Below are 144,179 nucleotides of genomic sequence, written 5' to 3' on the forward strand. Positions count from 1 at the left end.
CGGCTACGGAGGGGAAAGCCGCGACTGCGATGGTTGTGGCAGGCGGGTTTTGACCCGAGAGTGACGCGGCTCCCGCGTCACTCTCTGTGTCAAAATCCACCCCCACCGCCCCCGTGTGAACGAGCCCTTAGGGTGGAGCTATACAGTGATCTGAATGCAACTAAAAGGGTATGTCCACACAGAGTTTGCTGCAGGCGGACTTTGATGCGGAATCCGCCCTAAAATTTGTCTGCAAAAACGCCTCCCATTCATTTCAACGGGAGTCACTTGCAGTTTTTTTCCACCAGCAATTATTTTCAGCTAGTGGAAAAAATATGCGACATGCCCTATCTTCACGCTGATTCCACGGCTGAGTTAGACGTGGCATCTGCGGCTCGAAACACCCTCCTGCTTAGTCCCATTCATTCTGGCTTAATCAGGAGTGGAATGCTGCGACGGGATGCCAATGCACTGCATCGGCATCCTGTCGCGGCTAACTGTGTATAAAAGCCACATGGCGGAAAAGGTTTCACAGACACCACCCCACCCTGGTCATTTGTGGGTGATGTGCTGTCAATGGTTAATACACTTTTCATGTACGTGAAAAGCAGATGAACTATTTATTTTGCTTCATTTTATATACTTTGTATATTTCTGGATCTGTGAAAAATGAATGACATATGAATGTTCTGTGATGCAACAGTATCAGTAAAAAAAAGGATCTGTTTTTGTTGTTTTTTTTGCGGACAACACCGATGTCTGAATAAACACATTGAAATTGCGTATGTATGAAGTTTACGAAAATGCAGATGCCAAGCATTTTTGATATGCAGAGTTGTGAAAAAGGCCTGACTCTATTTAAAGAGGACTTTTCATCAGATTGGGCACAGGCAGTTCTATATACTGCTGGAAAGCTGACAGTGCGCTGAATTCAGTTTGAAGGGCTTTACAGTCAGAAGGGCGTTTCTGACACTTAGTCAGGAACATCCTTCTGCCCAGCAGCGCCTATCGCGCTGTACTGTGGAGCGGGGAGGAACGCCCCCTCCCTCTGCTTACACAGCTCGTCCATAGACGAGTATTATCAGGAGGGGAGGGGGCGTTCCTCTCCGCTCACACAGCACAGCGTGATAGGCGCTGCTGGGCAGAAGGGCGTCCCTGGATAACTGTCAGAAACGCCCTTCTGACTGTAAAGCGCTACGGTACCGGGACCGATAGAGCTTTACCTGGGGAACAGATCGGGAAAGCCGACAGTGCGCTGAATTCAGCGCACTGTCAGCTTTCCAGCAGTATATAGAACTGCCTGTGCCCAATCTGATGAAAGGTCCTCTTTAACTCTAGGGTCACAGGTGCTTTCACTAACAATTAAAGAGGACCTTTCACCTCTTGGGGCACACGCAGTGTAATACAGTGCTAAAAAGCCAACAGCGTACTGAATTCAGCGCACTATTGGCTTTCCCGTTCTTTGCCCCTGGGTAAAGAGCTATCTGTGCCGGTACCGTAACTCTTCACTGTCAGAAGGGTGTTTCTGACAATCAGTTGGGAACACCCTTCCTCACAGCAGCGTCTATTGCGCTGTACTGTCAGAGGGGGCATTCCTTACCGCCCAGTGATGACGCTGTGCGGTGAGGAATCTGCCTCAAAATCTTGATAGAACAAGGATAGTGATCTGTGATCTTCTGTTACATGGTCACAATTGGCCAATTTGTGTATGATGTGTCAGATATTCCTATACGGTACCTGGATAAAATAGTATCGATATTGTAGAGATAGGCGAGCAGACTATATTAGTGGGCGGAATTACCCTATAGTATATCTATTAGCAATAACTCACCATGTGTATGCCAGCCTGTGTGTATATTATATAGCAATTTGTTTCCCCCACACTGTACCCTCCTTTCACTCATTGCTAGATGTAACAATAGTAAATCCTTTACCATTTCAATGACTGGCAAAAGTCTTGGAAAACCCATGCCTGCAAGCTTTTATTCACATAATATGAAGATAATGAAGATATTGTAGCAATATGCTGTGTCTGATTTATATGACAGATATTAATGTCAGCTGTACAGGGCCATATGCTAGTTTTATTTAATAAACAGCTAAACCCACATATATCATATAAAACAAAACCTGCAGAATCCCAGGTCATGAGCTAAGCTTGCTTATGCACTTAGGCTGGGAAAAGCTCAATCAATAGCAACATGTTGCCATGGTAGCGGTATAGCCCGAAAATTGGTGCTTTCTTCAGTTGTACAAGAACATGCATCTATTTTACAGTTTACAAATCCGTTATTTCTGTATCTAGACCAAAGGTTCCACTCAAGAAGCTGACATTCATGGCCTTATTATATATAGTTCACATGTATGCAGAATGACTGCTGAACATAATGTGGAATATCTGAAATAAAACCTTGCTTCATCCACAAGAAATAAACCCTCCACAGAATTTGTATCTTCTTTGGTTTCCCATTCCATCTTATAACAAATATAGAAGTGAAAATAAGGAAAATGTTTTTCAAATATTTCCTGAAAATGAAATAACATTTCTTATTCTATATGAAAAGCTCCAGTGTTTCCGTAGGTATAATTGACATGCTACGATTTACAAAAAATGGTGATTTACAATGGTGATGCGGATATTTTTCTGCCATGTGTGGATGGCATTAGGGTCCATTCACACAGAGTTTTTTGGCGAGGAAAAAGCCGCTTCAGGAATTAGGAAATGTTTTTTTTCTTCCAGCACAGTGTATGGATCTTGAAAAAAAAACGCTAGCGTTTTTTCCACGTGGGTTTTGCCAACTCCACGTGGATTTTCCGCCTCCCATTGACTGCGTTGGTTTTTGCAGGCGGAATCCGCCTGAAGGAAGCTTTTTTCCGCTAGTGGAACCTATAGAACTCTATTAGAGATGAGCGAACACTGTTTGGATCAGCCGATCTGAACAGCACACTCCCATAGAAATGAATGGAAGCACCTGTGACGCCGGCCGCCGACAAAGTCAGCTTCACAGGTGCTTCTATTCATTTCTATGGGAGCGTGCTGTTCTGATCGGCTGATCCGAACAGTGTTCGCTCAGCTCTAAACTCTATGAGTTTTTTGCACGTGTATTCTGACACGGATTCAGCGCCAAACTCCTCATCAAAAAACTCAGTGTGAATGGACCCTTAGGCTGAAGCCCCACGTTGCGAAAATGCAGCTTTTTTTTGTTGCATATTTTGTTGCTACAAAGATATACAGGAAGTTCTTATACTTCTCCCTTCTGCTCAATCCACTCTTGGCTTTGGCTGAAAAAACCGCAACAAAATCTGCAACAAAAAAAGCTGCGTTTCTGCAACATGGGGCCTCAGCCTAAGACAAGATTTTCAGGCACTGTAAGGCTAAAGCTCCACAGCAGCAAAAAAGCGCTGCGATAAAAACTGCAGCAGCAATATCTCACAGTTTTTCCCACAACGCTTTTTACAGAATGACATAGGGCTACAAGCCAGATAACCAGCTGCAGGTATTTCGCTGACCTCAAGCCACCTCAAAGGCTATCATGGTGCACAGCAAGATGGCAACAAAGGCTGGAATGGAGGTTCTCTTTAGCGATGTGTCCCGCTTTTGTCTTGGACACATTGCTGGAGATTGGTCTAGAGCCGAGGTTCTCACACTTATTTCATCTACTTGATTCTACTTTGAGAATCAATTATTTTCTAGCGCCACCTAAAATTTTTAACTTTACCACATCTTAAAAATCCCAATCACAATCATTACTTTAAATTAATTATAGCGGCTATATGAGTCTTATTCTGTTTCTCAGTTCAAACTTACATTATAAATGAGACTGTTCTAATGAGAGCAATAAAACACAACTTTATAAATAAGATTTAGAAAAACTTTTATTCAAATTAAAACAAACATTTCAATTTAAATTTTAAAACTAATCTAAGGCTGGATTCACACTACTGCCCCTGTCCGCCCCGGGGTTTCCATCCTGGATGTAGGACTTTGTGTCTGTGCAAAAAAAAAACGGTTTCCAGGCAAAGAGGTCACATACGGACATTCAATGGGCTTTAAAGCTGACCGCCGCCAAGCCGTCCCCTGTACAGTTTCGCTGGGCTTTTGGATGGAAATCTCGGGGTGGACAACGGCGGTAGTGTGATGGGTGAATCTGATGATTTTTAACAAGTTTCTTAATACCAGGCTCAAGTTTACTCAATAATAATAATAATAAAAAATAATAATCTATGAAGTGTAGTAGGTAGGTTTTGATTTTAGTCTAAAATATTAGAAAAACACAAATCAGCCATCGCCTCCCTAAACCGCTTTAACACTTCCCAATTTTCTCTGGGCCGAAGGCTGGCCTATGCATTCCTATGCGAATGCAGAGACTTAGCAGTGCTGAGTCAGTTTTGCTCAACTACACATCTGATGCACACTCGGCACTGCTACATCAGATGTAGCAATCTGATGTAGCAGAGCCGAGGGTGCACTAGAACCCCTGTGCAATCTCAGTTCACGCTAATAGAATGCATTGGCCAGCGCTGATTGGCCAATGCATTCTATTAGCCCGATGAAGTAGAGCTGAATGTGTGTGCTAAGCACACAGATTCAGCACTGCTTCATCATGCCAATACAATGCATTAGCCAGTGCTGATTGGCCAGAGTACGGAATTCGGCCAATCAGCGCTGGCTCTGCTGGAGGAGGCGGAGTCTAAGGTCGGACCTGAATGGAGACTGGTGTGGAGCGATCTTAGACTCCGCCTCCTCCAGCAGAGCCAGCGCTGATTGGCCGAATTCCGTACTCTGGCCAATCAGCGCTGGCCAATGCATTCTATTAGCCCGATGAAGTAGAGCTGAATGTGTGTGCTTAGCACACACATTCAGCTCTACTTCATCAGGCTAATAGAATGCATTGGCCAATCAGCGCTGGCCAATGCATTCTATTAGCTTGATGAAGCAGAGTGTGCACAAGGGTTCAAGCGCACCCTCGGCTCTGATGTAGCAGAGCCGAGGCTGCACAAGGGTTCAAGCGCACCCTCGGCTCAGAGTACGGAATTCGGCCAATCAGCGCTGGCCAATGCATCCCTATGGGAAAAAGTTTATCTCACAAAATCACAATTACACACCCGATAGAGCCCCAAAAAGTTATTTTTAATAACATTCCCCCCGAAATAAAAGTTATCCCTAGCTATCCCTGCCTGTACAGCTATCCCTGTCTCATAGTCACAAAGTTCACATTCTCATATGACCCGGATTTGAAATCCACTATTCGTCTAAAATGGAGGTCACCTGATTTCGGCAGCCAATGACTTTTTCCAATTTTTTTCAATGCCCCCGGTGTCGTAGTTCCTGTCCCACCTCCCCTGCGCTGTTATTGGTGCAAAAAAGGCGCCAGGGAAGGTGGGAGGGGAATCGAATTTTGGCGCACTTTACCACGCGGTGTTCGATTCGATTCGAACATGGCGAACACCCTGATATCCGATCGAACATGTGTTCGATAGAACACTGTTCGCTCATCTCTAGTTATTACCCACTTTGAAAAAGAACGGTCTAGAGAGCAAAAGAGCAACGTCATTAAAAGGTCTTCATAAGGTAACATCCCACTGTCCTACTTCTGGGAATATGGTGTTTGGTGGCATAATGTATGGGAGACCCCTCTAGTCTTCACTTCAGGTACACTAACAGCTCAGCCTTACATGGAACCAGTGATATGGCTATTCTGAAATAGGACAACACTAGAGATGAGCGAACGGTGTTCAATCGAATTGATATTAGATCGAATATCAGGCCGTTCGAGGTATTCGATTACAATCGAATACCACGCGGCAAACGCATTAAAAATTCGTATCCCCTCCCACCTTCCCTGGCGCTTTTTTTGCACCAATAACTGTGCCGGGGAGGTGGGACAGGAACTACGACAACGGAGGCATCGAAAAAAAATCGGAAAAAGTAATTGGCTGGCTAAATCAGGTGACCTCCAATTTATACGAATAGTGGATTTAATATCCGGGTCATAAGAGACTGTGAACTATGTGACTGTGAGGCAGGGATAGATGTACTGGCAGGGTTAGCTAGGGATTACCTTTATTTAGGTGGGAATGTCACTCACCCAGCTCTTTGGGGCTCTTTCTTGTCGGGATCCCTGTCAGCTTGTGATATGCGGGAGCTGACTTTTTCCCATAGGAATGCATTGACCAGCATTGTTTGGCCGAATGTCATACAGAGTACAGCATTCAGCCAATCAATGCTGTTTCTGCCGGAGGAGGTGGAGTCTAAGATCGGTCCACAGCAGTCTCCATTCTGGTCCGATCTCAGATGTAGCAGTGTTGAGCGCATAGCTCTGCTACACCAGAAATGTAGCAGAGCCGAGTGTGCGCAGAGCTCTGCTACACCAGAGATGTAGCAGAGCCAAGTGTGCTCTGAGCTCTGTTATACCAGAGATGTAGCAGAGCCGAGTGTGCTCTGAGCTCTGCTATACCAGAGATGTAGCAGAGCCGAATGTGCTCTGAGTTCTCCTACACCAGAGACGTAGCAGAGCTGAGTGTGCTCTGAGCTCTGCTACACAAGAGATGTAGCAGAGCCGAGTGTGCTCTGAGCTCTGCTACACCAGAGATGCATCTCTGGTGTAGCAGAGCTCAGCACACGGCCAGCTCTGTTACATCTCCGGTGTAGCAGAGCTCAGCGCACACTCAGCTCTTCTGCATCTCAGATGAAGCAGGATTCAGCGCAAAGTCAGCACTGCTACATCTGAGATGCAACAGGGTTCAGCACACAGTTAGCTCTGCTGCATCTCAGATGGAGCAGAGCTATGTCAACACTGCTACATCTGAGATTGGACCACAATGGAGACTGCTGTGGACCGATCTTAGACTCTTCACAGTCGAGCCTCCGGCAGAACCAGCATTGATTGGCCGAATGCTGTACTCTGTATGGCATTCGGCCAATCAACGCTGGTCAATGCATTCCTATGGGAAAAAAGTCAGCTCCCGCATATCGCAAGCTGACAGGGATCCCGATGAGATAGTGGTGTAATACAGGTACTTGAGCATGTTAGATGCCCCCAGACATGCTTCTTCTTCTGTCCCAGTTGCATTCCAGGGTGTTGGCATCATTTCCTGGGGTGTCATAGTGGACTTGGTGCCTTTCCTGAGTCTTAGTGTGGCTTCCCCTGAAACGAAGCATTTTTCCCCATAGACTATAATGGGGTTTGATATTCGTTCAAATAGTCAAATATTGAGGGACTATTCGAAACGAATATCGAATCTCGAATATTTCACTGTTCACTCATCTCTAGACACCACCATGCTTCTTGTTGCTTGTGCTATTTAAAGCAACCTGTACAGCCTAAATGTGATGTCATAACATATACTTCAGCATCCTCCATCAAAACCCTTTTTGTATGTCATTGTTATGGGCTGTAAGCAGTCAATCTTGATTATTTGCGTGTCCAAGTTCTATCAGCATGGCATTATATTCCTCATGTGACCATTAATAACCTCATTGTTAACCTGCCAAGGAGTGTGCGTGGTGCTCATACTCAATACTGAATAAATCAAGAGGTTTTCAATATTTTGTTTCCATTTTCTTATAATTTGCATATAATTAACATGCCTATTGATCTTCTGATTCCCATAATTCCTAGGCTTTTCCTTCTTTGGTGTTGATTGAATTTATTGGACATGTATCTTTTTAAATCTTATTAACTATGTAATTGATTGTTGGATACCGCTGTCTTGACAATACAATACAGAACCAAGTGTAACGTCAAGTGGGTGGTTCTCTACTACTCATCTATGTTCACAGTGGGGCAGTTAAAACCAAAATTGAATTCTACAGATAATAAAAATTAAATACGACTTATTAATCACCCTTTCCTTTTGATTTGGCTAAAAAAGATATATCAAAAAATGACACCAAAAATACGAGGAGAACATGTGCAATAAATGTTAGGCTGCAAATGAGAATTAACAAATGCTGCCATCTACTGGTATTGATTAGAATAGAAGCAATTCCAGAATATGTTTTTATTTATTTTCTTAAATCAATCAAAAAATACAGTTGTGGGAGTTTACGATACACATGTAGAGTAAAAGAGGTCAATGTGTACTGGTCTCTTATCCTAAGGCTCAGCCCTGACTGTGCTTTGTGTACAAAATCCACACCATGGCCATGTACAGAGAACTGCATGTTTGTATTTGTTGCTGCTTTCTGGGAATGTGATGGCATTTTTGTTAAAGAGATTTAGCAGTTACAGTGGGGAAAATAAGTTTTTGATACACTGATGATTTTACAAGTTTTTCCGCCTATAAAGAACGGAGAGGTTCTATAATTTTTGTTGTAGGTAAACTTCAACTGTGAGAGACAGAATCTAAAAAGAAAATTCAGAAAACACATTGTAGGATTTTTAAATAATTTGCATTTTATTGCATGAAATAAGTATACCAACCAAGAATCCTGGTTCTCACAGATCTGTTAGTTTTTCCTACTCTGCACTCATTACTTGTATAAAAGACACCTGTCTACACACTCATTCACACTCCAACCTCTCCATGAAGCGACATGCCCTTTCTTCATGCGGATTCCGCGGCTCATTCAGCTGCGGACGTCCATCTTGCGACACCTCCCTCCCGACTACGTCCATTCATTTGGGCCTAATTTGGAGCGGAATGCCACGACTGGATGCCAGTGCACTGCACCAGCATCCAGTCGCGGCTAGCCGTTTTTTGGACCGGAATCTGAGGCAGCCTCCGCATCAAATTCCAGTCTAAAAAACCCTGTGTAAACCCGGCCTAAGGGTCAATGCACATGGAGTTTTTTGGCGAGAATTTTGACGCTGAATCTGTGTCAGAATCCACCTCCAAAAAATGCCTCACCATAGAGTTCTATGTATTCCACTAGCTTTTTTTCCCACTTCCTGAAAAAACATTAAGTATTAATTACTTAATGCAATAAAATGCAAGTTAGTTTGCAAAAACAGCATCAAAAACCACTTGTGTTTTTTTCAAGGTCTATACACTGAGCTGGAGGGAATATTTTTTTAAAAAAAGCCTCAAAAAACACTCCAAACACCACTTCAAAAAAACATTTCCTAATTCCAGAAGCTGTTTTTTTCCTCTCCAAAATGGTCGCCAAAAAACTCTGTGTGCATTGACCTTAAGACACCCGGGACAAAATTATAGACCTGCACAAGGCTGGGATGGGCTACAGGACAAATGGCAAGCAGCTTGGTGAGAAGGCAACAACTGTTGGTGCCATTACTAGAAAATGGAAGATATAGAACACTACTGTCAATCTTCCTTGATCTGGGGCTCCATGCAAGATCTCACCTCGTGGAGTAAGGATGATTCTGAGGAAGGTCAGGAATCAGCTCAGAACTACACAGGAGGACCTGGTCAATGACCTGAAGAGAGCTGAGACCACAGTCTTCAAGAATAACATTAGTAAGACACTACACTGTCATGGATTAAAATCCTGCAGGGCAAACAAGGTCCCCCTGCTCATGGCAGCACACGTTCAGGCCCATTTGAAGTTCGCCAATGACCATCTGGATGGCATGTGAGAAGGTCATGTGGTCAGATGAGACCAAGATAGATCTTTTTGGTATCAACTCCTCTCGCTATGTTTGGAGGAAGAAGAAGGATGAGTACAACCCCAAGAATACCATCCCAACCGTGAAGAATGGGTGTGGAAACATCATACTATGGGGGTACTTTTCTTCTAAGGGGACAGGAGGACTGCACCATATTGAAGGGAGGATGGATGGTGCCATGAGCTGAAAGATTTTCACCAACAACCTACTTCCCTCAGTAAAGCATTGAAGATGTGTCGTGCCTGGGTCTTCTAGCATGACAATGACCTGAAACACACAGCCAGGGCAACTAAGGAGTGGCTCTATAAGAAGTATTTCAAGGTCCTTAAGTTGCATAGCCAGTCTCTAGACCTGAACCCAATCGAAAAATCTTTGGAGGGAGGTGAAACTCCGTGTAGCCCAGCGACAGCCCCGAAACTAGAGAGATCTGAAGATTAGTATGGAGGAGTGGGATAACATGCCAGCTGCAGCGTCTGCAAACTTGGTCAAGAACCACAGGAAATATCTGACCTCTGTAACTGCAAACAAAGTATTCTTACCAAATATTAAGTTCTGTTTTTCTATTGTATCAAATACTTAATGCAATAAAATGCAAGTTAGTTTGCAAAATGATACAAGATGATTTTCTGTTGTTTTTTTTTTTAGATTCTGTCTCTCACAGTTGAAGTATACCAATAAAAATTACATTGATCTCAGTTTTTTGTAGGTCGGAAAACTTGCAAAATCGCCAGTGTATCAAATATTGTTCCCACTGTATATAAATTATTGGTCTTGGTGGGTTGTTAACTCGATCCACTCCCCATCCAATAATACTTACCTATCTTCCGGGCAGGATCTTCTCGGCATGGGACTTCACTTGTGCTTGGCGGCCGTCATCTATTCTTCTTGATGTCAAATCTTTTAGTAGTTTAGATTAGAAACATAATTTTATCCTGGACAACCCCTTTAACCCCTTCCCACCGATGGCATTTTTTGATTTTCGTTTTTGTCTCCCCTCCTTCTAAACCCCATAACTTTTTTATTTCTCCGCTCCCAGAGCCATATGAGGTCTTAATCTTTGCAGGACAAATTTTTCTTCATGATGCCGCCATTAATTATTCTGTATAATGTACTGGGAAGCTGGAAAAAAAATTCAGAATGGGGTGGATTTGAAGAAAAAATGCATTTCTGCGACATTCTTACGGGCTTCGGTTTTACGGCCTTTACTGTGCAGCCAAAATGACATGTCCCCTATATTCTGTGTTTCGGTACGATTCCGGGGATACCAAATTTATATGGTTTTATTTACATTTTGACCCTTAAAAAAATCCAAAACTGTGTTAATTTTTTTTTCTAAAAGTCGCCATATTCAGACAGCTGTAACTTTTTTATACGTCCGTGTACGCGGATACATAGGGCGTCTTTTTTTGCGGGGCCGGGTGTACTTTTTAGTTCCACCATTTTTGGGAAATGCTATTGCTTTGATCACTGTTTATTCAAATTTTTATCAGAATCAAAACAGTAAAAAAACGTCGGTTTGGCACTTTTGATTATTTTTCCCGCTACGGCGTTTACCGAACAGGAAAAATATTTTTATAGATTTGTAGAGCGGGTGATTTCAGACACGGGGATACATAACATGTATGTGTTTCACAGTATTTAACTACTTTTATATGTGTTCTAGGGAAAGGGGGGTGATTTGAATTTTTAATACTTTTTTTTTTTTTGCATTTATTAGACCCCCTAGGGCTGCTGAACCCCAGGGGGTCTGATCACTAATGCATTGCAAAAAATCATCATTTCTTTTGCAGGCTGCATAGACCAGCCTGCAAAAGAAAGAGATTGCAGACCAGCCGGGAGCCTTTAACAAGGCTCCCGGCTGTCATGGCAACGTGAGGTCGACCCTGGAGCTTGCTCCAGGCGGCGGCGATCACCGGCAAAATGGAGGCGCCCATGTGCCGCCGGGAAAATGGCGCCTCTGACCGTGGCGGTCGCCATAGTTACACACCTGGCATGCGCCGTACTATTACGGCGGATGTCGGGAAGGGGTTAATGAAGTGAAATAGGTGACGGAATCCTCAAACGGTGACTGAGCGCAGTGTGAACCTAGCCCTAGTAATATAGACATACTTGGTATTGTTGTAATCGTTCTAACCCATACAATAAAATGAACACAATATTTACAGCGATCGCTAAATACTATTAATAAAAATGGTGCAATTATTTTTAACCAGTAACAACTTGGGTGTTGTATCATTACATGGGGTCTGACTATATTTAGCTGTGCCCTTTTATAAAGGCCACTCCTATTTTTTGCCAGGGTTTGCAGGGCTATCCTAGGTCTAGCTCCTAGCCTGTGCCATAAAGATTATAGGGCTTGTACCATACAGCTACTCCTCACATGGCGCACCCTCTAGACCGGCCGTACTGGACTTTTCTTACAAACAAACCCCTTTCCCCTCCAGCTTGCCCCGTATAACAACAAACATCATTACGCACAGACCAACTTGTGGATGGAGTGGGGTCGGCCAAAGCTTTATTACATAAATATCTAAACATAGAGATATACATACACATTATATAAAAGACATAAGCAGAGACCCTGATTACCCCCCTTCCGGCGACCGATGATGGATGTGTCATCTCGAGTGCCAGCCACGGCCTCCAGGTGGGCACGCATTGGATGTTCCTTGGATGGTGACACGTCGGTAGTCTTCATCGCTGAAATGGGGGCAAGGTTCTGTCACTGTTGCTTGATGAAAGTCTACAACGAGGTCTGACCCCACCCTAGCAGCAGGAACAAGCCCTTTCTGTGCAACCTGGATACCCAAAGAAATTGACTCGTGATATCGGATTTAACTGTTGGGATCACTCGGACATCCGGGCCGAAAAATCTGTTATTGCCCGACCTCTGCCCGCCGTAAATGTTCCAATCTAAAATACCGACTTTTTAGGGAAGGAGGCTATCATTATTATTGCTATCTACTTTTGTGGAAGGAGGCTATCATTAGTATAGTTATGCTTCAGCTATCTACACCACGAATGGATCACATCTGGAGATTGTGCAATGCAAGTTTTCACAATCAATGTATCCCAGTACAATGTACAGAATAAATACTGTAAATGGTCCCATTATGAGGATTAATTTGTCCTGCAAACCTTAAAGGGGTTGGCCACTTTCAGACCAATATTGATAAAAGAAATATTATAAAGATATACAATTTCCCAATATACTTTCTGTATCAATTCCTCACAGTTTTCTAGATTTCGGCTTGCTGTCATTCAGTCTGCTTACCTCTAGTGGATAAAACTCTGACCATGGTCATGTGATTTACGGTCTATGGTCATGTGATGAGTACACAGGTGCCGCTCATTACAGTCACAGCACAGTAATCAGAGATCTGCCTGGTAATCAGCTGTGCACCTGTGTGTCCATCACATGACCATGGACCGTAAATCACATGACCATGGACTGTAAATCACATGACCATGGTCAGAGTTTTATCCACTAGAAGTAACAGAATGAATGACAGCAAGCAGAGATCTAGAAAACCGTGAGGAATTGATACAGAAAGTATATTGGAAAATTGGATATCTTTTATTGTACATTTGTCTGTCAATATTGGTCTGAAGGTGGCCAACCCCTTTAAGCATTCACATGGCTCAGTGACTAGAAGTTAACAAGGTTATGGGGTCTGTGTGATGGTTTCTCGCACCTTCAGCTTTTGCAATATAACAATGAAAGCTGCTGATAAAACCCTGGGGGCAATAACATGCAGAAGCTCTACTACGGGTTTTGGATACAGCATGTGGAGGGGCGTTAGGGCCTCTAATTATTACAGTTAGAGTGTGAGGTACGTTGCAGGTACATGCATATTTGCCTAGAAACTAAAGGCAATGAATCTCCCTTCCTGTCCAGTACAGCAAGCTCCTGATACACATCCAACCCCAGAAGACATTAACTGAGGGGAGCGGGGGAGGGGGTGAGCTACACAATTGCAAAAACACATGACACAACAGAGAACTAGCAGCCTAAAACTTTCTGTAAATTTGCTACTGTCCGTGATGTAGCAAGCTCTGCAAAGCCAATTACAAAAGTGTTTTGGAAGGCGGGAGGGGGTGCAGTTTCTGCATTACAGCTGCTCCTTTCCCTACCACATGTGCAATACTTCCTCTCCTGTGTGCAAGTTTAGGCTGAACAACGTGAACTATCGTCTAAGTGTTTTCAATATTTAGAAGCAGAAACTCTTTCGGGTGGTGGAGGGGGAAGCGAGCCAGCCAGCTCCTGGGAGTCTGTAAGCTGTTACAAGTGGGAAAGGAGCCCTGTACTGGTGCCCCGCTCAACATGAACAGGGAGCGCAGACAGCTTGCTTGTCCTTTCCTTTACCTGATGCCGGCTGGCTGCTCCTTGTCTTGTAGATCCTGCCAGTGCCATGCCCGGCTCTCAGCCTTCCCTTTGAGCAAGTCCCCTCTCCCTGTGTGACTCTGTGCAGTGTTGTTTTCTCGGGCTGGCAGGGATCCAAGAGGGCTTCCCCGCCCAGCGCTGACCTGGATATAGCTGGGAGGAGGCGAGGGGGAAAGGGGATGTAGTGATTGGCTAAGAATAGATGACATCATCATGAAAACATTCCAGTAACACCCCTCACAGTACAGCTCGCAATGGCTTGTGGGTGATGTAGTCCTGTCAGACGGGAGGCAGTGCTACTTCCCAACCTGTGTTCCTGCTGAGAACTACATTTTCCATGAGTTTCTCGGCTCCTGGGAAGAGCGCAGGTCGGAAGCTGCAGGGCTGTGTTGTTGGTCGCACAGGAGCAGTAACCGGCTTAGGTTAGCCAGTGGTGACAGGATGGAGGTGAGCAGCATCAGTAGTAGAGGCTCCCTCTACTGTCCCGTCACTAACAGCGCAGCCGTAACCCGGGCGTGACAACTGACCTGTCCCACCACTTCCTTGTCATAACTGAGCTCTGCGGTTGTCTTCTCCCGAATCACCTGTCTTCTGGAGGTGGGGGCGCTGGAGGCGAATTGTCCTAGTGGGGGTTCCGCTCCCCTAGCATGGAGAGAGCCATGGAGCAGCTCAACCGCCTGACACGATCCCTGCGCCGAGCCCGCACCGTGGAGCTGCCCGAAGGTAATGGCTGGTACTAGGGATGTCTGTAGTGTAGTAGGGGCATGACATAGGGGATGTGTATAGACACTGTATGGAAAGCAGCTTTCAGGCATGTATGGTCCTGTGGGGACTGTGTACCCATCATTGCTAGCATGTATGTAATACACATTATTCATGATCTGTACATATTGTAAGGGACATTTATACATTTCTGGTGACGTGTATAGATGGTAAGAGACATGTTCACATTGCAGATGGTATAGAAGAGATGTGTACATATCACTGGTGACATGCGTATCCTAAGAGACTTGTACACATCAGTGGTGACATGGATATATCCTAAGAGACGTGTACACATCACTGGTGACCTGGATATATCCTAAGAGACGTGTACACATCACTGGTGACCTGGATATATCCTAAGAGACGTGTACACATCACTGATGGCATGGATGTATCCTAAGAGACTTATACACATCACTGGTAACATGGACGTATCCTAAGAGACTTATACACATCACTGGTGACATGCGTATCCTAAGAGACTTATACACATCACTGGTGACATGCGTATCCTAAGAGACGTGTACACATCACTGGTGACATGGATATATCCTAAGAGACTTGTACACATCACTGGTGACATGGACGTATCCTAAGGGACGTGTACACATCACTGGTGACATGGACGTATCCTAAGGGACGTGTACACATCAGTGGTGACCTGGATATATCCTAAGAGACGTGTACACATCACTGGTAACATGGACGTATCCTAAGAGACTTATACACATCACTGGTGACATGCGTATCCTAAGAGACGTGTACACATCACTGGTGACATGGATATATCCTAAGAGACGTGTACACATCACTGGTGACCTGGATATATCCTAAGAGACGTGTACACATCACTGGTGACATGGACGTATCCTAAGAGACGTGTACACATCACTGGTGACATGGATATATCCTAAGAGACGTGTACACATCAGTGGTGACCTGGATATATCCTAAGAGACGTGTACACATCACTGGTAACATGGACGTATCCTAAGAGACTTATACACATCACTGGTGACATGCGTATCCTAAGAGACGTGTACACATCACTGGTGACATGGATATATCCTAAGAGACTTGTACACATCACTGGTGACATGGACGTATCCTAAGGGACGTGTACACATCACTGGTGACATGGACGTATCCTAAGGGACGTGTACACATCACTGGTGACATGGACGTATCCTAAGAGACGTGTACACATCACTGGTGACATGGATATATCCTAAGAGACGTGTACACATCACTGGTGACCTGGATATATCCTAAGAGACGTGTACACATCACTGGTGACATGGACGTATCCTAAGAGACGTGTACACATCACTGGTGACCTGGATATATCCTAAGAGATGTGTACACATCACTGGGGACATGGACGTATCCTAAGAGACGTGTACACATCACTGGTGACATGGACGTATCCTAAGGGACGTGTACACATCACTGGTGACATGGACGTATCCTAAGGGACGTGTACACATCACTGGTGACATGGACGTATCCTAAGGGACGTGTACACATCACTGGTGACATGGACGTATCCTAAAGGACGTGTACACATCACTGGTGACCTGGATATATCCTAAGAGACGTGTACACATCACTGGTGACATGGACGTATCCTAAGGGACGTGTATACATCACTGGTGACCTGGATATATCCTAAGAGACGTGTACACATCACTGGTGACATGGACGTATCCTAAAGGAGGTGTACACATCACTGGGGACATGGACGTATCCTAAGAGACGTGTACACATCACTGGTGACATGGATGTATCCTAAGAGACGTGTACACATCACTGATGGCATGGATGTATCCTAAGAGATGTGTACACATCACTGATGGTATGAATGTATCCTAAGAGATGTGTACACATCACTGGTGACATGGATATATCCTAAGAGACTTGTACACATCACTGGTGGCATAGACATATCCTAAGAGACTTGTAGACATCACTGGTGACATGCGTATCCTAAGAGACGTGTATACATCGCTCTTGACATGCGTATCCTAAGAGATGTGTACACATCAGTGGTGACATGAACGCATCCTAAGAGACGTGTACACATCACTGGTGGCATGGACGTATCCTAAGAGACTTATACACATCACTGGTGACATGCGTATCCTAAGAGACTTATACACATCACTGGTGACATGCGTATCCTAAGAGATGTGTACACATCACTGGTGACATGGACGTATCCTAAGAGATGTGTACACATCACTGGTGACATGGACGTATCCTAAGAGATGTGTACACATCACTGGTGGCATGGACGTATCCTAAGAGATGTGTACACATCACTGGTGACATGGACGTATCCTAAGAGACGTGTACACATCACTGGTGACATGGACGCATCCTAAGAGACGTGTACACATCACTGGTGGCATGGACGTATCCTAAGAGACTTATACACATCACTGGTGACATGCGTATCCTAAGAGACTTATACACATCACTGGTGACATGGACGTATCCTAAGAGAATTATACACATCACTGGTGACATGCGTATCCTAAGAGACTTATACACATCACTGGTGACATGGACGTATCCTAAGAGACGTGTACACATCACTGGTGGCATGGACGTATCCTAAGAGACTTATACACATCACTGGTGACATGCGTATCCTAAGAGACTTATACACATCACTGGTGACATGCGTATCCTAAGAGATGTGTACACATCACTGGTGACATGGACGTATCCTAAGAGATGTGTACACATCACTGGTGACATGGACGTATCCTAAGAGATGTGTACACATCACTGGTGGCATGGACGTATCCTAAGAGATGTGTACACATCACTGGTGACATGGACGTATCCTAAGAGACGTGTACACATCACTGGTGACATGGACGCATCCTAAGAGACGTGTACACATCACTGGTGACATGGACGTATCCTAAGAGACTTATACACATCACTGGTGACATGCGTATCCTAAGAGACTTATACACATCACTGGTGACATGGACGTATCCTAAGAGACGTGTACACATCACTGGTGACATGGACGCATCCTAAGAGACGTGTACACATCACTGGTGGCATGGACGTATCCTAAGAGACTTATACACATCACTGGTGACATGCGTATCCTAAGAGACTTATACACATCACTGGTGACATGGACGTATCCTAAGAGACTTATACACATCACTGGTGACATGCGTATCCTAAGAGACTTATACACATCACTGGTGACATGGACGTATCCTAAGAGACGTGTACACATCACTGGTGACATGGACGTATCCTAAGGGACGTGTACACATCACTGGTGACATGGACGTATTCCAAAATATCCAAGATAAAACTAGCCAGCTGCTGCCGAAAGGACTTTAATAGAAGACGGATATCCGTAGCTTAAAATTTAACTTTTATTTTCGTCCATAGATTAAAAAAGTTACATGGTAACTTGGAGTCTGGCCTGCTGTATACAAGGCGACGCGTTTCGGAACTATACGTTCCTTCGTCTCGGCTCAGCTCAATGCACTAACACAGGTGCTTAAAAACAACAGACAAGGTCCCGCCTCCTTACAAAAAGTTATTAACCCCATAATGAATACCTATTAACCAACAGGATCATAAATATAAATACATAAACATATACACGTTTTACTACACAATCACATTGACTATGATAATTATAAATTAGGGTTATGAACGAAAATACATATAAATACTACACAAAAACTAAAAAGCTAATATGTGTGCAGAAAAATCGCTAAATGTGAACTAGATCCAATGTGAAGCACCATAGAAAACATGAATCCATACAATAATAAACATATAAGTGAAATAAACCTGGATCGAGTCAAAGAGATGACCAACCCTGAAAATAAGAGTGTTATAATCGGCGATAAAAATATCGCGTCATTAAAACACTCTAATAATTAATGTACATAAATAACGAAATACATTGACTATACTAGCAAAAAAGGAGTTATATATAGATATAAATACTACCATAAGATCCATATTATAAAAAAATCTATGTATGGTGTATGAAAAAGACATATCAAGGAGCAAAAAAAAGTAACAACGCTACTAACCGAACATATCACACGTGATCTAGCTGATGTCATGTGATCACGAACAACTCCACATGACTACTTAGTCACATGGTCAGGGCAGCAACAACATCACTAGGTAAGTATTGATGAAATATGTTTAGCGATGAACGGCCATACTAGAGAATGACTTAATATATATAAGCCAAATCAGATCTAATGTTTAAACCATTGGGAGATCGGGTGTTTAACATTTTAATCCAATGGGCTTCTCTGAGTAACACCTTTTTTTGCCAATCACCACCTCTAAGAGGACGTACCACTTTCTCAATTGCATAAAATTGCAAATTGGAAGTGCTACCTTTGTGCTTGAGAATAAAATGTTGGGCTGCTCCTGAAATATTGATTTGATTGTTATTAATGCTACTAATATGTTCCGATATACGTCTTTTAAGCTGCCTTATAGTACATCCCACATATTTTAGTTGACACTCTGAACATTCAATTATGTACACCACATGATCGCTTGAACAGTTGAGAAAAGTTTTAATTGCATATTCCCGACTGTAGTCAGAGTTATGTACACATCACTGGTGACATGGACGTATCCTAAGAGACTTATACACATCACTGGTGACATGGATATATCCTAAGAGACTTGTACACATCACTGGTGACATGTGTATCCTAAGACACTTGGCTTGCTAGCCCAGTCCTAGGGAATATGCAAATCTGTTTTCCAGGATGTAATTAGGAAAGCAATGCCTCTGCTTGCTGTCTGTAGCCCAGTCCTACTTATTTGAATGCTACTTCTAGGGAAAAAGATGGAGGAATACAGATTCTGCTACTACTTCAGGAGGATGCGACGATCTGCTTTGATGGAAATAGGTTCATAATACTTGTTGCTGTATGTTTGCTGTCTGCTTTGTCAATATCAGGGATATAATAGCTTACTTTTTCCTTTTGAACAGTTGCATATGGAACATACAATAGGTTGTGCAAGCTTCACCGTACTGTGTATTCTGTGCACGTCATAGGTGACTCCTAGAATTGAAAAAGGGTATTTTCACACAGTGGGATTTGTACAAGCTGAAAAATTTAGCTTCAGGTATTTGAAACTGAATTTTTATGCTTTACCAAATTTCACTGCAGAATCTGTCTGCCTTCCATTCACTTCAATGGGAGTTATTAGGTGGAATTCACCTAAAGATTTAGTATGATGTTTATTTTTGCTGCTAGCTGAAATAAATCAGCCAGATGAAAAAAATTAGCTCATGCCTTTTATTGAAATGAATGGGAGGCAGGTTTCAGGTGGAATTTGCAGCTGATTTTGAGGCAGAATCTGCTTTAATTTCAGCTTCAAATTCAGCCATGTGAACATACCCTTAGGGTCCATTCACACGGAGGAAAATGGTGAGGAATTTGGTGCTAGAAAAAGGAACCCATTGAAGTCAATGGGAGGCTTTTTATTCAGCGCTGAAATTCCACACCAAATTCCTCACCAATTCCTCTGTGTGAATGGACCCTAAGGGGGAGTTCACACGGAGTAACGTGCCACGTGATGTGGCACGTATAAGGCGTGTGAGACTTTGAGCGCCGTATACTCTCCCATTGATTTCAATGGGAGTCTGGATCGTATACACCGCTTAATTTTGCGGCTCTGATTTTGCGGGTGTAAAATAGCGCGGGGTATGCGATCCAGGCTCCCATTGAAATCAATGGGAGCGTATACGGCACTCAAAGTCTCACACGGCGTATACGTGCCAGGTCACGCGGCACGTTACTCCGTGTGAATGCACCCTAAGGTGCATATCACATTGAAAGCAATAGGGGAAAAAAGCCTCCCATTCATTTCAATGGGGAGCGCACGTATGCCGGCTCCCATAGAAATGAATGGGATCTGCTTTGTACGCGCTCATTCTGAACGTGTTTTACCTTCAGAATCAGCTGAGCGTAGACTCAGTGTGAATGCACCCTTAGGGTGCATTCACACTACGTATACTGAAGCTTATTCTGAACGTAAAACACGTTCAGAATAAGCGGCGTATAAAGCAGCTCCATTCATTTCTATGGGAGCCGGCATACGAGCGCTCCCCATAGAAATGAATGGGCTGCTTCTTTCACTACGAGCAGTCCCATTGAAGTGAATGGGAAGTGCCGGCGTGTACGGCTCGGCATGAGCAGAGCTAGCCGTACGCGCCAGCACATCCCATTCACTTCAATGGGACTGCTCGTAGTGAAAGAAGCAGCCCATTCATTTCTATGGGGAGCGCTCGTATGCCGGCTCCCATAGAAATGAATGGAGCTGCTTTATATGCCGCTTATTCTGAACGTGTTTTATGGCGTTGAATTTAGTGTGGAATCCGCGTCAGATTCAGCGCTGAAAAAAAAAATCTTCCATTGACTTCAATGGGTTCCTTTTTTCCTTTAGTGGAAAAAAGAATCCATTGAAGTCAATGTGAGGCTTTTTTTCCACGTAGATTTTGAGGCGAATTCAGTGACAAAATCAGTGCCAAAAAACTCAGTGTGAATGAACCCTAAGATGTGGAATTTCAGTTATACTCTGTATTAATTTTTTTTCATTGTCATGAAATGCTTTGTCCTGTCTTGTAGATAATGAAACTGCTGTTTACACCTTGATGCCAATGGTAATGGCAGATCAACACAGGTATGTCATTATATATTATATAACTTCGAAAATATTGATCTAAAGTAGCTGATCTAACCACCCTTCTGGGGGCATTCTGTACGATTCACTTACATTTCGGGACACTAAATTAATTGCCAATAAATAAAGTTTTGAAATCTTTTTTTATTTATTTACTTTTATTTTAGTCTAGATTTTCTTATTTTTGTTCAAAGACACTAAAAAATTCTTCAGTAAGCCTGCACTGTGAGAAGGATAGATTTTGTACCTTGGTTTTTGGGACTCGATGTCCTAACATCCTACTATTGACTATAGTGAAGCAACTGCCCAGCTGTAGCTACGTCACATTATACTAGATATGGGAGCATAGGAGACAGGGCAGGACAATGCATACATTTGAGCTGTTATATAATGTATTTATAAAAAAAATAAAAAATTACTGCCCAAAATAATATAGCAGTCTCCATTGTGGTCCAATTTTAGACTCCGCCTCCTCACAGACGAGCTTCCAGCAGAACCAGCGTTAATTGGCCGAATGCTGTACACTGGCCAATCAACACTGGTCAATACATTCCTATGACAAAAAAGTCAGCTCCCTCATAACCGCAAGCTGCCAGCTCTCCCGACTAGCAAGGACGAGCCTGCTGCAGAACCAGTGTTGATTTGCCGCAGGCTCATCTTTGCTAGTTGGGAGAGCTGGCAGCTTGCGGTTACAAGGGAGCTTACTTTTTATCAGCGCAACTGCAAGCTCTGTGCAGTTAAAGCACAGGGACCCCATAGACTATAATGGGGTCCGTGTGCTTTAATTGCACAGCGCTCCTCCTAAACACTCTCCTCCTGGTATTCGTGGACTTGGTGACTCTCCTTTAGTCGAATAGTGTTTTCCCCTGAAACGAGCATTTTTTCCCATAGACTATAATGGGATTCGATATTCGATCAAGTAGTTGAATATTGAGGCTCTACTCAAACGAATATCGAATCGCGAATATTTCACTGTTCGCTCATCTCTAGTAGTTATATAGAACTTGGCACACTTCTTTAGTGCTACAGAAAAGTAGCATAAATATATTGCTAAATCTCCAGACATGGATACATTTATCTAAATACAACCACACAAAAAAGAAGATCCAGAAGATAATACTAAATAAATCTTTAGTGTATAAAACTACAGTGCACAGTAGTGACCATAAAAATAAAAATAAAAATTATCTTATTGTGCCTAACTCTGATTGAAGATGGTTGTACTGACAAAAAAAAAGTTAGCTCAAAAGCAGGCAGTACACCCCTTAGGTCAGGTTCACATGGAGTTTTTTGGTCCGGAATTTGATGCAGAGGCCGCCTCAGATTCCGGACCAAAAACACGGTAGCACTCCGCTCCAGATTAGGCCGAATTGAAAGGGCCTAGTCGGGAGGGAATGTCCTCAGGCAGACGTCCGAGGTTGAACCAGGCGCGAAATCCGCCTGAACAACGGGCATGTCGCTTCTTTTTTCCGTGAGCGGAAGCAAACTGCTGGCACCCAATGATTTTCTGCATCAAAATCCTGACCCAAAAACCCCATGTGAACTCAACCTTAGGGTGCATTCACGTGGAGGAAAATGGTGCTGAATTTGGTGTGGAATCTGACACTGATTCCACACCAAATTCAGCCCCATTTTCCTCCTTGTGAATGCACCTTAGGGTCCATTCACACAGAGTTTTTTGGCGAGGAAAAAATCCGTTTCAGGAATTAGGAAATGTTTTTTTTCTCCAGCACAGTGTACGGACCTTGAAAAAACTGCTAGCGGTTTTTCCACACAGTTTTTGCCAATTTCATGTGGATTATAATGAAGAAGATGGCAGCACAGCCTCCCATACTATATACCGTATTTTTCGGACTATAAGACGCACTTTTTTTCCTCCCAATATGGGAGGAAAATGTGTGTGCGTCTTATAGTCCGAATGCAGCGTGTGCAGCGTCTGTGTCCTGTCTATGAGGAGCAGCACGGAGAGCAACACGGTGCCTGCCTGCTCTGCCCCTCCTTCCCTGTCTGTGTGGCGTGTTTGCAGGAGCGAGATCTGAGAGGCAGGGAAGTAAGGGCGGGCCAGACAGGTGAAGGAAGCGTGGTTTCAAGCTTGCCGAGAAAACCACACCTCTTTCACCCGTCTGGCTCGTCCCTCCTTCACTGCCTCTCAGATCTGGCTCCGGCAATGAAACCACACAAACAGGGAAGGAGGGGCGGGCCAAACGGGAGGAGGAGGTGTGGTTTTCTCGGCAAGCTTGAAACCACGCCTCCTTCACCCGTCTGGCCCGCCCCTACTTCCCTGCCTGTGTGGCTTTATTGCAGAAGCAAGATCTAAGAGGCAGTGAAGGAGGGGCGGGCCAGACGGGTGAAAGAGGTGTGGTTTCAAGTTTGCTTAGAAAACCACACCTCCTTCACCCGTCTGGCCCGCCCCTTTTTCTCTTCTTACATAGCTTCACTGCAGGGTGTCTCTTTCCATCCATGGATGAGATTAGATAGAATAGATAGATAGAATAGATAGATACATAGATAGATAGATAGACAGACAGACAGATAGGAGATAGATACATAGATAGACAGACAGACAGACAGGAGATAGATAGATACATAGATAGATAGATAGATAGACAGACAGACAGATAGGAGATAGATAGATACATAGATAGATAGATAGGATAGATTAGATAGATAGATATGTTCAAATCACCCCCATATCCCTACAATACATATAAAACAAAAACATTACTGTGAAACACATACACATTTGGTATCCCTGTGTCCGAAAGCCCCCGGTTCTATTTACATTGGTGAAATATTATATTATTAGGTCATTAAATATTTCACCAATTTTTTTTCCTTAAAATTTTTTTTCCCCTATTTTCCTCCTCTAAAACCTTAGTGCGTCTTATGGTCCGGTGCGTCTTATAGTCCGAAAAATACGGTATGTATGGTCTCTCAGATTATACATAGACAATGACACGGTCCATCAGCAGAGGTGGTACTGTCTCTAGATGCCCATGTGCAGATTTACCTGTTAATCAAATATGTTATCAAGGCCTTTTTCAGACATCCATAATGCATCTGCACTTCAGTGTCCATATTACAGTCGCAAATCTCCTTTTAACTTCAGATATAATGATCAGACCCCTATGATGCTGATATGTCATTATAACTACAACTTGTATTTGGGGCCGTAACAAAGACACATTACAGCTGTCTGAAAAAGGCCTAATACTCTAAATATATACAGTATGTATTATTGTACTTTCTAATCTAAAGACATTTTAGTATTTCTTTGATTCATCAAGGTCTGTCCTGGAGTTGCTTTCAAATTCTAAGTTTGATGTCAACTATGCCTTTGGAAGAGTTAAACGAAGTTTACTTCACATCGCTGCCAAGTAAGAGATTTATTATTTATCCCTCCCCATTTATGCTTTGATCACTTTCTAGTAATCTGTTTTCCCTTGATAACACACATAATTATCTCATCCAGGTTCAGATTGCTTCTAGTAAATAGTTTAGATAGTGTGCTGCTTTTTTTTTTCCAGTTCAAGAAAAAAAAATTATATTTGGATTTTGCTGAAGAACATGAAGAGAGGGGCGACCACCTTATTTTTAAAGAACTCCTAGTTCCTGTTTTCTATCATAGAGGTGGTCTCTCCAGGGGTGCTGTTGGTAGACTCAAAGTAAAAAAATAATACCCATAATTAATCAAAAGTATTTTTATAGACCTAGGTTCACTAAGGGCTGGTTCACATCTGTTTTTGTATTCCGTCCGGGGAGAGTCCGCATGGAGACTCCCCGAACGGAATACAAACGCAAATGCAAGCGCTGTGCTGTAAAAGACCCCATAGACTCCTAGTATATCTTCTCTTCTCAGCATATGGGTGTCTACTTCCGTAATATATTACTGTGTATTATCCTGTATCTGTACTACTATGCTGCTGTAACATACTGAAATTTCCCCACTGTTGGACTATTAAAGGATTATCTTATCTTATCTTGGACTATAATGGGGTCTATGTGCTTTTACAGCACAGCGCTTGCAATTGCGTTTGTATTCCGTTCGGGGGGTCTCCAAAATTTTGTAATTTTTTTAAAAAAAAATTGCTGATATAGATCAAAACCAGAAATAGGCTTGGATGTACAACCTTGTTTTAGTTATAGCCCTCAAAGTGGATAGTTTGTGTCAAACCAGCCTAATACTTTTACTATACTGTTTTTGGTCTTCCTCAGTTGTGGCTCTGTGGAGTGCTTAGTTTTGCTTCTGAAGAGAGGAGCCAATCCAAACTATCAAGATATTTCGGGATGCACACCTCTTCATTTGGCAGCTCGAAATGGGTATGCTTTCAAGATTCATAGGAAGGATTATATGGAGTGTTCAGTGTTATAGACTACATGTGCATAGAATTGTTTTATATTTTGTCCTATCCTACACTATGACAGCCCTCTTTTTCCTACCCCGTCTTACTATTCTAGATTGTCAGATCTCTTTAGTTGTCCCTTTTCTCCTACTGCTGTTGAAATGGGTCTTAGTCACTGCCGCCTGATATTTGACTTACAAGAGATGAAGTTGCAGAATCAGTTTCTAGGGAGGGCAGTCTGTATGCTGAGGAGCCTTAAAGAGGACCTTTCACCAGTCCATCTAGTCCCATTGCTTACATCAATTAATCGGTGCTACTTCACTTATTCTGGGACATCAGGAATTTGTTTCTCTACCCTCCACCGTTCCTGAGCAATCAATGCAGTTAATTTTGGGGCTGATATGCTATTTAAGCTCTGTATTGTCAGAATGGCTGTGTCAGGCAGGAGAAGGCAAGGGGTGTGATTCTGAGATCTGACACTGGCTGCCTCTGATTGGAGCACTGAGGGCGGGTTCACATCTGCGCCCGGTCTCTGCTTTGTGGGTTTCCATCTTTTTCCCGAGAAACTGGATAGTAGACAGAAACCCAGCAGTCACTGTCCACCCGTGAGCGCCTGTGAGCATCTTCTGGTCTCTGTGGCGAAACCATTTTTTTTTAAGAGGACACAAAGTCCTGCAACAGGACAGTCCTGCCGTGGTGAGGCAGAAGACGCTCACGGGCGGACACTTTGCAAACCCATTCAATTGAATGGGTTTGAAAACTGACTGTCGGTTTCCGTCTCCTGTCCAGTTTATTGAGCAGAAGACGGAAACCTGCAAAGCGGAGGTCGGGCACAGGTGCGAACCCGCCCTGAATCACATCCTCCATCTGACACTGCCCTTCTAACAGTACAGAGCTTAAATAGCACATCAGGTACCAATATTAACTATTCTTGTTACTCGACAATATTTGAGTCTGGAGAAAAAAATTGCACTGGACTCAGTGGAGCCGCATCCTTAAAGAGGACCTTTCACCTCCTGGGGCACATGCGGTGTAATGCACCACTAGAAAGCTTTCCTCCCCTCCTGATAGTACTCGTCCCCACCACTTAGCATCATGGCTGGACGGTAAGCAACACCCCCTCTCACAGTACAGCGCAATAGATGCTACTGTGAGGGAGGGCATTCCTGACTGACTGTCAGAAACGCCCTTCTGACACTGAAGAGCTACGGTACCGGCACTGATAGTTCTTCACGGGACACAGAAAGGGAAAGCTTTCTAGCAGTATATAAAACCGCATGTGCCCCAGGAGGTGAAAGGTCCTCTTTATCTTGGTGGAGGTAGTGAAAGGTCCTCTTTAAGGGCTTTTATTACTGATTCCTACTACTGAACCTCACCATAGAGAAGCTTATCTTTGGAGTCTTTTTTGGAGAACAATTGATTTTATGGCAGTATTTGTATCATTAATAAATTTGGGACTATACTTTATAAAAAACGTTGGCTTCTTTCTGTGAAAACCTGCATTTTTTCCACTCTTTCTCTTGCTTGTGTGTTGAGAGCTCTCTCTACCTCTCACTAAATGTTACTGTCTATAGAGTACGGGCTGTGTAAAATGAGGCGAGGTCACAAACAGTTATATCTTGGACATTATAAAATGTGACAGTAATGTTGCAGTGCTAACTAAAGTGCTTCCAGAGATATCACTGGTTGAAAACACAATCGTGAGTAGGATATTTCTAAGCAGCTGCTTAGTATATATCATATAAATATGCTCATCCCGACTGTGTTTTCAAAAAGTGATATCTCCGTAAATAATATAAATAGCATTGCAAGTGTCATATGAAAGAAGAGAATCTTCCAAAAGCAAGTTTGTAAGTTTTATAATGTCCGAGATATAACTGAGTGAATCTCCCCTACTCTCATTTTCCTCTACATTTTACAAAGCTCACTACTCTAAGCCTGTACTAGATTCACAGTAACATTCAGTGAGAGACAGAAATGACTCTCAACACAGAATCAAGGGATAGGATTTCACAGAAAGGAGCCAAAATTTGTTAATAAAGTATATTACAAAATTTATTAATGACTCAAATACTACCAGAAAATCAATAGTTGTCTGAAAGTTTAGTTACACTTTAAAGAGGGCCTTTCATCACTTGGGGCACATGCGGTTTTATATACCACTAGAAAGCTGACAGTGCGCTGAATTCAGCACACTGTCGGCGTTCACTATCTGTGCCCCAGGTAAAGAGCTATCGGTGCCAGTACCGTAGCTCTTCACCGTCAGAAGGGCGTTCCTGACAGTCAGTCAGGAACGCCCTTCCTCACAGCAGCGCCTATAGCGATGTACTGTGACAGCGGGAAGGAACGCCCCCCCAGTACTCATCTATGGACGAGTACTGTGAGGAGAGGGAGGGGGCGTTCCTCCTCGCTCTCACAGTACAGCGCTGTAGGCGCTGCTGTGATGAAGGCGTTTCTGTCTGACGGTAAAGAGCTACAGTACCGGTACCGATAGCTTTTCACCTAGGGCACAAATCGTGAAAGCTGAATTCAACGCACTGTCGGCTTTCTAGCGGTATATAAAACCGCATGTGCCCCAAGTGACGAAAGGTCCTCTTTAAGGTCAGTACCACCATTCTGAAGCATCTTTTCTCAAGGTTCAGTGATATTCTTACTATAAATATATGAATAAATGGTTACCAGTTAGGGGTGTGTACAGTAAGTAATGTACAGACAAGAAAAACACTCTATAGTGCAGAAAATGTTGCTCACTTAATCCAATTATAATCCAAAAAGAGCAATCAAAATATAAGACGTTTAATGATATAAGTTAAAAGTATTAAATATACACAAAAATATAAAAAAGTCACACATCTGACATGTCACCTCATAGAAAACAACTCCACAACTCCACAACCACGGAATAGTTTACAGTGGACACGGCGGTCCCAAGAAAGGTAACCAATCACACTTACTCGACTTCAATCCGTGGTAGGAAAATTCCAAAAAAGACCGAAAGGGGAAATTCCAAAAGAGGCCATTTCATGTGAAATATAGAGAATAAAGACAGTCCCTATAAGATAGTCTTGGGAAGGGACTAAAATCACCCTAAATACAGGGTCACCGCACTACATAGTCAGTGCCCTGACCGGAACTTCACCCTAATTCAGGGTCCGTCCCTGATTAACCCTTTCCAACAATTTGTATATGCCAAAGTAAGAAGGGCTAGTAAAACACACAATAGCATTCAAACAAAATAGCATGACCCCATGTGTACAGTAAGGGTTTGTTCACAGGGAGGGGGGGGGGGCGGATTTTGGCACCGAGAGTGACGCGGGGAGCCGCGTCACTTTTGGGTCAAAACCCGCCTGACACGACTGTCGCGGTTGCGGATTCCCCCTCCGGAGTCAGCTCAAATGAATGGGAATCAGCCTGAAGAAGGTGCAGCTCGCATGTTGCCACTAACGGAAAAAAGAACGCTAGTGGTCTCCATAGACCACCATTGTATAGAGGCGGATTATGAGGTGAAATCCGCTGTCAAAATCCGCCTCCTTGCCCCCGTGTGAACTAACCCTAAGAGCCAGCCTATAGAAACAAGGGGAATGGTAACATCTAATTGTTGTTATAAATTTATAGAAAGAATAGCAGAGAAAAGGCACAGAAAAAGATGATCCAAAGATGATTTTCATAGTTTGAGTATTTACTAAAACAGATAATTCATTATAGCCAGCAGATCCTCTTTAACTGTCCACAAACCCTGACTACTAGGGTGAGTGGTGCTGTTCTATGTAGTTTCCATAACTCATATGGGAGGAGAACAGGAGATACAGAAACAGTGTAGCATACCTGAGCTACACTATGCCCATTGCTCCACAGCTAGGGCAGGTTCACACCTGCGCCCCGGTCTCCGCTTTGCAGGTTTCTGTCTTCTGCCCGAGAAACTGGACAGGAGACGGAAACCCAGAAGTCAGTTTTCAAACCCATTCAAGTGAATGGGTTTGCAAAGTGACCGCCCGTGAGCGTTTTGCGTCTCTCCGCAGCTTAACTTTTTTTTTTTTTTTTTTAACCGGACACAAAGTCCTGCATGTCCGAATTTGTGTCCAGCTTAAAAAAACAGTTTCAACACGGAGATACACAAAACGCTCACGAGCGGTCACTTTGCAAACCCATTCAAGTGAATGGGTTTGAAAACTGACTGCCAAACTTCCATCCCCTGTCCAGTTTCCCTGGGCAGAAGACGGAAACCGGCAGGATTGTCCAAAGCGGACACGGGCGTAGGTGTGAACCCGCCCTGAGTATACAAATGAAAGTCTAAATAACATACAGTAGATGAAATTATTTGCTCATAAACTTACTGTTACATTTCCTGCAGGCAAAAGAAATGCATGAGCAAACTCCTGGAATATAATGCGGATGTCAACATTTGCAACAATGAAGGCCTCACTGCTGTAAGATGAACTTTTTCACTCTCCACCCATATTGCAGATTCCATCCTCACAGTAAAAATGGGCAAAAAATTATACTTGCCTTCATTCACATTTGTTTTATGTGGGTCAGAAAACTCAGTTTACTGTTCATCACACTCCTTAATATAAGTGAACAGATCTTAGGTATATTGGTCTGGACCTTCATGGTTAAAAAGCTGAGTGTAGGTGCAAATGATGGCCTTTTGTGTCTTTTTATTCACATATATTATAACTTAGACCAGTTACAAGTCACGTGAAACCATGTACGGTTCCTATGACGTATCTGAAACTTGACAGACCGGGTGTGCCTGTATTTGTTACAACATAAAGCTTTATAATACTATTGACTTTCTTTAAGGTCTTTATAACCAGGTAAATGATTTATTTAGAAATGGAGTTACTTTTGTAATCGAAAATAAAATCATGCATGCAGGACTTTATCTTCCTTACAGAAGTAGACCAACTTGACGGAAGATAGCCACTGTCATATTGTTTACATTAGTGTCAATTGGAACGGACACAGAATCAGTCTGTGTCTATTCTCTGCAACAGTTTGATGCTCTTTGCTGTCATCCTATGATGGAGGACAGCAGCGGACATTAAAGAGGACCTGTCATGGGTTTGGGCACATGCGGTGTTATATACTGCTGGAAAGCCGACAGTGTGCTGAATTCAGTGCACTGTCTACTTTCCCGATCTGTGCCCTGGGTAAAGAGCTATTGGTACTGGTACCGTAGCTCTTGACAGTCAGAAGGGCGTTTCTGACACTCTTTGTCAGGAACGTCCTTCTGCACAGCAGCGCCTATAGCGCTGTACAGTGTGAACGGGGAGGAACGCCCCCTCCCTCTGCTCACAGTACTCGTCCATAGACTAGTATTATCAGGAGGGGAGAGGGCGTTCCTCCCCGCTCTCACAGTACAATGCTATAGGCTCCTCTTCAACAAGGTAGTGTGATCCCAACCTAAGAAGACATGGTGATTTACAGGTACCACAGACTGCACGTGTGTAGCACTTCCTCTGTCCAGACCCATAAAACCATTAGCTAACTATAGGTTCTTAAAAGACAAAATTTCCATAGTCTCAGATATGTTTTCAAACACAGCTTATATTTTTCACCAGTCATGAAAGCTAAAATAGGCATTTGGAGAACAAAACACTGTCTATTTCAGGTCTGTATGATTATCTGCAATGTGTGTCTTTTCCCTGATGGGTGATTCTGATAACTGCTGGCATTGCTATTTAAGTCCAGTACAGAAATATATTTGTAATATTCCTCCCCTAATGTTTTATTTAAATTAAAAAGCCATTGTAATAACTGGTAACATTAGATTTCCTAACTATTGCTGACGTTGGACTTCTTTGGTGGCGTATGTACCTTGTTTTCCCATTAAAGATCATCTTGTCCCTTCTTAGATCCACTGGCTGGCTGTAAATGGACGGACTGAGCTCCTGCATGACCTTGTACAACATGTTAGCAACGTGGATGTGGAAGACTCGATGGGACAAACAGCATTGCATGTGGCCTGTCAGAATGGACACAAGACAGTATGTATGGATATTTAATAGAGATGAGCGAATAGTATTCGAATACCTCCCTTTGCATAGTTATTGGTGTACTCGGTCGAATACCACACGGTAAAAATTTGATTCCCCTCCCACCTTCCCTGGCAACTATGCAGGGGACGTATTCGATCGAAACACTCAGTCATCTCTAATGTTTAATAATATCTCTAAATGCTTTCTTTATACCTCTTTGAATACCTTTTAAGATACATATCCATAATATACAGAATAGTTTTTGCTGCAGTACAGAATCATGCTACAGTAATTGAGATAAGTGTTCTAATGCAGTTTACACACTGCTAGGGACACCTGCTGGTCAACTTATGCAATTGATTGAGCCGCAGCTAAAAATGATTCTTTTGATGTTTAGAATTAATATTGGGGACATCTGCTAATTGTCATCTGTATCATTTCAGTAAGTAAAGGGAGTCTATCACCTCTTCCATACATATTCAACTACCACCACAGTTTTACAGAGCACAGTACAATGCTAAACATCATACACCCATAATGTATGGGACTTTTGTAGATTTGGAGAAAAACTACTTAGAATTATTATGCAAATAAGGCAGTTGGTGTACTGGGGGCAGACCTTCAGCTCTGGTAGCACTGCTGTAGCTGAAGTAGAATAGGTGATGTTATAGTAGTGGGAGGATCCACTCTGCCTGCATAGAGTAATGGAAGGAACAGATGGTAGGGGTCTGACTAACCTTTTTAGTAGTTATGGTGACCTAGTGCACATGTTTTTTTTTTTTTTTTTTTCAAAAATCCCAGTTTCAAGATGAAATACAGTCAAGGCTTTTAAAGAAAATTACAGATTGGGAAATTAACCGAATACAGATGTTCTCTTAGAACTATGGCAGTAGGAGGAGCGGTGAATTCTTTATATTATCATGTAGTAATTTGTGAGGTGTCGTTTTAGTGGCAAATTCTGATCATTCATAGATGCGTTTTGATCATACATTATATACTGTATCTTAAAGGGGTTGTCCAGTAGGGAAAATTATTTACAAAACCGCATGTGGCTGTAAAATGATATGTAACGTCATCATTGGAGTTGAAAGTAGAGACCGCTCGTCGTGACAGTGAAGCAACTACCATTTGTTATTTATAGCATTCTCGGCTGTTTGGTTTTTTGTTTTTAATAAACTAGCATCTGCCTGCGACTTCTTCTGCAAGCTGGTGTTGGCGCTGAGCCGCTTATATTTAGCCAATTGCTGTTGTGGATGATCAGCCTGCTCCTGAGTCTCGGCTCTGCTACATCGCTGCATATGCGCAGCATACTCAGTTGTATGTACATCTCTGCATATGGAGAGCGTACTCAGCTGTGCTACAGCGATGCCTAAGCTCTGCTACATCTGACTATTTGGATTAGAGGGGTGTTCTTATATCAGTGTCTGAGCAGCTTCTGTGGTGGAAACGGCTGAATGGATGTTGCAGAAATTTGCCGCAGTTCGAACAGCCTACTCCCGTGTCTCAGCTCTGCTACATCGCTGCATATGCATAGGATACCCAGCTGTATGTACATGTTTGCATATGGAGAGCCTATAGAGGTGTGCTACAGCGCTGCCTAAACTCTGCTACATCGGGAAATTGTGATTACAGGGGTTTGGTTATGTGACTGTCTGAGCAGCTTCTGTTTTGCAAAGGGCTGAACGGATGTTGCTGAAATATGCCTGAGTTCTCCCCTCTCCCTCATCAGAGGCAGAACAACACATTCCCTGTAGTACTCACTGAAACTCTACACCCGATATAGTCCTCTTGCCCCACACAGCCTGCATGTTCTGTAGTCTCCTGATCTTCTATGAGACTCCATTTTGTTCAGCTTTCACACTGTCCAGCTTCATCCTATATAGTAGCTCCGCCCACTGCCTAGCATGATCCTATCTGAGAATGGCTCAAGGACCTGTGATGACATCATCACATCTCCTTTAGTGTTGTGTGAACCTAAATTCCTTCACTGCGGTCGTGTAGTGATGTCATTTACCGGGATAAAAAGTAGCCTATGTTTTAATCGAGGTTCCTGTCTATGTATGTGGCAAATAACATCGAAACACACAAACTTTCACTTTTATAATATTATTAAGTATAGTAGGAGTAGGATTTCTTCTGGTAATGATATTTCGAGAAACCAAAGTGGACTGGAGTGGTCGTCCCAGAACCAATTAATACTGTAACTTTACTGTAGTCAAAATACATAGATTTTTTTTTTCTAATTCAATAATGTAACCTCTTTTTCTACAGTTCTCAGGTGTTTTAGTTATTTCTTCATTAGATCTTATTGTAACTTTTTACCCTACATACAATTTCTTACTTTCACTTAATGATTATAATTTTTTTACTCCAGTATTACTTTATTCTCCTTTTAAACAGACAGTGTTATGTTTATTGGACAGCGGTGCAGATATAAACAGACCTAATGTATCTGGAGCTACTCCGTTGTATTTTGCATGCAGGTAAGATCTGTTTATTTATTTATATATTTCTAGAGTGGAAAATAACATATGGATTTAATGTCTATTCTTGTTAGGGCACAGTCACATGGTCATGTTCTAGCCGTTAAACTCTGTGTTGGTCAGACATACCAACCTGCACTTTCATGCTAAGGGACTCCTAACAGTATAGTGGTCTATGCTGCTAGGAGTCTCTGCCTCCCAATGATGTGCTGTCCTGTACTATAATAGGTATGGGGGAGAGTTTTGCTGAGAGTCAAGGACTCCTATGAGAATAAATAACTGTACTTCTAGGAGTTCCTCTCCCAGCATAAGGTACATACTGGTAATTCCGACCAAAACACAAACTATGTCGTATGAATGTGCCCTTAAACTTGGGACTGCAGTTCTCATTTTTTCAAGCTTGTGTAACTATGTCAACGTGCTTCTTGGGGTGTCCTTTTATTAGACCACTTTTGCTTAACATTGACTACTGTGATACAGTTAGAGCTTGTATGTAGTTATAGAGAGGTAGGCCCATACTGTACAGTAATGGCTTACTATTCTAGGGAGTTGCAGTTGTGGTGATGTCATTGTGGATGAAGGTCTTGGCAGGACTGTATATTGATATATCCTATAGCAGTGTCTGCAGAACTCACAGCCTAGAGCAAATATAATTAACTCAGTGCAGACACAGGATTTTAACTTTTACTATGTGTAACCTCTTATATACATCCAAGATATTATTATTATGAAATTAGCTAACAAGTACACTTTGAAGAACTGCTTCACTGAATTGTAGAATGCCCTGAAAGTCTTTAAGCTGTGTGAATGAGATTTCCTTTTTGCTTATGGAACATAACCTCCCCACCCACCCCCTAGTTTTTGAATGAATTGAAGGATATAAACAAATTACAAAAATTACAGGCCAATAATACTCAATGAATAAACTTGCTGTTGTCGAATTATAATCTAACAAAAATTACAAAATAAAAATTTTATAATTTATTAACACATAATAAAATGTAAAATATGTAAACATACATAAATGGGACCACAGAAAAATAACAAACAGACCTCTCCTCAGAAAAAGCACAGATAATAAATGTATCTAAGCAAGTAGCAACTACATACACCCATATAGCTCAATACATCATGCAAAGTGCACATATACAAATAGGGCAAGTGTGAATGGCAACTTACATTTAGACAAAGTAATGGAGAGGGGAAGGAAACAGATGCTTCCCTGAATAATTACATATTTACATATGGGTATTTTTGTGCTTGTTTTTTTTTTTTTTTGTTATGCTAGAATTGGAAGATATGACTAGACACACTATCACTTTAAATGGCCCTGACTCGGGAGCCATGGGGGGCTAGAGCAGCAGTCTTGGCTTTAACCAGTGTCTAGAAGAACTCGTTCAACTGGCAGTACAGGAAGAGGAGAAAATTATTTTATTATGCTCCCGCCCCTGTCATTTCAGAATAAAAGTTCATGATCTCACCACCCCCTGTCTATCAGAAAGCAGACTTGCCATTTAACCCCTTATATGCTACGGTCAAGTTGTTTTACGGAAAAAAAGTAAAAATAAAACAAAACCACAAAATTGCTATCACTACATCCGTAACAACCTCTAACAATTAGTTTATTTATTCTACATAAATACCATAAACCTTAAAATTCAGATGCCAGATGTTTTCTATTCATCTCACCTCTCAGAAACAAATTGTAATAAAAATTGATCACAAATTCTTATGCACCCACAAAATACAATGTCTCATAAAACTACATTGAAATGAAATATAAAAAGTTATGAAAGCAGAAATTCAGAAATGGATAACATGTTTAAGGATTAAATGTGTTAGAGTTAAAGGGTTAAAATGTACATAAAGCACCAGCCAGCAATATTTACCTGAGCCATAAATTCTAAATCTATATATCATTCTGTTCAACTCTCCCTTCTGTATACTATGCCGCTGAGAAATGTGGCAGGTTTCCTTTAAAAATACCTTTAGATTCTTTCAATCGGTTTTAGTATGCAAGTAGTGCATTGTTAGATTAGTACAGTATATTGTCTGTCTTTTATTTTACAATGTGGTTTTTGCAGCAGGTCACTAAAAGGAAATTACAGTAAATGCTTTTCTTGTGGAAGATAAGATGAAATTAATTTCTCCTCCAGCAGTACTTTGTAAAGGAGAAAACTAATCAGAGATGGATAGAGATTTTATGTCCACATGGCTTCTGGTTAGGTTATAATTAACATTCCATCAAGTATACAGCTTGTAGCACAAATGATTTCTTTGTTTCCTGCAGCCATGGACAAAGAGATACAGCACAGATATTATTGCTACGTGGCGCAAAGTACCTTCCAGATAAGAATGGCGTTACTCCACTGGATCTTTGTGTACAGGTGTGTAATTCACTAGGCCTTGCTGTATGTTCAATTGTTATTCACTTACAAGTAAGGGACTCCCCTTTATTAAGCACACTAAAATGTCTTTGAGGCAAACACCCAAAATTGCATTGAAAAACAGTGGTGGTTATGCGGGGTGTAAAATTTATCACAGGAGATCTGATCTGGATAAAGGGGCAGTCTTCTCAAAGAGGTGGTTTTTAGGAGAGGTTTCACTGTCTATTCTTCATTTATAAAATACCCGTAAAATTAAAGGGGCTGTATCATTGACAAAACGTGTTTTGAGCCTTAAAAAGGCTATTCAGGTGCTGCCCCCAGTTTTTCCAAAGACCCTCCCCTTTTTTTTCTTAAAAATCGGTAAAACCGATATGCTAATGATGTTCACCAACTACCCTTGGGTGTTCCCCAGGACCAGCGAGCACCCACCTGCGTCATACCTCTCTCACGCCCCTGCGTGGCTTATGCTCCGTTATGGCCTCCTCCTCCTCTCTTGCTGTAACCACCTCCATCCTCTGTAGTCTCGATCCTGCGCTTCACATCCCATGCATGCGCAGTAATGCTCCGTTCTGAGGGCTACCGCGCATGCCTGAGTGCCATTTTGGTGTAGCTCGCTATAGAACAGCATACTGAGCAGTATGCTGAGTTCTATGGGCTTATTCTTTGCATCACAAGTTGTACTTTAATTTGGCACCATTTTGGTGTTTTTCTGGTGGTCACTACATTAAAAAAACTTTTTAATTTTCCTTTTGTCACCATATTCTGACATCTATACCTTTTTGTTATTGTTTTAATGACAGAGATAAGTAAGAGCTCCTTATTTGAAGGCAGTTTGTAGTTTTTATTGGTACCAATGTTTGGTATGTATGATTTTTTGATTACTTCTTAGTGTTATTTTTTGGGGAAAGCAAGGAGACCAAAATACAGTGGATATGGAGAGTATTCAGACCGCTTTACATTTTTCACTCTTTGTTTCATTGCAGCTATTTGCTAAAAACAAAAAAGTTTATTTTATTTCTCATTAATGTACACTCAGCACCCCAGGTACTTCTCGTTATCTACCAAATACTATCCCAACAGTGAAGCATGGTGGTGGCAGCATCATGCTATGGGGGTGTTTTTCAGCTGCAGGGACAGGACGACTGGTGGCAATTGAAGGAAAAATGAATGCAGCCAAGTACAAAGATATCCTGGAAGAAAACCAATTCCAGAGTGCTCTGGACCTCAGACTGGGTTGAAGGCTCTCCTTTCAACAAGACAATGACCCTAAGCACACAGCTAAAATAACAAAAGAGTGGCTTTGGAACACCTCTGTGACCGTTCTTGACTGGCCCAGCCAGATCTCTAACCTAAGCCCAATTGAGCTTCTCTGGAGAGATCGGAATATGGCTGCTTACCGACGTTCACCATGCAACATGACAGAACTGGAGAAGATCTGCAAGGAAGAATGGCAGAGGATCCCCAAATATAGATGTGAAAAACTTGTTGCATCATTCCCAGGAAGACTCATGGCTGTACTAGCTCAAAAGGCTGCAAATACTCAATACTGAGCAAAGAGTCTGAATACTTATGACCATGTGATATTTCAGTTTTTCTTTTTTAATACATTTTCAAAATATCTCCATTTTTGGTTTTTATCTGTCAAGATGGAGTGCTGACTGTACATTAATGATAAATTAAATGAAATGTTTTGATTTTAGTTAATGGCTGCAATGAAACAGACTGAAAAATTTAAGAGGTCTGAATACTTTCCGTACCCACTGTATGTTAATTTACACATTGCAGTATTTAAATATGACAACTGCTCAGGAGCTGAGTGACTCCCATAGCCCCCAGCGCCTCGTTCAAAGGTGACTGAGGTGACATTTTCCACAATTTTGGAGAGGATCACTAGCGCCTGGAACAAGATCATGGCTCCCAGGTTTGTCTGGCATTTACTTCTATTGAAAGCTGCTCTGTTTTGGTAGAATGCCTTTGTCAAAACCTAGTGCACCTCTCCATTAAAACATCTCTTGTGAGAATCATGTTGTACACCTTAACCAATTTAAAGAAAGGAAGGATAGAGCTAGGGTACTTCACTGTTCTTGCATGAACTACAGTATAACCTAAACACTGAAAAAGAGTAAACGGATCACAAAAGCATGAAGAATGAATAGCTTACGTTGTCTGTTATAGATACAAGGGATAATTTTACCTAGGCAGCTGTGCCAAGAATCCCGTGTCGTAGAGCACCATGTAATGTCAAGAAGCTTTCAGTATCTTGTATGCGAGTGCACAATTGCTAAATCGATAATTGCCTCAAGGCTGTATGACCATGTACGAGTATACAAAACAATAGAGAAGGAAGTACCGAAATACCCGATCTATAATATGTGATTATGCAAATTAAACACTTTGTAAATGACAGGATGCCACTTAGCACATTAATAAGTAATAAAAGAAGCAATTGAGTGGTCACCATTGCAATAGAATTACAATGAGTGCATTTTTTTTGTCAAATTGTGCAAAAAATTTGCCATAAATTTTTTTGGTTTACATACAACTGTAGCCACTGTGATAAATTTGACACATTTCTAAATTTACTCTAATTATTATTAAGTGTAAGTAGTCTGCTAATTTTATAATATAGGTTGCTCAAGTTGTGAGGATATCGATATTTTTTTTTTGTGTGTTTTTTAAAATAATAAAGCATTGTTTAAGAAATTTTTACTGTATTATTTTTGTTATATTTCTGAACACTTTAAATGTTTAATTTTCTTTCATATTTGGGGGCAGATTCTGCCTCTGAATCAGCAGCAGTTTCCACCCAGATTCTGCCTCTCATTGTTTTTAATGGGAAACGGAGATCGCAGCAGGATGCTGAAAAAAATAAGTCTCCTGCTCCATCTTGCAGCTCCAAAGCAGAAAGCTGTGACTGAATGCTGATGTCATACATCAGCATCCCGTGGTGGGTACCCGGCGGTTGGAAAATGGCAGCAGAAAATGAGGAGGAATTTCCCTTTCATTTTCCACTGTGTGAACTTAGCCTTATTTTTAAAGTTTATTTAATGTTTCCCAAATTATGAATTGTAATACAATTGTAGATACCTTGGAAACATTACTTTTTCATATGAATAGTTGTTTTGCCAACATTTAATACATTCTGGTATGTTTTTCTGGTAGGGAGGTTATGGAGAAACCTGTGACGTTCTCATACAGCATCATCCCAGGCTTTTTCAGACTTTAATTCAGATGACTCAGAATGAAGATCTTCGAGAAAATATGGTACAATATCAGGATATTTTTAATGCTCTCATAATTTCACTTCTTCAAATTCTTATACCAATTAATTTGTTTCAATAACATTTGTGTGGCTTAACTTTAATCACTAAATAGCCTAGAATTCATAAATCCAGAAAGCAGTATTGTGTTGGACGAGTAAACATGACTAGATGTTTGGTAGCTAGATGCTTCTTTGTCATACAGATATAGACCCAACCACTCCATGTACGTGCATATGTGCAATTTTTTGCTCAAAATTTAGATTTTTTTTCTATTCTGTGATTTTTCAGGAAAGTGGTATGGCAAAGGTGTACAGGGGCCATTGTCCATGGCAGATTAATTATAATTTATGCCATAACGTAACATAACATATTAGTGCATCTCAATAAATTAGAATATTGTGAAAAAGTTATTTATTTATTTATTTATTAGTTATTTAATTGAAAAAGTGAAAAAGCTGATCAGGAGCACATTGAAAATCAATTGATGTATGCTCTTTAGCACTTTGTACTTGGTGACAGATACCTCTTAAAAATAAACTAAACTTTTGATCTAAACTTACTTCATAAATGAATAGTACAATAAAAGTATATGGAAAGGGTAGGGGGGAAGAGGAAGGTAAGTTACTGAGAGTGCCATAAAAACTGTGCTTTTGGGTGATCTTCAGCTATATTTTGCAGACTCATTGGGTTTTTTATATTACCGTATATACTTGAGTATAAGCCGAATTTTTCAGCACATTTTTTGTGCTGAAAAAGCCCCCCTCGGCTTATACTTGAGTCAAGCAAAAAGACTCTGACCATGTTCATGTGATTTACAGTCCATGGTCATGTGATGCACAAACTCGTTTTAGTCACAGCACAGTAATCAAACATCTGCCTGGTAACCAGCTGTGCACCTGTGTGCTCATCACATGACCATGGACCGTAAGTCACATGATCATGGTCAGACTTTTTTCCTCTACCAGTCACAGAATGAATAACAGCAAGCAGAGATCTAGAAAACTGTGAAGAATTTATACAGAAAGTATATTGGAAAATTGTATATCTTTTTATTGTACAAACAATAACATTTGTTCTTCAATATTGGTCTGAAAGTGGACAACCCCTTTAAAGTAGACCTGTCACCAAATACTAAACACAGGCTAAACAACATAAACCACCTATTCTAAATGTATGGCCCTGGTAAATTTACTGCTGTTCTTCAAGTGGGCGGCAACAAATAAAATGGTTAACAATAGAGATGAGAGAATAGTATTTGATCGAATAGTACTATTCCATCGAATACCTCCCTTTGCATAGTTATTGGTGTACTCGGTCGAATACCACGTGGGAAAAAATTGAATCCACTCCCACCTTCCCTGGTGCTCTTTTTTTTTTTTTTTTTTTTTTTTTTTTTTACAACAATAACCTATGCAGGGAGGTATTTAATCGAATATACTCGCTCATCTCTAGTTACCAACCATTAAAATAAGATTTGTCATTTAGCATCTTACACTTGGCGCAAGTGCTCTCAAAACACATTGACTATGGTAGTTTTTATTATTCCATTTTTTTTCTTAAATTTTTAAAAGTGAAATCATTTCAAGAATGGAATTGTGTCTCTCAAACTAATTCTCTTATCTATAGCTGCGGCAGGTCCTTGAGCATTTGTCACAACAAAGTGAAAGCCAATTCCTCAAGATACTTACAAGCCTTGCTGAAGTTGCCACTACAAATGGTCACAAACTCTTAAGGTAACAGTAACGCAATAAATGAATAACTTCTAATATTTTCTACTAAATGTAAACCTAAGGCTAGAAACAGAAGTCATACTACAATGTTTCTCCTGAAATAAAGGGACATCCCCACGGATAAAAATATTCCCCAGAAATTACAGCAGAAATACAAATAAATAACATTTAGGCACGCACAATGTTTAACATGTTGCTATTTATGAAGGTAAACCTTTACTATAACTGTCTTCCATGTATAAATAGTAAACGTATTCAGAGAGTTCTAAAAAACCCCCATTTATTTATTTAATTGCTACAACATTAGCCATATGGGAGAAATACACTGTTTAAAAAAAAATAAAGGGAACACTCAAATAACACATCCTAGACCTGAATGAATGAAATATTCTCATTGAATACTTTGTTCTGTACAAAGTTGAATGTGATGACAACAAAATCACACAAAAATCATCAATGAAAATCAAATTTTTAACTAATGGAGACCTGGATTTGGGTCATACAGGCACGTGGAGGCTCAGTAGTGTGTGTGGCCTCCACGTGCCTGTATGACCTCCCTACAACACCTGGGCATGCTCCTGATGAGGTTGCAGATGGTCTCCTTAGGGATCTCCTCCCAGACCTGGACTAAAGCATCTGCCAACTCCTGGACAGTCTGTAGTGCAACGTGACACGCTGGAGGCGCTACCAGGAGACAGGCCGGTACATCAGGAGAAGTGGAAGGGGCTGTAGGAGGGCAACAACCCAGCAGCAAGACTGTTACCTCCGCCTTTGTGCAAGGAGGAACAGGACGAGCACTGCCAGAGTCCTGAAAAATGACCTCCAGCAGGCCACAAATGTGCATGTGTCTGCACAAATGGTTAGAAACCAACTCCATGAGGATGGTATGATGGCCCGATGTCCACAGATGGGGGTTGTGCTCACAGCCCAACTTTGTGCAGGACGCTTGGCATTTGCTACAGAACAAAAGGATTGGTAACTTTGCCACTGGAGCCCTGTACTCTTCACAGATGAAAGCAGGTTCACACTGAGCACGTGACAGACGTGACAGTCTGGAGATGCCATGGAGAGCAATCTGCTGCCTGCAACATCCTTCAGCATGATCAGTTTGGCAGCGGGTCAGTAATGGTGTGTGGTGGCATTTCTTTGGAGGGCTGCACAGCCCTCCATGTGCTCACCAGAGGTAGCCTGACTGCTATTAGGTACCAAGATGAGATCCTCAGACCCCTTGTGAGACCATATGCTAGTGCGGTTGGCCCTGGGTTCCTCCTAATGCAAGACAATACCAGACCTCATGTGGCTGGAGTGTGTCAGCAGTTCCTTGAAGATGAAGGCATTGAAGCTATGGACTGGCCCGCCAGCTCCCCAGACCTGAATCCGATTCAGCACATCTGGGACATCAAGTCTCGCTCCATCCACCAACGTCACATTGCTCTACAGACTGTCCAGGAGTTGGCAGATGCTTTAGTCCAGGTCTAGGAGGAGATCCCTCAGGAGACCATCCTCAACCACATCAGGAGCATGCCCAGGCGTTGTAGGGAGGTCATACAGGCACGTGGAGGCCACACACACTACTGAGCCTCATTTTGACATGTTTTAAGGACATTACATCAAAGTTGGATCAGCCTGTAGTGTGTTTTTCCACTTTAATTTTGGGGGTGACTCCAAATCCAGGCCTCCATCGGTTAATAAATTTGATTTCCATTGATGATTTTTGTGTGATTTTGTTTTCATCACATTCAACTTTGTACAGAACAAAGTATTCAATGTGAATATTTCATTCATTCATTAATTCATTCATTCAGATATTCATTCATTCATTCATTCATTCAGATCTAGGATGTGTTATTTGAGTGTTCCCTTTATTTTTTGAGCAGTGTATTATAGGTTTTAATAGTCTGGCCATTTTCAGACATGGCAATACCTAAATAACATATTCCCATATTTAAAAAAAAAAAAAAACTCTGAAAGAAACAAATGTTTGTTTGTGTCGCCATAATATGACACCTGTAAAGTTTATATTTCAATGAATGGATCTTTTGTAACGTGTCTCTCTTTTGCAGGGCATGATGTAGGTTTTATTGATACTGTTTTGGGGAATGTGGAACGTTTAGATCACTTTTGTTATTTAAATATTTTTTTTTGTAGCTATACAGTGTCTGCTCAGCTCCTGAATGGGCATCATGTTTAAATGGAATGTTGTACATTTACAGCAGATGTCAGCAACTGCAAGGAAAAGTCTTATTCATAGTAATATGCGTGAGGCTTTTTTCAAAGTGTAAAATTGCTTTTATTGGCATCTGTGACGCCTGTAGAGCTGTTGTGAATGGCACTCTTTAAATATTCATTCCAAACATAAATATATTTCAAAATGGTATTTTAGCAAAAATGTCATACAAGTGACACTATTCAGCTACTTCCTATTATATCCAGAAGGTCTTCTCTGTCAAAGTCTGGGCCAACTTTGGTATTAAAGTAAAATGAGAAATTTTTTTAAATTATGATATCCAGTTATCAATATGGTGTAATTAAAAGATTGTCCAGTTTCAGAAAATTTTATTTTTATACAATTTTTCAATATACTTTCTGTATGAATTCCTGGTTTTCTAGATTTCTACTTCATTCATTACTTCCAGTGCATAAAAACCAGTCTATGGTCATGTGACGGACAGTCTATGGTCATGTGATAGACAGTATATGTTCATGTGATGGGCTGTCTATTGCATGTGATGGGCTGTCTATGGAATATGATGGGCATTCTATGGCCATGTAATGGGCAGTGTATGGCCATGTGATGGGCAGTCCATGGTCATGTGATGGACGGTCCATGGTCATGTAATGGACATACAGGTATACGGCTCGTTACCAGGCAGATTTCTGATTACTGTGCTGTGACTATAACAAGCTGTGCATCGGTGTGTGTATCACATGACCATGGACTGGCGTTTATCCACTGGAAGAAATAATGAATTACAGCTAGTGGAGATCTAGAAAATGGTCAGGTCAGGAATTGATACAGGAAGTTTACTGGAGCTGGAGTCTGGCTGTGGAAAAATGGATTCTGAGTCGGTGGCTTGATTTACCAACTCCACAGCCCAGATATCCAAAGCCAACTCGTAAGATTCATTTCCTGACTTCTGCCTTGAAATGGAATATCTGACTAGTTGACATGTACAACCTAAGATATATATATTTTTTTTGGATTTAATTTTGGTTTCATATGGTTACTTTATCAGTATACTGTATTTTTCTAAATACTCTGTTGGCTATTTAGCGGTTTTCTTTATCTTTGTTGTACTAGTAACTATTGTTTCAAAGTAGAAATTCACATGGAACTCTCCATCGATAGTCTCTCCAGTAGTTATGAAGCTCAAATGAAGAGTCTGCTGCGGATTGTGCGGATATTCTGCCATGTTTTTCGACTTGGGCCTTCTTCCCCCAGTAATGGAAATGACATGGGCTACAATGGCAACAAAACACCAAGAAACCAGGTGTTCAAGGTCAGAAAAGTATATGACGTTTTTAGGAAGATAGACGTAAAACAGATGAATATGACAAAGCATGCACTCATTTATCACACCCCTACTGAACAGGACGTAAGTTTGGTTAACACCATGCATGACCATTTTCACTTTAGTTCAATGACTCCCCTTTTATCTGTCAAGCAATCACCATTCCACTTTATACTTTGTGGTCCTCTTTATATTTCTTTTTATCACCTATATTTTCCATCTTGTCATTTAAAGAGAGGCTTCATTTTGCTGTCCAAAATATGCTAGAAATCAGCTTAAGATTTAAAAAGTGGAAAATCCCTTTGTCATCTTTAAATTTGTTTATATAATAGGAAATCATGTAGTTTTCTAATATATATGTATTAAAAATTCTTGTTACATAACTGTCTTATACCGGTTAGTAACTCCTGTCTCTATGCTGTAGAATGGTACAACCTATGACAGTCTGGCTGAATTTGAATGACTAAACATGGCATCTGCCATGTGACCCATGCAAAACTTCCTTCACTGTCCTTTGTATTTTATACTGTTGTGCTGCCTGCTCTTTGTTTTTGTTATCAAGAGGTATATATCCGATTCCTAGAGGTTTGAACCCTCATTCATTTACCGGTGCGGTATAAGATTCGGAAATTTAGAGATACATAGAGTAAATATTATTATTTATTATTATTATTATTATTATTGTTTATTTATATAGCGCCATTAATTCCATGGTGCTTTACATTTGGGGGTTACATACAATACACAAAATATACAGGTACATATCATACTAACAGTGATCGGCTGGCACAGTGGGGTAGAGGGCCCTGCCCGCGAGGGCTTACAATCTATGTACACATAGTAAATATATATGTACATATGTATATATGTACACATAACCAAGACCTGTAGCAATATAGGGAGCATATTGCACATAATCAGAGGGTGTACTGGGTGTGAATGTACTGACATTCCCACACTCAGGAAGTGTAAACCTGGAAGTATTGCATGAACCTGAAAATATGTGGAATGGTCCAAACACACATAAAGGCACTCCGTATGTTTCTACATTCATATACCAAGCATTTCTGGCCTTTAGTCCATTTTCTTTGTCCAGTAAAATGTCAAAAACACACTCTGGGTGATGCCATTTAAAAACAAAAGCATACAGGCATAAGAATGCGGGAGCTGCTGACGGACCTGAGGAATGCTATAGTAATACTGTATGTTCGGCCCCTCAATAAACTACTGTTCAGCCGGTGAGATACCTAGACAGTGGTAACTAAATAACAGAGGTCAAATTGCATGTCTTCCTATTCTCTAAATAAATAAAAAAAATACATAAAGCAGGCAACGCCTTTAGGGATCGACTTAAGGGAATTATTTTAACAGGATGGAGCTTCTCTTTAGATTTGCAATCCACTTGGTTTGGCATGATTGGTTTATCCACATAGTATAGTTAGTTTCATAGTATAGTTATTATAGTTTTATCACATAGTTTTGCACATTTTCATTTTTTAAGAGATGTTATTGTGTTTCATACATAACATTTTGGAATTTCTAATTTCAATCCTGAATAGGTTTCATACTATATTGACTACATATAAATGTCTATTAAGATCAGATCCATTGGATATTAAAGAGGTTGTCCAGGATGTTTTTTTCATATTAGACTGGGGAAGGTGAAAAACAAAACAAAACCACCTCAAAAACATGCTTTCCTGTCCCTTGTGCCTTCCAATGCAGTTCGGTTCTTCTGCTTCAATGTTTTCTTGCTGCAGATGTCTTCGCCTGTTGTGACGTTCCTGGTCTCTTTCCTTGGGTTGCTCATTTGGGCTCAGCGGTCATGTGTGGTGAGGATTTACGATGGAAGAAAACATTGGAGCAGCAGAACTAGACCACGTTGGGAGGCTCCGGAAAAGTGTGTGTTTTTTCTAATTAAAAAAAAAGTTTTATCCTGGACAACCACTTTATTAAATCTTTTACCCTATATTTAGTCAGCCATATTGATAACTCCATTACTACAGTGTTTGCAATGCTAAGAGTGTAAAATATACTAAAGAAATTGAAGTGAAAGTGAAGATCATAGTGTGTGTGAACATGTGCCTCTATTTTTAGGGTGTTGTACAGCCTGAAAAAAATTATTTAGAAAATAACTGAACATGTTCTAAACAAAAGACATTGTATCAAGTCTATATACTTCAGCTCAGATGTTTGTTGGGCTCCTCTCCGGTCTTACTCTTTACTTCCTGCTCCAGTGTTGATGTCCTGAGATGGACCATTTCCACCAATCACTTATTGCAGCAGTCAGTCACTACAACCAGCGTTTGGATCCAGTCCATTTACACAGAGGAAAATGGTGAGGAATTTGGTGTGGAATTTCAGTGCTGGAAAGAAAGCCTCCCATTGACTTTAATAATGGATTACTTTTTTGCTAGCAGAAAAAGCAACCCATTGAAGTCAATGGGAGGCTTTTTTTAAGGAAGGAGCACCATCCCTTTCGTCTTTCTGTATAAGGTCAATAAACCTCCTTGTGCCATCCGGGGCCTGTCTACCAAACACAAAACCCACCTGATCCGGATTAACCAATCGAGGGAGAAGTTGGAGCAGGCGTTCAGCAAGTACTTTAGCATACAATTTGACATCAATATTCAGGAGCGAAATAGTCCTAAAATTAGCAGGTATGGAAGGCGACTTACCCAGCTTTGGAAGGGTCACTGTGGTAGCAGACAACATCTCTGCAGGAAAACTCTGTTCTTCCGCCACCCTCCTGAACATCCCCAAAAGATGAGGAGACAAAACGTCTACATCCGGACTTCATTGGTTTCAGCGAGGCTATGGCCTCCTGCACCTCCAACAAAGTAATAGGGGAGGCAAGAGATTTGGATTGTTCAGGAGAGAGGCGAAGAAGAGACACTGAGTCCAAAAACCTGTCGATCTCCTCCTTGGTGGGCTGATGCGTCTGGCAATCCTCTCTAAGGTTATATAAGGACTTGTAATACAGCCGAAACTGGTCCGCAATGAGGGGTCGACTACCTTATTCTTCTGGTGATCCAGAAGATAAGCGATACGGGATCTGCGCCGAGATTGCTTAATTTTCCTGGCTAAGAAGGCACTAGCTTTACTGTTGTGGACGTAGGCCTGGCACTGGAAACGTTTAAAAGCCAGGTCCTGTTGACAGGCCAGAGGGCCCTGTAGACGCATCTGGCACTGTCTAATCTCCGTTGGCACAGCAGGGGTGGGGTTAAGTTTATTAAGCGCAGAGAGGAAAGATGAAGAAGTAAGTGTCAAATCAATATCTCTAGAGCGCTCTTTCTTGGCCCTCGCACAGGTTTGGATAAGGATCCCTCGCATGTAGGCCTTATGGGCATTCCAGAGGACATAAGGGTCAGACATAGAGGGGGCATTAAGAGAGAAGTAGGACAGGTCAAAGTGCACTCGACAAGAGTGCATAACTAAAAGGAAATACAGGTCGCCATTTACGCCACCATTGTGAAAAAGAAATTGCAGGGCAACTCTCCACCAGCCATCATTTCAGCTATCAGAGTTACTTATTACCACCCACCACAGTCCAATCCTTAGAGACATGGGAGGTACGAGATGAGGCTTCCGAGGCAGTGGAGGGTGGGCCTCCTGAAACCAGCTTTTATTTACGAAGAAGGGACATTCCCACATCCACAGAGGGGACAGAATGGAATACCCCATTGCAGGGAATGAGGAGCTTGGTAGGGAAGCCCCAGCAATATCTTAAACCCTTCTCCCTGAGGATTTTAGTAACCCGTGCGAGTTCCCTCTGGGCCTGCATAGTAGCCGCTGATAGATCAGGGAACAGGGAGATAGATGCAAAGGGGGCAGGGAGGGTATCACTCTTCCTGGCTTCTGCGAGAATCGAGTCCTTCACATGGTAAAACTGGACTCTGGTCAAAACGTCTCTCGGTGCCCCCTCTGGAGCGGAGGCCGCCTTGGGAATGCGATGGGTTCTGTCGAATGTGAGGTCCATCTCGGTGAGGTGAGGCAAGACTTTCTTGAATAAGTGTTTAACATAGGCCGGTAATTCCCCTGTTGGAATATCCTCGGGGATTTCACGTATTTTAATATTATTGCGTCTAGAGCGATCTTCAGAGTTTGCGGCTCTGAGCTTAAGCCAGCGAACCTCCGCCTCAAGAGTAGTATGGCATCGACCAGATCATTATGGGCTGTAGAAAATTCCTCTATTTTATTCTCGAGGTGATCTGTCCTTTCGCCCAGGGCGTCAATATCATGTTGTAACTTGCCCACTAATGAGTTAACGTTCTTGTTGATCCCCGCTTGCAGAAGGATTAGCATCCCCTTCAGGGTCTCACATGTGACAGGGTCCGCAGATGCAGGGAACTCAGAGATGTCAGAGTGACCATGTCCGGGATGCACCTTAGAGGCAGGAAATTCAGCAGGAAAAGTCTTTTTGGATATCGGGCCTTTACCCGATGGGGACCCCTGGTGGGACACGCTCAGGCTCTGTTTGCCGCCATCACTCGGGGAGTGGGGGCGAGGACCAGCAGTAGTATCCATTCCGGTAGAAAACCTCTGTGAGCTTTCTGTTCAAAGCGCTGTGGGAAGAACCACAATGCATTCACACCAAGGTTGATCCCGCAGCACTTTAGCGTGGCGATTCCGGCCTGTGGCACCTTAGCCTTACACAGCCTTTTCGAGAGGAAGAAGGATGTAAAGACCAGCTGGGTACCTAGGAAGCATTGGAACTGGACTAACTGAGATTGGAGAGGTTCATATAATGTCTTTTGTTATTTTATAACCTGTTCATGTTATTTCTAAATATTTTTTCCTATATTTTCTTACAGATAAACATTTCAATTTCTATGATCCTACCAGGCAGTTATGGTTATGCTTATTTATTTACATGAGAGAAAATTACTTTCTTCATAAAAAAAATAGCTTTTACTGTAGTAATAGTACATGACCAGAATTGCTGCTTAGTTTAAGAAAATATGCAGTACAGCGATACATTTATTTGGAAGGATCAAACTATGGATAATCTGTGTTGGTAATACGTAAACTAAATATTCTGTAAATTTCCAAGTGGGTTTGCATATTTTTCTCTGCTTTCAACATGAATAATTTTCTAATTTGATTGATTTTTTTTTAATTAATTTAATTTAATGTCTTTCTTAAATCTATGGTTTCATTAGAAATATATGTGTGTGTATATTATAATGGTTCATAAGTTGTCTTGAAAAGGAATTTTATGTGCCTTAAAATGAACACAAAGTGCACATTCTTTATTCCAATCTGTATTTCTCTATATATGTACTGCATAATCCTGGGGCTTCTCTTAGTGACAAAGTTAGTAAATACAGGGTAATCTGCTCCCTATGTATAGGGCTCGGCCGCAGATCTCCACCCAACAGTGTAGGAAGAACTTCAAACTGCAGAGGAGGCTAGAAAAATTACAGATCATATAATAGCCAAAAATAGTGTTACTCCTCATATATACGCAGATTATCCAGAAAAGTCACTTGGCAGTGTTATCAATCCAAAACAGCCCTTTATCCATTGTAAACATTGTAGAGTCTGCAGGATTTGCATAAACACAATGGCTTTTTCAAACAGCTGATCCGTAGGGGTACTAGGAGTAGGACACCTCACTCTAATGTTAAAGGCCCCTCTCATCCATAGGCCACTGATTTAAAACCCTTCTTTTCACCAATGCATGCAGAAGAGGAAATCTAGCATGGATCCAGCAGTCCAGATCATACTTGGTGGGTGTTAGCTTTGTTATACAGCTGACACCTGCTTGTAGCTTGTGGAATCTGAGGAAATTCATATCATAGATGATTACCTCCTCAGATTGTATGGTCCATAATGACCACAGCATCTGGGTGGTTAGTCAGAGGGAGGAGGCTGCTTCTGACCCCACTAGACAAGATTATGACAAGGCAATTGTGACGATTAGAGTCAATAATTGGCTTCATTTAGTGGTCACATGTTGGGTACTGGTGATGTCACTGCTAATACATAACACTTTATGAATAAGCCCAGACCTCAAAATGGACAGTATGACATGAAAAACATGGGCTTTTCTCACTGGGACTAAAGCACAGGGAACATTGTGGAATAGGATAGTTAGTGGCTGCCATACAGGCACTCATCCCCAACACCCACAATGGTCAGTAGTTGTGCACAAAGTCACTTTACCTATCAATATTTTTCAGCCACGTGGGATCAAACCCATTCCAACACACAAACTCCATGTCACCATGCTGCAGTAAATAGACGTATCCTGGATTTTTGTGGCATGGCTTCACGATCCTTACATGGACCACCATTGTGTGCTTGGGCCATAAAATCGAAAAGGTCCATGAGCTATCCATTAAAAAGAGAAAACAAATAATATATAGACCAAACTATATGGTGATGTTTATTAGGCCTTACACTTCTGCTATCAGTAGTAGTAACTAGGAGTAGCTCCCACTGTAAATTTGTTTTGAAGTTATAGAATGGCTGGATTGCAGTTCATGTGGCCATGCTCTATGTATTATCTTCCTGACCTAATTTAATCTCTATTATATAACTTTATATCTCTATTCCTTTCCATGTAAGATGATAGAAATATTGAAAGCCTTTTCTTTGGTGTACTTTTAAGATTACTGTCTATGTTGCAGCCTTTAGAACTACTTTGGCATTCTTTAGATGAATGGCTTGTGCTCATCGCCACTGAACTGATGAAAAACAAGAGAGACTCTACCAACATCACTTACATTTTACTAAAGCAAAAGCCATTGGATCAACAAGATATTTCTCTGGATCATCAATCAATGCTTGGAGAGAATGGAAGCACAGAACATCTTTCAGTATCACCAAGCGCTGCGGACTTTGAAAACTGTGAAAATGCTGGGAAGCAGGAAGCTGTTGCAGATGGTCAGGATGTTATCTCAATGACCGCAAATAGGCTCAGCGCTGTCATTCAAGCCTTCTATATGTGCTGCTCTTGCCAGATGCCTCAAGGGTTTGTGTCTTTTATTTTTATTTGGGTGATAAATGTTATGTGGTCCATAAAATCTTAATACAGATTAGAAGGTTGACAGTGTTTTTTAGTCTATTATTTCAGTTTTTTTGCTGACTCATGGCGTTTTTTTTTTTTTTTAGCAACATTAACTTTATAAAATCAGTTTTATAGAATACTGTATGTAACTGTTGTCATTCTGAAAGTGGTTGAAAATTATTGTATTCTGAACTAATTCAGTACAGTAAATCTGTTTTATGGATAGGATGCCAAACAGGAGCAGTGAGTAATATAGGTCTCCTTACAAATGGGGTCATATGCTTATTACAATCAAATTTAGGCTTCGTTTTTCTGATACGGAGCACTAAAACCCCTATACATCAAAAAAGATATAGGTGGATTGAATGTAAGGGCAAGAGTACAAAAGGAGAGTACAAAAATCCATTTTTATTAATATTTATTAAAAATGAGCAGCTCATGGTTGAGTTGGGCAACTATGGACATCTATATTGATGTGGGTAAGATTTATAATACCTGTCATTTAGAAGGATTTTGTATGGGGCTTCAGTGATTACATAGGGCTATTCCTTACCTCTGAGATGCAGGAGAGGACATCACCCTTATAGATTTATCTATCACAATGGGTGGGACTTCCAGTTAACCACACATGGGAAGCCCAGGAGAAGACCACTACCTCTAGCCATGCAGAAACTTTTCTGTTATTTCTGACTTCAGGGTAACTGCTGATAGTCAGCAGTTACCCTGCAAATAATTATGGGCCAATAAGAACTTAACCCCTTCCATTAAAAATTAACTTGACTAGGTGCCCCATTCCCCTGCTTTGCCAAATAGATAGCCAGATGGATAGCTGCAATAACCTCTTTATGCCTAATACTTGAATATAATAAACAGAAATCTGAATATTCACATATCAATAATGTTTTATGGGGGAAAGAAGAGATTGATAGTTCCACAAAGACACCATGGATATTTATACACACACTAAATTTTTCATGACTTCTACCATATTTAATTTCCAATATTTGGTTTTATACATTATTACTTTTATTAAAGGGATTCTACCACTAAAACACATTTTTTTCTAGTTAACACGTCGGAATAGCCTTTAGAAAGGCTATTCGTCTCCTACCTTTGGAAGTGCTCTCCGCCGCGCCGTTCGTTCAAAATACCGGTTTGTACCGGTATGCTAATGAGTTCTCTCGCAGCGATGGGGGCATCCCCCATCGCAGGAGCAGCGATGGGGGCGTCCCCATTGCAGCTCGAAAACCGACCGCAGCGCCGCCTCTATGGTCTTGGGTATCCTCCCCTTGCTTCTTCAGTGTCCTGTCGGACGCCTGCACAGTACGCTCTGTTCGGCGAAGATTGCCGAACGTACTGTGCATGCGCGAAATTGCAGTGCCCGCACTATGGCTGGGACCGCAATTTCGCGCATGCGCAGTACGTTCGGCAATCTTCGCCGAACAGAGCGTACTGTGCAGGCGTCCGACAGGACGCTGAAGAAGCAAGGGGAGGATACCCAAGACCATAGAGGCGGCGCTGCGGTCGGTTTTCGAGCTGCAATGGGGACGCCCCCATCGCTGCGAGAGAACTCAGCATACCGGTAAAAACCGGTATTTTGAACGAACGGCCCGGCGGAGAGCACTTCTAAAGGTAGGAGACGAATAGCCTTTCTAAAGGCTATTCCGACGTGTTAACTAGAAAAAAAGTGTTTTAGTGGTAGAATCCCTTTAACTGCTATGAGTTAGGTTGGGATAAGATAGTTTGTGAATTTTGAACTGAATGTTTTGTGTCATAATGTGGACAAGATTGTATTTTTATTATGAATCTTGAGTAAACCATTTGCAATGTATTAGGATTAACTCCTTCCTGCTGCCTCCCACCTTCCAAAAGCTATAGCTTTTTTTTTTTTTTTTTTTTTTTTCCATTCACAGAGCCATATGAGTTCTTAATTTTTGCGAGGCAAATTGTACTTTTGCAAAGGTACCATTCAGTATTCCATACAATGAACTGGGAAGCTGGAAAAAATTCAGAATGGTGTGATTACCTTTGGCCAATTATGCGTAGGAGAAGGGGCTTTATTGCAGCAATGACGTAGGGTCGTCCCTTAAATTAGATAGTGCGAGCAGGGAGAATGCGGAGTTGTACCGTTTTTTAACGCCAAATTCAAAATTTAATGTGCTCTTTTTGGCATTTGAGCGCTTCTGATTTCTGGACAGCTGTATATTCATCTAGCCATAATGTCCTCCTCTACAGAGTGTGTGGAGTCTAAGAAAAACATGGATCCTGCAAAGAACCATAGCTGGTAGGTTCCTCATTCCCTCATTGGTCCCACATGTTTCATTTTTTCCTTTATTGGAATTTGACTACTGCTGAGTCTTCCAAAAAATGTGCCGTATGTAGAAAGTTGCTGCCTGTCTCACATGAGAAGGCTTCTAGAAAACCTTAGGTCACTCATAAACCAGGAAGTTTTGCTGGCTATCGATGAGTATATTTCTACAGTGGCTCCTCCTCAGATCTCGCTTCCTTCTACATTGGTGGAGAAACCAGTATCCTGTCCTCTTGACTCAGACAGTTCTTCAGATGAGGGGGATATTTTCGACTGGTTTTTCCGATTTCTGATCCATCGTGATGCAAAAAAAACTGATGGAGAGAGTTTAGGAAGAGCCAGAGAAGAGGTCCTCTGTTTTTAAATCCTTTAAAAGGAGATGCCTGTTTGCAGAAGGCAAAGCTAGAAATTAGGTTAGTAGCCCAAAGGTGGATGCCCATTTTACAAAGATTTTGAAGAAATTTTCTCCGAACTTAAAGGGGTTGTTCGGGATAAATTGATCTTTCTAATCTAAGCCAAACACCATCCCAGGCACATTTTCAGATTTTTTCCGGTGACGTTCCGTTTCTGGAATACACACAGCTCCCCCATCATACTTACCTATTTTTTGGACCTTCTAGGCATGGGACATCACTTTTTCTGGGTGGCTGCCCACACCTGTGAAATAGAGCTGGAATGCCAATTTGCGCAGCAGTCAGCACTCCAGCTCTTTTCCGCAGGCATAGATGGCTGGCAAATGTCAAGGAGAGGAGGTGCCAGTGGCCCAGAAGAAGTATTGTCCTATACCCAGAAGGTCTGAACCAAAAGACAGGTAGCATGGTATTTGTAGGAAAACAGAATAGGAAGCTACCCATATAAACAAATGCAGAAATCACAGAGAAACCCAGAAATAACTCAAAACACTTATAAAGGTATTTGGGCCACTTATTAACCTATTAATAGCACTAACGGACCTTTTTTGAAAAATTATGAGCTTCTTGAGTGACCCTCTGGATAAAAGATCACCTACCGTATTTTTCGGACTATAAGACGCACTTTTTTCCCTCCCAATATGGGAGGAAAATGTGTGTGCGTCTTATAGTCCAAATGCAGCGTGTGCAGCGTCTGTGTCCTGTCAATGAGAATCAAAAGGAGAGCAGCACAGTGCCTGCCTGCTCTGCCCCTCCTTCCCTGTCTGTGTCGCGTCATTGCAGGAGCGAGATATGAGAGGCAGGGAAGTAGGGGCGGGCCAGACAGGTGAATGAAGCGTGGTTTCAAGCTTGTCGAGAAAACCACGCCTCCTTCTCCCGTCTGGCCCGCCCCTCCTTTACTACCTCTCAGATCTGGCTCCTGCAATGAAGCCACACAGACAGGGAAGGAGGGGCGGACCAAACGGGAGGAGGAGGCGTGGTTTTCTCGGCAAGCTTGAAACCACGCCTCCTTCACCCGTCTGGCCCGCCCCTACTTCCCTGCCTGTGTGGCTTCATTGCAGGAGCAAGATCTGAGAGGCAGTGAAGGAGGGACGAGCCAGATGGGTGAAAGAGGCGTATTTTCAAGTTTGCTTAGAAAACCACACCTCCTTCACCCGTCTGGCCCGCCCCTTTTTCTCTTCTTGCATAGCTTCACTGCAGGGTGTCTCTTTCCATCCATGGATGATATATATATATATATATATATATATATATATATATATATATATGTTCAAATCACCCCCATATCCCTAGAATACATATAAAACAAAAACATTACTGTTGAAACACATACACATTTGGTATCCCTGTATCCGAAAGCCCCCGGTTCTATTTACATTGGTGAAATATTATATTATTAGGTTACTAGCTTTTACCCGCGACTTCGTCTGCGGTGATTTGAGAATTGGGCGGACACAGACGTGTGAAACTGTAAAAGTGCTTTAAAAAGTTTGGTGGGCTAGCAAATGTGATTTGATGTGTTATATTGTGTATGTAGTAATACAGACAATGTGATTTGTTATACAGCCTGTGTACAGGAGTATATATGTATCAGGTACTGTATTTAGCAATGATAGGAGATACATGTAATATATAGTATATACAGCCTGTGTACAGGAGTATATATGTATCAGGTACTGTATATAGCAGTGATAGGAGATACATGCAATATATAGTATATACAGCCTCTGTACAGGAGTATATATGTATCAGGCACTGTATATAGCAGTGATAGGAGATACATGTAATTATATAGTATATACAGCCTGTGTACAGGAGTATATATGTATCAGGTACTGTATATAGCAGTGATAGGAGATACATGTAATTATATAGTATATACAGCCTGTATACAGGAGTATATATGTATCAGGTACTGTATATAGCAGTGATAGGAGATACATGTAATTATATAGTATATACAGCCTGTGTACAGGAGTATATATGTATCAGGTACTGTATATAGCAGTGATAGGAGATACATGTAATTATATAGTATATACAGCCTGTGTACAGGAGTATATATGTATCGGGTACTGTATATAGCAGTGATAGGAGATACATGTAATTACAATGTGATGTGTTGTATTGTGTATGTATAGTGGAAAGCTATATGTAAATGTGAGTGAGTAGAGTGAGGGCTACTCCTGAGGAGACAGTAAGGAGTGTGCAGGCAGGTTGAGGCAGGAAATGCCAGGCAGTGTGTGTGAGTCTATAGCTGGGGCTAGGAGTCCTGCTTTTGTGAGTCTCCTGCTAGGAAGCCATGTTGTTTAGTGGCACCAAAAGTAGCCTGCGACTCAATCCTGAGGGAAAACTATGTTTGTGGAAAATTGCACGCAAATCCGTCCAGGCGTTTTAGCGTGATTGAGGAACAAACATCCAAACTCACAAACATCCAAACACACAAACTTTCACATTTATATTAGTAAGATTAAATATTTTACCAATTTTTTTTGCTTAAATTTTTTTTTTTTTCCCTATTTTCCTCCTCTAAAACCTTAGTGCGTCTTATGGTCCGAAAAATACGGTACTTTATCCAATGCAGCCAGACATTGTATGGTTAAGACTTAATAATAGCGATGCTGGTTCTAAAAAATAAATTTTGCACCTATGAAGCAGACCACCTGTGCTTTTCAGATGTGGATGATATTCTAGAAAAAGTATTGGGTAAGAAAAAGTACTTCTCCTAAGCCTTGTCATTAATTTCTTCCTCTTTGTGGGTTACCATGAGTTACAGGCTGAATTTCTGGGAGCCTTCCATTCAAGATTTATTATTTTTAGAAAATTGATATCTGGAAGAGGTGATCCGACTCCTACTAAAGAAGGAAGTTATAATCTGTCGGGGGAAATCATAATACCCCAGAGATATGCTGTCTGTAAAGAAAAATTAATTAACAGGCCAAGATCGGCTGCCGCCATCTTTAGCCCGGAGAATCAACAGAGACACATGGTGGTCGTGTATCAAAATGGATTCTACTTTAATGGTGGCTAGAACAAAGTATATATCACATGGCATAGACAGAACAGGATTGGCTAGTAGAATTAGCTTACATCTATTGGTGGAGAAGTTTGTAACAATAGCCCTGATGCATATCTATTGGATAAGAAACTGGAGAGAGGACACCCCCCCCTGAAGGCTGGCTTTACTCTAAAATGGAGTCTTGTGAGCACATGGTAGCCGCATGTATCAATCAAAATGGCAGCCATCAGCACATGTCTCAAATACACATCCTAGATGTCTATCTCATGGTATTCTAAAGACAATAGACATCCTTGTTGGAGACAATTAGCTTAATTACCCTTCTCTTGTCCCTTTATCTTTGGAAGGGTCTTTGGTCTTTGATCCTTTCCTAACAATGCCCCTGATTCCAGACGATCTGTCTCCATTTTAATTAGTTTCTTTGTAAGATAGCACAGTGCATAGTGTCTTGCATAACCAGTCTGACAAGATCCAAACTGCATCTCTCTGGGAGAGAGAGATGGACAGATAGAACCATCTCAACCCCCACCTCTATACACAATTTTTCATAAGATATTATTAGCCCCCCACAAATCCTTAGGCCGGATCCTCAAGAGAAATGAGGGTTCTATTACCCCATCTTCCTGTTGACGAAACCAAGTGGCAACTTTCAGGCCATAATAAACTTTTCTGCAAGAATTTCTTCATGGTGTCAGCTGACTTAAGTGACACTTATTACTATGTTCTTATCCACCAAGGCTCACAGAAATTTCTTTGGATCGCCATATTCATGGATCATCACCTCTACTTCCTCCACTTTCAGTTTCAAACTGTACCATTCGGGTTTTGTGCAGACCCAAGGGTTTTTCCAAGGTGATGTCGGGAGACGTGACCTTCTTCCATCTGCAGATCATTTACATTGTACCCTATTTACGTGATTTTCTAATCTTTGCCTCCCTACAAAGTCCACTCCTCTCCTATTGTGAAGGATATTGCCTTACCAAGCTGCTTGGCACACCTCCGATCACCCTTCTTTCTTACTTTCTACTCACGCCCCATGAGTGTGCCTGGGTCTATAGGATAACACAAAACAAGCTTTATAAATTTAATATATATATTTATTAACCCAGTTGGGTTGGTACTAGCCACTAACATATACAGAGATAAATATCAGTGGATGACAAGCAAATGCATATAAAAGCACAATAAAATAGATAAAATAAAATGTGAATAAAAAGGTAGAAAACAAACAATACGAAAATGAGTCTCTGAAGCCTGATTCCTATTCCTCAGGGTGCATGCTTAAGTCAGTAAGGAGCTTCAAATCTACTCACATGGCTTCCAGGTTCAAAACTCCAAGGGCATGTGTCCTACATGTTGGCCAGGAACAAAGAGAGCTTCTTCCCCCATGTGAGACCATATAATTCTCCCAGTCTCCTCCAAGGCTCCTCCATGAGTGATGTCATTAGGAGAGGAAGTCCCGCCGTCCATCTTGAAACCAAATAACCATAAATTGTCATATTTCCTCGCCAGATGACCGTAGAGCCAGGTGAGGGGTATGATGGGGTTCATGGCAAAATCCCCATTGCGTGGCACCAAGAATGACACCCCAATTCCCTTTTGGTAATGAGTTCAGTGTCTGGACCTTTCCCTTGTTCCCAACACTACTAAGTTTGGATTTGGAGCATTCAGTGCCGCCTTGCGCACCCGAGGAAATGATCAAAAAAATATTCCCTTTGAAGTTTGGAGTCTGGCTTCTGTGTGCTAAGCAGGGATACAATACACATATCCCTTTCTGAAATCTGTGCTGGTTAATCAACTTAGAAAAATTGAGTCTAGTACCAAGCCAGAAAATGATCTTTTTGGGTATTCTGCTAGATGAAATTATTTCTACCTTTATAGAAACGAGAATCGCTAGTTGCTGTGGTGAACTCCTTTCGCATTTCTTCTTCAGTCGCCATCAGAGAGGTATTGAGACATAGGGGACTCTAACATCTTTTATCTCAGCACTTCATTGGGTTCAAGCCCACTACAATCATTCATTCTTTCAAACTGGGACAAGATACAATCTTCCCTAAAGAAGAAACTTTGGATTCCTCAGAGGGTAAAAAAAATTCTCTGAGCTGAGATATGATCAAGAAAAATCTTCAGAAAGGAGTGTTAATCTCCACAGATGCTCCCTTGTGATACCAGCCACCTGGTCCTGTCCTGCTCAGCAGAGAAAGTAGAGTGACATCACCAGTCCGTCCTGGGGTTCTACAGCCCAGCAACCTCAACAACGAGCTGACATAAATGTGGAGAGACAAAGGGCTTTATCAGGAAAGCCAAACAAGTTTCTTAATGAAATGTATTTACAAATATACTTTACTTGTTAGGCTCTCCAACATGGAGATGGGAATACCCCGTTTAAGTGCTTCCTTTATTCAGTTTTATAAGCAAAATTCTCCAGAGTCCTTCAGTGGTTGATACTTTAATATTTTTAACGTTTTCCCAAGTGATCGGATTGCGCCAGCATGCTCAACCCTTTGTACCAGTTGGGTGACTCTAAAATACACATAGTATAAAATGTTTTGCACACTCTCAGATCCTGCTGCTGATGCAGTTCTGATACTTTTTGAGAACAGGAATGTGAACATTGTAGCTAGTTACTGCAGCAGACATGTCTGTTTTGGGACATTATTTCTGTTGCATGAAGTAAAGACTGCAATCGTAGAAGTTTAATGAGTCGAGTCTGATTTTATTTTTTTATTTTACAACATGGTCAGCTGTACTCTAAACATTTTTTTCTAGATGGGACATTCCCTTTAAATATTTGTCTTTGCAGGAAATTTGTATCAGTAAGACAAAGGTCTGACTATTATAAAGGTATATTAATTCATCAGTACAGAATTCTGGGCCTAAAATATGACCTGTTGATAAAAAACAGAACTTTAACTGCATTGGATAACCTTTATTACAAGTTCCCTAGAGCCCAAATTATTACCTGCAGAGTGCAGCGGGGGAGAGTTGAATTCTCATTGATCTGTGCCCCCTGCTGATGTTGCGACGCTCTTTGTTTCATGATCGACTCCGCTCTACTCTATGGACCAGCAGACAGAGTAAAGCAAAGTTGGTGATGGAACAGGGAGCTGAAGCAGCAGCAGGGAAGGCAGAACACACAGACTTCTGGAACCCCTTCGGGTGAACTTTATACGTTAGAAATAAAGTTAATCCAGTGCAGGCAATGGCATTCGCAAGCTTTATTTCTCGCTGCATAGCCCCTTTAAGTCTTTATTTTTAGTTCAATTTAAAATAGGAGGGCTTCCATCAGTAAGAATGGAAAAGCTGTTCTTGCGGAGCAAGTTATAATTATTTGCATGTTTCTTTCATAGGATGACGTCTCCAAGATTTATAGAATTTGTCTGCAAACATGATGAAGTTCTAAAATGTTTTGTTACAAGGTAGGTTTTAATAGTAATTGAGTAGAAAAGTGACATAATAATATTTTACTGACTCAGTCTAGTAGTAAATAGAGATGAGCGAACACTGTTTGGATCAGCCGATCCGAACAGCACGCACCCATAGAAATGAATGGAAAAACCTGTGACGCCGGCCGGCCGCCGGCAAAGTCACAGGTGCTTCCATTAATTTCTATGGGTGCGTGCTGTTCGGACCGGCTGATCCGAACAGTGTTCGCTGATCTCTAGTGGTAATATATTTAGTATGGTTTGTTCTATATCTAATACATATGTAATATGCCTCTTAGTAGCTGTAACACCACAGTTAGATCTTGGTTGCATGCAGTTTTTTTCTATAGTAAAAACAAATGATAATAATCAGTCCACTTTTCAATTCAAAGATTTCATGCACAGGGCCACACGGTGACTCAGTGGTTAGCACTGCAGCCTTGCAGCGCTGGGGTCCTGGTGTTCAAATCCTGCCAAGGGCAAAAAACCATCTGCAAGGAGTTTGTATGTTCTCCCCGTGTTTGCATGGATTTCCATCCCATATTCCAAAAAGACATACTGATAGGGAAAAAAAATGTACATTGTGAGCTCTATGTAGGGCTCACAATCTACATAAAAAAAAAAAAAAAAAAAAAAAGATTTCATGCACAGACAAAATTTACAGAGGAGAACTAGAAGACTAGATTATGGCCAGGGCTGTGGTGTCTGTAGGCCAAATCACTGACTCCAACTCCTCTATTTTTCCACAGCCCGATTCCTGCTCCAACTTAAATATTTATTAAGGGATCAAAGTCAGAGCAGGCATCACTGTCAGACAGCCATGATGGTCAGAAGCAGTAAAGATCATCTAATGCATTAAAATTCCTATGAAAGTTAATATGTATCAAATTATGCATCTGATTAATTATCAGTTTATTATAATGGTTAATCAAGACGTAGAAGTCAAAAATGACCCTGTATGTATCAAATAAGTCCTCTCACAAAAATGTTCCCACTAGAGAAGAGGTACATGATGAAAATTTTAGTAAAAGTAATCTTCTTGCAGGTGACTAGATTTGTAAGTTATTCAGTCCCTTTTGGTCCACTGTTGTGTCATGTATTGACGCTGGCTCTCCAAGACAATGTCTCGTCACTGTGTTATTTTGGAGGGCCTTATTGCTAGTTACAGTGGCGTAACTACCACCATAGCAGCGGTAGCAGCTGCCACAGGGCCCGGGACATTAGGGGCCCGGTGACAGCTGCTACCGCTGCTATCATTATTCTTGGAGGTCTTTTCGGACCCCCGAGTATAATGATCGGGGCCCCCTGTTGGTGGAATACTTTCCACCAACAGGGGGCCCCGAAGCTGCAGCAACACACAGGTGAGACACAGGAGCTGCAGCTCTGGCTCCTGTCAGCGCTGCAGGACGTTCCCCCTCTCTCCCCCCTCCCTTTCTCTGCTGTCCTCTGCCCACCAATGAGAGGAGGAGGTGGGGCTTATCCCTGCCGAGCTCCTGCCGTCCGTCCTGCACTGGAGGAAGAAAGGAAAGAAGGAAAGTGAAACTAAAGCTACACAGGTACGTACTGGGGTTACTTATTAATGTCAGGCATATGGGGGGATTACTTGTGTTTTAGTAACTCCATGTGCCTCATAGTAATAGCAGTTAACCCCATCATCTCCCTCACATTAACCCCTGTTTGCCTCACCATAAGAGTTACTGATATGGGAGGGAGGGAGATGATGGGGTTAACTGCTATTAATATGAGGCACATGGAGTTACTAAATTGTAATGCACAGGGCCAGATTTTTTATCCACAATTTGTCCTGGTATAGCAGTCAGCGGGTGACGTGACAGTATTTAGTCCTGTAGGGGCCACTAAGGGACATAATACTGTGTGCAGGGGCCACTATTGGGTATAATACTGTGTGCAGGGGCCACTATTGGGTATAATACTGTGTGCAGGGGCCACTATTGGGTATAATACTGTGTGCAGGGGCCACTATTGGGTATAATACTGTGTGCAGGGGCCACTATGGGGGATAATACTGTGTGCAGGGGCCACTATGGGACATAATACTGTGTGCAGGGGCCACTATGGAACATAATAGAGCGTGCAGGAATGCGTAGGAGGGACTCGGTCGAGATCTTCGGTGTCGGGGGGGGCCCCATGTCAAAAGTTCGCCACGGGGCCCCGCCATTCCTAGTTACGCCACTGGCTAGTTACATGACAAAGCTGAGAACTAGAAAGGAGTGCACAATGGAGAAATACAGTTACCTGTAAGAGGAATCACTTTGGTACGATTGTCACTATGTACTTATCTAACAGGCGGGAGAATTACCTTAAGGAAATTCTAACTATTGTTTTCTTTACTCAGAAACCCTAAAATCATATTTGATCACTTTCATTTTTTGTTGGAGTGTCCTGAACTAATGTCAAGGTTTATGCACATCATAAAAGCTCAGGTTAGTATAATATATGTTCATGGGTTACACTTTTTTTTTAATTAAAAAGTCTAATAAGTGAATTATTTTTTAACTAAGTGGCAGTAACTTAAAACACTAAATAACACTGTTTTTATATACATCAGATTTCTGCCTTTCTGTCCTTTCATGGGGCAAGGTTACAGCTTTAAGCACTAGACTTCACTGTATGAAAAAACTGCATGAGCTGTATCACACATCCTCTCCCCAGGGAGAACTTCTATTAGAACTTCCTTCTTTTGTAGGAGACAGATCTCCTCTTTCAGTTACTGATGATGATTAGACAGACTCCTGTCACAAAGTTATAATTACAAAGATTAACTCTATAACGATAATGAAGTTCTGTAATATATTATAGTATAGTACACTCCAAAAAACCATACTGGTAGGGAATCTAGATTGTGAGCCCTATATGGCACAGTGACAATGTCTGTAAAGTGCTGCGGAATATGATGGCGCCATATAAGTAAGCTAAAATAATAGTATATACTGTGCCATTGCTAATATGTAGATGACTAGATAATTTGTGAACAATGTAGTATTTTTTGTTCCACTATTATGGAACTGTATTCCCCATATGCCAAATTTAATTTAGTTAGATCAGTTTTTTAAAAAAATATAAATTGTGCAGTTATGACTTCTGATGGCCCAAATTGTATTGATCTTAATGTATAAATTAATCAGATTTATGCACAAGTAATTTTGAAAGTGAAGAACCCTAGTATAAATTCATACCATAGGTGCTGAGCTAAACTTTTGACATGTTTGATTATTATTATTCACTTGTATATCACCATTAATTCCATTATATTTGAGGGTTTACATACAGTACACAAAATATACAAAACAAATATACCGTATTTTGCGGACTATAATGCGCACTGGACTATAGTCCTGTCTAGGTTCATATATAAGACGCACCGGACTATAAGGCGCAGCGCTGTCCGATGCGCCTTATATGTGATTGAAAGTGGCAGCACGCAAACTTTGCCGGCGGCCGCTTAACCCCCCGCGTGCCAGCCGCTTCCATTCATTTCAATGGCACGCTTCCATTGAAATGAATGGAAGTGCTCGGCACGCGAGGAGTTAAAGGGATTCTACCATTAAAAGAAGTTTTTTTTCTTTTGACCACGTCGGAATAGCCTTAAAAAAGGCTATTCGTCTCCTACCTTTTGCCATATCCAGCTCCGCCTTCTTCCTGAGCTGCATCCTCCCCTTCTGTGTCGTCTTCTTTGGGCGTCATGGATGATGCATGCGCAGTCGGCTCTGGCTGCGAGAGCCTGTTAAGCCATGGGCTTTAAGGGTGCATTCACACGGTGGAAAATGGGGAGGAATTTGGTGTGGAATTTCAGCACTGAAAAAAAGCCTCCCATTGACTTTTCTGATGGCTGAAAAATGAACCCATTGAGGTCAATGGGAGGCTTTTTTTTCAGCGCTGAAATTACACACCAAATTCCTCACCATTTTCCTCCGTGTGAATGGTCCCTAAGCTTGTTTCTCCTCTTATAGACACACAACACTAGGGGGAGTCTCTTGCTGCTGCCACCCAGACAAGGGTTTGTAAGAAGAAATGCGAAATGCAAATTTTGATTTTTCAACTGTTGAATCCCCTCCATGTATTCCTTAGTGTTCATTGCAGTTTATGACACAAAAGTGGGAGGCCATGAGAGGAATTTCTGTGATTTTTTTTATTTTTATGTTTTTGTATGTTTATTCCTTGTCTTACCACACACAATACAGAGTAACAAGCTGTACGTTTCACCAGTCTTTGGTTTTGGCTATTAGTACATTGATATATTCTATCTGCAGTAGTCTGACTTGTACGGTGTTCATCACTTTTTATTCCAACTGCTAGCTAATGAGAATTGAGAAATAAATGTAAGTAAAGTTGTGAACCCTTCCAGGCTTTGACGTATAACACAGTAAGCGTAATGTCAGAGTGCTGTAAATCTGTGAATATGCAGTGGATATCTAGATATCACATTTGAGCAATTTAAGAAAAGAACACCTCGGTGAGGCTTTGTGCTGCTTCTTCTGGGGTCCTTTTTATCTGTTTTCCTCGGCTTTATTTATGCTAACATGGAAATGACTCTCTCAAGATTCTCTTTTCAATAGATCTTCTATTTGTAAAAGTGACATTCTTTTCTGTAGGCTATGAAGGAAAAGGTCTGGAATATTTTCTTGAATATTATATCACCAAGTTATTCACAGTCATTGGAAAATCTGTATTTTATTTTCAGAGTTGAAAGCATAATGTACATGTTTGACATAAATGAATTGCAAGAAACTACCGTATACTTAAAATAGTTTTTTAGCAGTCTTAGCCGAACGTTAAACTTATTGGGGGAGAACTTCTCAAGCCCTGCACTCAGGCATAAAAGAAATATAAGGCTAAGGCCCCCAAATAGCTTTTTACTGCGAGAAAAACCATGGTGGAAAAACATCACAGTTTTTCCCACCGCACTTTCTGCTTCCATTATACCTGTATGAACACCGTCAGAGTTTCTGTAGATATAATTGATAAACTGCAACGGCATTGTGTGGATGAGATTCGCTTTGCCGTGACTGTCAGACACTGTGGCCAAACCAAGGTGTTTACACCATGTAGGGTCCCGACTTAAGTTTTTTTTTTTTTTGTTCCAGATTATTTATGCAAAAATTTTAACATTTTAACACTACTCAATTCACTATGAAAATGTTGGTAAGGAGAAAGTTGTCTTGGTTGGCCTATATACTTGTGTCTACACCAGGGTTTTCAAATGTGATATGCTAAAATTTGCAAAATTCTCACTTAAGGGAATTCTACCACTAAAGCAACATTTTTTCTAATTACCACATCGGAATAGCCTTAAGAAAGGCTATTCGTCTCTTACCTTTAGACGTGGTCTCCGCGGCGCCGTTCCTTAGAAATATAGGTTTTAACCGGTATGCAAATGAGTTCTCCGCAGCAACGAGGGCGGGACCCAGCGTTCAAACGGCGATGGGAGCGTCCCCACTGCTGCCCGAGAACTCACTCCAGCGCCGCCTCCATCTTCAGCAGCAACCCCGCCTCTTCTGTCTTCTTCTGTTGGTCCAACGTCCGACGCCTGCACAGTACGCTCCTGTATTGAACTACAAGAGCAAGAGCGGCCTCCCAAAAATGGCCGCCAGAAACTAGCTAGTTTGTTAGGACCAGACACTAAATAGACTGATGGTGTACAGCCAGAGGGTTGACTTGGTAGAGGAGTCATTGTATGTGCAATTATCTCCCGTTAGGAAATTACTCTTATGCATGGTGGATGGTTTATGTGTGTGGACTAAGTGTATCACTCCAATTAACAAGGAGCGGCTGGTGATTTTATGTCCTCGAATCAATCACTACTAACGCGGTATTGATAGGTGGTCTCCACCATAGTCAGGAAATATTACAGGGTTAATCACACTTTTTACCCTAGTTCCAGTTAGTGTAATGGAATTACCAAATTTTTTTTCAAAGATGTCTTGTTATTTTAACTGCCATATGTTTATTAAAAATTGTATTATTTTTATCACCATGATACTGTAAAGTGAACACTAGAGATGAGCGAACAGTGTTCTATCGAACACATGTTCGATCGGATATCAGGGTGTTCGCCATGTTCGAATCGAATCGAACACCGCGTGGTAAAGTGCGCCAAAATTCGATTCCCCTCCCACCTTCCCTGGCGCCTTTTTTGCACCAATAACAGCGCAGGGGAGGTGGGACAGGAACTACGACACCGGGGGCATTGAAAAAAATTGGAAAAAGTCATTGGCTGCCGAAATCAGGTGACCTCCATTTTAGACGAATAGTGGATTTCAAATCCGGGTCATATGAGAATGTGAACTTTGTGACTATGAGACAGGGATAGCTGTACAGGCAGGGATAGCTAGGGATAACCTTTATTTAGGGGGGAATGTTATTAAAAATAACTTTTTGGGGCTCTATCGGGTGTGTAATTGTGATTTTTGTGAGATAAACTTTTTCCCATAGGGATGCATTGGCCAGCGCTGATTGGCCGAATTCCGTACTCTGGCCAATCAGTGCTGGCCAATGCATTCTATTAGCTTGATGAAGCAGAGTGTGCACAAGGGTTCAAGCGCACCCTCGGCTCTGATGTAGCAGAGCCGAGGCTGCACAAGGGTTCAAGCGCACCCTCGGCTCTGATGTAGGAGAGCCGAGGGTGCGCTTGAACCCTTGTGCACACTCTGCTTCATCAAGCTAATAGAATGCATTGGCCAGCGCTGATTGGCCAATGTATTCTATTAGCCTGATGAAGTAGAGCTGAATGTGTGTGCTAAGCACACACATTCAGCTCTACTTCATCGGGCTAATAGAATGCATTGGCCAGCGCTGATTGGCCAGAGTACGGAACTCGACCAATCAGCGCTGGCTCTGCTGGAGGAGGCGGAGTCTAAGATCGCTCCACACCAGTCTCCATTCAGGTCCGACCTTAGACTCCGCCTCCTCCGGCAGAGCCAGCGCTGATTGGCCGAAGGCTGGCCAATGCATTCCTATGCGAATGCAGAGACTTAGCAGTGCTGAGTCAGTTTTGCTCAACTACACATCTGATGCACACTCGGCACTGCTACATCAGATGTAGCAATCTGATGTAGCAGAGCCGAGGGTGCACTAGAACCCCTGTGCAAACTCAGTTCACGCTAATAGAATGCATTGGCCAGCGCTGATTGGCCAATGCATTCTATTAGCCCGATGAAGTAGAGCTGAATGTGTGTGCTAAGCACACACATTCAGCACTGCTTCATCACGCCAATACAATGCATTAGCCAGTGCTGATTGGCCAGAGTACGGAATTCGGCCAATCAGCGCTGGCTCTGCTGGAGGAGGCGGAGTCTAAGGTCGGACCTGAATGGAGACTGGTGTGGAGCGATCTTAGACTCCGCCTCCTCCAGCAGAGCCAGCGCTGATTGGTCGAGTTCCGTACTCTGGCCAATCAGCACTGGCTAATGCATTGTATTGGCGTGATGAAGCAGTGCTGAATGTGTGTGTGCTTAGCACACACATTCAGCTCTACTTCATCGGGCTAATAGAATGCATTGGCCAGCGCTGATTGGCCGAATTCCGTACTCTGGCCAATCAGCACTGGCTAATGCATTGTATTGGCGTGATGAAGCAGTGCTGAATGTGTGTGCTTAGCACACACATTCAGCTCTACTTCATCGGGCTAATAGAATGCATTGGCCAGCGCTGATTGGCCAGAGTACGGAATTCGGCCAATCAGCGCTGGCTCTGCTGGAGGAGGCGGAGTCTAAGATTGCTCCACACCAGTCTCCATTCAGGTCCGACCTTAGACTCCGCCTCCTCCAGCAGAGCCAGCGCTGATTGGCCGAATTCCGTACTCTGGCCAATCAGCACTGGCTAATGCATTGTATTGGCGTGATGAAGCAGTGCTGAATGTGTGTGCTTAGCACACACATTCAGCTCTACTTCATCGGGCTAATAGAATGCATTGGCCAGCGCTGATTGGCCAGAGTACGGAATTCGGCCAATCAGCGCTGGCTCTGCTGGAGGAGGCGGAGTCTAAGATCGCTCCACACCAGTCTCCATTCAGGTCCGACCTTAGACTCCGCCTCCTCCAGCAGAGCCAGCGCTGATTGGCCGAATTCCGTACTCTGGCCAATCAGCACTGGCTAATGCATTGTATTGGCGTGATGAAGCAGTGCTGAATGTGTGTGCTTAGCACACACATTCAGCTCTACTTCATCGGGCTAATAGAATGCATTGGCCAGCGCTGATTGGCCGAATTCCGTACTCTGGCCAATCAGCACTGGCTAATGCATTGTATTGGCGTGATGAAGCAGTGCTGAATGAGTGTGCTTAGCACACACATTCAGCTCTACTTCATCGGGCTAATAGAATGCATTGGCCAGCGCTGATTGGCCAGAGTACGGAATTCGGCCAATCAGCGCTGGCTCTGCTGGAGGAGGCGGAGTCTAAGATCGCTCCACACCAGTCTCCATTCAGGTCCGACCTTAGACTCCGCCTCCTCCAGCAGAGCCAGCGCTGATTGGCCGAATTCCGTACTCTGGCCAATCAGCACTGGCTAATGCATTGTATTGGCGTGATGAAGCAGTGCTGAATGTGTGTGCTTAGCACACACATTCAGCTCTACTTCATCGGGCTAATAGAATGCATTGGCCAGCGCTGATTGGCCAAATTCCGTACTCTGGCCAATCAGCACTGGCTAATGCATTGTATTGGCGTGATGAAGCAGTGCTGAATGAGTGTGCTTAGCACACACATTCAGCTCTACTTCATCGGGCTAATAGAATGCATTGGCCAATCAGCGCTGGCCAATGCATTCTATTAGCGTGAACTGAGTTTGCACAGGGGTTCTAGTGCACCCTCGGCTCTGCTACATCAGATTGCTACATCTGATGTAGCAGTGCCGAGTGTGCATCAGATGTGTAGTTGAGCAAAACTGACTCAGCACTGCTAAGTCTCTGCATTCGCATAGGAATGCATTGGCCAGCCTTCGGCCAATCAGCGCTGGCTCTGTAGGAGGAGGCGGAGTCTAAGGTCGGACCTGAATGGAGACTGGTGTGGAGCGATCTTAGACTCCGCCTCCTCCAGCAGAGCCAGCGCTGATTGGTCGAGTTCCGTACTCTGGCCAATCAGCACTGGCCAATGCATTTCTATGGGGAAAAGTTAGCTTGCGAAAATCGCAAACTGACAGGGATTTCCATGAAATAAAGTGACTTTTATGCCCCCAGACATGCTTCCCCTGCTGTCCCAGTGTCATTCCAGGGTGTTGGTATCATTTCCTGGGGTGTCATAGTGGACTTGGTGACCCTCCAGACACGAATTTGGGTTTCCCCCTTAACGAGTTTATGTTCCCCATAGACTATAATGGGGTTCGAAACCCATTCGAACACTCGAACAGTGAGCGGCTGTTCGAATCTGTTAAATATTATATATTTACAATATTCTCTAGCAGACATGGGGTTAACACTCTACTGACATCATAGTCTTATATTCTTGGAACATGGGTGCGGTTAGAGTACACTATTTTAGAAATCTCCTTACATAGCTACAAGATGGAAGGGTCTCACCGGCAAATACAAGATATTTAACAGAATCGAATTTCGAACCTCGAACATTTTAGTGTTCGCTCATCTCTAGTGAACACATACATTTGGCACAAATTCTGCCAATGCAGAAATTAGCCAAACAAAAGTTAATAATTCCCCTCATGATAAAGTTTTCCCATTACAGCGGTAAATAATTGGAGTAAAATTTGTATATATTTTTCGACTGAAATCTATTTGTTTCCTATTAGTATAGATAAATGAAGCCCGATAACGTTGCGGCCTCATTCACACAAGCAATTTTGCTGCTGCTTTGTTGCACCACCCTTGTCGGTTCAAGAAAGCAGCAAAGTTTAATTATGAATATCTCCAAAATGGGGTACTAATAATATGTTCTCTTATGCTTTAGTCTTTTAAGGAGCGTTGCGAATGGTTCTATGAACACTTGCTTGCTGGGCAGCCTGATACGGATATGGTACACAGACCTGTCAGCGAGAATGACATATTACTGGTCCATAGAGGTATGAGTTTCTAATCAATATTAACAGAATGAAATGTAAAATTTTTGTTTTCCAGAAAGTGTGATTAATCCTTTTACATCTTTAGAATCTATTTTTAGGAGTAGCTGTGAAGTGGTGTTTAAATCCAATAGTGAAAAACTCAAGCAAGGCATTGCAGTACGGTTCCATGGGGAAGAAGGCATGGTATGTTATAGTTTTTCAAAGTATGTTTTACTACTGTGTACATCTGTCCAGACTTTCATGTTACCTTAACATAGTATGCACAAAATGGCCATAGTAGATACCTGTGCTTTCATAATTGGAGCATTCCTATCTGGAAATTAGACATGTGACCTGGAGAGCAGCATAAAAATGTTTGTCGAGTTTTCAGTGGATTGGTTTCATGGTGAATCCACATTAGAATGAAAAAATCAGACCTTCCGAGTGACTTTGAACTGAGGTATGATTGATAGGTTATATGCTTGATAATGTATAATGTATTAGTAATGTATTAATTTTTTTTTTTTATAAATCTTATTTTATTGATTTTTAGAAAACCAGAACATCATACACAACATGTTCAGTGAAAAGTCACATTAAGATGACAAATCCATTGATACAGGCGGCTGAGTACAACAAAGCATATAGTCAAAACTAATAAATTGCATGACCATAATAGATATACATAAATAAGCAATAATGAAGTCTAAAACAGCCAACGGCGAAACATATGTCTCGTTGAAAACAACTGTTCATTATCAAAGAAAAATAAAAGAAGGGGGGAGGATCTATAAAGAGGGGAGGGGAAGGACGGTAAAGGGGGGAAGGATGTTTGAACCTAAAGCTGGAGGAAATAAAGTGAAAAAGTATCCAAATCATTGGAGCTTGGGTGGAGTAGACATGGACTATTGATTTATAGGGAAGCCCACCAGGGGGACCACAGTTTCTTGTATGCATCGTGACGCCTCTCCTTCCAGCTGATAAGTTCTTCATACCTCGCAATCTCATGCACTTTGGTATACCAGAGTGAAATTTTTGGGACTTCCGCTGAAAGCCAAAACAACGGAATCAACAGCTTAGCAGCCTCTACTAGGTGAACTATCAGATTCTTTTTGGAAGGTAGAAGGTTGTCTTGCGGCAGTGACAATAACACAAATTCTGGGGATAAAGTAATATCCTTTTTCATTATGCGCGATATCTGAGCTTGCACCTCCGACCAATAGGCTTTTATGTGAACACAGTCCCACCACAAATGTAACATAGAGCCAACTTGCTTGTGACAACGCCAACATAAATTTGAGTCTGATATCTTTCTGTTGTATAACCACTCAGGGGTCTTATACCAACGAGAGAGCACTTTGAAATGTAGTTCCTGTTGTCTCACACAGGTGGAAAAACCATGAGAATGTTTTAATATATCATGTTCATCCTGCTCTGTAAATTGTGTCCCTAGTTCTTTCTCCCAAGAGGAGATATATAGAGGTGTTGACCGGGGGGACGTGGCAGATATAAGTGCTTTACAAGCTGAGATTGAGCGCCGTGAGGGATCAGTAGATTGTAGAGTTAGTTCAAATCTTGAGGGAAACCACTTTCGTGGTGTGGATTGGATGGTTCTCTCCACTACTGAAGTGAATTGGGCATAATTCAAAAAATTAATTTTAATTGGCGACACCATTTCTTGTAATTTAGCCTGAGAGATCGGTTTTCGATCCTCTATCAGATCTTTCACCGTGTAATTATGCAATTTGGACCATATATCAGCTGGTGATGGACAAGGTGGGGAGAGCAGAAACGGCAATGCATTAGCAGGGGCAGCAAGAGAGGGGAGAGGGGAAAGTGTTGCTTTATACCTGGACCAGACCTCGCATGGACCTAGAAGTAGAGAGTTAAAAGTAAGATTTTTCAAGTCTGCGTTAGTAGCTGACCATAAAAATTTATAGAGCTGTTGGGCACAGGCACCATCTGCTAGTATTTTACAAGTATCGTCCTTCAGCGGTTTGTTGTAAAGAAACCATCGATTCATCTGAATGGCATGGTAGTACTTCAATATGTCCGGTATCGCTATACCTCCATTTCTTTTGCTCCTAGTCATGACTTGATATGCTAGTCGGGGGGGTTTATGTGACCAGATAAAAGCGCTAAACAATCTCCTAGTAGTAACAAAAAAGGATTTAGGTAAGGCTATCGGTAACATTTGCATCGTGTACAGTATTTTTGGAACAATATATGTCTGTAGAAGATTCCGTCTACCTAGCCATGATAGAAAGGGAAAATCATACTGTTTAAGTAAACGTTTTACTTCATCAAGCAGTGGAGGGTAATTTTTTTCGAAGACCAAATGTATAGATCGGGGCAGTTGTATACCTAAATATTTAATGGTTTGCTGCTTCCAGATGAACGGAGAGGATGATGCTAACTCAGATGCCAGTTTATCGTTTAAGGAAATATTTAAAATTTCAGATTTAGATACATTGATCTTGTAATTGGACAAGATACCATACTGATGTAGCAAGTCCGTTAATGTGGGAAGACCCACATCAGGATTTGAAATCAGGAACATCACATCATCTGCGAAAGCAACTGAAGATATCGTTCTCCCGAATGCCTTAAAACCGTGTATCAGTGGGTGCTGCCTAACCGCCTGAAGCAAAGTCTCCAATGTCAAGATAAATAAAGCGGGAGACAAGGGGCATCCTTGTCTCGTTCCATTTGAAATAGTGAAGTACTCAGAGAGTGCACCATTTACTTTTATTCTCGCGTGTGGCTGCGAGTACAACGTAGCTATCGCTCCAATAAATTGGTCAGGCATGCCAAAGGCCTTTAACGTTGCGAACATAAAGGACCAGTCCACCCGGTCAAATGCTTTTTCAGCATCTACTCCTAAAAGTATTAAGGGGGACCGGGTGGACTGGGCTATGTCGATGGCGTGAAGGAGTCGGACAGTATTGTCCTTCCCCTCCCTGCCCCTGACAAAACCAGATTGTTCACAATGTAGCAATTGTGGCATCAAATCTCTTAATCGCAACGCTAGTAACTTTGCCCAGATCTTAAGATCGTTGTTCAGCAACGAAATAGGCCTATAATTACTGCACGCTGTAGGATCGCGTCCCTCTTTGTGGATCAGAGTTATATGAGCCTCCTGTGTTTGTTTTTGCATCTGATCTCCATTCAATAAGGCATTGCAAAAATCGGTCAGCGGAGAGAGAAGTTGTGCCTGGAAAGTGGTATAGTATAAGATCGAAAGCCCGTCAGGGCCCGGACTTTTGTTGGGCGGAAAACTAGCAATCGTCTTCCTAACTTCGTCTTGTGTAACTGGTGAAGTGAGAAACTCCCTGCCTTCTGCTGTCACAGTTGGGAGAGACAGTTTGGCGAGGAAGTCCGCCATATTCGCATCTCTGTTCACTTGAGCTAAATATGAACTGTCCTGTTTGAGATTATACAAGGAGGAATAATATGTATGAAAAGACCTTGCAATACTGTCTGTATCAAAGACTATTGAGCCATCAGCCTTTTTGATGGAGGCTATGTGTGATTTTGCTCTCTCCTTCTTTAGCAGTGCAGACATCAATTTGCCGCCTTTATTTCCATGTGAATATAGGCGAGATCTGGAATAAAGCAATTTTTTTGCTGCTATATGATTCAAAGATTTCTTTAACTTCTCTCTCAATGACACTAACTCAGCATGTGTGGTAACACACAGATGTCTCTTATGCAATCTCTCAAGAGTTGAGATTTGCATTAATAGAGAATCTATCTCTTTCTGTCTCTCCCTCTTTTTTTCCGATGCTTTGGCTATTAGTAATCCCCTTACGAAAGACTTATGCGACTCCCAGACAAGAGGGGGAGATACATTTGGTGTCACATTTCTCTGGAAGAATGCCACTAATTCCGCTGCAATATGAGAGCGGACATCTGGATGCGAAAGTAAGGTTTCGTTAAGTTTCCAATTCCACGCTCTTGGGGTCATGTCAGGAAAGCGGAAAGAGGCTAAAGTAGGAGCGTGGTCGGACACCGTGATATAATCTATGTTCGCAGTGTGTAAGGAGTTTAACAGAGATTGAGAAGCGAAAATATAGTCCAAACGCTGATGAGTCTGATGTGGTGTCGAGAAAAAGGTAAAATCCTTCTGCGAGGGGTTTACACATCTCCATGTATCAACTAAGTGTAGATTCTGCAATGCCTTATGAATAGAGCTCAAAGCTCTTTGAGATAATGACGACTTCCCTGAGGATGAGTCTAGAGCAGGGTCTAATACAACATTCAAGTCTCCACCTAAAATAATCTCACCTTCCGCGAATTGTGAAAGGGTTTGAAGCATGGAGACTATCCATGTCCATTGGTTGGTGTTTGGGGCATACACTGATGCAAATGTCACCCGCCTGGAGGAGAGTAAGCCTTTCAAAAATAAGTATCTTCCCTCAGGGTCCTGGAGGGTGCACTGACATGTGAATGGCAGAGTATGTCTAATGGCAATCGCCACTCCCTTCGAGGCAGAAGATGGATGATTAGAATAAAACCACTGGTCGTAGGGGGATTTTGGGAGCTTAGGTATCTTACCTTGTTTAAAATGAGTCTCCTGTAGAAATAGGAGATCCGCGTCTAATTTCTTTGCCACTGAGAGCAGCCAATGTCGTTTGTTGGGCGAATTGAGCCCATTAATGTTAAAGGACGAAAACTTGAACAGAGGAGGTTTCGGATTGGTCCTGTTCGGTCTAGTCAAGGTATCAGCAGCCATGAATACCACACCCGCAGTCTCTATGTACTAGAAGGTAAATAAAGAGGGAATATTGAAGAGGAAGGGGGGGAGGGGTGAGACAGGACAAGGGGTGGAAAAACACTAGTACAGGTGTAATACAGTAAACAGAATAGTGTAACCAACGAGACACTATTACTACAATCTGTAGTAACTATGTGATTATTGCACTCTATGTGAGAACAACAAGCACAGATTTGTACAATAGTAGGGTCAGAGAAAATCCTGATCGGAAACGAACCTAGTTAACGCCGATACGAAAGAGCTAAAGAGCTTGTCATAAACTAACAGCAGAAATATAACTTAATCTATGAAATGATGAGACAAGATGGTGGTAATCTCATGAAGTCCCCTTGGGATAAATATAGTGAGTCCCATGAAGAGTACAAGAACTCATGTTATAATATATATGCCAAAACGCAACAGTCCATCAGTCCTATGGAGTAGTTAAAGCACTTCTTAACAAAAAAGAACAGAGTGTCCCATAGGACAATTAACATAACTAAAATAAGGACAAAGCACTATCCACGTGTTTGCGAAGTGGAGAGCGTTGAAATAACTCACGTTCAATGGAACACAGTGAAAAAGAGCTCATGGTGTACCCATTCTACTTCTCAAGATATTCTTCCTGGATTTTGGTGATCTGTGACGCATTCCGGTATGCCCTATGGCTAGTGGAGGTAATTGCGGCGGCATTTCCAAATCACCCGTAGGTAGCCAAGATTGTATCTCCAAAGGCTCTATATCCAGAATAGACCAAATCTGTTGTAGATCTGCAGGTGTATGAACCGTAATGCGTCTACCTCCATGCAATACGGCCAGTCCAAACGGGTATAACCAGGCATATTTGATACCTCTGGAGCGTAATTCTTCCAGTACTGGTCGTAGTATCCTCCTTTTAGCTAAAATAGATGGCGCTATGTCTTGAAAGAGCAATATTTCGTTACCATCTATTTCTATGCGATCCTTTTCTCTTGCTGCATTCAATATGGCATTGGTATCAACAAATGATAATAAACCACAAATAATGTCCCGAGGGGGTTCATTTTGTCTAGGTTTTGGGCGTACAGCCCTATGAATTCGTTCAATTACCACCTTCTCTGCACGGTCTGGGCCTAGCAGATCAGAGAACAGGGATGAAGCCATTTTGTGTAGGTCTTCTGTACCATTGGTCTCAGGTAATCCTTTTAGCCTGATATTTCTCCTCCTGTTTCTATTTTCTTGATCTTCAATTTGTAAAAGAGATCTATCCAGTAAATCCTTATGGTGTTGCAAGTGCGCAGTTACTGCGTCGGCATGTGTGTGTACTGCAGCATAAGACTCCTCTAGGGCTGTAAGTCTAAGCCCTGCAGCCAGCATATCAGACCTATACTCGGCCATTTCCTGGACCATTGGCAAAAGAGCTTTGGCTAAAGCTTTTTGTAAAAATGCCCTTGTAATCGGGGCTGCACTTGCCTCACTGCGGTCTCCCTCCACACCACTCTCTCCCTCCGAGTCCTCAGCAAAGTCCGTCACCGCTTTCTGTATCGGCGCCATCTTAGGAGCAGTATGCGGCGAAGGTGAGCCTTTCTTCCTAGCGAAACGCTGTAAGTCACTGTGGATTTTCTGGTGTTTAGGGGTGCCCGGAGGGTCCCTGGACCCGTCTCTGCCCGTCTTGACCATGTCTCTACTGTTAGGAGCTGTAACGGCGGCAAGAAGGTTCCCAGCGAACGGAGCTTCAGAGAGATGCGTCCGCCATCTTGCGCGGTCAGGCTCCGCCCCCCCAGTAATGTATTAATTGAAGGGCTAGGTGCGGCCAATAATACCAGTGAGATGATGTGTTTAACCAGGATATTAGAATCCCAACAGATTGTCTCAAAGGCAGTAACCAGTTGGGAGAAAATGGCTGGTGGTATTAAGGATCTCGAATAATGTCAACTCGGTCACTCTCCGAGTCCCCAGGGTGCAGGTTTTAGGTGATAAGCTATCAACTGTGGAAACATGGCAAGCCACGCAGCCACTGTCAGGAGGTGGAGCTGAAGGCCTTCTTTGATACCTATAACTTGATGATGCCAGTTCACCATCCTGGAGAGGTTGACTGTTTGATAATAGGCGTAGATATTAGGCAACACCCCCTAGGGTTTCAGGCAATACAAAATAGTATTAGCAATTAACACTGGTTTATTGACCCAAATGAATAAAGACGACCCTGGGGATCTGAACTGGCAGGACCTGCAGGAGATGCGGTATTCAGGATGTTAATCTTGAAAGTAGAGCAGCAGACAAACCAAGTGAAGGTCTCCAGATCCACTACCAAGGATAAAAAGGAAGGGGGGGGGGATTGGCCTGATAAACGTCAGATGACTTAGTCACCAAATGGATCCCAAGGTACCTCCATAACGGTTTTAGTCCACCTGACTGGGAAAGATGAGGGGACGGAGGAAATTCTTGAGGGCGACAAAGAGATGTTTAGAGATCAGTGTTTTTTTGTTTTTTTTTAATGGATAACACACTGACCTATTTTTTTCTATGACCCCATGTACATGGTATGACTTTCACAGGTCTATGTGGAGGCTAGGAACCTAGGCCACAAAACTTAGTGTTGGTCTTTCTTGTCCATTTTATTGCACAGCTAATTTTTTAAGGTATTCCATCCATGTGCTATCCATTCCATTTTTCATGGACTTGTACACATTTGCTAAAATGTTTAACTTTCAGTTGTCTACAGATTTAAATATGGTTGTGTTCACATAAAAACCCCTTTAATGAAGTGACCATTCTTTGCATGCTGACCCCTGGGACACAAGATTTTTTATGACTTGATTAAGTTCTTGATATGTAACAAGGAATTCTAGAGACACCCCATGAGCCTGCTTTTTCTTGTCCAGAGTGAAATTGACAGCTCCTCCAGTATACAAATTCACACAAGAAAAGCTGTCAATCACTGTGTGTGGGGAAAGCAAGATCATAGTTCCTGGCAGGATTTAATACACCGCTTATTTCACGAAAATACTTAATCAAATCTTAAAACTACTGGATCAGTTCCCAAGCCCAGAGTGTTGTCCTGTATCTCATTGTGCCCTCTGATATGGTAGCATAAGGAACTGATAAAAGGGCCTTAATGATGAGTGTTTTTTTTTTTTTTTTTTCTTTACAATTATTGAATTCCAATAAAGCAGGTATTACATCTCATACTAGGTATTCATTATGACATTCTTCATGTCTGCCATATATAATTGGCGTACGTAATTTACTTGTACTTATTCTGAGTTACAGCCTGGACTGTAACCCAGAGAGCCATTCCCATTTTCTTCAGGCTTTCAGTCGATTATCTCCCAGATTTCTTGCCTGCTCGGTGTCTTCACAGAGCTTGTGCTACAGATCTGCATCTAGAGAGTTGGAGTAGTTATATGAGGCACTGTATTAGCTGTTGTAGGAAGAACTAATGGACCCTGTATTATAGAACCTCAGTTGTGATATTAAGGAACGTCCATCTTATGGCGAACACATTTACATGCAAATTGGGAATGGATCTCTGCTGACGTTATGAGGGCTGTAACCTGGGGTCTGTGCAAAGTGAATGATGGAATATTTTTACAAAGTTACCAAAACCTTTTATGAAGATTCACTTATTTTTCAGAGTAATATTTTGCATGTTTTGTACAGGTAAGCATTGTCTAGTGCTTTCGTAGTCTCATCTACAATATTTAGGTCACCATTTTATGAAAAGATGCCATGGAAATAGAAAAAGTTCAGATAATGATGAACATGATCAGTTTGTACAAATGTATAAATGGCCCATACAGAAATACTGTGATCTGCTGTTCCCTGCAAGGTTACCTCAATGACTGGAGGGCATCTTCTCTATTTGGAATGGTCTACCTTAGGAAGTAGTCTTAGCAGACATCACTGATCATGTAAATGTATAAAATAACTTGCTTGAATGTTGAAGGTCAGCAAATATTATTTTTCTTTTTTAGCGAAACCATCGTTTTTTTTTTTTCCCTGTGGTAATAATTTTGAATACTATGAAAAGTTGGAGGCTCTGTTTAGGATTCTAGAATGCAGGTTTAGTTAAAAAGGCCAGAGGAAATAATCTCTTCAGTAAAATTGACACTATAAGAGAAATGCAATGGATCCTAATAGTGGGAGCTATTAGTGTCTTTCATGCAACATAGCGCTTTCGTTATTTTATTTATTCAGAGAAGAACAATGGAAATCTCTATGTAGATGTGAACGGAGTCTAATTTACCTATATAATAATAAAAAATAATGCTTAAATAGACCAAAGTGTATCTCCAGTTATAAACAGCTGTTCATAAATGAATAGTGCATTTGGATATAAGAAAGGTTGTAATATATGGTAGAGGTTTCTATTACCTTCACCACTTTTTGAGCTGTCTTCCTGCTCCTTTATGTTGACTGCTTGTTTGCATTAGATTTGTCTTTGCAGAGTAGGATGCCTCCGCTGGCTGGTTAGATGATTTATTGCCTTTTTCTGTGCACTTGTTCTCTCTTAGGGCTAGTTCACATGAGGCCAAGAGGGGGCGGATTTTGACGCAGAATCCTCCGCAAAATCCACCCCCTCACAATAGAGGTCAATGTAGACCGCTAGTGTTCTTTTTTCCACTAGCAGGTTTGTTCCTGCTAGTGGAAAAAAGAAGCGAGCTGCCTTTCTTCAGGCGGATTCCGCGGCTGATTCAGCCACGGCGTCCGCCTCGCGTCAGCACCCTCCAGACTAGGCCCATTCATTTGGGCCTAATCAGGAGCGGAAAGTCGCGAAGGGATGCCATGCACTGCACCAGCATCCCCTCGCGGCAGCTGCGACGGAATGTGCACATGCAGAATCCCCGTGTGAACTAGCCCTTATCTAGAAACCTAGCAGTGATAGCAGGGTGTAGAAACAGTAGTTATTTGAGTGTCTTTTGTAGTTATCTTCCTTTCCCCCTCTCTTCTTCATAGACCAAATGTAGTGCCTGAAAGGTGGAGAAGAAAACATATTTCTTTAATAAAATATATTAAAAAGATTCTTATCTTGACTTATACTATTCTGTTATGAAGAACATGTTGGCTTATGAAATCAATAGATTGCTTCTGTAACATTAAAGTGGTAGTCGTGTGTATATATATATATATATATATATATATATACACACATGTATATGCCTCTATCCCTACCGCTGTATGAGCACTGTTTTCAATGGATACAAACTGTAGTCCTTCTTCATTGAGGACAAACGTGCCTGTTTGCTTCATTCACCTTCCTATACCTGCATAATAGATCAGTTGTTTACATAACCATGTATCTCCCATGATGATGATTTCTACTTGGAGCAGTAGCCAGTGAGGTAGTTAGAAATCAAGATATACCTGGGAAATGTAATTTTTACTTATTAGCAAACAGTCACATGCTCCTTAATAAAGACTACCCACTCTGGCTATTCCAAGCTGAAAATATAATGGTGCTATTGGGGTGCAGATCTTGAAAAGAGGGCACAGAAGAGGTGGTTGAAGTCACAGGTACAATGTAGATGGGTTATCTGAATGGTTGTTCAAGTTTTAAAGAAAGTGTATGTTGTGGGAAACCCCGTTAAACAGATTTCAATGGAGGCCACCGTATTATAACAGTGAGTATATAGATTGTGAGACCTACTTGGGACAATGAGTAGTGACAATATCTGTAAAGCGTTGTGGAATATATTGGTGCTATATAAGAAAAGAAAATAATAAGATTGGGCCATAAAAATGCATCGAGCAACAAAATGCCTGACAAACAGCAGCTGAATCAAGTTGAAATTTTCTGTAAATCTTAGCCATGTAAAAACTGTAATGGCAGTGATTGTCGTATAGTTTTATCAGAAACCAATATAAATTACAGAGTTCAACCTCCAAGTCTGTTTGATTTTAAGGCTGCCATTTTGTCATAAACACTAATCAAATTTTAAGCGTGAAAATTCTAATTATTTTTGGATATAAATCTGTGTTATAGGGTCAAGGAGTTGTACGGGAGTGGTTTGATATTCTTTCTTCTGAAATCATCAATCCTGATTATGCACTTTTCACACAATCTGCAGATGGTAGGTGTTCGGAGACAACTGTGTGGCTACATTAACATTTACTGAAAAGTTTTTTTTATATGTGCTTCTATTTTCTCTTGTTTTTGCTATTGAATAGGAACAACATTCCAGCCAAATAGCAACTCTTCAGTAAATCCAGACCACTTAAACTACTTCCGATTTGCTGGCGAGATCCTGGGACTTGCACTTTATCACAGACAGCTGGTCAACATTTACTTCACCAGGTCATTTTACAAGCACATCCTTGGTATGAATGCAGACAATTCTACTATCATTGATGGTTTATTAATGTGAACATGGTTACCTGTATGTACTTGCTGACTACAGCGATTTGACATTCTTAAAGTGTACAATCAGGTATAAACAAATTTCCATATATGAATAGTGCATATGAATATAAGAAACTTTGAAATATATCTTATTAAGAAGATCTGTTTCCTTCACCACTTATTAAGCTAGTCTCCTTCATCTTATCTTCAATCTGACTGTCTTTTACATAAGATTCCTCTCTGTATCCAGCCTCAGACATAAAATGAAAATGGAGGGCATGGAGGGGTGGATTACGAGGCTGCTGCTAGTTAGTTAATTGATTTATTGCCTCATTTTGTTCAACGGCAGCCTGTAATCTACAAACTAGAAGTCTTAAAAGAGCATAGAGTGCCACAGCAGACATTAAAGGGATTCTATCATTCAGAAAACGCATTTTGAGCCAAGCATATGCCTGAATAGCCTTTAAAAAGGCTATTCTGTTGCTGCCTCCAGTTCTTCCAAAGACTCCCCCCCCCCCCCCATTTTTAATAAAAATGGGTAAATACTATATGCTAATGAGGCTCACCGAGCACCCTGGCAGTTCCACAGTGCCAGCGAGCACTCCCTGCATCATATCTCTGAAACACCCCTCAGTTGCTTGCACTCCAGAAGACCTCCTTCTTCACACGTCCTGTACAGCTAATATCTTCTGTTGTCTCGCTCCCGGTGGTTGAAATGTCGTGCATGTGCAGTAACACTCGGTTCTGAGCAGTACTGCGCATGTCTGAGCACCATTTTGTTGTAGACCGTGCAGTTCTCTACAACAAAATGGCGCTTGAGCATGAGAACGGAGCGTTACTGCGCATGCAAGGGATTTCAACCACCGGGAGCGAGACAACAGAAGATATAGGCAGTACAGGACGTGTGGAGGAGCAGGTCTTTTGGAGTGCAAGCAACAGAACAGCGTTTCATAGGTACGATGTGGGGGGTGCTCACTGGCCCTGGGTAATGCCCAAGGTGCTCGGTAAGCCTCATTAGCTTATAGTATTTACCTATTTTTACTAAAAACGAGGGGATCTTTTGAAGAACTAGAGGCAACACCTGATTATCCTTTTTAAAGGCAATTCAGGCATATGCTTAGCTCAAAATGCGTTTTCTGAATGATAGAATCCCTTTAATTGAGTGTCTTTCCTAGCAGCCTCCTCAACCCCCTTCCTTTCATTATAGACTAATAAGTGGAAAGTAACTCAGCTTGAAAATTGGAGAAGAAATGATATTTCTTTAATAAGATGTATTGCAAAGTTTCTTATATTAACCTGCTCTATTTCTTTATGTAAAGTTGTTTATAACTGAAAGCTTTGAAAAACATGGTTGCGTTATCCAAGAAACTGAGTTATTCGTTACCATATGTTGTTCTGTTGAAGTTTGGCTCCATTAAAGGGCTGTAATAATTTGTATTTAATACTGTGCTAGATAATTCACTGAAAGGAAAAGGAGCTTTACAATGTAACTCTTAATAATATTTTTAAAAATAATAGTGAACAAGCAGCGAGTTTGAAAGCACCAAACCTCTAGCTGCCTTAGATGCCACTTATATGTTTGAGCATCTCAGTTTCTGAGATTTTAGGTCTATTCTACCCAGAGACCATCCAGTCAGTGCTCTATATGTGAATAGAAAACAAAACAAGGACACCGAGCGCACTAAGTGTAGTATTAAGAGTAAAAAGATGGTTTAGAAACTAGGTAAGTATTATCAAAGACCAGATGGCCTCTCACCTTATAAGGTTGTGGAGAACCACAACACCTGAGGACCGTGATGAGGTGAGAGTGGCAGCGGTTCAGTCTGTTACCGGTAAACCGGGAAGATACAGGAGAAGGGTAAGGAACCGAGGGTCCACTGCGGAAGAACCGCGCTCACTGGTGTGTGCAGGAAAGAGGTGAACCGGGATCCAGATAAATACGATTTATTGAATGATTTAAAATACAGTATACAGCACGATGCGTTTTGGGCCTAAAACTGGCCCTTTCTCAAGTGCAACTTACTTGCACTCCCATTCAATTGCACAGGCCTATTTATTTGGAACAGAGAACCCATTTCCCCTCTCTCGTTTTTTGCACTTGAGAAAGGGCCAGTTTTAGGCCCGAAACGTGTTGTGCTGTATTCTAAGTCATTCAATAAATCGTATTTATCTGGATCCCGGTTCACCTCTTTCCTGCACACACCAGTGAGCGTGGTTCTTCCCCCAGTGGACCCTTGGTTCCTTACCCTTCTCCAGTGGTCTATATGTGGCGACCTATTCTTGAGTTGAGTTCATCTTAATGCAGCTAACAATTCAGTGTCTTCCAATTGGCTGCTTTGGGGTGATACTACTAGGGATAGAATAGGTCGAGAAATATAGACCAATGGCCAGATGGTGTCTGGGTGCACCAGGCCTACTACATATACTATCTTGTTTTAGTGACCCTCAGTATTTAGAGAATAGGGTTAAAGCTTTTGTCCTGTTCTTCTGTCATGGCATAAAGTGTTGTAGTGTAGTAAGTAATTCAATAGAGTGGGTATTCTTATGTTATACAGGTAATGGCACAACAGGAGGATCACTTTATGATGGATTCAGTAACCCCCACCTATCTTGATAATAAAGCGGCTACTTTGCTGATGTAGCACTGCTCTACCTTCTATAAGGATTCCTCACACATCATCTCTCCGGGTCGCTCAGCTGGGCAGGGAACTGTATGTCCTACCCAATTGAAATGGGACTTGTTGCAATTGCCTTGAGCTGTGTAGAGTATCAGGTGCCAAACTGCAACCCCTTCATTACTCATGATCATTTGGTTCAGTTCCACCTATCACAAGGTGATTGCATATACTAGTGATATGAAAACACTTTGCAGGATGGCAGTACACCTTTAAAATGGACATCTGTGATGAGAATTGTGTTCTGAGTCTCCGGTAACTCCCCCACCACACACACACATACACACACACACACACACACACACACACACACACACACACACACACACACACAGGTTTAACATATGTTGTTGTTTCCTGTAGACATTACCATTTTAGGAAGGTGCTTGGTAGAAATGAATTACACAGCGGGCTAATACACAACTGACCACAGCCACTAGTTGTATAGTAAAGCAGAGTATTCATGTATCTCTTCTTAAAGATACACAGAACGTGCTAAATAGCTGGAAGTCTTTAGTTAACTGCAGTACGTTCATTCTGCTTAAGAGGGCAGCCTTGTGCTAGAAATGCATAAACGAGTAAATTGGACGGAAGAAATCTCATGCTAAATATCTGCATGCTTTAATACTGCAGGTATCCCAGTAAATTATCAGGACGTGGCCTCCATTGACCCAGAATACGCAAAGAACTTGCAGTGGATTTTAGATAATGATATTAGTGACCTGGGACTGGAACTTACATTCTCTGTGGAGACTGATGTATTTGGAGCTATGGAAGAAGTGCCCTTAAAACCAGGAGGGGCAAGCATAGTTGTTACACAGGAGAACAAGGTGAGTGATGAGATCAGTGTCAAGATGTGCTTGTAAACCGTCTCTGGAAAGATACACTTCATGCTCTGATATCGCTCCAAAATTACTGTATCTATTCCACTGGGGTATGATATCTGTATGGAAAATTCAACACCTTTAGGAATCTCTCTGCTGCCATTAGTAAGTGACATTACTAATCCATCATATTATTAACAGTGCTAAACTGTTTCTTTCAATGGAATTCCCTAAACATGAGCTCGAAGTTTGTGTGCTTTTGGCTTAGCTGAAAAGTAAGTGGCGGAGAAGTTTCCGCAGACAAGAGCCCATCTAGATGAGTTCCTCTGCTCCAATAAATTATACATGAATGCTTTGCATGGTGTTGAGAGGTGGCACTCAATATTACTGGAATCTCTGATGTTATTTTGGGTACTGCGTTTCCCTTTATTAATATTTCTATTTAATCAGCAGCATGTTATCCCAACAGCAAAGCACAGACGGAAAATTATGACAGCCTTCCATTTATTAGCTGCGTTTAGCAGAAATAATCTGCATTCTGTGTCATGGTGCTTATATCCATCATTTGTCACAAAGCGTCAGCACAGAAAAATGTTTAGATTCTGGTCTCTGCCACAATTTTAATTATGAACATCCATTTTCCTATGACAAATACACAGATTGACTTCGAGGGAGAACCCAGCCTTATGTTTCAGTAAATGTCTCCGCTTTTTGTCTGGGGAGAATAAAAAAAAAAAAGCAGAACAATGATACATGATTGAAGACTTGGGTGATTTAGGGCTGAAGGCTAGGTAATGGTGTGTATGCTATTTTTCTTACATGTGTACAAGTGCTGGGAAATTCACTGCTATAAATTACGTGTCATATAGAAAGCATTGCTTGTGTTAAGGAAAATGGAGATCACCTTGCTCTAAGACAAAGTGATAATTGCATTGCATGACACGGGCTCAAGAAATTGTGCCAGATACAAGACAGGCCGGGCTTGTTCTGGGAAAAGAATGTCATGAATATTTTACATGAATATATGATGTCTAGATATTAATTATATATTTTCAGGCGCTTGACTCCCACCCTTTTGTGTCTTTATTTTTAATCACACTTTCTTTCTTTCTTAATCTTATTCTTTCCCTACAACTAACACTAGGAGGTTACTTCTGTCTGTCCTGTAATCCCGTTTTAATGGCTTCTAAAGGAAGAACATTAGAGTAATGACTTGAAATGTTCTTCATGGAAACTATTAACCCAGACAACAAATGGATGGAAATGTATGTGTTTTGATAGATTGTATCTAGTTCAGTTTCCTGGGGAACCAAGAAATGTTCTTTTTTTAAAATTCTAGTTGCAAAGTTAAATCTACTGTTTGCACTTTTTATATTATTTATTTCGTTTTATGTTAAGCTTGTTGATGTGCTGTATTTTTTCCAGCTCATATCATCTTTCTGAATAATGTTCCGTAATAATATTTGCTCTTAAAACATTTCTACTTTACTAGTCTGTCTTGGCTTCTCGGCTTCATTTATACTATTAGCCTTGACATTCGCTGTGCACCTTCAAGATCACCACCCACACTTTCTCCCTCTGCAAGTCTTAGGGAAAGACTATTGCTATAGCAGGCAGACACTTAGGTTGGTTTTCTGGGCTGTTTGGCACATTCCTTTTTTTCACACCGAGGATCACAGTAAAGTACATTTCATTAGCTGCAAGTGTCTTTCAAGACAGAGTGCACATGAGAAGACTACCGCATAAAGCACAAGAAATATTGTCACAGTCTGCAGTTAAAATATATTCTATATTGTGTTCGTAGGTATACATGGAGATATATAGTGTGTACATCTATAGTATGTTTATTTTTGACTATTTAACTAATATTATTGGGATCACTTTGAAATATGAGATCTGTAGTACAGTAAAGGGTAAAGTATGTCTGAAGAAAATGAGATTATGCAGCCCATAAGTGCATGCTTTATTCCAAGGATATCATTTTGAGATGAGTCTTCGGTTTTAATTGCTGTACTTCTTGTGGCTTAGACAGCCGTTCAATTAACCATGAATGTGGAAAAGCTCTTTGTATCCTTTGCTCTAATTTTCTAGTTTATCGCGTTTCTGATAAAACAATTGATAATAACAAATCCTGCCGGAATGAGTCGATGTTTCGTAGCGGCTTGCATCCACACTGTAAACATCTTCGCTGCGTGTTTTTCTTTAGTCTGCCGAGTGCTGACCTCTTAACAATTGCTGGAGGGTAGCTCCAGCAATTTCTTTTTACCTTGTGAAATGCATACATCTGCAAGACACAGACATGGTAGAGAAAAGCACAGCAAAATAGAACAGCTCTTTGTTTGGGTAAGGAATTCTGAATTCTGGGACTTATAGGCTATTGTAGAAGGATGTTTAGCTTCAAGTTATATTTAGCAGGGTTTAAGATCTAATGTAGCATAGGTAATTGCAATGAATATGGATAAGGACTATCTATTAAATTCTTGTACTAGCTTAGAATTGTAGAAAAAATGTTGCATAAATATTATTAGCACTTATCATTAGGACTGAGAGATTATGACCTAAATCAAAATCACAATTAATTGAACAATTAACCTCGATTACTATTATTGGACAATTATTTTACAAAAACTCACATTTTTACATAATACACCCCCCATTTATGTACCACGCCATGCCACAGAAATTTTCTTTTGGATATTCAAATATTGCCAATGCTGATTGGACAATGTAAAGTTAAGGAAATATCCTAGATGGTGAGACAAGATGGCATGGATGCAAATAATTGAGCTCTACAGCATGTAGTGGTTGCGCCAGGAACTTCAGCTTCGCTTATATTTATATGAATAAGAGCAGGTGTATATCGCTGATCCCGCACACTCAATAATGGTGGTTCTGCTTCTTGTGGAAGGTTCTCCAACCCGTTTCACAGTATATAGAAACCACAGCACACACTCTTGGTAGTTTCAGCAAACAAAGAAATGTGATTTTATTATAATATTCACTGTTTGCTGAAAATGCCAAGAGTGTGTGCTGTGGTTTCTGTATACCTTGAATAGATGCAGGGCTGCTTCCAGCCGTATACTTTGTACACAGTTTCTGGCGGTCAAAAGCTGATTGGCGCGGGGTCCAGGTTTTGGACCTGACCGATCTGATACTAATGACCTATTCTGTGAATAAGTCCTCACTATCCAACTTTGGCAGGTTCTGAACAATTTAATAACCTATTGACAATCAAATGTATATGAACCCTGCCCTTAGGAAAATAAAGGTACATCTTGTTTTTTTCCTTTAAGGTGATAGGTATGGCCTGATGTGCAGTTGAACTGCATGTTAGACCACTCTGTTCCAGTATTCTAGATTCAGGGCACATAAATGGAGCATTGAAGCTGAGTGCAAGGAAAATGATGATCTGGCTGTAGATATATTGCCAAAGTTGCATAAACACCTCTTCTACTGTACATTAAATCTTATTGTTGTAAGTATGCCTTGAATCTTTCTAGATGCTCATGTTTAGCAGCTGTAAATGTATGAGAGAAGTCTCTGCTGCTTTTGTACTGCCTGTAGTCTGGCCATCTGCCCAAGTGTGAACATCTCTATACACATTTATTAGTGAATTCCAGTCGTAAAGAAAACATTTGATCCTTTCTCCTATTATGGATGCTCTGTTAGCACCTGCTATCTAGCAGTGGCTATTGGATTGAGTGTACACACTGCACCACAGACCCTAGGACAAAGCAGTCGTATTGAAACCTAGAAGCAGCTGTTATTTGTTGGTTTTGTATAAGCCAACCCATTGTTACTTATTTAAAGGTTTTCCAGGAATGGTCCAAGTCTTCCCTTTAAGATGACCTTTTTTTTTTTTTTATAGCAGAAGACCATAACTGCTGCCAGTTCTGGGCCTGGATAATCTACTTGTGTATGATAGACTTAGCTTCCTACAGATCCTCTTTCTGAAATCTGTTGAGTATACACCAAGTCCCACGCTTAGTGTTTCTTTACTGAGAACTGGATGGTGCATTGGGACAGATTACATTTATGTGTTTATTTCATTGTTCACTTGCACTTTAAGGAGGTTATTGGACCTCTTATAGTTATAGTCCTCTTATCCATTTATGTACCATACCATTACACTGATCACCTTGGTCACACTCCATTTGGATGCTATGTTGCCATTAATATATTAGTCTAGATCTAGAATATTTTCAGAAACTGAGCCTGCTAGAGATTACTCTATGAAGTCAGTTAAATACTGACTCTCTCTCAGAATATTATATGAAACAAACTTTTTTTCTGTCTGCTTTTTAACATGTCCCGTTTTTGTTTTTTTTTTAGCATATTAACATATATATTTTGTCAGGTTTGTCATTGCAGCAGAGCTGTTTCTTAATTTAACAGACACCTGAGATATGTTAAAAGCCTCCCCTGGTGCACATTAACTTTTTTTTTTTTCATCTAGTGCACATTTTTATTATAGTTTAACTGACTTAAAGGCTAGTTGACATGGGGCAAATGGGCAGATTTTGACAGCGGAATCCACGTCATAATCCGCCCTTTAACAATGGTGGTCTATGGAGACCACTAGCGTTCTTTTTTCCGCTATCAACAATTGCCGATAGCGGAAAAAAAGAAGCGAGCTGCCCTTTCTTCAGGCGGAAGCCACAACTCGCTGAGCCGTGGCTTCCTCCTGGCAGTCGCAACCTCCGGCGCTGGCCCATTCATTTGAGCCAACTCCGGGGTGGGGGAAGCTGCGACCGCGACATCGTGGCAGGTGGGTTTTGACCATATTTTGACTTGGCTCCTCAAGTCAAAATATGGTCAAAATCCGCCCCACCGCCCCCAATGTGAACGAGCTCTAACACACAAGGTAAAATACACACAACGCAGTAGTAAATAAGGCTGGTTTCACCTGGTGGTCTAAGGCAGTGGTTCCCATACTGTGGGTCATGTCCCTCTGGGAGGTGATGGGAACCATCAGTGGTAGTTAGGCTGTTCAACGCTCCGCTACAGTCCCAGTATGGTGACTGATATAGATCACTGTGATGGGCCTCAGCAGTCACATGGGGCATATTGACATCATAATGTTGGGTCAGTTCAGGAAAAATAACAAACGCTTATAATCCTCTGCCATCACGTTGCTTCCTCTTCAGGCCTGTTATGATGCCAGGTACCCGGGGTGGCGCACTGACTTCATGGTGCACTGACCCAACGTTATGATATGTGACTTGGAGTCTTAGGCCTCAGTTGGTAACCCTGGGGCACGTGACATCTCAAGTGGCCAAAATATAGTGAGACTGTCAGAAGCCCAGGAGAGGTAAGTATAACTGTTTATTTTAACTCTCCTTCCCGGTCTCACTGCTGTGCATGCTTTGCTACAAATATAGCAGCTGATCTTTATCAGTCACCAAATCAGGACTGTAGTACAGCACTGTGCCACCTAATTACCACTAATGACTCCCGGCCCCCTGGCATTCTTACATGACCCCCAGTTTGGGAACCACTGCTGTAGGGTGGCTAAATAGCAAGTTTCTATTTCACTGCAAATACTTTATTCACTATAGTACTATGTAGTACTGATCTCTAATGTCCTTGATGATGATGCAACATATGGCATGTTATAGCAGCTAATATCCACTCACTAGCTCATGGAAAGGAATACTGCTAAAAGTGCAGAATAAAAGTCATATACAGTAATGGCCTAAAATAGTGTTAGTCCTTATGTATGCACATATGGTAGCTTATTATGATCAAAATGGGGATTGGTTTTGCTCATGAAAATATTCTCGCTAATGGACTTATATTACTGATAAAAGTGACTAAAAAGTTAGATAAGTAGTATCAGAATTATTCAACATCATATAGCAAAAAACTGATAGACCGTTCAGTAAGAAGCTGCTGCCATCAATGCAGACATCATGTCCATTTGTCTTGTGAGCCAGTAATAGTTATATACATATGGCTAGAATATAATCTTCATCTGACCTCTGAGGATACATTATCATTTAGAAACATGAAGGGTCCTTAGTGGAAGGTTTAGTACTATTATGGTTACTTAGATTGGGGCTACTGGACTAGTGTTTGTTACTTGTGACCCAGACATTCAGGTTTTGGAGCAATTTAATCCCAGACCAAAATAGGTAGGAAATGTATCCCCCCCCCCCCCCGGGCATTATCGCAGAAACATCTGGAACAGAACACCGGTCCTCGATGGCTTTGTACAAGTCTTTTACCACACAAATGGGTGAGGGACATAATTACCTGTAGTTTTACGGAGACTAGATTAAAAGTTATGTTTTAGCTTTGTTTACTATTGGTTTTAGTGACTATACCTTTCAGTGAATACTATTTGACCTAATAGAGCATTATTCTACATATCTTATTATCAGTACATTTTTTTGACAGTTCAGCGAACCAACAATAGGACTGTTGGGAGGAGAAATTATAAAAAAAAACAACCGATAATTATTTGTATCTGAAATTCGAATACTATTAAGAATAAATAAATATTTGTCTGGAGATGTAGAAGGATCATCCAGCATATATGATCTACATCTTACAAATGTAACACTACCACCTTGTCTCAAATATATTGCTCAAGTAGCATTTGTCGTCATGTTTTAAGATGTAATCCATGTCATTTTATAATAAATTTCAATGGAAATTAAAAAAAAACAACAACTTTTTTTTAGTCTCCCAGTGATATTTTTACAGAGATTTTTCTGATTGGTTTCTTTGTCTTAAAAGGCTTGTCCACTTTCAGACCAATATTGAGAGACAAATGTTATGGTTGGTATAATATAAAGTTGTACAACTTTCCAATATACTTTCTGTATCTATTCTTCACGGTTTTCTAGATCTCTGCTTGCTGTCATTCATTCTGTTACTTCTAGAGGATAAAACTCTGACCATGGTCATGTGATTTACGGTCCATGGTCATGTGATGAGCGCACAGGTGCCGCTCGTTATAGTCACAGCACACTAATCAGACATCAGCCTGGTAATCAGCTGTGCACCTGTATGCTCATCACATGACCATGGTCAGAGTTTTATCCTCTAGTAGTAACAGAATGAATGACAGCAAGCAGAGATCTAGAAAACCGTGAGGAATTGATACAGAAAGTATATTGGAAAATTGTATATCTTTTTATTGTACATTTGTTTGTCAATATTGGTGTGAAAGTGAACAACCCCTTTAAAGAGGTATTCTTATCACAGATACCTATCTCAAGAACAAGGGTCTCCTATCCCTACTGGCGCTGCTGTTGCTGTTGCAATGGAGTTTTAAGACCAGTAAAAGAAACTTAGTCTACTTTGATAAACATGAATGGAAAGACCCTCACATGTGGCCTCTCTGTTTACTGCAAAGCCAATAGCTTAGTGTATGATATATTTATTGGAGCATTCTACCTAATTATAACTAATTATGTACAAAACCATAGCAATGGATCATATTGTACATGGCACTCAGCTATAATGCAGTATTCTTGTTCTCTGTCTTTCTTAATGGCAGTGTTTGAGCCACAGAATCTGTTATGCTTAATTTTTAGAATAATCCATCTCCTATAATTACAGTTTTGTGGTGTTATTATACCGTATGTGCATGCTTTCATACAACACCTTGTCCATTCACAATAGATCATTGTATTATATTCAGAACATATTGTACCATTTTAGTGTGCAGTGTTCCTCGTGTCCTTTCATTTTTTGTTTAATAGGATCCTAGTCTTCCACTAGATGTCACTGTATCTCTGCATGTGTAGTTTTTTTTTTTGTTTTTTTTTAATATCTGCCAATTTTACAAAACTAATCATATTATACAATATTTAGGATGCATTTATGTGTATGTTCAGTAATTTGCAATGGTGTTTAAAAAAATGATTAAAAAAATAATTTGTTGTACGCATTAATGCGGTACCTAATATGCGGTAGCCTTGAAGCCTTGTTACTGGCAACAAGAAAATGATGCAAGATGGAGGAGCCGTTTTATTGAAGAATATCTTGTGTCTTGGAATGTAGTTTGATAGTTTTTTTTTTTCTGCAAAAAAAAAAAAAAAAAAAATACAAAGCTATGCTTGATGTTAGATGAAGGGTTGCTTTAGTAATGAAACACACAGCAGCCACATTGAATTTGGATGGCTGTTTCTCTCCTCTTTTTTTTTTTTAATCATTATTTTTTTCCATCACAGGCAGAATATGTCCAGCTTGTTACTGAACTTCGTATGACAAGAGCCATTCAGCCACAAATCAATGGATTTTTGCAGGGGTTCCACATGTTCATACCACCTTCTTTAATACAGCTTTTTGATGAATTTGAGTTGGTAAGCTTTGTACTCTTTACGTTTGCTTTAATACATTAAGATGCCAGGTTATTCTTGCTGTTTATCATACATTTCTTTTAAGGGGGCAGTTTTGTGGTTTTTAGTGCTAAATCTATTGCACAATCCCAGCCAGTGATTTTCATGTTCTAAAATATTAGCACTGGTCAGCAGGTTTTAAAATTTTTTAGTTTTGTATGAATGACCCATGTTTTATCTTTATTATTTGGCACATTACAATTATGGCATGATCAAATGTGCGCCATGTCATTCTGAGAACAGCAATTTTTCAGATTTTTTGTTAATGTATCCATATAAAGGCCTTTATTTGTATAGTTGTAGCTTTTATTGGTACCATTTTGAGGTACTTATAACTTAATTAGTTTTTATTAATTTGGGGGGTGAGGGGGCATGTGTTTTACTATGGCTTTTTCAAAGGATATTTGTTAGACCCCTAGCTGCCATGCTACTCCATCCATACCTCACGTTTATAGGGAGCCAAAGACTGAACAGATCTACAATCTTCTTTGATTCCGGATATCTGATTGACAACTGTTGGTTGTTTGCGCATGGTAATGGTTCCCAATAGATCAAAATGCCTTAAAGAGGACCTTTCACCACCTCTACCAGTTCAAGTTCTTAGCCCCTGTTAATACAGTAGTAGCTGCTCCACTGATTCTAGCACAGTTGGAATATTTGCTCTATCCTCACCCGTTCCCTGCAACAAGTGCCGTTAGTTTTGATGCCTGATGTGCTATTTTGGCTCTGTAATGTATGAAGGTCAGGGTCAGGCAGGGGGTGTGATTCAGAGCTCCAATCAGTGGCAGTCAGTGGCAGATCTCAGAATCACACCCTTGGTCTGCTCCTGTCTGACACCGCCCTCCTGACAGTACAGAGACTATATAGCATATCAGGCACCAAAGCTAACAACGGTTGTGCTAATATCATGCAGGTTAACCAGTTACAGAGTATTACTTTAGCAAGATGTAATGATTGTGTGAAACCACTTAACTTTGTAAAGCCCTTCCACTGTTTAATGTTCCGCTTCCCTCTGGAACAAAATAGTATAGGTTACTGTCACAATTTTGGTGGGTAAAGTAGTAAGGGGATTCCTCAACTACAAATATACAAAAACACAGTTGTCTGCTGCATGTAATCTATCTGCTGACTGGCCTTCAATTAACCAATTAATTGCATCATAACAAGGCACATAGAATATATTACATTTAGGAGTAATTTTGAAACTTGGGTATTGCCTGTGCTATAAAGCCCTGAAAATGTATAACTAATAAAACTTTTGAAATAGATATATATAAAATGTATATTGCATAATACAAAAATATGAAATTATCTCCCAAAGCAGAAAAGCAAGCTGTTAATACAAATCAATAAAAAGGAATGGTCACCATTTAAAGACTGGCTTGGGGCCGATACCTGGGCCTCTGCCAGTCAGCTATTTGAAGGGGCTACAGGCTCTTCTGTACTCACCAAACACAGTGCTGTATGTTTGTTCAGAGGCTGTGCTTGGCATCACAGCTCAGTGCATTCATTTGAATGGGACTGTGCTGTAGTTTGGCCATGTTACTGATGGACATAACATCATATGGCCCATCAAATGGAAGTGGTGCTCAGGAATAGCCAGTACCACTTTAAAAAGCTGATCCATGGGGGTCCTAAAAAAAAATCTTTAACAATTTCCCCATTGGATCAAGTTGAATTCAGTGGGTTAATGTTACTATGTCTAATGTGCCCTGTAAAATGACTAATTTTACTGTAAAGAGGACCTTTTATGTCCTCCTGACAGTACTCACCCATAGACGAGTACTGGGGGGGGCGTTCCTCAACGCTCAACGTCATCGCTTGGTGGTAAGGAATGCTCCCTCTCGTAGTACAGTGCTACACACAGTACTGTACTGTACTACGCCCTTCTGATACTGATAACTCTTCGGCAGGGGCACATAACGGGAAAGTCGATGGTGTATTAGTAGCTTATCTAATTTCCTCCTAATCGGAAACAGGCTCTAAAATTCTCCCTAGCAACTCTTTAACAAGGAAAATCTGTAAAATTAGTATTGCCAACATGTAGAGTTGTAGTATTTGCTAAAGGAAAGATGGTCACGCAAATGGTTGTGTCTCTGGATTTATACCATCTGGAAAAATGGTCCTGGTATTACATGAATGCTGAGCCATCATTGGTTAAATACACAGTTGGAAATTTGAGCTTTATATTCAGCAGTTCATGTTGCATATAAAAATAATTTCCCAGACTCTCTTTTAACTCTTAACCCCCCCCCCCAAAAAAAAAACAACAACAAAAAAAAAAACCTCAAATAGATTTTATTTTTAATACTGATTCATGGGGATAGGTCATAAGTATGTGATCTGTGGGTATCCAACACCCTGACTCAGATCAGCTGTATTGGCAGCCTTTGGGTGCTGGAAGCTGATATTGGATGGGGAGAACTTGCAGCACTGCTCTTATTCAAGTAATAGGAGAGGCACATCATCCCTATTCACTGTGTAGCATTTAGATGTGGATAGGTCATCAGCATGAAAAAAACAATTTGAGTTCAGAAAACCACTTTAAGGCTTCAAATTCATGTGGCATAAATGCCGTGGTTTGCCTCTATAGGAAACGCCGCAAAACCCCCCCAAAACGCAGCATTACATTTACAGTCACAGCAAAGTGGATGGGATTCTAGCAAATCTCATCCGGACTTTGCAATCAAATATGCACAGCAGACATGTTGCAATTTCCAAAACTGCTGTGGAAATTGCAACGTCTGTTGTGTCAATTATGCCTACGGAGACGCCGGCGGTTTCCCTACAGGTATAATTGAAGTAGAAAGTCCATAGTGGACACCTTTGCAAACTTTTTGTGCAAAGTGCTACAGGAAGAATTGCTTTTTTGCTGTGAGATGATATGTGGGGCCTTAGCCTAAAAATGGAATACCCAGGGTTATGTCTTCCCAGAGTCTAAAACCCTGGAAAAGCTATAGTTGCAACCTACCACAGCCTTATAACATACTAACTGTGCCTGTAGGAGAGCAGGCATTTAGAGCATGTTCTAAAGATGCGATATTGGACGTAAACAGACATTGAACAAAATATTATAGAGGAAGAAAAATCTTGCAGAAGATTTTTACACTTTAGAATGATGTTACAAAGAAAAAGTGAATTCAACGGGAGTAGGAAATTAAGCAAAGAGTTATCTTTCTCCTGTCTGCTGGCTCCAATTCTGACTTTGTCTCAAAAAGTGGCATCAAAAACTACCGTGACATTTTTTTTTAAGGGTGCAATTTCACAGAGTAAAGTGGCGCTGATTCTGCCATGATAACTTGCAGCAGAATCAGCACGAATAAAAAAAACTCCCATTGACTTCAATGTGTTCTGCACGGAAAACGGAACCCATTGAAGTCAATGGGAGTCTTTTTATCAGCGCTGATTCTGCCACGATAACTCACGGTACTCCGTGTGAATGCCCTCTAAGATAATTGTGTGTGAAACCATTTTTAGGGGAAGTTTCTGTTTTATGGTACATCCACATGGGTGTGGAGAGTTAAACATTTCTCATCCACGTGCTGCGCAAAAACCTGGCACTATAACGTGACCTGCAGTAAGTTTAACATGCCGCAGATGTTGACTGCAGATTTTACCAGTTGCAGTGCCTTGTTACATCAGTTGCAATAAAGCACTAAATCTGTAACAAAAATGGTGCGGTATTTGCTTCCTTTTTGAGCCTTTACAGTTGAGACCCGTAATAGACATTTCATTTTTAAGCAGAGAATTTTAGTTCTCTTCAAATGGTGGATGTGTGATGTGCAATAAGAATATATATATATATATATATATATATATATATATATATATGTGTGTGTGTGTGTGTGTGCGTCTTTTGTAGCTCAAAGCTGAATTCATTGATCCACCTCCCACTTTTCCTAAAAATTTGACTTTGATTGAAAGATCCTTTCTTTTAAATTGTGTGATGCTGTCATTGAAGACACCATATAGTATGTTAGGAAATAAACAACAGTGCTTTGAAAGAATAAATGTAGGTTATTTCTTTTCTTTCCTTTTTTTCTAAATTGCTGTAATCAGCCCATAAATCGCCCAAGCCTCGTGTTTTGTTACAAAACCTGTATTTTCCTTTGTAAGCTTTATGGTGACTAGCTCAGTGCTGCTATTTTTCCTCTGGCATCTAGCAGTCATATATACAATACTACTAATAATGTATTATCTGCAATTATCTTTCTGTGCATATTTTGAATTGTAATCTACAGAGTAAATAAATCCAATGTGCTGTGAAGAGCTCCAATGCAAATAAGCTTTTCTGTAATTGCAAGATAGGAAGCCAGTATTACTGCACATTGCACATCGCAAAGATACACATTATTAACTAGCAAAAGATAAATATGCACAGTCAGTTCTCTTAATTTCCTGATACAATTCTGGAGCACATCATGGCACTCACAGGGGGACAAATAAGACACTTATTAATTGTTTACATTTATTATCTGGATTATAGCCCACATGTTATTTGGAAATTGGTTTGCAATTGAAAGGCTAGAGGTGCACTGTACAATTAAACATCTGAATATGTATGTATAGGATAGGAAGTTGAGGCTCGGAGCTTTTCAAATCTGCTACACATGTATAATTTTTTTTAGTCTTTGATATTTCAGTAACATGCATGTCAGTGCTGTTATTGCAATTTTAAATTACATTGCAGAGGCGTTGAAATTGAGCTAGGAAGCCTCCAGAGCTACGCCATGTATTTTATTTTCGGAATAACACGTTTGTTTGAATTATTAAATAGGCTTGTTATGTTGGGTTGTGCACCAGTAAGCTCTTTTTTTGGGTCACTAGTGATGTTCTACATTCAGCCAAGATGTGGTTGCTAAGCCAAAAAATGTGATAATTCTTTGTAACTGCATCAGTATTTTCCACCAGCACAATAAATACAAATAAGTTACTTTCTAATGTAAGAAATTAAATTGGTGCACTGTACACACATATGCACACTGTATGCACACGTTCTGCTTATAAACATTTGCAATGTAACAGGAATCATCAGATGTATTGTCATCCATGTGGCATGCAGGACCAGCAGCTTTCACTTGTCTGCCACGGTTCCTTGATGATAAAGTCCCATAGTGCTTTCATTGTTTGGATTTCTATTACTCTGTAAACATTGTATTAATTGGAAAATGGCACATTGATGATTTTGTCATTTAAGGAGCTTCTTTTGTCTGGCATGCCAGAAATAGACGTCAATGACTGGATGAAGAATACAGAATATACCAGTGGCTATGATAAAGATGATCAAGTTATAAAGGTAGGTATTTCAGTGATAAAGTGAAAAGTCTGTGTTTGCGTGAATCTAGATATTGTTGCAAATTGAGGGAAATTAAGGCTTCATTCACTTAGAGGGAACCTTTCACTGCTTCCATCCTTTAATAGGCGCTACTCCATTGATTCTGGTGCAGTCTGTTTTCTCTAGCCCCACTGTTCATGAGCAGCATGAGCACTGTTCTGTTAGCTTCAGCACCTAATATGCTAATTAGGCTCTCTCAGGTGGGTGGTCCTGGGCTGAAACAGACAGATAGAATTCTATGGAGCCATAGGCTAAGGCCCCATGGGCCGGAAACTCAGCGCTAAACCGTTGCGGGAACAACCGCTGCGTGAACGCATTGCGGTTCTTCCCGCAGCACTTTGAACAGAAAGTTCACAGAGTTTTCCTCCGCGGACTTTCTGTTACAATTATATCTATGGGAAAGCCGTCAGCATTTCAGTACATATAATTTACATGCTGTTATTTTTAAAACCGCTACGTTTTGGAAATCACAGCGTGTCCGCACTGCGATTTTTTTCCAAAAAGTGCACATTAATCCATCCACTTTGCAAGTACTGTAGAACGCCACGTTTTTTTTTTCCTGTGGCGTTTCTGCCGCAGCCAAATTGCGGCGTTTCCGGCCTGTGGGGCCCCGGCCTTAAAGAGGTTATTCACATTCTCAAATTGATGGCCTTTAGTCTCCTGTATTTTGTGTGGTGAGAAAACCGATTCCTCTCACCCAACTCTCTGGCCCATACTGAGAACCTTCCACCCTACCCAGAAATCTGAGTCCAGTACTGCAGTGAATTAGCCAGACCCTGATTGTCCCATAGCAGAATCTCTGTCACTACATCAGAGAACTGAACAGTTAATTTGGTCTGTGCCAATGTCCATCTGCCAATTCTTGGAGAGGTAATAGGCGTCACGGGTGAAAGCTAAGATGCTCAAGGACAGGCCAGTGGGATCACAGTCGGAGAAAATAAGCCAGGTGGCATTCCACATATGGCAGGGGAGAGGGGGAGACCCAAAAATAGAGGTATTGAAGCTGGCAACAAGGTAGTATAGAAAAAGATCCATTAACGTAATACCAGCTTCATCTTTAGGTCGTCGCAGTGTTGTAAGCTTATGCCTGGGTTATCCACTTCTCCACACAAATGGGGAGACCAGAGAATCCAGTAATGAAAAGAATCTCTTGGGGATTTTGGTACCCACATGTTCCACGTTATACAACATATTGGGCACTGCCGTCATTTTAAGAACATTGTCTCTCCCTGCCAATATTATTTTATAAACATTTTTTAACAAAATTATGTTATATTCCTTTATCGCCAAAATTATGTTGGTATGATAACCTCATACAGACCTCTTTAGAGATTCCAAAAGAACAGTTATTAAATTGGTGAAGTTTGGATGATCTTATAAATGGAATATGCAGATACAGAGAAATGCAATAGATTGTAGAAGGCAGCAAATAACTAGAATATTCTAATCCCCGGACATTGAAAATGATTGTAAGATACCGGTAAGTGCAAAGTGCTTCTCACAAAGGATTGAATAACTTTCTGTTAATTTGCACATTCTTATGGTCCCTACTGTACTATATGACAGTATTTGTTCTTTTTCTACCATTTACAATTCTATTAAATCCAAATTGTTTCTTAAAATATATGGGCAATGGGGAATATTTATGAAGACTGGCATTATCAATGCCAGTCTTTGTAACTTTATCGCTCCCAGATGGCTGCCTGATTTATGAGGAGGCCCACATCTCCTCATAAATGATGCACACCCTCTGTTGGCCAAATCTGCAGTTTGCTCAAAAAATATTTGATTTTTATACCTTGTACACCAGGAAAATGGCGCACAAGACATAATAAATATGTTCCAATATTTTCACTTGTTATATATGAACCCATAAAACTTCCAAGATGAACGCTCCTTTAAAGGTTCCCATATGCTTTTTCTTTAAATTTAACACTGTTTTGTTTGTTTGTAGTGGTTCTGGGAAGTTGTACAAGAACTAACACAAGAAGAGAGAGTGTTGCTTTTGCAATTTGTAACCGGCAGGTATGTGAGAACTTACTTTCAGGATCCTTTACATTGTGTATCTGCTTAAAATGATTTTGTCACCAGAACAGTCCCTATTGAACAGTAAACTTTTTTTTGCGTCCTGATCGGAACCTCCGTTGCTTAGATACTGCCTTTTTTCATGATATGTTAATAAGCTGTTTGGTGCAACGAGGCCATCACTATTGTTCTAATTACACCAATTCACAAAACTGCACAAAAAACCCCCAAAACTTGCTGTAATTCACTAGGCCAAGCACCAATCTGGAAGTGCTTTAAAGAGGACCTTTCACCTTCTGGGGCACATGCGGTTTTATACACTGCTAGAAAGCCGACTTTCGGCTTTCCCATCATGTGAAGAGCTATTGTTGCCGTTAAGGGTGGTTTCACATGGAGTTACGCTCCGCTCATTCAAACACATAAACACATGTCAGAGCTCGTTCACATCTGCGCCCGTACTCCGTTCTGCAGGTTTCTTGTTCCTGCACAAAACAAGGGCAGGAGACGGAAACCTGCTGGCATGTTTCAATCCCATTCATTTGAATGGGCTTGAAAAGTCTCCGGCCATGTGTGCTGGTGAGCGTTTTATGCACTCTATGGCGAAACCGTGTTTTTTAACCAGACACAGAGTCGGACATGTAGTACTCTGTGTCCGGTTTAAAAAAAACTGTTTCACTGCGGAGCGCATAAAACACTCACCGGCGTACACGGCCGGTCTCGGCATGACAGGTTCCCAGAAGACGGAAACCTGAAATCGGCGCTGGTGTGAAAATCCCAGAGACTTCAATGTGTGCTGGTCTTACGCGCGCTACACATTGAAATGAATGGGAGGCTTTTAAACCCATTGATTTCAATGTGTAGCACGCGTATGACCGGCACACATTGAAGTCTATGGGATCCTGTTTTAACAGCGGTCACTTTGTCACTTGTTTCTGTGTCTGAATGAGCGGAGCGTAACTCCGTGTGAAACCACCTTTACTGTAGCTGTTCAGTGTCAGAAGGGCGTTTCTGACCGTCCTCGCAGTAGAGTCTATTGCGCTGTATTGTGAGAGGGGGTATTCCTTACCGCTTTTGCCATGTTGCTGAGCGGTGAGGAACACTCCCCCAGTTCTAGTCTATGGGTGAATGCTCTCAGGAGGGGGGGGGGGGGAGCGTTGCTCAAGGCTCAGCCTCAAGACTGGGTGGTAAGGAACCCCTCCTCTCACAGTACAGCGCTATGGACTCTACTGTGAGGAAGGGCGTTCCTCACAGACTGTCAGAAACGCCTTTTTGACCCTGAAGAGCTCATAACGGGAAAACCAATAGTGCGCTGAATTCAGCACACTGTCGGCTTTCTAGCGGTGTATTATACCACATGTGCCCAAAAAAGCTCCTCTTTAACGCTCTAAATTTAAGATCGTAATAATAAAAACTTTCAGTAATGGCAAATGATGTTATTATATAATTATATTAAAATTGCTTTATTTCCTACTGATTGCACCCCAAACCACATTTTTTGTGCTTTTCATTGAATTTTGGCGTTCTGCCATTTTTTTTTTTTTTAAATTTTACATTTGGAATATTCAGGTCTACATCCTAGGGATATCACCCAACTGCTATTCATATTGTGCTGCTACCTTTCATGTGTGTGTTGTGTTTTTTTTCTGAGATTCATATCTACCAAGCATATCAGATGTTTGAGAAAAATAAAACTGTTATTTCAGCTGTATGATCGTTAGAATTTTTTTTTATCTTTATGTTTCTATTAACAAATAAATCTGCCTCCTTCCTCTGGCTCACAGTCTATTTTTGCGTGTTTCTCCATTACGATCTCATCTCTGTCTAAGCATAGCTTTAGTACCACTTCAGTGAAAAAAATCAAACATTCCTTCCCCTGGCTGCACACCATAAAATTAATTCAATGGATCTGGTAAAACAAATGCATTTATGATTGCACCTTTTAAGATTCCTGAATGTCTTTAAGAATAACTGAGATGCCTTTTGTCTCCTGCTGTATATCTGCCTTACAGTGATAATGGAATGGCTTGAATTCTGATAGTTGTATTGTTTATGAAGCAGTACTGTGGTACGCATATAGATAAATATAAGACTTCCCAGGAATCTCAAACAAAGAAGTCTCACTATTTCTTACCTTTTACCAACTGCTTAACATGGTTACTTACCTGCAATAACTCTTATTGTTACACAGTATATGCTGACGGTTAAAAGAACACGAAGCATGGAGATGCATTAGGCATATTCCAGCAATTCATTCCTTTTATGTATTCTGTTCCTATGACTGTATTTAATTCATTATTACTAGAGATGAGAGAACACTATTCGAAATGGCCATTTCAAATAGCACGCACACATAGAAATGAATGGACGCAGCCGGCACGCAGGGGGTTAAGCGGTCGGCCCCCGGTAAAGCATGCGTGCCGGCAAATTCCTTTCATTCCTATGGGTGCGTGCTATTCTAAACGGCCATTTCGAATAGTGTTCGCTCATCTCTAATTATTACAGTTGAAATGGAGAAATAAATAAGGAATTACATTTTTCTCCCATGTCATAGCTATTTCCCACTCCATCCTCATAATCCCCTACCAGACTTTAAGATAATTGACTTCAGTAGGAGACTCCATCCTGCGCCCTTAATCATGTTCTCTTGACTAAGCACTGCCCACTCAGTAGATCCCCCAACCAGAATTAGAACATATCAGTAAAAGATTGACCCCAGGATTCTCTGCAGGATTGTGTCAGGAATATGCAGAAGACACTCTAGACCAGACCTGGGCATTATACAGCCAGCGGGCCACATCTGGCCCTCTAAATGTCTCTGACTGGCCCGCATATGGTGTAGGATAAAGGTAGATGCCAAATGGCAAGTTGGCTAAAGAACCTTTGATGACATCATTAACGGCCCTTTAGCTCACTAGGATATGATAAGACTAGTGTGTGGAGCCACACAGGACAGTGTGGTTTTGTTACACAGAGAGAGCAAGCTTCTGGGAATAGAGACTGATGGAAGATAAGGAGGAGAAAAGAGACCACATATGTGAGTGAGAGGAGGAAACTGGGGCAAATGTAGGAGGCAGTTACATTGAAGGCAGTTGGAGGGGGGACATTAAACTAGGGGACACATGAAGGGTGACATTAAACTGGGGCAGCTGTAGGGGGACAAGTCTGCCTCTAGCTGCCCCCAGTTTAATGTCCCTCTCCAACTACCCTCACTGTTTAATGTCACCCTCCAGCTGCCTCAGTTTAATATCCCCCTTTAGTTTCTGCTAGTTTATACTGGGGCACCAGGAGAGGGACTTAATACTGTGGGACATTTGGAGGAGAACATTATAATGTGGGGGCATATAACGTAAGGGTGACTGTAGGAAACGTAGGAGCATTATACTTTGTGGGGCCACAAGGAAAAATAGATGAGAATGAGTGGAGTCAACATAGAAGTGGGTGGAGCTAAACTTGCCTTGGCGCACATATCCCTCTAGAACTGTTTCAATTTCTCAGGTGGCCCCATGGGAAAATTAATTGCCCACGCCTGCTCTAGACTGACAAACGGTTGTGGCAAAATTATTTCCCATTTACTTTTATCCTTTATTTTTAGACATAGTGTTCCTTTAATATGATACAGTAAGTAGTCGTCTTGCTGAATGTCCAAATGCTGTTGTAAATCAATATACAGGAAAAAAAAAACCTATCTGTGTTCAGTAATGCACTGGTGGATCACTGAAATGTGTAGGTTTGCATTACCTCTTAACCTTCCCTCGGCTGCTGTACAGCAATATGCCATTTCATTTTAAACATAGATTATAGTGGTGTCTATAAAAGTGAAAAGTAGCCAAAAGGCAAGAGCAGAGGACAGTGTAAATCAAGCGGTGTAGTCAGTGTTCACATCTAAGATCACACCTTTTACAGATGAAACGTCCAGTTAAAAAAATCTTGATTTGTTTTTGTTCAGATAGTAAAGTTTTTTTTATGTGTTTTCAACTTAAAAATGTAAAAAATCTTGTAGATCTGAATAGTTTTTTCTTCTTTTACATACGGTATACATTTTGATTTAACAGTGTGACATTTTAATGTACCATAATGAATGTTCTTGTAATATGCTATCTAAAAATATTTTTAAAGGGTAAACTTATCTGTACGTGTCCTCCTGATTGATCATAGATACTGTTACCAAACATGGACTTTCTACCTATCTTTAACAATAAAAAACATAACTCCCTTACTAGCACTTGGTGTTACAGGGCATGTTTCCAAGCTTACAGACACTGCTTATGTTGCTGAGAGGTTTTCTGTATCAATATATACTGTCTTTCTGATAAAAGACTAAAATAGCCTTCTAAATAGAGGGAGTTACCTAACCAGCGGATTGTTCTGTTCATGGGGAAGGAGGTGGTTCCGCAATTCGTGTCTTTTTTAGTTTATTCTTAGCTTACTGAATAGGGAACAGTTTGCCTTGGAAGCCAAGTATTCTGTGATAATAACCTATACTGAATATCTCATAAATGATAACACAAGAAAAATACCAAAAACAATCCAAAAATTGATTAAAAACTCAGGATTACACAAAAAGGAGGCAGAGGTTCGGCAATCTGAGGACACACAAAAGTTACAAAGTATCACACTAATCAAAAATTAGATCTGAATTCATAATGCAGCAAGCGAAGACTGAAGATGATGCTGCCCTCCATGATACAATAGTATCACAGTATGTGCACGTCATTGATGCCATCATCACATATTATGTTTCCCATGATGCATCTGCCTGCAGGGAGACTAGGCAGATGCATCATGGGAACTGTAGTTTCTTCACAGATTCATTGCACAATAAATAGTGATACAAGCAGTCTCAATTATTGAAGAGGAGCTGTCCTCTCTACTGACATTATCTTAATAGATACTTGAATTCCCCATAATATAACAATTATGGAACACTCTTTCTTATAACTTTATATCTTTCCTAGAAAATCCACATTACCATACTTCTTGTCAATGGGGTGCGCCTCTTCACACTCTAGCTCTTTGGACACTCAATGATGGAACACCCTGTTGTCAATTTATTCATAAATTTCTAGGAGGAATAACAGAGGAAGGGCACAGAACGCTATGAAACAATCCTTCACATTTCTATATTATGGGAAATATAATTATTTATGAAAGTAGACATTTCACTGGCAAACTTATCAAGCTACCTCAATAGAATGCCAGTCTATTGTGACTGGTCCTTAGGCCCTGGCTATGGTCTACCCATGAATTCTGAGTGTGAGTGTGTGTGTGGGGGTGTGTGTGTGTGTGTGTGGGGGGGGTTGCTATAAAGATGGAAATTGACCTCAGACACCTCCCCTTTCAACTCCACTTTTTTTCCCCCTCCCTCTGTCTTGGGGTTTTCCCTTCTCCATCTTTCGATTATCTTCACCTATCTCCATGGTTTTCGTGCCCCATTGCTCTTTATTGCTCCAATTTTTTTTTTTTTATTATTATTATTTTGCAACCTGTTATTTTCACCAGGCTTTAACCTGTGAGGGTTGACGTTTGTATGAGGATTCTTTATATTACATAAATGCTATAAATGAAAAAAAAAAAAAATAAAAATGGACTCCTCAGGGAAATATTGTCCAGTCCTTTTTGGAGCCCCATACTGTTAATGAGTAGATTATGGCATAAAACTGCTCTTGCATTTTCCCCCTGACACTTTTATTATTAAGCTGACCATAAATGTGATTGGACAAAATTTGCAGTTTTTTCAGTAATGAACATCTCTTCTGACAAGCACACACACTCCGAATCCTAAGGTTATTTTGAGTGTTGGAAACTGTAGAACTAAAGACCCCCTGGATGTCGTCTTTACCGCTCACAGAGAGGTCTCGCTGATCATAGGTGTTCATGAGATATCTCCCCGTGCGTGGACAGCTTAGGTCACTGTTACAACTTCTGCGCTGAATGCGGCAAACACTTCTTTTCATTACTGTCATCAGAGACAACATGGGCCATTTGCTAGCTGAAGTAATAGCTGCAATTTAAAAACAAAAAAAAACACCTCTTGTGCAGATCTTTCCAAGTAAACATTTGCAATCAGAATAGCTCAGCATTTGATTTGTCAGTCGCTTCATTTCTTAGTTGACTGGGTTTCAATTTATTTCCTTCTTGTTTACGACATTTTATATAATTCTTTCATGTTGTTTCATGTTACACATGGGTTGCAGCAACAATAGTATGCATTTATGTCAACAATTCATGTGCTGCCATTATTACCTTGAATCCGACATCTACATATGTAATAAGTCATGCTTTGTTTGTCATTTTTGTTTAGTTCCAGAGTGCCTCATGGCGGTTTTGCATATATCATGGGAGGAAGTGGACTACAAAATTTCACCATTGCAGCTGTGCCATATACATCAAATCTGCTACCAACATCTAGTACATGGTATGTGCAGAATCTTTTCCGAAACATTCATTCTTGACATTTAAAATTTCTTTCAATGACTTTGTGTTAGCACTGCTTTTCTTATTTGTCATAGCATATTGACCTAAACATCTACCTACTTCTACATTATATCTCTAAGGCAGTCCTAGTATAGTTTTATACAGACTTGCTTGGCATAATTGAGGACAGGCAAAATCCTGCCAGAAAATGAGCCAGCTTCTGTAGGCTTGTGTCTGGGTGTGTTTCAAATTGCCTTTTAAGTATGGATGCTAATTGTGTGTTCTTGCCAAGAATAGCTTGATACATCGTTTTCTGGTAAAAGATTCAGTGTATCTTGTAAATTATAACATCCGTACTTGCTCATTGTAGGCTTATGAGTCTAAAGGGCAGATTCACCGAATGACTGACAGTTGTTACATGCACCCTCACACAGGGAAGGTTGTGTCAGTGTATCTGAACACCTAATGGATACATAGTCTCACAGTGGGCATAGGAGACCAAAAAATAATATATCTATTATTAAAGGTTCTTGAAAAATTCAGCAATATAAAGTGTTTATCTGTATATTATGGAGCAGAGAGATGAGGAATTCTGTCATTGCTTTATCTCCTGGCTTGTTGCTCCTTTAAAGTTCTTCATGTATGGAGCCAGATTCACATGTTTAGTTTTTGTATTTGGAGTTGCCAAATAAAATGGGTGAATTGTTTTTTGCTTTATTCTATCTATGGATCAGTAAATTGATTTACTGACTCTTACTGCTAGCCAAATCTGGCTACAAAGCTTGATTTAACCAGACAGATGCTGCATACTTTCAGATCACCATCACATTTGGTTCTACTCTGACTCCTCTAATATGTAACATGTGTAGGGAATCGCTCAGGTAGATGCTTGTAGCAGTGCAGGAAACAGACACAGACACTGGGTTGCACACAGGTTCAGGCTTTATTCACATGTAATGCATACACTGCTTTTGCTAAGCCAGAGGATAAACAAAACAAAACCCTTCTCGGCTGAGAGACTAACTTAAACGTAAGGAAACTTTTCCCTGATTATACAGGAGACTGGCTACCAGTCTCCCACCTTGGCAACAACAATGGGTGGCACAGTACCTGCTTTGGAGGTCCGGTCTGGACAGTTCACCTCTGTCAGTGTGGTGCCACCCTGCTAGTCTTCACACTCAGACTGTTATTAGGGCCTGATTAGTCAGCTGACCTCTCTGGTGTGAATCTTTACCAAACACCCTTTAGGTGTCTAGCTGGGACATATTTGTCTTCCCAGACCACACCCTTCAATCTCTCACATACGTGAAACGTTGACCTGGACCTTTACTTAGGCTAAGGCCACACATTGTGGGAATGCAGCTTTTTTTGTTGCACATTTTGCTGCGTTTTTTCAAGCCAAAGCCAAGAATGGCTACAAAAGGAATGGGAAATATATAGGAAGTTCTTACACTTCTACCTTCTGCTCAATCCACTTTTGGTTTTGGCTCAAAAAAACACAACAAAATCCGCAACAAAAAAAAGCTGCATTTCCACAACGTGGGGCCTGAGCCTTACAAGGTTTTCTCAACAGTTTTAGCAATAGGATTCTTGAAACAGTGCCAGTCACAAACTTTATACTGATCTTCTGATATGTAACTATGACCACAGAAGATAATTCTTAATCAATTTCACCTCTAAATAAATAAATTCTATTCCTTTTTCCATAACACTATATACCAATCTCAGTGCCGGCTCCAGGTTTTTATGGGCCCTTGGGCGACAGAGCCTCAGTGGGAGCCCCTTGTGGAGCAAATTATTTGGCGACAGTAAAACAGCAGGTACCACAGAGACCCAAATATTTTATTTAGAAAAAAAATATGTAAACGTAGAAAAACACTAGTGCAAAATAGAGAAAGTGCAAGATATCAGGGAAACTTTTGAAAAATTTGCTTCTCTTTAAGTTGTAAACTTCTAAAGAATTGTAAACATTTTATGCTAAGTTTTGCTAGATCTTTAACAGTGGTTACTTTTCTTAGGCACAGCCTCTGCTGAGACACTATTAAAGGGTCTTAGCAGAGGCTCTTGCTCTCCCCAGCCTGTACTGAGACCCCCTAATAAAAACAGCTGAAAATTCCATACCTCCCCTCTTCCCCCCCCCCCTGACTCTCTCCCCCTTTTCCCCATTCTCCCCCTCTCCTCCCCCCATCCTCGATGAGTGAGTCCGCGGAGGGAGGGGGGGTGCTGACGCCGCCCATTCTCATTCATTTTTCATGTGCCCCCACACAGTATAATCCTCCTACAGTCACCCATAAATTGTATGTCCCCCCTCCATCTCTTCCCCAGATTTATGTCCCCCCATCTCGGACCCCAGTTTCATGTCCCCCCATCTCTGACCCCAGTTTCATGTCCCCCCATCTTTGCCCCCAGAATCATGTCCCCCATCTCTGCCCCCAGATTTATGTCCCCCATCTCTGCCCCCAGATTTATGTCCCCAATCTCTGCCCCCAGATTCATGTCCCCCATCTCTGTCCCCAGATTCATGTCCCTCCATCTCTGCCGCCAGTTTCATACCATTCACCCCCCCTTCATCTGCCCCCAGTTTCATGGGCCCCCCTTCATTATGTTCCCCTCAATGTTTAACACAAAAAAACATGTATACTCACCTTCCAATGCTCCCCCACCGCTCTCTCCGCAGTATCACTAACAGAGTTGTAGGCGCGATGTGACATCATCACATCACGCTTACACAGCCACTAGTCAGAGCTCCGTGGCAAAGCAAGGCTGTAACAGATCCTTGCTTTAGTTGCGGATGTATTCAACTCAGATCTGCGTCCGGAGATACCTGCCACCGACCTGCGTTCTGTGCTGGGGCGGGCAAGTGTTGGGGGGCCCCCAGAGGCTCTGTGGACCCCGGCACTTGCCCGACTATGCCGTGTCCTGATGCCGGCCCTGATCAATCTGTTCAGCTCTGCCTGCTCTATCACATACAACCTGCAGATAGGACATTGGGGAAGATTTTCTATCTCAAGTGTGTCAGAATTCTGGGTTAATTTGCATGAAAAGCTGGAAAACATAACATTTATGAGTAGTTTTAGACCAGGGCCCCACATGGTACAAAAACTGCAGTGTTTAACAGTCCCTGTAAAGTGAGTCTGGCGAATCTCATCCACACAGTCAAGAAAAATATGCGCAGTGGAAATGCTGCAATTTCCAAAACCATTTTTTTATATCACAGGATGTCAATTATACCTACGGAAACACCAGTAGTTTCCCTGTAGATATAATTGAAACAGTCCACAGAGGAAAGCGCTGCAGACTTTCTGTCAAATGCACTGGGGGAAAAACCGTGATGTGTTTCAGCCACAGTTATTTCCACAGTGCTTTTTTGCTGCAGCCTGTTACATGCGGCTTTAGCCTTAAACACGTTATGATTCTTTTGGTCTCTTGCTCTATAAGGGGGCATGGCTTATTGCGAAAGGGCTAGACAGTCTTAAAGGGGTTGTCCAGGCAAAAATGGACAACCCTTTAACTTTTAAATCAGCTAGGGGCATTGAAAAAAGTAAAAAAAAAACAAAAAACACACTCATCTGTCCCCAATGCTCCAGTGTCCTCCTGGCGCGTTCCGATCCTTCTGCTGAATGAGTTTCTTCTAGAGTTCCACTGAAGCCGTTGATTGGCCTCAGGGATCAGCCCCCGGCCCCCGATTTAAAAGGGGTGTCCAGTTTTGCATGGACAACCCCTTAATGGTGTGGCAGATTTATCATTCAACATTAGACTCTGGCAAATCAGGTACAATTTTAAACAGTCTACGCTTTAACATGTCAGTTTTCAAAACATATTGGGGCATATTTATGAAGACTGGCTTATTCAACACCAGTCTTCGTAGTCCCTGCGCCAGCACAAGAGTGGTCTCAGTTATGACGAGGCATGCGCCTCTTGGTAAATGAGGCTTCACCAGGTTGTACGCCTGTGCTGAAATCCATGTCAGCTTGAATCTTGTATACATTTCACTGATAATTTACACCTGTAAAATTATAAAAGTGTATGTGATATTACTTCCACTTTTATGTTTCGCTTTATTCATTTCAATAATTTCCCATGTAATCAGTGCTACAGAATCATTATAGGCTGGTTTACACAGTGTTTTTATACTGACGAACTGCATGTAACTTTTAATTGCCATTATGAGTATTACTTTCGAGACCTGTAAACCAGAAGTTCCCAATTTACTGGTTGTTGTATCTAATATACACAGCAAAATGCTACACTTTACACTGCTACACCGCTATTAAAATCTGTATGCAGTTCTTCAGTAAAAATGCCCCGTGTATATCCAGCCTTAATTCAGAAATATTAGATTCTCCAACTGTGCCTCACTACCTTGCGGTGAGATTTCAGTGCCGATATTGTAATTGGAGACTTTTCTAAAATTAAATCTAATTTTCATTCTGTGCTTGCTTTATATGTGTAGACTTTAAGTAACTTTTTATATCATCAACTTTATATTTAATTAAAGTTTTAGGTAAAAGTATAGATGGAAATAAAAACAATAATTGATTAGAAAGATGAATGCAGTATAAGTCATGCAGCATAAGCTTGAGTGCAAATAGCACATCAAGGATTGAGAGTTGCTTGGAGCACTAGGATTCTGTATATCTGGGACCAGCCTGGGTGCAATAGGAGTGCCAAGAGACTATGTGTCTACAAATTAGTCTTTTGTATTATGGAATAGAGCAGTCAAGTGTTTCACTACATGAAAGTTCATCATACTAGAATAGAGGTCTACCTAAGATGGCACAGGCAGTAGTGGCACCTCTCTTCCTCATTGATATGAGAAAACATTCAGCAACTATGGGGATAGGATGGATGAATTAATGGAGTAGTTCTCATTACTGAAGTAAAAAAGTGGTTAGTTTGGAAATATTCATAATCTGATGACAATTGAGGGAATGCCTGTCTTCAAGACTAGAAAAGGAGACGAGCTTATGTATCAGGGTCCACCAAATCACCTAATCAAAAAAGGTTGGCTCTAAACCATGGGATCATGTCAAGTCTGTGGTTGCAATGTCTGGGGTAAAAAAGGAGTAAAGAGAATGGGAGTTCAGAGGGAATAGCTGGCATTTTAGCCAACACTTAGGCCATATCTCTCTGGTGATTGCCATAGGCAGCTGACAAAGCCTCAGACCCTGGTCTGCAGAGAAGGGTTCTGGGAGGAAAGATCGCCAGCCAGAGCTTCTCCACCTCAGTACGCTTGTGCACTTTAAGTAACTTTTAACCCTACTTTTTTTTTTCTTCTGTATAATTAGATATATTTCAAAATTGTGAACTGCCATTTTGGCCTTATATGTAACGCTGACTTCGCCGGTTTGTGTCTTTCAGTATCAATATGCTTAAATTGCCTGAATACCCAACTAAGGAAATCCTTAAGGACAGGCTTCTAGTGGCGCTGCACTGTGGAAGCTATGGTTACACAATGGCATAATGAAGAAAGAAAAACTCATCAGACTACTGATGCGCAATTTAGAGTGGCAGAACCAATTTCAGAATCTGTCAGAAGGAAAACAGGCTAGATACAGCCCACGGGCAGGGCTGACTTTCAAAGATTTGTAAAGTACCTATTTTCTCCTAGATTAAGTGTTGTTTGTATGGATGTGTGATTTGAAAAGAAGGAAAAAAAAAGCTGGTGTTAGCGGCATTGTGATTTTCTGATTACAGCTGGCGAAACGAGCTGCAATTTACGAGGGAAAAAAACCTATGTGTTTTATGCGTCTTTTATATGTTCGGGTTGTGTGGTGTGGTTAAATACTGTATCAATTTGCTTTTAATCTGTTTTATTATTTTTATTAAGGTTCATTTATTGAGGAAGTTTGTGTGTGTGTGTGTGTGTGTGTGTGCCATATGTTGTATAGTCTACAGCTGTAATTGTCAGTGCTCTGCACTTTTATTATTATTTTAGTATACATATGCTGTAAAAGTGAATTGTTTTGTAATCCCACCTTGTCATTTCCAACGTTGTACCTTCAATTTTTTTTTTATGATCCTTTTTAGTTGTTTCATGCAGCAGGTCAGTACCACACACGTTAATAAGCGGTTCCCCTGTTTATCATTGTATAGCCCACCATTAAATGGACACTTCTGTTTTCCTCCCGTCTGTCCTTTTACTATTACATCTTTTCCTTGGTCTGTTTAATTTATATATTTGTTGTGCAAAGTATCTGAAATGTATTTTTGTACAAACAAGCTTACAAAATAAAATATTTTATAAATTGCTTTGGATACATTGTCACTATTTATATGCATCTTCTTTGTGTCGTAACTCCCACAGCAGATCATTAATGTTCTACTAAAAATCACAAATGACTGGAAACGGCCATATAGCCACAAAGGCTGTTTAATTGAAAAGATAAGAGCAGTAGCACTAAGCTTCAGTCCTATTAACTGGAGAGCGTAATTGTGTGAACACAATAGATTGGAGTGGTCATTTTATGGCCATGCTAATAAATAAACAACGGTCGCACCATTCTTTCGGAGTGTTCAGTGGTGGTAATAATACAATATTGTGTTTGTTAGAACATTTTAATGGTTGCCCTCAAGCAAACTACCTACTGCGTTGGTTGCTAAAAAGTTTTTCTGCATTGTTCAAAAGCCTGCTCTTTCATTTTAGGAAGAATCTAGATTTATGTCTGATGCAAACATTTATTGCTACTGCTAAAATATGAGGAGATCCTGGCAAGTCATTTTCATACATAAAATTAGAAAAGTCAGGTCAGATGAGAAATTGTTAATTTTGAGTTGACATATAATTTGGATTGCTTCTGGAAAAAAAAGAGCTGATTTATAAATGCATGCGGTTTAATATCTTCCTGAAACTCCCAGGAGTGACTTTCTGCCTCTCTCTTTGCTAAATACAGACTCTAAACTGAGATAACATGTCCAGACAGCAATTGTAGATTGTCAAGCTGATAAACATTGCGTTGCGGGGAAATTTCATGCAGCAAGAACCCAATTAGATAAATAGGAATAGAAGAGTAGATAAAAGATGAATATTATTGCTTAGGATTTCATTATTTCATTTAGGATAGCTTAATGCGGTAGCTGCTTTTCAATGCCAGGCAGGCTTAAATGAGAACTGGAATAATTTGTGGTTTTTCAAACAATGAGGCATTTACATATTGCTATTATAAGATCATAGAGGAGGAAGCTTGCTAATTGTCATCTCTATTACATTCTGCTGCATAGCGGCGCTTTAGGTTTTATTTTTCTGTAGTTAATTTCTGCTGGTAAGCCAAAAACCAATATGGAAATCCAAAATTGTAAGAGATAGTTAATATAGTATGAAGGAATATAGTCTAACTAGTCAATTTGATTCATGGCACCATAGGTACCTATTCTTATAAAACCATTTAATATGACTTAACGCTAAAAATAAAAGACATGACACATTCTTTTTGTGGAAATATTGGCCACGGTGTTTATTAAGGTTAAAGTAAAATATATATCAATAAATAGTTTAAGAATTACGTCAATAAATAATGAATCCATAAATAAATCTCATTAAAATCAATAAATAATTAAATAATTCATCCCATAAATAATTAATCAATAACCAATAAATCAATAAGTTAAATCAATATAAATCAATCAAAATCAGTCAAAACAATGTCCAATCAGGATTAGCTGATCGACTAACCACCTTCAATAAACACCATGACAGACTTCTCATCCTTAAAGGGGTTGGCCACTTTATAACTAACTGTGTAATGTATAGCCCAAAGATAAATAATAAACTTTCTCATAGACATTCATTTTCATTTCTGCTTCTGTCTCTTTATTTTTGAGGCCACACCCCCCCGCTTCCCTGGCTCTGCCGGCTCTCTGACACTCCTCCTCTGACCACTGAGCTCGTGACATGGAGGGGCATGTGACCCAGCTTGACCATGTCACGTGTCTGTGCCTGCTCTGCTCTTCTGCCTGGTCTTTCACTACTCAGGAAGGACCTTATGACGTCACAGTCACATGACTCTCTATTCTTGTTACTGGGTAGGCGTGTCTGTGATTGCAAGAAGGTCCTTCAACAATGTAAAAAAGTTGCAGTGGAGGAACATGCAGAGATGTGGGGTGCCTGGTGTACTGTGGGGATGTGAAAGATGTGGGGATTATTCTGTAGTGTGGGTGAGATGTAGGGTGCATGGTGTGGAGAGGAGGATAAATCTGGAGATATATCTGGGCTGCATTGTGTAGTGGGGCTGAGAGATGTAGGTGCATGCTGTACTGTGGGGGGGGGGCAGATCTCAGGTGCATGGTGTACTATGGGGTAATAGTTGTAGGGTGCATGTTGTAGTGTGGAGGTGGAGAGATGTGGGGTGCATTGTATAATGTGGGGGAGATGTGGGGTGCATTGTATAATGTGGGAGAGATGTGGGGTGTATTGTCTAATGGGGAGAGATATGGGGTGCACAGTTTACTGTGGGGGGGCAGATTTGGGGTGCATTGTGTAGTGGGGGTGAGAGATGTAGGGTGCATGGTGTACTGTGGGGGGGTAAAGATCTTGGGTGCATGGTGTACTATGGGGTAAGAGTCGTCAGGTGCGTGTTGTAGTGTGCAGGTGGAGAGATGTGGGGTGCATTGTATAATGTGGGGTGTAGTGTGTACTATGGAGGAGAGATGTAGGGTACATAGTAGAGGGGCACGTGGAGAGCTGGGGGGTGGTTGTGTGTGCTCCTTGCACTGAAGGTACATTCAGGAAGGGGGGGTTTGGCGATGCACAAGAGGCTCATGAAGAATGGAGGAATCTTTCATATCTGTATTAGGGCTAGTTCACATGGGGACATGGAGGCGGATTTTGACAGCGGAATCCACGTCATAATCCACCTCCATACAATGATAGTCTTTGTAGAGGGCTTGCTTCTTTTTTATGCTAGACCTCCATTGTGAGCGCATTTTGCTAGCTGGAGGTGCTGAGGTGAATGAAGCTGTGTGATCACATCCTATGTGTGGGCAGCGCTGTGATGCACCTCAGCCTGGAATGTAGGCCGGGAGTTTTACTTTCAGTTTCTTGATGTCCCGCCCACACAGGCCGGCTGAGCTCACACTGCAATATCTCATTTTAATGGGGAACAGGTAAGATAAATTTCATTTTTACAGCACATTTGTCCTATAACCATCTTTCTGAGTTGCCTGGGGCACTGTGGTTTTTTCAGCTTAAGGGTGGCTAACCCCTTTAAGGAGGGAGGGCGTGGGTCTTGCTTAAAGGTCTCTTCAAAGACTGGCCACGAACAGCTGATGTGGCTGTTATTTATATTCGAAATTCCCGCCAAGAAAACGCTTTTTACCAATGAGCTGATCGTATTAACTATCAGCTGATGATCGGAAACGCCCATTTAGAAGCTTCCAGAAGGACCAGTGAAATTTGCCTAGCGATGACCTTTGACCCTGAACTACACATCAGCTGAGGTAAGTGAAAAAAGGCGGGAAATTTGAATTACTGTCCACAGCTGACGCTAACCTTACTTTCCTGAGTGAGCCTGAGGAGAGAAAATATATTTCATTAATTTACCTCAACATTTTGAGGTACCATGCCGCCATGTGTCCCCCAAGCAAGCCTGCTTTGGGGGTCCCTTGTCATTGCTTAAGGTGTCCGTATGTCTTTAATAGCTGTCAGCTAAACTCTCATTTGCCTCCAAGATGCTCCTGACCACCCCATACACAGCTGTTAAATGAGAAACTGCAATGTTTAAATCTGTTGATATTTGTAAGTAGTCCTCCAGCATAACAACAAAAGCCAGTGTTTTGTGTTGGTGTAGATACAGATGTGTGCATCCATAACTTGACTTCTATTTGGGTAAGGCCTGGTTCACATCTGCGTTCAGTATACCATTCAGGAAGTCCGCTTGGAGACCCCCCGAATGGAATACCCATCACATTGCAAAGTCGTGAGCAATGAAAGTATACGGACCTCATAGACTTTAATGGGGTTTCTGTGTTTTCTGTGCAGTATCCACACGAGTCATGCAGAGAGAAAAGTACTTCAAGAACCACTTTCCTCTCCGTATGATTCGTGCGGACACTGCATGGAAAATACAAGGACCCCATTATAGTCTATGGTGTCTGTGTGCTTTCATTACTTACCGCTTTTTTTATGCGTTTGGTATTACGTTCGGTATTCCGTTCAGGGGGGTCCCCAAGCAGACTCCCCGAACTGAATACTGAACGCAGATGTGAAATTGGCCTCAGGACACATTTCTCATGAAGTCAATTTGATATGATAATGGAACTTGTTAGCTAAATTCTACTTATTGGTAGGACAGTGCATAAGTACTAATATAATACTGTTAAACATAATGTGCCTGATGACTTTATAGTACGGACTAGTCTGAATACATATTGGCACAAAATATAGCATGCGATACAGAAATATATTGGGTGCTGCATCTCTGAAGATAGCGTTTTCTGGGTATGAATACAGTCTGGGTCATCTTAGGGAGCGTGGTAAGTTGATTATGTATAAAATGTATGTCTCCATTGAAGTGTTACAATTATATGCAGGATCCATGTGATACAGACCTCAAATACAATTAAACACTTGAACCCTTGCTCCATGCTCCAGTAATTCTTCTCCTAGTGATGGACAGAGGATAGCATGCCAGGCACCAGTCACAGCAAATTGGATATAGCATTTTCTCCCTAGAGAGACAAGGAGAGGACAATGGTGCAGTAATCTGAGGGTGAAATGAAGGGACAAGCAGTCTTGAGTATCTCAGAATGGTCTCCTGTCCTAGTAGGGAGGTGTGCGGCCACTTTAATTGACAATCGCTGTGCACACAAGTTGTGTTTCCAAGTGTGCAGGAAGATTTTCAGTTCCAGGTAGAACAGCTCTTTAAAGCTAATTGCTTAGAGAAGATAACACTGAATGAGAATAATGTACTGCCTGTTGAAAATATGAGAACTGCAAACAGAAGGGATTTCTGCGACTATAAAATGTCAAGGCTATAACCAGAGCCCTTTTACTCAGGTTACAAAACTGCATCCAGACCTCAAATACTCATTTTATTATTCTTTATTAACTCTTGAGATTTTACAGTATGAATAGCTCATTGAAAACTGCCAAAGGAACATGAGCAATAGAATAGAAAACCCATTAATCTTTGTGAATGTCAAATAGGAAAATTACCCAGGTACATCTGCACTGTAGTCTGTGGACTATTGTTACAAGAGACATAGCTTAACTTTTAAATGGTCAACTGTAGATAATCTTTTTCAAAGCGTCTCAAATTGACATTAACTCCTAGTTTTACTTATGGCAAGACAGTCATTTTCACTTTTCACATAACAAATATACTAAAAAAATCCATCAGTCAAATACAGTCAAGAATGATAACCTTGAAAGATATTTTTTCTATTATGTTGGAAATATCAACTTTATATTCAAAATACCATCATATTGAGTCCCTGAGAACACATACACTTGTTTTTGCAGGGAGAGATATACCGTATTATTCTTTAATGGCAGAACGTTCCCACAATATGTATATTAGTTGCATATGACAAACAGTATGAATCCCATGGGGCCCCATAAATCTTGTGCATGCTCCATATGCTCATTCAAGAAGACGGCCATCTTTCCTTTTCTTCTTTAAAGAGCATACAGCAGATATACAAGATTTTGATCTCGGCAATGTCACTTGCAGCTCATTATGCAGTGAAAAGGATCAGTAGGAGGGATCTTTTTCAAAGGTGGGGGTGTAGAAGAAACTTTCCGGAGGCGTTCTTCAGGTGTGACGATGAAGTGCTCGGATCACAGGGGTAACGCCCCCTCTGCTTTCTGAGCTCAATTTGCATATCAAGAATTACAAATTTATTTAAACGGCTGTTAAAGAAATAAAGAAAAAAAGGTATGCTTAGAACAGGCTATTGGAATATATGCAATGATAGAATCCCTTTAAAATGATCATGTTCAGAGTCAGTCCGTCCAGATGTGATAGAAATGTTCTATCTAGACATTTATCTCTACTGATAAACATTATTGATATTATTGTAGCATGTATCAGTAGACCTGGTACACATAGCATAGGGACGGTGTAAAATTTAAACTTTATTTATGCTTGCTTGTTTTTTGGCTCTACAATCCAGATGCTTGTATATGTATGGATTGTCTCATCAGCGGATATCATATTTAGGTGCAAAGGGGTTATTAGATGAGCAATTCTCCTCTTCTCACTGCTTTTCCCCTATATGTGACAATTGGAGGATGAGAAAGTGATAACATAGACAAAAATATCATGTTACCCATTTATATGGGGTTATTTACAGTTTATACAGGCAGAGGGGGATCAGAGATTTACCCATTTGAATACACAGTTGGGAGTGAGATCTGCAGGATTATGCAGCTCCCATTCCAGCTAGCTGTGTCACACCTAGAATCGTGATCCCAACTTTTAAAGATGATTCTTTTGAAGTTCTTTTATTGATTTATCACAAAAGTCAAAGAAGATAAACAAAACATATTCCTTTTACTCTTGATAGAAAATCATTTGCAAAAAAAAAAAAAAACTTGCAAATTACAAAATTGCATATTGCAAAAACAAGGTCCACTAGAAATGATAACCATAGAGATATACACGGCTAAACACAAATACCTAACAAAAGAATCAAGAAAAGACAAGTAGGGGGAGGCTTTATAATAATATCAATAATATTCAGAATAACAAATGTTTCTTTACATGTCAGATTACTGAAATTTAAAGAACCTTTACCAGGGAGTATGATATTTGTCTAATGGGTCAAGAAAATTGTGGTTAGGTTTTTCCATATTCATATCATTAACCTTAGATATGCAGAGGGACAGTAATGGAGAAATAGGTTGTTTCCACAACAGTGGCATGCTTTGTCATCAATAAATGCTTGTAGACTTTAATAGGAATATTGTGGTCATGGGGAAGGAATAATGCAGGAGTCGTCCCTGTGGGGGTCCCTGTCACACTCAACATAACCTGCATAAGCTTTTCCCAATATGGTGTAAGAACTGGACATCACCAACAAATATGAAGATAAGTACATTCCTCTCTTCCACATTTCCAACAGATAAATTCAACTATCGAAATAAGGGCATGCAAATAGGATGAAACTTTATATTGATGGTTTATAGGAAGCTTCTTGATAGTGTAGACTAATGGGCGCATATATACTGTGTGGGTCCAATGTGGAGCATATCATACTGTGTGCGGCCACTGTAGAGCATAAGCTGTGGGGTTTTCTGGGGAGCATATTGTACTTTGTGCGGCCACTGTGGAGAATTACACTGTGTTTGGGGGGGGGGGGGGCTCAGTGGAGCATTACATTGTGGGAAAAGGTTTGTGGGAACATTTTATACTGTGTGGAGGATCTGGTAAGCATGATGAGGCTACTGGTGTATTATGTTGTGGAGGGCTGCGGAGCATTATACTGTACAGGGAGCACTGGGGACCATTATATGTATTGGGATGGGGCCATAGGATAGAAAACTATGATACATTTAGAAGGATGGAGCTCACAAATTTTTCCAGTATGCCTGAATAACACCTTTCACAGTAAAATCTTGTGTATGTGTGGAGGCTCTATGCTTAGAGGCAAAATCCCAGACCTTAGGGCTCCGTTCCCATGGAGTAACGCATCGCGCATTCAGACACGTATACACATATCAGAGTGTGAGCGCTCAAAACAGATCCCATTCACTTCAATGTGTGTCGGCTCACGCGCGCTACACATTGAAATCAATGGGTTAAACAGATTCTTTCGACTCCCTGCCCAATGAGTATGGAAAGGAGTGATGAGGATGCTTCTGCTTCTTAGGTGTCCTCTGCCTTATCTCCTCTGATTCTCTCTTAGGCTCCATTCCCACGGAGTAACACGCCACTCATTCAGACATATATACAGTACATGTGTCAGAGTGTGAGCGCTCAAAACAGATCCCATTCACTACAATGTATGCCGACTCACGCACGCTACACATTGAAATCAATGGATTAAAAAGCCCATTGTATACATGTCTGAATGCGCGGCGTGTTACCCTGTGGGAACGGAGCCTAAGAGAGAATCAGAGGAGATGAGGCAGAGGACACCTAAGAAGCAAAAGCATCCTCATCACTCCTTTCCATACTCATTGGGCAGGGAGACGAAAGAGGCATCATTTTTGTCAAACCCAACAAAAAAAGAGGAAAAACGCAAGAGTAAATGAGTACATATGTCTGAATAACGTGTGTTTGGGCTATAGGTTACTTAAGGGCTTTCATCCTGGTAAGAGTACAATTTTATGTTAATATTAAATTTCCACATCAATCAAACCAGTGTTCAAGGTACTATTGCTGTCTAAGTATGATTCTATTAGTAATTGAAATAATAGCTACAGTTAGGTCCAGAAATATTCAAACACTGACACAATCTTCTCAATTTGCCCTCTAAATGCCAGTACATTGGATTTGAAATAAAAAAAAAAGACATGCAATTGAAGTGTACACTTTCAGTATGCAAACGGTTGAACAAAAATAACCTGTGACGATTGTTCACATTTGCGCCGCTGTCCGCCCGCCATGATTCTGCTGTCTTGCCGGTGGTCAGTTTAAAAACCCATTAATTTCAATGAATTTTTAAAGCAAACCGCTGGTGTCTGTGTACAGCTTCTCTGTCGTGAAACCATTTTTTTTTTTGCATGGACACAAAGTCTGAACTATTAGAATATGAACATATGGTGAACGGCGTAGCGGCAAAAAAAAAATCAAAATAGCCAAATAGCATTTTTTTCAACACTTTGCTTCCTATAAAAAAAATTGAATAAAAAGTGATCATACCATCAGATCTTTCCCCAAATAGTATCAGTTAGAACATCATCTTGTCTCACATAAGGGGACACCTTATCCATCTCCATACATGTAAATATGAAAAAGTTACAGGTGTCACAATATGACGACACAATTTTTTTTTTCTATTTTCTAAAGTTTTTTAAAGGGATCCTATCATTCAATCACAATTTTTTCTCATTAACACGTCAGAAAGAAAGGCTTAAGAAAGGCTATTTGTCTCCCACCTTTCGTTGTCTTCTCCACACTGCCGTTCGCTTGAAAATCCATTTTTTGTTGGTATGTAAATGAGTTCTCTCACATCACTGGGGGCGGGCCCCAGCGCTCAAACAGCTCCATCTTCTTCTGGAACGAGGTCTTCACCGCGTCTTCTTCCTATGGTTGCTTGTAACTTCTAGGCCTTGGCCTACGGCAAAGCTGACTGCACATACACAGTATTGTAAGTGGCCATTTTCTCGCGGCCAGCGGGCATTCGCAGTTGGCTTGCCCGAGGCCTAGAAGTTACAAGCCACCGCTGAAAGAAGACGCGGTGAAGACCTCGTTCCAGAAGAAGATGGAGCTGTTACATATATCCTGCACAGAACCATGGTTTCAGCTTGCGTCAGATAAATGTGACCATGTGACCTTTTTTGGCAAGTTATGCAGCATAATGTTTACCGGTCAGCTGGATCATGTAAATGGAGCTGAGCTTTAAAAATAAGCATAGCCACCTTACAATGTACAGAGTGGTGCTTGGTTTTCATCAAGAGACCACAGTACTCCTCCGAATATTGTTGGACCCCGCCAATCTTCCATTAATGATCTATCCGTCATCAATGCTGTACAGCAGGAAAACCCTTTTAGGTCTGTCACTGACCTTATGCCTGTTCTTTTTAGGACAGTATATGATCATGCAAGTATAAGCAGCCATCTATCTGTCCCTGACTGTTCATACACATTTGTGTATTCATCTTATTTACTATTTACTAGAGATGAGCGAACACTAAAATGTTCGAGGTTCGAAATTAGATTCGAACAGCCGCTCACTGTTCGAGTGTTCGAATGGGTTTCGAACCCCATTATAGTCTATGGGGAACATAAACTCGTTAAGGGGGAAACCCAAATTCGTGTCTGGAGGGTCACCAAGTCCACTATGACACCCCAGAAAATGATACCAACACCCTGGAATGACACTGGGACAGCAGGGGAAGCATGTCTGGGGGCATAAAAGTCACTTTATTTCATGGAAATCCCTGTCAGTTTGCGATTTTCGCAAGCTAACTTTTCCCCATAGAAATGCATTGGCCAGTGCTGATTGGCCAGAGTACGGAACTCGACCAATCAACGCTGGCTCTGCTGGAGGAGGCGGAGTCTAAGATCGCTCCACACCAGTCTCCATTCAGGTCCGACCTTAGACTCCGCCTCCTCCGGCAGAGCCAGCGCTGATTGGCCGAAGGCTGGCCAATGCATTCCTATGCGAATGCAGAGACTTAGCAGTGCTGAGTCAGTTTTGCTCAACTACACATCTGATGCACACTCGGCACTGCTACATCAGATGTAGCAATCTGATGTAGCAGAGCCGAGGGTGCACTAGAACCCCTGTGCAAACTCAGTTCACGCTAATAGAATGCATTGGCCAGCGCTGATTGGCCAATGCATTCTATTAGCCCGATGAAGTAGAGCTGAATGTGTGTGCTAAGCACACACATTCAGCACTGCTTCATCACGCCAATACAATGCATTAGCCAGTGCTGATTGGCCAGAGTACGGAATTCGGCCAATCAGCGCTGGCTCTGCTGGAGGAGGCGGAGTCTAAGGTCGGACCTGAATGGAGACTGGTGTGGAGCGATCTTAGACTCCGCCTCCTCCAGCAGAGCCAGCGCTGATTGGCCGAATTCCGTACTCTGGCCAATCAGCGCTGGCCAATGCATTCTATTAGCCCGATGAAGTAGAGCTGAATGTGTGTGCTTAGCACACACATTCAGCTCTACTTCATCGGGCTAATAGAATGCATTGGCCAATCAGCGCTGGCCAATGCATTCTATTAGCTTGATGAAGCAGTGTGTGCACAAGGGTTCAAGCGCACCCTCGGCTCTGATGTAGCAGAGCCGAGGGTGCACAAGGGTTCAAGTGCACCCTCGGCTCTCCTACATCAGAGCCGAGGGTGCGCTTGAACCCTTGTGCAGCCTCGGCTCTGCTACATCAGAGCCGAGGGTGCGCTTGAACCCTTGTGCACACTTTGCTTCATCAAGCTAATAGAATGCATTGGCCAGCACTGATTGGCCAGAGTACGGAATTCGGCCAATCAGCGCTGGCCAATGCATCCCTATGGGAAAAAGTTTATCTCACAAAAATCACAATTACACACCCGATAGAGCCCCAAAAAGTTATTTTTAATAACATTCCCCCCTAAATAAAGGTTATCCCTAGCTATCCCTGCCTGTACAGCTATCCCTGTCTCATAGTCACAAAGTTCACATTCTCATATGACCCGGATCTGAAATCCACTATTCGTCTAAAATGGAGGTCACCTGATTTCGGCAGCCAATGACTTTTTCCAATTTTTTTCAATGCCCCCGGTGTCGTAGTTCCTGTCCCACCTCCCCTGCGCTGTTATTGGTGCAAAAAAGGCGCCAGGGAAGGTGGGAGGGGAATCGAATTTTGGCTCACTTTACCACGCGGTGTTCGATTCGATTCGAACATGGCGAACACCCTGATATCCGATCGAACATGTGTTCGATAGAACACTGTTCGCTCATCTCTACTATTTACCTATTTCTGACTATCTGTATGAGTGTACTTCATTGCTGTTCATATCACATAACTGTGGAATTTCTCCTAGACGAATGTAACTATGTAATATACTTAGAACACCATATGTTGAGCATGTATTGAATATAACTGTACAGTACAAAGCCACAGGGATTCTGTGTATTCACAATGGGAGCGACCTAGAATATTGTATTGTATGTAATGACTGTATGGATATGATTATGTTATTATATGTAAATATTTCTGTATATTCTTATCTCATTTGAGCTTGTATTTGCTGAAGTTAATTTACAAAGTACAGTGGGTGAAATAAGTATTGAACACATTAGCAATTCTCTAAGTAAATATATTTTTAAAGCTGCTATGTGTCATTTCTCATTATAAGGGTGCATTCACACTGAGTAAACGCTAGCTTATTCTGAACGTAAAACACGTTCAGAATAAGCGGCGTCTAAAGCAGCTCCATTCATTTCTATGGGAGCGGGGATACGAGCGCTCCCCATAGAAATGAATGGGCTGCTTCTTTCACTCCGTGCAGTCCCATTGAAGTGAATGGGGAGTGCCGGCGTATACGGCAAGCTCTGCTCATGCCGGAGCGTACACGCCGGCACTCCCCATTCACTTCAATGGGACTGCACGGAGTGAAAGAAGCAGCCCATTCATTTCTATGGGGAGCGCTCGTATCCCCGCTCCCATAGAAATGAATGGAGCTGCTTTAGACGCCGCTTATTCTGAACGTGTTTTACGTTCAGAATAAGCTAGCGTTTACTCAGTGTGAATGCACCCTTACACATAATTTATGGACATCTATGGTTGGATTTCTTTAGCTGGGTGGATTGAATGTGTTGTTACCGATACCTGGTTAGAATAGCACCTCAATGGCGCCTTTAGAAATATATTTGGTGACGTGTTCAATCTCAATCACTGTATATTATCTGATAACACTTTGTAACGTTCTGAAAATATATCATTTTCTCATAATCATGAAATGTACAATGATGTTTTTTCGTATTTTTATTTTTGCACAACAATCTTGGGTGGATATTATGTTGTTATAGTCGGAGAACAGATGCCCTGTCAAACCATAGATCATGAGCGCTCATTAAGTTTTACAATCTTGTATAAAATGCTGTGCAGTAAAGCATCATTTTCAGTGGGAGGAATATGTTAAACTTCTTATGCCATGAACCCATAAGAACTATATAGTGTGAACAGCAAGCAGTGTATATCCTGCTTGACTGAGACAATGCCACTATAAAAAGGTGGTAATGGCTGTTCTGTCTAGCAATTTTCCAGCATCAAGAGAACCCAGAAGTGATTAGATGTCAGCTTAAAAGAAATATGAAAGTTAAAGCACTTTGCTAAGATCCCGTTTAATGCATTTAAAGTAACCTCAACTATCTTTCCGCAACTTTAGATTTAATTTGATTTCTCAGAGGTACCTTTGATCTGTACCCTTAAGTTATATTTACAAATAGCTGCTATAAGAGCAGAAAGCAGACATTTTTCTCCAGAGTGTATTACCTACTGATTAGTTATTTATTGCTATTATTCTATTTATTGTTGCATTGTTTGCTATTATGCTTTTTGTCATCATTTTTCATTTTCCCTCTATTTTTGTTCTATAAATCATGATGAGAGACAGTCTATAAACACACTTCTACTATGAAGATTCCTCCATTATTTTCATATCTATAATACAAGATCCCAGGCTGGCATCCACATTAGATAGCTATAGACTTGTTGAGCCCCTGAGGCCGCTGACCCCTGTAGTGGCTACTGTCATGTTTGAGCCTGGGAGTCTTGGTATCAAATCACATTGGGTCAAAGCTCTACAATATGTTATCTATCACAGAAACATAGAGTACTACATTAGAATATAAATGTTATTAAATACTGTATAAAATTGGCCTCCAAATTAAAAAGCCTACTCGGGGACCTCAAAGTCAGAGATGGTTCTTGGCACAGTTATAGACATGGCTCCAACATGATCTTGCATAGTAATTGGCATAAACTAGATATATTCGAGTGCAAGATATGATATGATGATAGAAGTAAAAGCGTTGTGTTTCCATGGTTTTGGAGGTAGAACTAGTGTCTGCTTAACCAAAGTCACAGTATGGGCTTGTATAACACCCACCTAGTTATGAGAAATGACCAATTGCCCATGATATGACATAGATAACACATCACAACAGGGGCATATAGAATATACACTTAGGAGTAGGGTTGAGCGATCGGGATTGGAAAAGATCGGATTCCGATCAGCGATCGAGAAAATTTCACGATCGCGATCGGAATTCCAATCCCGATCTTTTCGGGCAGGATCGAGATCGGGGCTTATTTCCCACAATGCTTGGCTACTAGCCAATCATTGTGGGAAAAGTTTAGCACCCATAGGAATGAATGGAAGCGGCGGCCGCTTAACCCCCTGCATGCCGGCTACGTCTCTTCATTCCTATGGATTTACCACAGCCTGCCACTCTTCTGCTTCGTCCCTGTTTTACTGTATACTCAGCTGAATATACGGTAAAATAGGGACGAAGCAGAAGAGTGGCAGGATGCGATAAGTTACTGTGTGCTGCGCTGCTGTGAGGACAACGAGGCAAGTTCACGAGTAGATAGATACTACTGTACATTGACTTGTCTATCTTCTAGACAAGTCAATGTACAGTAATTTCTATCTACTCGTGAACTTTGCTCAACTTACCTGCTCAGAAGTGCTGCGGCTGCCCTCTGCTGGTCCGGTCCTCTGTCCTTCATGTGGCTTCAGGGCGCCCTACGCCCGCCTCCGCCTCCCTAGACTAGTATTATAGAGAAGGCGGGGCTTAGGAGAGTGTGGGCAGGTACTGTGAGGGGAGACGTAATCACTACACAGCGTGGGGTCCAAAAATTGACACATGCTGTGTAGTGAATAGGATCGTTTTTTAAATCTGATCTCCGATTATTTAAAAAATCCCATTGACTTGCATTGGGATCGGGTTCGAATGGAAATTGACACATGCTGTGTAGTGAATAGGATCGTTTTTTAAATCCGATCTCCGATTATTTAAAAAATCCCATTGACTTGCATTGGGATTGGGATCGGGTTTGAATGGAAAATGATCGGAAATCGGATTTTAAAGACGATCCTGAAATTTCAAGATCAGCTCAACCCTACTTAGGAGGAAGACACCAGTAGAATTACTATCGGTAAGTAATGATAGTAGGCGTATTTACAGCCATATATACACGGGACTCAGTAGTTGTATCTTGGCATCTAGCATATGTATAATGACGATCAGAATAATTTAGATCTTCACGATGATTTCTGATATTGTACAATGCCACAAATGCTCCTCTTTGACTGATACTGTATCTTCATCCTGATGGCGATGAAAGAGTGGGCAGTCATATTGGATGTGACGTCATGGAAGGGTGTGGAGCAATAAGTGGGGCCAGGCCTTTAAATGCTAAACATGGAGTCACAAAATACAAATACCGGCGTCCACCATCCCCATGAGAACTGCAGTTTTTACTGCATTATAGGCTGGCTATCATAGCATTACATTACAGTCTTCTCTCCTGATGATCCCAAAAGAAGGGGGAAACATGCTGAGAGTAGTTTACATCTAAAAATGTGACTAGACAAATGTCATGTATACGTGTTGGGGTGTAATCCACAGAAGGGCAATTATATGAATGGGAATACTCCCTGCTGAAAAAATAAGGGACATATATTTGGTCTCTGAGATGTGGGTTAAAGAGAAGCCATATCATGTATTTGCTAAGAGACTGGAGGTAGTGGATTAATTCTGCCAATTAATTAAATGAGAGTGGGGTAAACACTCATACTGAGGGGATGGTGGTGAGTGGATGGACGTATATGGAAGATGTCAAATACTCTGACTTTGTAGTCCCTGAGTAGACTTCTTGTTTAGAGATGAGCGAACAGTGTTCTATCGAACTCATGTTCGATCGGATATTAGGCTGTTCGGCATGTTCGAATCGAATCGAACACCGCGTGGTAAAGTGCGCCATTACTCGATTCCCCTCCCACCTTCCCTGGCGCCTTTTTTGCTCCAATAACAGCACAGGGTAGGTGGGACAGGAACTACGACACCGGTGACGTTGAAAAAAGTAGGCAAAACCCATTGGCTGCCGAAAACATGTGACCTCTAATTTAAAAGAACAGCGCCGCCCAGCTTCGCGTCATTCTGAGCTTGCAATTCACCGAGGACGGAGGTTTCCGTCCAGTTAGCTAGGGGTTAGATTCTGGGTAGGCAGGGACAGGCTAGGATAGGAAGGAGAAGACAACCAACAGCTCTTATAAGAGCTAAATTCCAGGGAGAAGCTTGTCAGTGTAACGTGGCACTGACGGGCTCAATCGCCGCAACCCAGCTTTCCCAGGATCCTGAATGGAATACACTGTCAGTGTATTCCCGTATACCCGATATATACCCCCGATACCCGTTCCAACGGTGTGCCCCCCCACCTTCACCCCAGAAATACCCTGCAAGTCCCCTAGCAATAGGATTGGGGCTATATACACCCACTATTTTTGCTACTGCCATATAGTGCCATTGTCTCACTGGGAATTCAAAGAATATATTGGGCTTACATATAACTTCAATTCCAGGGAGAAGCTTGTCAGTGTAACGTGGCACTGACGGGCTCAATCGCCGCAACCCAGCTTTCCCAGGATCCTGAATGGAACACACTGACAGTGTATTCCCGTATACCCCATATATACACCCCAAATCCCCGTTCCAACGGTGTGCCCCCCCACCTTCACCTCAGAAATACCCTGCAAGTCCCCTAGCAATAGAATTGGGGCTATATACACCCACAATTTTTGCTACTGGTATATAGTGCCATTGTCTGACTGGGAATTCAAAGAATATATTGGGGTGACGTGCACCCACAATTTTTGCTACTGCTATACAGTGCCATTGTCTCACTGGGAATTCAAAGAATATATGGGGGTTATGTGCACCCACAATTTTTAATACTGGTATACAGTGCCATTGTCTGACTGGGAATTCAAAGAATATATGGGGGTTACGTGCACCCACAATTTTTAATACTGCTATACAGTGCCATTGTCTGACTGGGAATTCAAAGAATATATGGGGGTTACGTGCACCCACAATTTTTAATACTGCTATACAGTTCCTTTGTCTCACTGGGAATTCAAAGAATATATGGGGGTTATGTGCACCCACAATTTTTAATACTGGTATACAGTGCCATTGTCTGACTGGGAATTCAAAGAATATATGGGGGTTATGTGCACCCACAATTTTTACTACTGGTATACAGTGCCATTGTCTGACTGGGAATTCAAAGAATATATGGGGGTTATGTGCACCCACAATTTTTAATACTGGTATATAGTGCCATTGTCTGACTGGGAATTCAAAGAATATATGGGGGTTACGTGCACCCACAATTTTTACTACTGGTATACAGTGCCATTGTCTGACTGGGAATTCAAAGAATATATGGGGGTTATGTGCACCCACAATTTTTACTACTGGTATACAGTGCCATTGTCTGACTGGGAATTCAAAGAATATATGGGGGTTATGTGCACCCACAATTTTTAATACTGGTATACAGTGCCATTGTCTGACTGGGAATTCAAAGAATATATGGGGGTTACGTGCACCCACAATTTTTACTACTGGTATACAGTGCCATTGTCTGACTGGGAATTCAAAGAATATATGGGGGTTACGTGCACCCACAATTTTTAATACTGCTATACAGTTCCATTGTCTCACTGGGAATTCAAAGAATATATGGGGGTTATGTGCACCCACAATTTTTAATACTGGTATACAGTGCCATTGTCTGACTGGGAATTCAAAGAATATATGGGGGTTACGTGCACCCACAATTTTTAATACTGCTATACAGTTCCATTGTCTCACTGGGAATTCAAAGAATATATGGGGGTTATGTGCACCCACAATTTTTAATACTGGTATATAGTGCCATTGTCTGACTGGGAATTCAAAGAATATATGGGGGTTACGTGCACCCACAATTTTTGCTACTGCTATACAGTTCCATTGTCTCACTGGGAATTCAAAGAATATATGGGGGTTATGTGCACCCACAATTTTTAATACTGGTATACAGTGCCATTGTCTGACTGGGAATTCAAAGAATATATGGGGGTTATGTGCACCCACAATTTTTAATACTGGTATACAGTGCCATTGTCTGACTGGGAATTCAAAGAATATATTGGGGTTATGTGCACCCACAATTTTTACTACTGGTATATAGTGCCATTGTCTGACTGGGAATTCAAAGAATATATGGGGGTTATGTGCACCCACAATTTTTAATACTGGTATACAGTGCCATTGTCTGACTGGGAATTCAAAGAATATATGGGGGTTACGTGCACCCACAATTTTTAATACTGCTATACAGTTCCTTTGTCTCACTGGGAATTCAAAGAATATATGGGGGTTATGTGCACCCACAATTTTTAATACTGGTATACAGTGCCATTGTCTGACTGGGAATTCAAAGAATATATTGGGGTTATGTGCACCCACAATTTTTACTACTGGTATATAGTGCCATTGTCTGACTGGGAATTCAAAGAATATATGGGGGTTATGTGCACCCACAATTTTTACTACTGGTATACAGTGCCATTGTCTGACTGGGAATTCAAAGAATATATGGGGGTTACGTGCACCCACAATTTTTAATACTGCTATACAGTTCCTTTGTCTCACTGGGAATTCAAAGAATATATGGGGGTTATGTGCACCCACAATTTTTACTACTGGTATACAGTGCCATTGTCTGACTGGGAATTCAAAGAATATATGGGGGTTACGTGCACCCACAATTTTTGCTACTGCTATACAGTTCCATTGTCTCACTGGGAATTCAAAGAATATATGGGGGTTATGTGCACCCACAATTTTTAATACTGGTATACAGTGCCATTGTCTGACTGGGAATTCAAAGAATATATGGGGGTTATGTGCACCCACAATTTTTAATACTGGTATACAGTGCCATTGTCTGACTGGGAATTCAAAGAATATATTGGGGTTATGTGCACCCACAATTTTTACTACTGGTATATAGTGCCATTGTCTGACTGGGAATTCAAAGAATATATGGGGGTTATGTGCACCCACAATTTTTAATACTGGTATACAGTGCCATTGTCTGACTGGGAATTCAAAGAATATATGGGGGTTACGTGCACCCACAATTTTTACTACTGGTATATAGTGCCATTGTCTGACTGGGAATTCAAAGAATATATGGGGGTTATGTGCACCCACAATTTTTAATACTGGTATACAGTGCCATTGTCTGACTGGGAATTCAAAGAATATATGGGGGTTACGTGCACCCACAATTTTTAATACTGCTATACAGTTCCTTTGTCTCACTGGGAATTCAAAGAATATATGGGGGTTATGTGCACCCACAATTTTTAATACTGGTATACAGTGCCATTGTCTGACTGGGAATTCAAAGAATATATGGGGGTTACGTGCACCCACAATTTTTAATACTGCTATACAGTTCCATTGTCTCACTGGGAATTCAAAGAATATATGGGGGTTATGTGCACCCACAATTTTTAATACTGGTATACAGTGCCATTGTCTGACTGGGAATTCAAAGAATATATGGGGGTTACGTGCACCCACAATTTTTAATACTGCTATACAGTTCCTTTGTCTCACTGGGAATTCAAAGAATATATGGGGGTTATGTGCACCCACAATTTTTAATACTGGTATACAGTGCCATTGTCTGACTGGGAATTCAAAGAATATATGGGGGTTACGTGCACCCACAATTTTTAATACTGCTATACAGTTCCATTGTCTCACTGGGAATTCAAAGAATATATGGGGGTTATGTGCACCCACAATTTTTAATACTGGTATACAGTGCCATTGTCTGACTGGGAATTCAAAGAATATATGGGGGTTACGTGCACCCACAATTTTTAATACTGCTATACAGTTCCATTGTCTCACTGGGAATTCAAAGAATATATGGGGGTTATGTGCACCCACAATTTTTAATACTGGTATACAGTGCCATTGTCTGACTGGGAATTCAAAGAATATATGGGGGTTATGTGCACCCACAATTTTTAATACTGGTATACAGTGCCATTGTCTGACTGGGAATTCAAAGAATATATTGGGGTTATGTGCACCCACAATTTTTACTACTGGTATATAGTGCCATTGTCTGACTGGGAATTCAAAGAATATATGGGGGTTATGTGCACCCACAATTTTTAATACTGGTATACAGTGCCATTGTCTGACTGGGAATTCAAAGAATATATGGGGGTTACGTGCACCCACAATTTTTACTACTGGTATATAGTGCCATTGTCTGACTGGGAATTCAAAGAATATATGGGGGTTATGTGCACCCACAATTTTTAATACTGGTATACAGTGCCATTGTCTGACTGGGAATTCAAAGAATATATGGGGGTTATGTGCACCCACAATTTTTAATACTGGTATACAGTGCCATTGTCTCACTGGGAATTCCACAAATAATTTGGGGATTCATTCACCCTACATCTCAGGCTCTTGCCATATTCACCCAGGTTGTCAGTGCTGCACCAGCTCGTTCCCAGACAGCTCGGCCCGAAAAACACGTTACCTATATAGAGGATTTGGACAATGAAGACAACATGTTCTAAATCTAATGTCTGCACCTTCTCCAGAATTAAAATAAAGGCAGCGTTTAACTTTCAAATAGCACTGCACAAAGGAAGAGCTTATCAGCTTGTCTCATGACATGCTACTGAAAAGTTTCATTTGTGTATCTTAATGTAAATATAGTTGTATAAGCTTTTTGGGTTTTAGGCACTGCCAAGTTATTTATTACCACCCGCTCCCTTATAATGATGATGACGCCAAAGTCACTGTGGGTGTTCAGAGCTCACAGCTTTGGGTGACATTTGTCTTGCTCTCTGTCGGTACCAGCTGTCTTTTTGGATACCGTAAAGTTATGTTGACTTTATTAACAGCTATAGAAGCTTTAGCCAGGTTGTGACGGTGTGTAACCCTAACAACACTAAGTGGGATACACATTAATAGTCAGTCTATGTACGCTAAACGTATCACTGAAGTAATTTTTTTTCCCTCTCCCCTAATATAAGAAAGGAACAGACATTAGACCTAGACCGGGGTTCGAGGCTTGAAAAAATCCAGTATTATTTGTTCTTCATGATGTGAAATATGTGTTGAAAAGCAACCCAAGATGAAGTCAGCCATGTGTGCCAGTGTGTTACTTGGCATGCCTTTGCTGGCCCCAACTGTAAGGGTCACTCTCCATTTCCTCCATTTTCCACTCCCCTTCACACCATTTGTGGTGAAGCAATGGGATGCACTGAAGTGCACCCTCTAGCCTCGTGTGGGATAGGGACATCAGATGCCACTCCAACCCCCTCGTCTTCCTCCGCCAGCCAACGGTGCGAAGATGAGAGGAGTGTGCTCTGAATGTTTTCTGCCTAGCAGAGGCTAGTTCTCACTTACGAAAATGGCCCCACTTTGACCTGTATATCAGGCACAATGGTGTAGGTTTCAAAGAAACATGGCACCAACAAGTTGGAAAACGTGGGCCATGCGTGGACCGTGTTTGAGTCTGGCAAGCTCCAGATCTGCTACCAGGTTCCAGCCATTATCACAGGCGCAAAAATGCCAGGCCCCAGGTGTAGCAGGGAAAAAAAAATGCCATCTCAGCCAGGATGGCATCCCTGACCTCGGAGGCACTGTGCTGTCTGTCCCCCAAGCTGATCAGTTTCAGCACGGCCTACTGACATCTCCCCATGCCAGTGTTACAGTGTTTTCCGCTAGTAGCTGGGGTGGAGGTTGCAGCTTCGTAGGGTTTCAGTCTACTCCTGCCATGAATTTTGGCCTGGGAGAGGAGATAGGCCACCCCAGTTTGCACCCGGGGAACAGACTCCACCACATTCACCCTGCCTGTCATTAAAGATAAGCACTGCAGCATCCCTGACCACAGGCGCTTGTCCATGTGTCGGTGGTCAAGTGGACCTTGCAGCAAAGCGCAGAGCTCTGGGCCCGACTGATGTTATGGGACACATGCAGGCGCAAGGCAGAGACAGCACACCAAGAGAAGTAGTAACGGCTAGGCCCAGCATAGGGAGGTGCCCCAGCTGCCATCTGCTGACGGAAGGCCTGGGTCTCCAGAAGCATAAACAAACACCAACATCTCCAGGGCCAGCAGTTTATCGATGAGGCTGTTACAGGCTTGGGCATGGGGGTGGGTTGTATTGTACTTCTGCCTGCAATGAAAAGCTTGGGAAATGTGGAGTGGCTGGGAAGAGGCGCATGATGGTGCAGGCCAAAAGGGCGCATGAGGGTGAACTCCCCAATGTGTCAGAGATAGGTGTGTAGGTGTCCTTGCATCATATACTTGCACCATATTTGGCTTTGGAAGTTAATTTTGTGCCAAAAAGTGGTTAAGACAGCGATCCCTCAGCTACTCCCGTTACACTGTCTATTGAAGTTACCATCTGTGGAAGTGGACCACCATTTCTAAGATCCCAAAGGAAGCAGGCAAGAGATGTGCAGTTCAGAAAAAAAGATGAGAAAATAAGTTTAGGCTGTAGAGCACAGAGGGATCGGAGAGGACAGAGCTGGTGTCGGCCAGGTATTCCCACAACATGCGCCTATACTTGTCCCTCCTGGTGACACTAGGCCCCTGAGTGGCAGTAATTTGTCCAGGGGGGCCATTAACGTGTTCCAGACCTAGGAATAAGTCTTCCAACAGGGTAGAGTTTTGCATGCCTTTGCTTCTACCCACTGTTTTTGCTGCTTAGCTTCCCTCCACATCTACTCTGCTTTCACCCCTAAACATCACCCCAGTTTATGCCTTTGCTTCTACCCAGGTTTTTTGTTGATTTAGCTTCCCTCTACATCTACACTGCTTTAGCCCCTAGACATCACCCCTGTCCATGTGGGGTCGGTGGCCTCGTCATCCACCAACTCCTCTTCCAATTGCGCACTGCCCCCTTACTGCAAACCGCACATGACCACAGCTTGCCTTGATGGCAACTGTGTCTCATGATCCCCACTTAGGTCCAGACAAGTCGGTGGCGGGTCCAAAACCCCAAAATTGGAAGGAAATGGCAGATGCTGCAGTATTTCTAACACCTGTTCCTGGTGCTCGGGCCTGGTCTGTGTTGTACCCTGCACCCTGCTTAACGCATCTGCCATATCCGAAGTTGTGCTGAGCGCATGCTAATGTTTCGTGTCCAGTGCAATGGATGGGATGGGATTTCACATAAGTCTGCCACCCATGGCCACTCATGGTTGAGCAACTGAGGGAGTTGACTTTGACGAACCCGAGGGTTTTGGAGTTGGAACTACATCAAAGGTCTGTGCTGCTCACACACTCTGCTCAACACATGATATGTTTAGTGCCAGCAGTGTGGAGACGTCGCACAACAGCCGTTGTTCCAGCAGGTACAGGCGTTGTAGGAGTGCATAGAGGCTAGCAGCGGCAACTATACACTTTAAAAACTATCCGCACAAGCGCCACACTTTCACCAGTAGCTCAGGAACATTGGGGTACCTTTTTCAAAAGATTAGCAGCAATGAGTTAAAAACGTGGCCCAGGCATGGAATATGTTGCAGGCTGCCAAGCTACAGAGCCAATCCCAGGTTACGGCCATTATCACACATGACAACATGCCTGGGCCCAGGTGCAGTGGCAAAAACCACATTGCCGTCTCATCGAGGATGGCATGACTCACTTTGTAGGCAGTGTGCTGTCTGGCCCCCAAGCTGATGAGCTTCAGCACGGCCCGCTGACGTCTCCCCACACCAGTGTTGCAGCGTTTCCAGCTCGTAGCTGGGGTCAATTTAACAGCGGAGGAGGGTGGTGTTTCAGCCCTCCTCCCAGGAATGTTGTGTGGGGAGACAAGTCAGGCCACCACATTTTGCGACCCGGTCCACGCCTCAACTACATTCAACCACTGTGCCCAAATTGAAAGGTAGCGTCCCTGTCCGCATGCACTTGTCCATTCGTAACTGGTCACATGGAACTTTAGGGCTAAGCGCTGAATTTAGGGACCGCCTCATGTTTGGGGGAAAGTGCTGGTGTGGACGGCACAGTGCGGTGGCGCAGTAGACACTCTGCCCAAAAAGGGCAGAGTGTCCCCCAGCCGGGATTCCAACATCTCCTGGGCCAGATTTCTTGAGATGAGGCCGTTGAAGCCTTGGGCATGTGGGTGGGTTGCGCTGTACTTTAGCATGAAATGAAAGGCTTGGGAGATGGGGAGTTGCTGGGAAGAGGCGCATGATGGCGCGGGCAAAAGGAGAAATGGCAGGAAAAGGTGAGGATAAGGGTGAACTCCCCAAAGTGTCAGAGGCAGATGTGGAGGTGTCCTGGCTCCTGGTCTGGACTGCAGCGCCAGCCCTGTCAACAGTGGAAGAGGCAGTGGCCGCCAGGCCAAACGACGATTATCCTGCGCTTGCTCTCACCCACTGAGCCCAGGGCTTGCCTTCCAAATGATGGCACCCGCAAGAGGTGGTGAGATTCCTCTCCGTAGATCTCCAAACCATCTTGGACTTGCAAATTGCACTAAATTTGTCATGTAACTGACATGTATATGATGAGTCTATCCATTGTCTGTTCATTTTGGTGAAAGTCAGCCTGTCAGCTGACAGACAGCTGTGCTTGTCAGTGATGATGTCACCGGCTGCTTGTACCCCCAGTTTTTGCTGCTTAGCTTGCCTCCACATCCACACTGCTTTTGCCCCTACACATCACCCCTATCCATGCCTGTGCCTCTAGCCATAAGTCTGCCACCCATGGAAACTCATGGTGCAGAAAGTGAGGGAGCTGACTCTGAGGAACCCTTGGGTTTTGTAGCTGGTACTCCATCAAAGGTCTCTGCTGCTCACACACCCTGCTGAACATACGGTATCTAGGGTTAGAGCGTGTGGTGACCTCGCACAACAGTAGGTGCTTCAGGCAGATGTAGGCCTTGCTGGAGTGTATTGCGGCTAGCTCCAGGTACTGTAGACTTGGGAAAGTGGGTGTCCAAGTGCCGCACTTTCACCCTTAGCTCAGCTAATTTGGGGTATGTTTTTAAAAATCATTGCACCACTACATTGAACATGTGGGCCAGGCATGGAACGTGTTGGAGGCTGGCAAGCTCCAGAGCCCTCCAACAAGCTAAAAAACCTGGCCCCAGGGGCAGCGGGGATAAACAAATTGCCATCTCATCCAGGATGGCATCCCTGACCTCAGAGGCAGTGTGCTGTCCGTCTCCCAAGCTGATGAGCTTCAGCCCAGCCTGCTGACGTCTCCCCACACCAGTGTTGCAGCGTTTTCAGCTCGTAGCTGGGGTAAATCTAACAGCGGAGGAGGAGGAGGGTGGTGTTTCAGCCCTCCTCCCAGGAATGTTTTGTGGGGAAACAAGTCAGGAAAATTCTTGAAACGGGAGAGTTTTGCAGCTTTGCCCTTGCTGCCTATGGACATCCCTTTGCCTCTAGCCACCATTTTCCCTGCTTTGCTTGCCTCCACATCCACACTGCTTTTGCCCCTAGACATCACCCCAGTCCATGCCTTAGCTTGTACCCCCAGTTTTTCCTGCTTAGCTTGCCTCCACATCCACACTGCTTTTGCCCCTAGACATCACCCCAGTCCATGCCTTAGCTTGTACCCCCAGTTTTTCCTGCTTAGCTTGCCTCCACATCCACACTGCTTTTGCCCCTAGACATCACCCCAGTCCATGCCTTAGCTTGTATCCCCAGTTTTTCCTGCTTAGCTTGCCTCCACATCCACACTGCTTTTGCCCCTAGACATCACCCCAGTCCATGCCTTAGCTTGTACCCCCAGTTTTTCCTGCTTAGCTTGCCTCCACATCCACACTGCTTTTGCCCCTAGACATCATCCCTATCCATGCCTCTTCCCCTAGCCATAACTCTGCCACCCCTGGAAACTCATGGTGCAGAAACTTTGGTTGCTGACTTTGAGGAACCCTTGGGTTTTGTAGATGGAACTCCATCAAAGGTCTGTGCAGCTCACACACCCTGCTCAAGATATGGTATTGTAGGGTTTCAGCGTGTGTGAATGACGGACAACAGCCTGTGTTTGGACAGATGTAGGCCTTGCTAGAGTGTTTTTAGGCTAGCAGCGACTCCTGTGCACTTGCAAAAGTGGGCGCACAAGCGCCGCATTTTCAACAGTAGCTTCGGTACATTTGGGTATGTTTTTAAAAAACTTTGCACCACTAGGTTAGACGTGGGCCAAACATGGAACGTGTTGGAGGCTGGCAAGCTCCAGAGCCGCTACCAGGTTCCAGCCATTATCACAGGCGTAAAAATGCCAGGCCCCAGGTGTAGCAGGGAAAAAAAAATGCCATCTCAGCCAGGATGGCATCCCTGACCTCGGAGGCACTGTGCTGTCTGTCCCCCAAGCTGATGAGCTTCAGCACCGCCTGCTGACGTCTCCCCACACCAGTGTTTTAGCGTTTGCCGCTAGTAGCTGTGGTGGAGGTTGCAGCGTCGTAGGGTTTCAGTCTACTCCTGCCATGAATTTTGGCCTGGGAGAGGAGATAGGCCACCCCAGTTTGCACCCGGGGAACAGACTCCACCACATTCACCCTGCCTGTCATTAAAGATAAGCACTGCAGCATCCCTGACCACAGGCGCTTGTCCAAGTGTCGGTGGTCAAGTGGACCTTGCAGCAAAGCGCGGAACTAAGGGCCCACCTGATGTTGAGTGACACGTGCTGGTGCAAGGCGGGGACGCCACACCGGGAGAAGTTGAGACGGCTAGGGACGGCATAGTGAGGTGCCACAGTTGCCATCAGGTCCGGGAAGGCGGGAGTTTCAACAATCCGGAACGCCAACCTCTCCTGGGCCAGCAGTTTAGCGATGTTGGCGTTCTAGGCTTGCGTGGGTGGGTGGTTAGCGGTGTATTTCTGCCGGCGCTCCAATGTCTGAGAGATGGTGGGTTGTTGTAAAGAAGCGCCTGATGGTGCCTTTGATGGTGCAGGAGAAGGAGATAAGACAGAAACAGGGGAGGATGAGGGAGAAGTCAACAAAGTGGCGGAGGCAGATGAAGTGATGTCCTGGCTCGTCCTCTGGAGTGCATCGCCAGCACTGTGAGCAGAGGCAGTGGCATGAACGGCGGGCGACGTTTGTCCTGCCGTTGCTGCCTGCCACTGATTCCATTGCTTGGATTCCAAATGACGGTGCATTGAAGTGGTGGACAGGTTGCTCTTCTCAGGGCCCCTACTCGATTTCGAGAGGCAAATTGTGTAGACGACACTATATCTGTCCTCGGCGCATTCCTTGAAAAAACTCTACACCTTCAAGAAACGTGCCCTCGATGGGGGAGTTTTTCTGGGCTGGGTACAAAAGGGAACATCTTCGGACATTCCGGGTCTGGCCTGGCTTCGGCAAAGCAGCTGACCTCTGCCTCTGGACATGTCTCTGCCTCTAGCTACCCTTTTTGGTGCTGCACCTGCCTCAACATCCACACTACTTTCCCAGCTTGACATCTGCCTTGTCCAGGTGGGGTCGGTGTCCTCGTCGTCCACCACCTCCTCTTCCAACTCCTGTCTCGCCTCCTCCTCCTGCACAATGCGCATGTCAACTGGCTGCCCTGACAGCAACTGCGTCTCATCGTCGTCGATGAGGGTGGGTTGCTGGTCATCCGCCACCAAATCGACCGGAGATGGAATGGAGGAGACTCTAGTGTTTGAGCATCTGGACACAGATACTCGTCTGTTAGGTCCGTGGAATCGCGAAATGGAGGGGCAGGTTGCGGTACAGTCAAAGGAAGGGAGAACAGCTCTGGGGAGCAGGGACAGTTGGGGTTATTGTTCTGAGAAGATTGGGAATTTTGGGTGGAAGGAGGACAAGACTGTTGGGTAAGAGGAGGTAGAGGCTGACTGGCTGGTGGACAATGTGCTTTAAGCGTTATCCGACAGCCATTGCAAGACCTGTTCCTGGTTCTCGGGCCTACTAATCTTTGTACCATTCAGCCTAGTTAATGTGGAACTTTTGTGCAAAGCGCAGAACTTAGGGCCCGCCTGATGTTAAGGGACACACGCTGGTACAAGGCTCAACTCACCCTAAGTGCCAAAAACACTGCTGGTGCAAGGCTCTACTCATGCCAAGGGCCTCAATCTCTGCTGGTAGCTCAGCTTAAGGTCATGTAACTTTGTTTGGAAGGGCTCATGTTAAGGGCTAGAAAAGTGAATTTTGGAAGGTCTTACCACATCACACACACACACACACACACACACACACTCAAAATGACAGTTAAGGGTGAGGGCTTTTGGAATTCCCATTGCCTATTCCATTTGTGGTTGTCATGGGGAACGTGATTTAAAGGGGTGGTTGTTACTGTTTGTTGAGCTTAAATTGGGGTTTGTGTCCATCCATTTGGGGAGTAAAGAAGGTTTCCAGGTATTTTCCCACTTTGATAGAGGTTTTTTTGAATGTGGAAAGTGTGTAGTTGTTAGGCAGTGATGTTGGGGTAATAGAGGGTCTTTGGTGTGTTAGATGCCCCCAGGCATGCTTCCCCTGCTGTCCCAGTGTCATTCCAGAGGTGTTGGCATCATTTCCTGGGGTGTCATAGTGGACTTGGTGACCCTCCAGACACGGATTTGGGTTTCCCCCTTAACGAGTATCTGTTCCCCATAGACTATAATGGGGTTCGAAACCCGTTCGAACACACGAACATTGAGCGGCTGTTCGAATCGAATTTCGAACCTCGAACATTTTAGTGTTCGCTCATCTCTATTCTTGTTCATTTGTAAGCCACTTTATATAGTATTTAAATAATGTTATATTTAATTTAGTACTCTATCTTTTGTGATGAATATTGTCTTGGTAGTAGTAGAATATTTTCCATTCAGACTTAGTTTTACATTGAATGTTGTAAAAAATATACTTACACTTTGGGAAAGAATTACATTTCCTATCATTGTGTTATCTACCACATCAAATCTGCTGTTAATGCCAATTTAACTTGAGGCTCTATATAAAAGTACCCCCTTGTATATGGTTCTTACAAACTATTCCTAATCAATAACAGTATAAACAGCTGAAAAGATTTATTCCCTCCTCAGTAGCGCAGTATGCTTTCTTTTTCTATGGACAAAAAGTGAGTACCAGATTGATCAGAGCATGAAGAGGGAGCACTGATACAGTGCTAGGTTTCTTCTCTCCAACATTTCTTGTCCTTAAAAATCATGGACCATAAAATGGATTCTGTGGAATCCAGGAAATGATGCTGTCCAACTCAATAAGCAAAATGCTAAACATTAGATCTTCAGCTTGCCAAGAATTATGACACATTAAAGGAGCCCTATCAGCAAAATTATGCTGTGTGAGCCCCACATATGCTATTCAGGCACTGCTAATCTTATTTTAACCCCCCCACCACTGTTTTAAAATAAAACTATAAAAACATAGATGTAAATCATACCTTAGCGTGCATACTGGCCGTTGATTCACGATCCGATGTCATCTTCTGGCATGCCTTCCTCTTCTTTCTTCTTCTTTCGGCGATGCCCTCATGTCCTGGCTCTTCCCCGGCTTCATCATCGACAACTACGACAACGGAGGCATCGAAAAGAAATCAGAAAAAGTAATTGGCTGGCTAAATCAGGTGACCTCCAATTTATACGAATAGTGGATTTAATATCCGGGTCATATGAGACTGTGAACTATGTGACTGTGAGACAGGGATAGATGTACAGGCAGGGTTAGCTAGGGATTACCTTTATTTAGGTAGGAATGTCACTCACCCAGCTCTTTGGGGCTCTATCTGGTCGGGATCCCTGTCAGCTTGCGATATGCGCAAGCTGACTTTTTCCCATAGGAATGCATTACCAGCGTTGATTGGCCGAATGCCATACAGAGTACAGCATTCGGCCAATCAATGCTGGTTCTGCCGGAGGCTCGTCTGTGAGGAGGTGGAGTCTAAGATCGGACCAGAATGAAGACTGCTGTGGACCGATCTTAGACTCTGCCTCCCCTGGCAGAACCAGCGTTGATTGGCTGAATGCTGTACTCTGTATGGCATTTAGCCAATCAACTCTGGTCAATGCATTCCTATGCCGAGATGTAGCAGTGCTGGCCGTGTGCTCAGCTCGACTACACCGGAGATGCATCCGAGCTGAGCGCACGGCCAGTACTGCTACCTCGGAGAAGTGAACCCTGCTGCACATTCAGCTCTGCTGCATCAGAGATGTAGCATAGCTGAGTGTGCCCTGAACCCTGCTGCATACTCCGCTCTGCTGCATCAGAGATGCGCTGAACCCTGCTGCACACTCCGCTCTGCTGCATCAGAGATGTAGCAAAGCTGAGCGTGTGCTGAACCCTGCTGCACACTCAGCTCTGCTGCATCAGAGATGCACTGAACCCTGCTGCACACTCAGCTCTGCTGAGATGCGGCAGAGCTGAGGGTGCAGCAGGGTTCAGCACATCTCTGATGCAGCAGAGCTGAGTGTGCAGCAGGGTTCATATCTCCAGTGTAGCAGTGCTGGCCATGCGCTCAGCTCGGCTGCATCTCCGGTGTAGTTGAGCTGAGCGCACGGCCAGCACTGCTACATCTCGGCAT

The 144,179-nt window shown here is 41.9% G+C and overlaps 1 protein-coding gene across 5 annotated transcripts; it reads left to right on the top strand.

Annotated features, from left to right (window-relative positions):
- Positions 1 to 14,293: 14,293 nt before the first annotated feature.
- On the top strand, positions 14,294 to 114,246 carry HACE1 (HECT domain and ankyrin repeat containing E3 ubiquitin protein ligase 1). Of its 5 annotated transcripts, none has more exons than XM_075268121.1 (24): positions 14,294 to 14,655; positions 21,354 to 21,408; positions 24,696 to 24,785; positions 25,624 to 25,728; positions 30,103 to 30,178; positions 31,610 to 31,741; positions 34,133 to 34,215; positions 36,506 to 36,602; positions 39,765 to 39,866; positions 41,492 to 41,598; positions 44,897 to 45,191; positions 51,743 to 52,086; positions 61,210 to 61,278; positions 63,641 to 63,728; positions 71,203 to 71,314; positions 71,400 to 71,497; positions 82,015 to 82,102; positions 82,200 to 82,349; positions 85,680 to 85,876; positions 94,054 to 94,185; positions 99,419 to 99,517; positions 101,511 to 101,581; positions 107,883 to 107,996; positions 113,357 to 114,246. In XM_075268121.1, the coding sequence occupies exons 1-24, from the start codon at positions 14,580 to 14,582 to the stop codon at positions 113,457 to 113,459; spliced, it is 2,883 nt and encodes a 960-aa protein (XP_075124222.1). In that variant the 5' UTR covers positions 14,294 to 14,579; the 3' UTR covers positions 113,460 to 114,246. The 5 variants fall into 5 exon arrangements, 4 of the variants coding, with proteins under 4 accessions (XP_075124222.1, XP_075124224.1, XP_075124223.1 ...); XM_075268123.1 differs by having other exon boundaries at positions 44,897 to 45,095; XM_075268122.1 differs by having other exon boundaries at positions 44,945 to 45,191.
- Positions 114,247 to 144,179: the final 29,933 nt, after the last annotated feature.

This window comes from Leptodactylus fuscus, chromosome 3 (genome assembly GCF_031893055.1).
Source record: "Leptodactylus fuscus isolate aLepFus1 chromosome 3, aLepFus1.hap2, whole genome shotgun sequence".
Lineage (NCBI taxonomy): Eukaryota > Metazoa > Chordata > Amphibia > Anura > Leptodactylidae > Leptodactylus > Leptodactylus fuscus.

What these genes read in the sequence shown, in the direction of transcription:
- HACE1 (XM_075268121.1), top strand. Translation starts at nt 14,580, where the DNA reads ATGGAGAGAGCCATGGAGCAGCTCAACCGCCTGACACGATCCCTGCGC. An exon ending in CACCGTGGAGCTGCCCGAAG is followed by an intron (nt 14,656 to 21,353) that starts GTAATGGCTGGT and finishes CCTGTCTTGTAG; the next exon opens with ATAATGAAACTGCTGTTTAC. An exon ending in ACAATGAAGGCCTCACTGCT is followed by an intron (nt 30,179 to 31,609) that starts GTAAGATGAACT and finishes GTCCCTTCTTAG; the next exon opens with ATCCACTGGCTGGCTGTAAA.